Source organism: Erpetoichthys calabaricus, chromosome 10 (assembly GCF_900747795.2).
Source record: "Erpetoichthys calabaricus chromosome 10, fErpCal1.3, whole genome shotgun sequence".
Taxonomy (NCBI): Eukaryota; Metazoa; Chordata; class Cladistia; order Polypteriformes; family Polypteridae; genus Erpetoichthys; species Erpetoichthys calabaricus.
In genome coordinates, this window is record NC_041403.2 from 139,749,836 (window position 1) to 139,881,783 (window position 131,948).

The 131,948-nt window shown below is 40.1% G+C and overlaps 2 protein-coding genes across 3 annotated transcripts; one reads left to right on the forward strand and one right to left on the reverse strand.

Moving 5' to 3' along the window:
• Nucleotides 1-33,998: 33,998 nt before the first annotated feature.
• On the forward strand, nucleotides 33,999-93,536 carry raly (RALY heterogeneous nuclear ribonucleoprotein). Of its 2 annotated transcripts, none has more exons than XM_051933092.1 (9): nucleotides 33,999-34,242; nucleotides 61,770-61,970; nucleotides 64,335-64,407; nucleotides 64,526-64,567; nucleotides 69,808-69,965; nucleotides 74,651-74,764; nucleotides 83,166-83,302; nucleotides 90,830-90,874; nucleotides 93,121-93,536. In XM_051933092.1, the coding sequence occupies exons 2-8, from the start codon at nucleotides 61,781-61,783 to the stop codon at nucleotides 90,869-90,871; spliced, it is 756 nt and encodes a 251-aa protein (XP_051789052.1). In that variant the 5' UTR covers nucleotides 33,999-34,242; nucleotides 61,770-61,780; the 3' UTR covers nucleotides 90,872-90,874; nucleotides 93,121-93,536. The 2 variants fall into 2 exon arrangements, with proteins under 2 accessions (XP_051789052.1, XP_028667798.1); XM_028811965.2 differs by having other exon boundaries at nucleotides 34,002-34,242; nucleotides 61,770-62,036.
• Nucleotides 92,172-118,869, reverse strand: eif2s2 (eukaryotic translation initiation factor 2, subunit 2 beta). Its single transcript, XM_028811964.2, has 9 exons — nucleotides 118,651-118,869; nucleotides 111,681-111,861; nucleotides 111,489-111,589; nucleotides 105,663-105,795; nucleotides 105,358-105,458; nucleotides 104,996-105,144; nucleotides 98,689-98,745; nucleotides 97,242-97,327; nucleotides 92,172-94,305 (listed from the first exon to the last, which is right to left on the reverse strand). Exons 1-9 carry the CDS (start codon nucleotides 118,663-118,665, stop codon nucleotides 94,130-94,132), a joined length of 999 nt encoding a protein of 332 aa, XP_028667797.1. The 5' UTR covers nucleotides 118,666-118,869; the 3' UTR covers nucleotides 92,172-94,129.
• Nucleotides 118,870-131,948: the final 13,079 nt, after the last annotated feature.

Sequence of the window (131,948 nt, forward strand, 5' to 3'; positions counted from 1 at the left end):
GAACTTTTTAAGCCATTAAACCTTTTGACTGTGGGTATGGAAGCCTTTATTTTGAAGCACCCTAAAGTGTGTTACTTCTTTTCTTACTTTCTCGTATACAAAGTATAGGGGAAAGTATTGTAATCATCCAAAGATTTGATGTCGAGATTTTGATGAATCTCAACATTTTAGACGTCCATGAATCCGAAAATATCATTTTTTGGAATTATGTCTGTGTGTGTGTGTGTGTGTGTGTGTGTAAACACAATAACTTGAGTACGCTTTCACTTAGATCAACCAAATTTTGCACACAAATATTAGGTACAAAATGTAGATTTCTATCAACTTTTGGGCTACTTCTGTTACTTTACCTTTTAGTTAACCTTGTTGGTGTTAACCCTGAGCATGACTCTGACTTGGAATTCTATATATCCATCCATCCATCCTCTTCCGCTTATCCGAGGTCGGGTCGCGGGGGCAGCAGCTTGAGCAGAGATGCCCAGACTTCCCTCTCCCCGGCCACTTCTTCTAGCTCTTCCGGGAGAATCCCGAGGCGTTCCCAGGCCAGCCGGGAGACATAGTCCCTCCAGCGTGTCCTGGGTCTTCCCCGGGGCCTCCTCCTGGTTGGACGTGCCCGGAACACTTCACCAGGGAGGCATCCAGGAGACATCCTGATCAGATGCCCGAGCCACCTCATCTGACTCCTCTCGATGCGGAGGAGCAGCGGCTCTACTCTGAGCCCCTCCCGGATGACTGAGCTTCTCGCCCTATCTTTAAGGGTGAGCCCAGACACCCTGCGGAGAAAACTCATTTCAGCCGCTTGTATTCGCGATCTCGTTCTTTCGGTCACTACCCATAGCTCATGACCATAGGTGAGGGTAGGAATATAGATCGACTGGTAAATTGAGAGCTTTGCCTTATGGCTCAGCTCCTTTTTCACCACGACAGACCGATGCAGAGCCCGCATCACTGCGGACGCCACACCGATCCGCCTGTCGATCTCACGCTCCATTCTTCCCTCACTCGTGAACAAGACCCCAAGATACTTGAACTCCTCCACTTGGGGCAGGATCTCGCTACCAGCCCTGAGAGGGCACTCCACCCTTTTCCGGCTGAGGACCATGGTCTCGGATTTGGAGGTGCTGATTCTCATCCCAGCCGCTTCACACTCAGCTGCGAACCGATCCAGAGAGAGCTGAAGATCACGGCCTGATGAAGCAAACAGGACAACATCATCTGCAAAAAGCAGAATTCTATATAAATACAATTAAGTCAGACTTGGTGTGACGTGTAACGATCTGCTTGACAGTGCTAAGTCTGAGTAACTCTCGGGACAGTAATCTGCAGATGTCTACTGGATAAAGTAACATCATGCTGCAAAAAATTAATGAATATTGCTATGAATTCTGACACTCTGTTTTAACTCTATGTTAACTCATATTCACCAGTTGGACACAACTGTCAGCCCAAAACACAATGGCAAACAAAACGCTGTAAAGCCATTTTAAGAACAAACTGAAACCGAACCATTGCTCAAATCAAGTGATAATGTTGACGACGTGAGTTAGTCATTAGAGGTTGACACAGATTGTGAAACTGTTTCTGTTCGGTAGATTCCAACTTGCCAAGTGTCAGTGATGGCCATGTTTGGTGTCGGCTCCATACTACTGCTAACAATCCTGCACCTCCCCATTGCCCATTTAATAGGTGAACCCCTCGTCTAAAGATGTCTGTCAATTAAGAGTGGCGTTTGGGAGTGACTGCCCCAGGCCCCGCGCCTAAGGGGGCCTTGCTTTTGAGGTCCACGTGTCCTGTTTGAGTGGATTTGCTAAGTTATATTCTCCAGTATATCTTCTTATATAATACGCTACTGTGGCTCTCCGTTTGTCTGTCCAGGATTTTAAATCACCTATAGCTCGCAAACCGTTTGAACTATTGACCTGAAATTTGGTACGCATATACTACGTGACGTCTACTATTCGCTTTCGGAGGTGATGATTAGGGATGGGCATCGAAAACCGGTTCTTCCCACTGTTTCAATTCCTTGGAATTGCTTGCCATTTTTGCAAACGATTCCCCTATCGATTCCAGTCGCCTCAAATGACGTCACCGCGTTGCGTAGCGTCATTTACCCAGCAGGAAACATGGCGCCTAAGCAGCACAAATGCTGAAAAGTTTGGTTATACTTTACGAGAAAGGATGACAACAGGGCAACTTGCAATACTTGCAAAGTAGATATTTAATCAAAGGGAGGAAACACTACGAATATGCAAAAGCATTTGCACACAAAACACGCGATAACCTTAAATGAATGTTGTGTTTTTGATCCGCTCCGGACTAGTGAATCTCAACCCAGCAGCAGCAGTAACGTTTGCAGGTCCTCTCCAGTTAATACGGCAGGTAACTAATCAACTAACATTGTATATTATGTTAGTGCGATTTGCCTTATTGCAAAACCTGCTATTATTGTGCATTGCATTTAGATGACCATGACGAGAGAGACAGACAGAGTCTGGCTGTCTCAGATGCTGGCAGTTCTCGCTGCAGTCTACCGGTAGCTTCTCCTTTCACAGAGGTGGGGAAAAGTAAAATGACACAGGCCAGGATAGACGAATGTCACCGAGCAGTGACTAAGTTTGTGGTAAAAGGCTTGCACCCATTTGCCACAGTAGATGCCCCCGATTTTCGGTAAGTTAATGTGTTTAATTGTAGGCTAAGTCAGGGAATGTCAAATTTGCGTGTTCTCCTCTTACCAGATGTTTCATCCGTTTCCATTTCTGAGCTGAAACATGTATTGAAGGCAGCCGTCACTGCAGATGGATGGGCAAGTTTTAGTCAAGATCATTACCTCACAGTAATGCTGCATTATGTCAGGAATGGCCAGGCTCAAGAAAAAGTCCTCAAAACCAAACCAGTGTACCAGGCACAGACAGGGACAGCTGTAGCAGAGGAGACTGATGAGATCTTGGAGGAGTATGGTATCAAAGACAAGGTTGAGGCAGCCACTGTTGATAATGCGGCCAACATGGATGTAGCTGTCAGAATAGTTGATGGTTGCAGAATTGCACAGTGCACAGTTCCATTGGACTTGAGTTGATTGTATTTGTTGCTGGCTGATGTAGTTTTATTTTTGAGTGCTCAGCTCATATATACTTTTAAAAAGGAGAGTGTAAATGTTACTGAACATTCTTGTGTAATTGCCACAGAATAATTTATGTTATACTTTGTTATTGCTACAGAAGAATATTTATTTTATTATTATTTTACATTTACACATTTTTTTCTGGGGACCCCGTGGCACCCCATCGAGGAGCCGTAGGCTGTGAATCTCTTAAGATCTCACTGTTGGGTTTGTAAGGTCATGCTACTCCTAAATTTCTATCTTGTTCAAAGATAAGATATAAAACAAAGTTCTAAGTTAATCGACCTGTGTGTTCTCCTTTTTTAAAAATAAGAATCGATAGGAGAATCGATAAAGAATCGAATTGTTAAACAGAATCGAAAATGGAATCGGAATCGTGAAAATCTTATCAATTCCCATCCCTAGTGATGATTGACCTCCAAGGTTATTCCTCTTTTTATTTTTATTTTATTTTATTGTGGAATCAACTCTTGGCAGCAGCCAGCAGGGTGACCGTGTGGCGCATGCATACGGGCGCCATTCTCATTCTCTAACCCCTTCGCTGTCACTTCCCCTACCTCTTCATATCTTAAATCATTCTTGAGGCAGATTGAAGACTTAAGTGCCATCTTAACTGAAAAATTAAAGAAAACGTAATTGCAACACAAACACTGACTTAATCAGTTTTAATGTGAAAAGATGCTGATGAAAGAAGAGAAGAAGCGGGCCGCTAGGGTGGAGAAAAGAAGAAGCAAGCGCATCAACCTCTGAGCAAATGAATGCTAAACGTACAGAGAAAGAGGATGAAAGCTAGGAATGTCAAGTCAAGTGGATTCACTGCACGTTATTGTGCAGTGTGCTGTTACTGGTATATATATATTTGAGATGCTTCTGAGAAGAACCATTTTAAAATCCCTCTTTAAGGTCAAATTCCATCCATGTACGTCTTTGAAAACATTCCATAGTTGGAATATTAATGCACAAAAACATGTATCGCTAATGATAACCGGCTGACATGACATCAACATCAGTTATGACTATGACATCCTGCATATCGAGACTCAGAGTATACTTGCAATGTGGGTAATGACACTGCATCGCATTTCGCGCTATTGTGGTATTGTCATGAATTATGAATTGCTCTTTTTTTTAAATCGGGCTTATTTTAAAACCTAAATATATATGTTTGGTATCATTCTTTTCAGAATTTATTGAACTTTAATGTGATGTTGTTAGATTTTCCAATTCTTATTCCATTTTTAAATTCTAAACAAAAAAATATCAAGAACTCACGTCCCGCGGGACGAGACTTTGTGCCAAAAGATTTAACCACGCTCGGGGCCAGAAATAAAAGACAAAGAGTAGGACAGCTTCTGTACAGGCTTTAAATGTTCGAAGTGCCGCACGAGATGCAGATCATATGGCACGGCAGCAGCAGCAGCTGATCGAGCAAAAAGAGGAGTTAAAAAATAAACTGTATTTGTTTCCCATTGTATCACCGTTTAAGAGGGGGTTTCAGAGGAGAGACCGTGTCTCCTTGGGGTGCGTTCAGCCCCCCATCTTCACAAAGCGAGCAGCAGAGACGTGAAGTGGCTGGCTCGTAGAGGAAGCCAAGGGGGTTGGTGGGCGAAGCGAGCAGGGGGGAACCCCCTAGTATCATTATATTTTGATAAAGTCTGCGTGTTATCTTGCAAAAATTTAGCTGAATACTGTAATGAGAAAATCCGGTGTATGTTAACATTATTTTTTTTAAATTCATGCGCAAGTTTATACAGTCCACACATACTGGTAACAGTGTTTAACGTAACCGGCCCCGCGTGGGGTTGGCCAGCCCTAGGCCCAGCACACCCCTAAGGCTGCCACTGCTGTCGATCATGATTATCCAGACTATTTATGAAGTATCAATGTTAGTGTGGTGGAGAAAATAGTCATTGAGACAAACAGGTGCTCTGAACTGTGTCGGTAAAGTCAAAGTAAACAATTTGCTTGTCACAGTTGCTGGCATCCTGTCACTGCAGATGACGTGCAGGTGTTTTCAGTCTCTTGACACTGTAGGGCATAGTAGGTAAACCAATCCAGAGAAAGTCCTCATCCACAAACTGGTTGTTGAAGACACCCATTATGAATGAATTTTGCTTTTCACACATTATGAAATACCTGCATTTCACCAATAATGATTACTATGATGAAGCCAATTACCCAGAGCTGGAACTGTACAAACTGTGGGACGTACATCAGGTGATCACCAAAAATATGCAGTAGGTGTATGTTCCTGATCATGACATAAGCATTGATGAAAGTCTCATGACCTATAAGGAAAGGGTGTCATGGATACAGTACATCACATCCAAATGGGCACAATTTGGTATCAATATCTACATGCTATGCGAAGCAAGCTCTGGAATATTACAAAACAATCTTTGGACGTCTGCTCAGACAGTGCCTGTGTGCTGGTGACTCTTTCAAAATACGAAACACGTACACTGATCTGCATCAGTACTTTTCCTATTGTTTATGTTGACATTTGGGTATTTACATGTTTCTGTTAAACATAATAACAGAATATGTTGTTGTATGTCCAGCAAACATCTAGGGGAAGTTACTTTTTCTAACTGCTGCTAATTGTAGCTGAAGTATGAAGCAGAAGGAAAGGTTTTTACTGTGTAAGACCCCAAGGCAAAGGTGGCTGTCTGGCACAGACAACATCCAGAGGCTGAGGTCAGGGACTGCAGACATTTGAAATATCTGCTCAAGCTCAGCACCTCATAATTACTCGTCGTCGTTTTACTGTGGGTACCCCTGCTGCATCACAATTCCAGAATTCTGGGTTAGAGTTTCAGCTCAGGTCACTGGCTTTCTGAAGTTTGGAATACTTTGGTCTTTCTGCTATGTGCCAAAGACTCACAATTTAAAGTGACCCGGTGTGGGTGTGTGTGTGTAAACATCCAGTAATGGACTTGAGCCTCATCCTAGGTTCCCTTGCTCCACAGGTTGCCTGGGAGGTCTCTGGGTCCTGTAACTTGAAGTTATAGTGAGCAGATTGTTTAAGTGATAGACGCACTTCATGTACAGTATAACCACCTCATAGACAGGAAAGGCAATTGGCTTCATCTCTGCTTGACTACTCTTTCCAGCATGGCTGCATATGATATATTTGATGGAATGTCTGTTTTGTTTGGTGGTTGGAATTTGGAGTCTATAATGAACGCAAAAGTAGGTCTTCTGTTAAATACATTTGTTTTATTGTGAAAGTGTACACGAAAGGCACTTTAGACTCCTAAGGTCAGTTTTTTAATTGCAGGCAAGATAATCATAGAAATACCTAAGTAATATTCCTGAGCCTTGTTTTACATGCGCACACTGCAATCCTTACCTCTGGAATCCTTAACAACGGCAGGCTTCACACTGCCAAAGCCAATCTTGCTCTGCTGTAAGGACTGAACCTCTGAATTCCTTGAGAAAGGCCAGAAGCCATCTCCTGCTGGGATCACAGAACACTACCTCTAAAGGAATCTAACCTGAATGAGCGCTGCTCATTATATTACTGACTTGTAAATAATTTAAGGAGGGACTTCATCCGCTCAGAGCTGGTCAATCCATTAGATAACAAAGGCGGCCGCTTAGGGTGCCATTATCTGAGGGGCGCCATTTATCCATTTATGAAAGTTAAGGGGCATGCGCTCTGGACACAGAGGGCGACAAGGCAGGTAGTCTAATAATACCGACTACCCACTACGAACAATGAGGGGCAACATTTGTCCACTCCGCCAAGGACTCCAAATGTTTGGCACTGCTCCCCATTATATGACAGAAATACTGAACTCTTATGACCTGAGTGTGGATCCTACAAAACTTGGATAAGTATCTCGGCCCCTTATCCTATAGAATCTTTGCTCCTTCACTGATTGCAAGTGTTGCAGTTTAACAAAAGGTAGCAGCAGTAATATAGGTCTAAACTTTATTTCAAACTTATTATTTGCAGAAATATCTGGCATAAATAGAAGAAAACATATCATCTGAACGATTCAAATACAAGTCCATACAACCTGCCTCATGTGAGATGGTTCATTTGGCTTCTTAGCTGTTGCCATCTTTATCTTCTTAATCCAGCTAACGTATTACTTTAAAGGGCAACACTTTGCCCCGTTGGTTTCCTCTTAGGCCGGTTGTGATGCTTGTGAATGTCAGGATGCTTCTGCAGGTGGCTAAACTGGCAGAGATGTTGAAACACACCAGCTATTCGGATCACCTGTACACCAGTTATCTAAATATCCAATTATATGGCAGAAGCGCAGTGCTTTAAATCATAATAATAATTAATTACATTTATATAGCGCTTTTCTCAGTACTCAAAGCGCTAGCCACACATTGAGGAACTGGGAAGCGAACCCACAATCTTCCACAGTCTCCTTACTGCAAAGCAGCAGCACTACCATTGCGCTACCTGTGAGGACAATCATACAGATACAGGTCAGGAGCTGCAGTTAATGTTCACATTAGATCCCAGAATGTGGAAAAAATGTGATATTGGTGACAGTGGCATGATTGTTAGTGCTAGACGGGCTGGTTTGATCATTTCAGTAACTGCTGATCTTCTGGGACTTTTACACACAACAGCAGAGTTTACTCGGAGTGATGCAAAAAGCAAAACATAACAAGTGAGTGGCATTGTTGATGAGAGGTCAAAGGAGAATGGCCATACTGGTTCCAGCTGACAGAAAGGCTAAAGTAATTTGGATAACCACTCTCTATAACTGTGGTGGCCAGAAAAACATCTCAGAATGCACAACATGTCAAACCTTATGGTGGATGGGCTACAACAGCAGAAGATCATGTTGGGTTCCACTCCTGTCAGCCAAGAACAGAAAGTGGAGTCTGCAGTGGACACAGGCTCACCAAAACTGGGCAGTTAAAGAATGTAATCTGGCCTGAAGAATCTCGATTTCTGTTGAGGCACACAGATGCACAACTCCATTCACTCCTCCTGCCTTGTGTCAGCAGCCCATGCTGGTGGTGGTGGTAGTCAACTTCAAGCGCTGAGAACAAATGCCCGCGCCGGTGTGGTCCCTATTTACCTGACGAGGTAAGAAGGCGGTATCGCGGCAGCAGAGCCGGTGCTAAGATAAAAACCAAGTGTTTAGCAAGAAATTGGCGTTACAAACCTTCGGTGCCTTCTGTGATCCTGGGAAATGTGAACTCACTACCAAATAAAATCAACGAACTGGCTGCGCTGGTGAAAAATGTTAGGACCTACAGAGAGTGCAGTTTGTTATGTTTTAGTGAAACGTGGCTAACAACTAACATCCCAGATGCTAACGTGGAGCTACCCGGGTTTAGCACAGTTAGAGCGAACAGAGACGCAAGAACCTGCGGGAAGCACAAAGGAGGAGGACTCGCACTCTATGTCAATACAAAATGGTGCAACTTTGGACATGTTAACGTTAAAATCTCCACTTGCTGCAGGGACATCGAACTGTTGGCCGTAAGTCTGCGTCCCTATTACTTGCCCACAGAATTTGGACATGTCATTGTTGTTATTGTATACATCCCTCCTCAGGCGGACTTGGAGATAGCGGGTGACATCATCCATTCTGCTGTTGCTAAATTACAAGCACAACACCCCGAGGCACTTGTGCTAATCGCTGGAGACTTCAACCATGTAACGCTGGACAAAACATTACCTGCCTTCTCCCAGTATGTGGATTGTAACACCCGGGGAAATAGGACTATTGACTATGTATGCAAACTTTAAAGACGCATACAGTGCCACCCCGCTGCCTGCGCTTGGGAAAGCAGATCATAACCTGGTTCTGCTTCAGCCTCACTACAAACCCAGAGTGAGGGAGCTACCTACAACCACACACTCATTCAGGAAGTGATCCCCTGAGGCAGAGAAGGCTCTGAGAGACTGCTTTGGAACTATGGACTGGGATATCCTGCAGGGATCTTATAGTGAGAACATTGAGGAGGTTGTTGACTGCACTACTGACTACATCAACTTCTGTATGGACATTGTAGTTCCAGTAAGAACAGTACGCTGCTATGCTAACAACAAGCCATGGATTACAAGTGACATCAAGGGCCTTTTGAACTAGAAGAAAAGGGCTTTTAAAGGCGGTGATCAGCATGAGCTGAAGCGCGTGCAGAAGGAACTCCGAGTCCAATTCAGGGTGGCGAAGGAGCACTACAGGAGAAAGCTGGAGCAGAAGTTGCAGAATAACAGCATGAAGGAAGTGTAGGATGGGATGAAGATCATTACTGGCTGCAGCTCGAAGCGGGGTGCCACCATCGAGAGAGATGTGGAGAGAGCAAACCAGATGAACAACTTCTTTAACAGGTTTGACCACCCTAAACCACTCTCACCTCGGAGTACTGCACCCTCCACCCATCCTTCTGCTGATACCAGCATAGGCGAGAGTTTACCCCAACCCACAATTAGAGCAGAGAGCTGAGGAGACTTTGTTCCAGCAAAGCAGTGGGTCCAGATGGAGTATCGCCACGACTGCTGAAGGCCTGTGGGTTGGAGCTAGGGTGTCCTCTACAGTGCATCTTCAATCTGAGCCTGGAACAGGGGAGAGTCCCAAGGCTTTGGAAAACATCTTGCATCACCCCAGTCGCAAAGGTATCACGTCCTAGTGAGCTGAATGACTTCCGGCCTGTCGCTCTGACATCGCATGTGATGAAAACCATGGAGCAGCTGCTGCTTCACCACCTGAGGCCACAGGTCCGCCACGCCCTCGACCCTCTGCAGTTCGCATACCAGGAGAAGGTGGGAGCGGAGGATGCTATCATCTATATGCTACACCGATCCCTCTCCCACTTGGACAGAGGCAGTGGTGCTGTAAGAATTATGTTTCTGGACTTCTCTAGCGCCTTCAACACCATCCAACCTCTGCTCCTTAGGGACAAGCTGACAGAGATGGGAGTAGATTCATACCTGGTAGCATGGATCGTGGACCATCTTACAGACAGACCTCAGTATGTGTGTCTCGGGAACTGCAGGTCTGACATTGTGGTCAGCAACACAGGAGCGCCGCAGGGGACTGTACTTTCTCCGGTCCTGTTCAGCCTATATACATCGGACTTCCAATACAACTCAGAGTCCTGCCATGTGTAAAAGTTCGCTGATGACACTGCTATCGTGGGCTGCATCTGGAGTGGGCAGGAGGAGGAGTATAGGGACTTAATCAAGAACTTTATTAAATGGTGCGACTCAAACCACCTACACCTGAACACCAGCAAAACCAAGGAGCTGATGGTGAATTTTAGGATGCCCAGGCCCCTCATGGACCCCGTGATCATCAGAGGTGACTGTGTGCAGAGGGTGCAGACCTATAAATACCTGGGAGTGCAGCTGGATGATAAATTAGACTGGACTGCCAATACTGATTCTCTGTGTAAGAAAGGGCAGAGCCGACTATACTTCCTTAGGAGGCTGGCGTCCTTCAATATCTGCAATAAGATGCTGCAGATGTTCTATCAGACAGTTGTGGCGAGCGCCCTCTTCTATGCGGTGGTGTGCTGAGGAGGCAACATAAAGAAGAGGGACGCCTTACGCCTGGACAAACTGGTGAGGAAGGCAGGCTCTATTGTAGGCACGGAGCTGGACAGTTTGACATCTGTGGCAGAGCGACGGGCACTGAGCAGGCTCCTGTCAATTATGGAAAATCCACTGCATCCACTAAACAGTATCATCTCCAGACAGAGGAGCAGCTTCAGCGACAGACTGTTGTCACTGTCCTGCTCCACTGACAGACTGAGGAGATCGTTCCTCTCTCACACTATGTGACTCTTCAATTCCACCCGGGGGGTAAACGTTAACATTATACAAAGATATTGTCTGTCTGTACACCTGCATTGTTATCACTCTTTAATTGAATATTGTTCTTTATCAGTATGCTGCTGCTGGAGTATGTGAATTTCCCCTTGGGATTAATAAAGTCTATCTATCTATCTATCTATCTATCTATCTATCTATCTATCTATCTATCTATCTATCTATCTATCTATCTATCTATCTATCTATCTATCTATCTATCTATCTATCGGTGTGTGGGTTGTGCCTGTTATCAATCATGGCTTGAATATCAAGGCCTACCTGACTATTGTTACTGACCACATGCATCCCTTCAATTCCAGCGTGTCACAAAGCAAAAGTCATCTCAAACTTGAGTTCAGGGTTCTTCAGTGGCCATCTCAGTCCCCACATCTGAATCTAATAGAGCACCTTTGGGATGTGCTAGAACAGGAGATTCGTAACATGAATGTGCTGCTGACTAATCTGCGAGAATGGTGAGATGCAATCATGTCAACATGGACCAGAATTTCAAGGTAATGTTTACAATATCTTGTGAAATCCAAGAAATAAGACTGGAGGCCCAATGTGTGTATATTATTCACACAAATTAAATATCTGGAGTCTTATTTAAAAAAAAATAATTTAAAGAAATTATTTTTCACCCCAATACAGTACTATATAAAAATACATTTTCTTGTTGTGGTCACTGTTGAACTAATGAGAACATGCATCCGAGACGGAGCATGGCACAATATTTTCTCTTGGGATTTTAATGCTATTCAAATGTTATCTAGCAGGTGCATGTGGAAGGGAGGGTTTATAAACTTAATCCTGTAATTTAAAGCATGCTGTAATGCTGCCAACTATAGATGCTACCCAGGTTCCAGTCACAACCAAAATTCTCTTCCTCTTTTAATTTCTGTTAAAGGTTGTAGGAAAAAAGTATTCATTTACAGAGAAAGGTTACCAGAAACTGCCAGTACAAATACAACAAGTCACTGTTTATGCCCTGTAGACTCAATATACAGCAGTTAAGTTTCTTACCCGGTAGAATCTTTAAGTAATTAGAAAAATAATACACCTTATGCTCTCTTTCAGCTCTACCTCCTGTTTAGGGACTTCTGTCTCTAAATTTATCACCTGACTACATAAATCCTTGTCGTAGGTAGCCATTTATACCACCTATTCTACAGTATTGCTCTCTGGTAGGCCCAGGACACATTGTAATCCTGATTATTAAATACACTTTGCCTCATGCTCCGGTTAAAAGGACCATCTTAGAGTGTGCCAAACACTTTACATAACACTCCTCTCTCAGTGAGTAATAAATTAGAATCTAAAATATATTAGAATGTTTCTGAATTTAAAAATGCATTTACAAATGTATCTTTCATTCTTTATTGTCATCTTTCACTATTCAGCAGTTTACTTGATATATGCGTATTAGGATTGAGTTTTTATATTGAAGATCCACCATTCATTGGTCAAGAGTCCTGTGTTCAATTCAAAAACTCAACCTTATGTAAATGATGTTTATGCCCTGTGCAGATTTTTACAGAAGTATTTATTTCATGATATTTTAGCAATAAATGCATGGGTTGTTTTGAATGTTTTGAGCCTATGACTAGATGACTGACACATGGATTATGTGACGTGAGTAATGTGAGAGCTATATACATCTCTATATATATAAAATCCAACATCTGCTTGTCTACCTGTCTGCTTTTCATGAGAGAACTACTTAACGGATTTAGATTGGGTTGTTGTTTGTAATTTGCATGAACATTCTGCTTAATTTTTGCGACTTCTCTCATTGCGCTCGCTATGTATCATAGTTTGCTTGCGGTACCAATTTATTTGTGCGCTTCCGAGAAACATGCAGCAGGCTGAGGGAAGGGGGACGGGGCCCACCTCACTCACGTACCAGCCTCGAGGCGTACCTTACCTCCACTTAGCTAGCGAACGAGAGAACTACTTAATGGATGTAGATCAGGTTTTTTTCTATAATTTGCTTGAACATTCTGGCTGATTTTGCGATTTCTCTCATTGTGCTAAGAATCATAGTTCACTTGCAGTAGCGAAATATTCACACTAGTACAAGAGAGACGCAGCGGGTCAAGGGGAGGGTGAAGCGTGATGTCAGGAGTAGAGAGCCTGGCAGGGCCCTCCTCATTGTCCTGTTTCACTAATATATATATATATATATATATATATATATATATATATATATATATATATATATATATATATATATATATAATATACAGTGCATCCAGAAAGTATTCACAGCGCATCACTTTTTGCACATTTTGTTATGTTACAGCCTTATTCCAAAATGGATTCAATTCATTTTTTTTCCTCAGAATTCTATACACAACACCCCATAATGACAACGTGAAAAAAGTTTACTTGAGATTTTTGCAAATTTATTAAAAATAAAAAAATTGAGAAAGCACATGTACATAAGTATTCACAGGCTTTGCCATGAAGCTCAAAATTGAGCTCAGGTGCATCCTGTTTCCCCTGATCATCCTTGAGGTGTTTCTGCAGCTTAATTGGAGTCCACCTGTGGTAAATTCAGTTGACTGGACATGATTTGGAAAGGCACACACCTGTTTATATAAGGTCCCACAGTTGACAGTTCATGTCAGAGCACAAACCAAGCATAAAGTCAAAGGAATTGTCTGTAGACCTCTGAGACAGGATTGTCTCATAGCACATATCTGGGGAAGGTTACAGAAAAATTTCTGCTGCTTTGAAGGTCCCAATGAGCACAGTGGCCTCCATCATCCGTAAGTGGAAGAAGTTCGAAACCACCAGGACTCTTCCTAGAGCTGGCCGGCCATCTAAACTGAGCGATCGGGGGAAAAGGGCCTTAGTCAGGGAGGTGACCAGGAACCCGATGGTCACTCTGTCAGAGCTCCAGAGGTCCTCTGTGGAGAGAGGAGAACCTTCCAGAAGGACAGCCATCTCTGCAGCAATCCACCAATCAGGCCTGTATGGTAGAGTGGCCAGACGGAAGCCACTCCTTAGTAAAATGCACATGGCAGCCCGCTGGAGTTTGCCAAAAGGCACCTGAAGGACTCTCAGACCATGAGAAAGAAAATTCTCTGGTCTGATGAGACAAAGATTGAACTCTTTGGTGTGAATGCCAGGCGTCACGTTTGGAGGAAACCAGGCACCACTCATCACCAGGCCAATACCATCCCTACAGTGAAGCATGGTGGTGGCAGCATCATGCTATGGGGATGTTTTTCAGCAGCAGGGACTGGAAGACTAGTCAGGATACAGGGAAAGATGACTGCAGCAATGTACAGAGACATCCTGGATGAAAACCTGCTCCAGAGCGCTCTTGACCTCAGGCTGGAGTGACGGTTCATCTTTCAGCAGGACAACGACCCTAAGCGCACAGCCAAGATATCAAAGGAGTGGCTTTAGGACAACTCTGTGAATGTCCTTGAGTGGCCCAGCCAGAGCCCAGACTTGAATCTGATTGAACATCTCTGGAGAGATCTTAAAATGGCTGTGCACCGATGCTTCCCATCCAACCTGATGGAGCTTGAGAGGTGCTACAAAGAGGAATGGGTGAAACTGGCCAAGGATAGGTGTGCCAAGCTTGTGGCATCATATTCAAAAAGACTTGAGGCTGTAATTGCTGCCAAAGGGGCATCGACAAAGTATTGAGCAAAGGCTGTGAATACTTATGTACATGTGATTTCTCAGTTTTTTTATTTTTAATAAATTTGCAAAAACCTCAAGTAAACTTTTTTCACGTTGTCATTGTGGGGTGTTGTGTGTAGAATTCTGAGGAAAAAAATGAATTTAATCCATTTTGAAATAAAGCTGTAAAAAAACAAAATGTGGAAAAAGTGATGCGCTGTGAATACTTTCCGGATGTACTGTATATATATACGAGGGGGGACCCAAAAATAACCGGTATTTTGTTGTTGTTAGGTTGGTACTTGTAGTGCGTGGTTGGGCCGCTAGGGCGATCTAGTTACACTCCTCGCAAGTCAGTCTGCCAAGTGCCATCAGTCTGGAAGGTTGTGCTTGTGTTCAGTGAATTTTTTTGTAAAAGTAGTTTTGTGCAAGCGTCATTTTTTTACGATGGCCGATTATCGTGAGCAACGCGTGGCACTGAAATTTTGTTTTCTTCTTGAAAAAAGTGTTGCAGAAACTGTTGTTATTGAAACGGTATGACAACCCTGAACCACCCACCCTACTCACCGGATTTAGCTCCATGTGATTTCTTTTTGCTCCCTCGGATGAAAAAAGACTTGAAAGGAAGGTGTTTTGCTGACGTCGAAGAGGTAAAACAAGAAACGACCAGAGCATTAATGGGCATTACTTCAGACGAATTTAAAAAATGTTTTGAACAATGGAACAAATGGTTAGATAAGTGTATTTCTGCCAATGGAGAGTACTTTGAAGGAGACTAATTGTAGTTTGTACAGAAAATTAAATTAAACACGTTTTAAAAATATTTCTGGTTATTTTTGGGTCCCCCCTCGTATATATATATATATATATATATATATATATATATATATATATATATATATATATATATATATATATATATATATATATATATATATATTCACGGCATTCGTAGTCTGTGTCACAATCTGATTATATGGGTGGTTACCTACCAGGTAACGCTTCTGGTTGGCCAGCAAGTCTGCTAACATCCGCCACGGTGCCCTCAGTTGTGAGATCAGATTGTGACACAGACTATGAATGACGTGAATGTAATTACCCTGATCTACATGCTGTCAAATAAACGAACCACACGCCGTGGCGCAACATTAGGGGCATCGCCGCTGACGTCTGAGGTTCGATTCCCGAGAGGGAGTGCAGTAGAGTGTGTACGCCTGATGAACCCAGAATTAGGGCGAAACACGTGTCGCGTACTCTTTGCATTATTTGACAGTAAACTATTTCAACCATATATATATATATATATATATATATATATATATATATATATATATATATATATATATATAGGGAGGTACTGTGCCCAAGCTTACTCCCCTGGAGCATATAGAGTGAAGCATATAGAGAAGGGGCGTCCCAGCCGGGCATGGGCCCCAGCAAAGACATTCTGGGTTTTGATCCTTTTACTTATTAAACTTCCTTTTTGCCTTTTTTCTATGGCTCGTCTTTACCTGCAGAGCTGGGAAGCAAAAGAAAGTATCCAGAGTGGCTAGATTGGAAAAAGAGTAGCTCCCTTATCACAGATTACAGTTTACAGCAGCATTTCTCAATCTTTAAGTATTTGCGACTCAAGTTTTCATAACAGTTTTAATCGCACCCCCCTAACGTTTTTTTGAAACCCTAATAAAATTTATTCCTATATTTTTTGCTGCCGATACACCGCTACAAGTTTAAAATTTTCCTACGAATAGCGAAATTACGCCACATATGGCAACATTCGCGCCCCCTTGTTTGTTACTTCCCCCCACAGTTTGAGAACTGCTGGTTTACAGAACCCTTTCAATAACTTTCTGCATAAATATATTGGGCAGATGACAATTGATACACTTCTATCACTTCATTTCTCGTCAACATTGTTACTACTGCACTGTTGTGGTGTGAAATTTTACATCCATCCATCCAATATCCAACCCGCTATATCCTAACTGCAGGGTCACGGGGGTCTGCTGGAGCCAATCCCAGCCAACACAGGGCGCAAGGCAGGAAACAAACCCTGGGCAGGGCGCCAGCTCACCGCAGGGCGCGCACACTCACTCACACACACAAACACTAAGGACAATTTAGGACTGCCAATGCACCTAACCTGCATGTCTTTGGACTGTGGGAGGAAACCTACGCAGACACGGGGAGAACATGCAAACTCCACACAGGGAGGACCCGGGAAGCGAACCCAGCTCTCCTAACTGCGAGGCAGCAGAGAGTACCCACTGCGCCACCGTGCTGCCCGAAATTTTACATACAAGTTTAAAAACGTGAAAGGTGATATATAGGCGCCCGACCCGACACAGACGTACAACAGAGACACATGTAAAAAGACAAATTTATTTTTCTTCACCTGTGAGGCATGTCTTCCCCGTCCACAAACCTAAAATCAAAAAACCAATGTTAAAGGTCTTTCTCCACTCCTCGCAGGCAGTTTTGTCCTCCTCCTCCTGACTCAGGCTCCCGGAGTGGTAGCTTCTGGCCCCTTTTATAGCTCACCTAGAAGTGCTTCAGGTGCTTGACCATCTGCCTCTGATTGCACCTCCTGGTGTGCCTGAACTACGGCCCAGGAACCCCTGCAGTACCTCCTGGTGGCCACCCCGGATCCCAACAGGGCTGTGGAGAACTCCATCTCCCATGGAGCTCTGCGGGTATCTGAGGCACCACAGTCACCCGGGGGGCTGCCACCACGTGGTCCAGGGAGGTACTGTGCCCAAGCTTACTCCCCTGGAGCATATAGAGAAGGGGCGTCCCAGCCGGGCATGGGCCCCAGCCATCCATCACAAGATAGATAGATAGATAGATAGATAGATAGATAGATAGATAGATAGATAGATAGATAGATAGATAGATAGATAGATAGATAGATAGAAAGAAAAAATATCTATTTATCTTTCTCTATAGACACTTGCTGTATAAAACTTTTTTATCAAATTACATTTTTTCTCATCCATCATTACAAAACACTGTGGGTAAGCAACATACAAAAAAAGATACATTTTTGGTCGAGTATCCCTTTAAGACTGAGAAACTATCTGTGTGACAATCGTCAATTAGTTTCCTCTCTTAGACTTACTTTGATAGGGTCACTTCAACTTGTATTTTTTATATGTTAGTTAGTCATTTTCTAACCTGTTTATTCCTGAACTGGGTTGTGGGGGGATACCAGAGCCTATCCCAGCCAGCACAGGGCACGCACACACACAAACACACATACTAGGGCCAATTTAGTATTGCCGGTAGTACTGGACTGTGGGAGGAAACTCACGCAGTCAGGGGGAGAACATGCAAACTCCACACAGGGTGGTCCTGAGACTCAAACTCAGATCTCCTTACTGCGAGGAGGCAGCAGTACCAGCGCGTCACTGTGCTGCCCTATTTTTTATGTTTTTTTTTTTTTTACTTCTTCTGACAGCCATTCCCGATAATAAAATGGATCCTCACAAGTTAGTCAAACACTGGGGGATGTCTGCATGTATAACCACATATACAACTACTGACTTACCCTGGTACTTAACATAAATTTGCTGTAAAAGTAAGTCATTTATCTAGAATTGAATGTAATTGGAAAGAATTTTATTAGCATCACTCTGTAAGCATAGTGTGACCAAATACAATAAGTGCTCCAGATCTACAATATGGCACAGTAAAAACAGCCCCACAGCTGCATTATATGAACCAGTGGTTTTCAATCTGTGGGACGGGCCCCCCTAGGGGGCGCGAAGTAACAAAAAGGGGGACGCGAAGATGTGAAAAAAAGAAAACAAGAATCGAAAATATGAAAAATACATCTATTGAAACCAAAACAAATTAACTTAAACTACATTCTGATACTAGAAAAATAAATATAGAGTTAGATAAATGTTAAGTAGGTATAATAAAATATGCATCTATGATATATCATTAATTTAAAAAGAACAAATTGGTATTAGTGGGCTCCTTTCAAAAAAATGTTAGGGGGGCGCGATTGAAACTGTTATGAAAACTCGGGTCGCAAATACTTAAAGGTTGAGAAACGCTGATATGAACATTGTAATGCTTCAGTGTTTCTCAGACACAAATTTATCAGCAAAGCTTACAGACCTGCTCTCCATCCTGGCCTGAAGTGGTCAACAATTTTACCTTGAGACTTAAGCAGATTTTAACTGCTTTTTCGGTATATCTTTCAAAAATATTATGTTTAAGAAGCCTGAGCAACAGCTAATTATAGGCACAACATAACCAGCAAATAACTACAGGACATTAATCCGTGACATTTTTACATCTCTTATAGATGTAATGAGAGATTCTGCTCTCTATGAAAGTGATTAATCCTGTTTGGGCTACATTTGTATCTACGTGATGTTGTAAAGTAATGTCAAATATGTGTATTTAATGGACTCTAACACAAGTAAGTGTAGTCTGTTATTACTTTTACTTTCGCATATGACCTGTTGTTATAAAGATATTCAATTAAAAAATGTGATAACTGACTTTTTTGCAGTATCTAGAACAATGTAAAATGCTCCACCTTTCAAATCAGTTCAATAAGTTTCCAAAAGCACCTGAATGTTATGCCATACAAAAAGATTCTAATGCGTTCAAATGTCAGAATTCTGATTGTGCTATTTAAAGTGAAGCTACTGCATCTGTGAGATGAGGAATAAACCAGTGCTTCCTGTAACACTGTGGAAAACATTTTTGCATATCTAGTTTAATCCGTCTTCAAATCCACTTAATGCAGTTCAGGGTATGTGGGATGGTTGAATATACAAGACAAATTTGTTTGGATATGTGAGCTATAGCTAAAATGGAACCATTCCTTCACGGATTAAAGAACAAATGTCTATAAATACTACAGGATCCACAAACACCTCTTTTAAACTGCTAGGCCGGAACAGCTTTTAGATATCAAGAGCTAGCTGTTATTTGTCATCCGGTTTGCAGTTCTCTCGACTGGTCATCAGTTCTCAGTGTCCACAGCACAAGCTGAGGTCAATACTCCATACTCCTCTCTTTGACCAAGGTTTCTGTTAAGTTGCCCCATCCTTTATTCATTTTTCATGCAGACTTTCAACTTCTTCAAATTAGAGAAGTTAATTTACACTATAGAACATAGGAAATGGTGGGCTATCCAGCCTGAGAGTTTAGTAGATTTTGATTACACATATCAGGAGGACCTTGTCATTTCCAAGTCAAAAATGTTTGCACACATTAGTTCAATTCAGTGGTGTAAGACTGTTAAAAAAAAAACTGAGAAGAGAAATCAAAATATTGGAAAGGCAAACACAGACTGTAATGGTTCAAGGATGTTTGCTACTACAATTTTACTGCTCCTGAAAGTTGCACAAAGTACACTTTGCAGTGGGTTAGTGCTAAAGACTTCAGCTCCATTGCTGCCTGAGTTTACTGCTCACTGTGGACAAACCTTCTGTTTACTAACATGGGAGTGTTATGATTTAGCTAATATTATGGCAATTTTTGTCTGTTTTGGAATTTTTTTGGCTATTTTGTGGCTCACCAGACATTTTGTTGATAACTCTGCAGAATCGTTGTCATCACGAGAAGCCAGGAAGTATAAAAGGAGATGGCGTCTTACTCTTGGTGTTTACGATTCTGCATTTCTTAAACCAAATCTTTCAAAGTGTTAGGAGGATGATTTTTAAAATTGTGTTGTGTAAAAGTTGTGTCATTGACTGCTGGTTAAAGTTGATTTTGTTCTTGTGATTTTTTTTCCCGATTTGACCTCGGCCTGATTTAGATTAAGGTTATTTATGGTTTGACATTCTGGGTTTTCATCCTTTTACTTATTAAACTTCCTTTTTGCCTTTTTTCTATGGCTCGTCTTTACCTGCGGAACTGGGAAGCAAAAGAAAGTATCCAGAGTGGCTAGATTGGAAAAAGAGTAGCTCCCTTATCACAGATTACAGTTTACAGCAGCGTTTCTCAACCTTTAAGTATTTGCGACTCAAGTTTTCATAACAGTTTTAATCGCACCCCCCTAACGTTTTTTTGAAACCCTAATAAAATTTACACCGCTACAAGTTTAAAATTTTCCTTCGAATAGCGAAATTACGCCACATATGGCAACATTCGCGCCCCCTTTTTTGTTACTTCCCCCCACAGTTTGAGAACTGCTGGTTTACAGAACCCTTTCAATAACTTTCTGCATAAATATATTGGGCAGATGACAATTGATACACTTCTATCACTTCATTTCTCGTCAACATTGTTACTACTGCACTGTTGTGGTGTGAAATTTTACATCCATCCATCCAATATCCAACCCGCTATATCCTAACTGCAGGGTCACGGGGGTCTGCTGGAGCCAATCCCAGCCAACACAGGGCGCAAGGCAGGAAACAAACCCTGGGCAGGGTGCCAGCTCACCGCAGGGTGCGCACACTCACTCACACACACAAACACCAAGGACAATTTAGGACTGCCAATGCACCTAACCTGCATGTCTTTGGACTGTGGGAGGAAACCTATGCAGACACGGGGAGAACATGCAAACTCCACACAGGGAGGACCCGGGAAGCGAACCCAGCTCTCCTAACTGCGAGGCAGCAGAGAGTACCCACTGCGCCACCGTGCTGCCCGAAATTTTACATACAAGTTTATAAATATTTTGCATGTCTTTATTTGTAACTTAGGCAAAGCAATGTAATATTAGTATTTCATTAGTGAAAAGCATTCATGTTTACCCCCCTAGGACTAAGTCAGGATAGTGAATTTTATGACAGGGGTAGGGAGAAGTGCCTCAAACAAATTTGGCAAGTGTTTCTCTGCAGGACTCTCTCAATCAACCCCCACAGGAAAGCCAGACTATCTACCTGGCAAGCTTCACCTTAACAAATGGTTTTGGGGGCAGGTGTGAAGGTATTCTGTGCCCCATTGGTCTGAAGTATTGCTGTTTGGAATTGGCTTGTAACAGAAGCCTTTAAGTACCATGACGCCCTATTGGCTGTAGGGATTGGACAGAGTCTATAAATTTGCTTGCTTTACCCCTCTCTTTCTCTTACAAACATCTGATGAAAGAGCATCTCACACACCATGAACTGAAAAGGACAACACAATGAAGAGCACTGCTTGGCAGCCATATTGAGACAGGCATTCTGAAGAAAGCTGGCTAACAATGAAGACTTAGCTAGAGACATTTTAAGTAACTGACAAGTCTGTGTGCCACCTGAAACTACACATCACCATTTATCAGATTGTATGGTTGCCAGTTTTCAAATGTACTTTGCATATTGTTATTATTTATGAATATTATCAATAATACATTATTTAAATTGTAACGTAACTCCTACTTGTCTTTTACTACACTTAATTGCCAGAGGTTATACATGTAGAAGGGAAGGTGGTGAGAACTTATATGGCACAATACCTTATAAACAGTGGAAAGTCTGTGAGATTTGAGGAATTCTGACAAAGGCTACATCTCTCTATTACAATAAAAAAATCCTTAGATGAGACGAGACTTTTTAGCCTGGGATGAGACGTGACTTTTTCAGAGAGATACTTTCACATCCCGTGAGACAAGACTTTGTACCAAGAGATTTAACCACGTCCAGGGCCGGAAATAAAAGACAAAAGAGTAGATAACAAAGTAGAACGTCGTAAAGAATTTAGAAACGGCACAACACACATGCAGAGTAGGTTAGAGATAATGAAAGTACTAAAATTCGAAAGTCTCAAAAAATGATAGTAAATTATTACTCAGTGAAATAACGGAACAGCTTAAAGAGATTGAATATATTGTTCGGATTTAAACTTTAAGTTGGAAACTTGTAGGTCGTCTACTTTGTGTTGCCGTTAGAGAAAAGTTGTGTTTCTTCCCAATGAAGAGGCGTATCCATGAGAAATAAAAGATTTGTTGATTGGTGAAAGTGAAATCCACATACTCAAGTGACAGAGACGCGAAGTGGCTGGCATGTAGCGCAGGCCGGGGTTATGGTGGGGGTTGGCAAGCGAAGCAAGCAGGGGGCAAAGCCTCCTAGTATTAATCATATAAAAGGGGAAAGTAGAGTAATATATTCTACCAAGACAAAACATGCAATAAACAGGTACAATTTATACTAAATAAGCAGGTCCGAAGCATGACAGTATGCCTGAGATATACCCACCGTAATCTTGAGATGCCATATCAGATGATCCTCTATCCTGGTGCCATTCCTCAGCCCCTCTACAGGGACGGCATATGACATCAAAGGATACTGAGTATTTGGGCCTTCATTACTAAGAACAGCAAAAACCTCAGTTGTTGGCAACTGAGAGAAGCTCCTAACAAACCACAGCAGGCCAACCTCTTTGGCTTTCACAACTCTCAGTCGTCCTTTACACAGTGGACGGTTTTGTCCTAGCCATGATAATAATTACAGGTACATGTTTCTAGATTGGCTGGGGGTGAAATTCTGATTGCCAGAAATCTGTTTGCTTGCATTATACAAAATGTGCCAAGCAATCTCATTACATTCAGGGTGCACATTTAAATTTCATTCTTGTCTAATCAAACTTCAGATTCAGAAAGCATTCAGACCCCAATCCTTTCTGCACACTTTGTTGCGCTGTAGATTTCATTTTAAATTGAAACGTTTGCCATTTTTGCCCAACAATCTACACATAATCCATAATAAAGTGAAAACATTTTTTTCAGAAAGGGTTGCAACTTAATTAAAAATGAAGAACTGAATTCTCTTGCGTACAGTAAGTATTTGTAGAAGCCCCTTTGGCAAGAATTACAGCTTTAGGTGTTCTTCGGTAGGTCTGTACAAAATTTGCACACCTGGATCTGGGCAGCATATCCCATTCTTTCTGACAGATCCTCTCAGACTCCATTAGATTGGATTTGGAAGTATCTGTCAGCTGCCATCTTCAGGTCTCTTCACACAAGCTCTATAAATCTGGGCTTTGGCTGGGCCACTCAAGGATGGTTAAAATCCCGTCCTGAAGCCACTCCAGTGTTGTTTTGGCTGTGTGCTTAGGGTCATTGTCATGCTGAAAGGTGAAGAGTCGCCCCAGTCTGAGGATTAGGCTTTCTTCAAGGACTTTTCTGTCTTTGGCTGAATTCATCCTTCCCACAATTCTGATTAGACCCTGCCATTGAGAAGCAACCCCATATTGGGATGCTGCCACCATCATGCAGATAGTATTAGACAGGAGATGAGCAGTGCCTGGTCTTCAGCAGACATAGTGCTCAGAGTTCTGCCCAAAGAGTTTCATTACCAGTGAATTCTTTTCATCACATTCTGAGTACTTTAAATGTCTTTTGGCAAACTCTAAGCAGGCTGTCAAATGCCTTTGACTCAGGAGTGGCTTCTGTGTAGAAACTCTGCTGTAAACACCTGATTAATGGAGTGCTGTTGAGATGGTGGTCCTTTCCAACAGGTTCTCCCATCTGAAACTCTGTTAGATTGACCATTAGGTTCTTGGTCACCTCTTTGACCAAGGCCCTTCTTGCATGGTTGCTCAGTTTCATCAGATGGCCAATTCTAGGAAGAGTCCTGGTGGTTCCAAATGTCTTCTGTTTCACAATTATTGAGGCTACTGTGCTCCTGGGAACACTCAAAGCTTTAGTAATGGTTTTGTAGCCTTGCTCCGATGTATGGCTCATCACAGTTTGATTGCAGAATTCTACAGGGTTCCTTGGACTTCATGGCGTGACTTTTGTCCTGGTATGGAGTGTGAGTTGTATGACCTTATAAACACAGATGTGTGCATCCTTTAACTATCTCCAGTTATTCAGTTGGCCACAGGCGGATTCTAATCACGTTTCAGACACATCCATCCATCCATCATCCAACCCGCTGAATCCGAACACAGGGTCACGGGGGTCTGCTGGAGCCAATCCCAACCAACACAGGGCACAAGGCAGGAACCAATCCCGGGCAGGGTGCCAACCCATCGCAGCGTTTTAGACACATCTCTAGTATAATTAAAGCACACAGGATGCACCCAAGAACCATTGGGATTGCTACAGCAAAGGGTCTGAATAATTATAGGAATGAGAAATGTTAGTGTTTCATTTTTAATAAAATTGAAAAACCTTTCTAAGAACACGTTTTCATTTTCTCATTATGGGTTATTAAGTGTATATTGATGGGCATTAATCCATTGGAAACTAAATATACAACAAACTAAAGCACGCAGAAACAATGGGGTCTGAATACTTTCCAAATCGATTATACAGTTGCCAGTACACTTCATATGCCATTGTCAAGAAATGGACTGCAAAATTCTCTCAGAAATGAAGGTGCTTGAGATAGCAAACATGTTACAGTATTAGTGAGATGAGTCTGTTCTACATGAACATTTAAACATGCATAAGATGCGGCCTGTGCATATTGGCTGTCTCCTGAAATCATGCATTACTGCATTCAGTGTTCTAAGAAAAAAAACTCTGGCTAATACATTCAGACTTATGGAGATTTAAGAAAGGGTTCATACTTGGATACACCATTGTGAAGCAACATCTGAAAGAAAGCGATTCTGCAGTACTAAAGACATTTATGGTCAGAGCCAGCGCCAACTAGCTCATGTGCACAGTTTTTTTATGATGCTGTAGGGTTTTGTTCATACTGATTACATAACCTGTCAATATTAAAAAGATTTGCTTTGACATTGGCAGCAGTCAGTCAGGCCAGACAAGAACTTCAAGAAAAGAAAGCTTTTCTTTTTCAGGACAGTACTGCTGCTCACATTGTTTAAGTTTCAAAGAGTTCCCATGAAATTTAAAGAGATGCCACCCTGCTGTCCACAACTGGCCTTGTGTGATTATTGCCTGTTCAATCTCATGGGCTTCCTCCATGGGATGCGAAATATTAAGATGTCAAATCAGCTGCAGAAACGTGGTTACACAAGCAAGACAAAACATTTTATTTGAGTGATAGAGCTTCATGAAAACTTTAAGAAGGGTATTAGTACTTACGGGGGTTATAATGAAAAATACAACTTTGTGTGGTTTCATTGGCATATCTTTTAATAGGTAAGATGCAAAATGTTCTGATCACTCCTCATACATGTATAAACAATGTATATGAGGGCAGAAATAGGAAATAAACAAGCAGCAGAAAATTGTAAGGCTTAATCACTTTGCGTCCTCTCTAAAATGTATCAAGCTTACTGAAAAATGAACCTGGCACCAATACTCCCGGCCACCCCTCTCAAACTCTCTCTCTCTCTCTGTTATTTTATAATCAAAGGAACAGCCTCCATGTCTGTCTTATTTAAGACAAAATTACAAAGCCTTAGGTTTATTGACCAATAATAGAGAAAGCTTTTAACCTTTCGAAAATGCATCCTGGAGCTGGTACAGTAGATCAGGTTTGTCCCTGCAGTGAAAGCCAGTTAGCTGTCTAAGTAAGCCACAGACATAGAGGAAGCTGCTGCTACACATTTCTTAACACAGGCATTATTTTTCCTTGCTGGACAATATTTCTATGAAATTTCAGTAATACTTTAGTTTAGAGACTGCAAAAATGTATCTATTACTCATATATTGTTACTGTATGCATCAAGACCTTAACAAAGGCTTCTTTTGGTCTTAGTAACACATATACAACATGATGAAAGCGTGGCCTTATAAAATACCTTCTCTTTGGAATGGTTAGACGTGGCTTAAGTGAGACCTTTTTTTTTGATATTGCACACTTCAATACAAGTTTTGTGAATTATCCATATTCACAAGTAATTCTACCTGCAGGTCAAAGTCTCTTATAACGCCACACTGTACAGAGATAACTAACTGCTTTACTGATGCTTTCTAAGTGTTAATAATGCCAAAAGAAGTCTCTGTTATGGTCTTTTTACATAACAGTTGTGAGGGATGGCCAGCAGCCTTACCTGCCTGGGACACCCTCGAAATGGAAGGACCTGGGGAGAGAGTGTGCACAGGGCATTATCTCTCCCAGAGCACTAGATGGCAGCCTCCCTTGGGTTGCAGCAGTGCCTGAGATTCCAGCAGGGAAGGATGGGACATGAAGTTAGCCCAGCTGGGTTTTGTGGGCGCCGCCAGAGGGTGCTGCAGGGACTGGGGAGCCCTACTTCATGGGGTTTCTGTCTCACCCGGAAGTGCTTTCAGACCACGTGTGCAGAAGACCGAAAGTATTCCTGGATGGGAGGTAAAACGAGCTGCCTGCCTCATGAGGACGAGGCAGAGTCAGGAGAACGGTGGACAATGCTTGCGAGAAGAAGTGGATAAGAGAGACAGAAGACAAACAGTGTGCTATCTTGTGCTTATTGCATATACTTGTGGCCATGGTGGTGGTGGGAAACACTTGCTTTAAAGAGTTTCCCATGCATAAAGACTCTTTGTGCTTTTACTTTGTGTCTGTACCTGTTTGTGTTGAGTGTTTGGGGAGCTGGAGTGCCCCGTGGTGTTCACACAGTATATGAATAATAGATGCATTTTTTGATCTGCCTAAACTGAAGTGTTACAGAATTTTATAAGACAGTATGGTAAGCGGCTGGGGGTGGTACCCAGCCGGGATGCCCAGAAGGACCAGAGGAGGGCTTACGCCTCCTCCAGACTACGAGGGGGCAACTGCCCTGGTGGCTTTGGGGACCACAGGAACTGAGCTTGGAAGCTCAACCCTATAGGCACCCATGGTCACCGCCAGGGGGCGCCCCAATGCCTGAGGAGCCCTGGCCCTCAGCACTTCCGCCACACCCGGAAGTGCTGTGGGGAAGAAGACCAGAGACACCCGGGGTGCTTTCGGGTGCGCAGCCGGTACTTCCGCCACACTGGGGAGTGCCGGCGGAAGCTAATCGGGAGGCACCTGGAGCACATCCGGGTTTGTATAAAAGGGACTGCCTCCCTCCATTCGATGGCTGGAGTTGGGTGGAAGAGGATGGAGCTAGGAGGAGAGGAGTGGAAACGGACCTGAGAAGAGAGAAGAGGCATTGTGAGGCCTGGACTTTGGGGTGATTGGTGCTGTGGCACTGGGTTGTGTGTGTTTCATTTGTAAAAATTGTGTAAATAAACGTGTTGTGGTGCTTAAACGATGTTAACCTGTCTGTGTCCGGGCTGCATTCCACAACAGAAACTTGTATCCATGATACGGACTAACTCAGATACACACTAGCATTAGGGTTTTGCATGAAGAGACAGTGTGGAAGTGCAATGTGCTCTCCCGGGTGGGTCAGATAGAAAGTGACATTTAATTTTGGTATAAGTTCAGATTTCATTACCTGGACCTCAGAGAAGATCAACAAAAACTGAAGGGACTCCATTCAAGACCTCAGTAGTGGAGGTGGAAGGAAGTGGGTGCATTATAGTTAATAAAAATGTTTGAATTAGTGTAAGCAGCCCTAATTCAGGATGTTCATAAGGAATGCAATGACTTGCTTCATGAGGTAGAAGTACATAATAAGCCTATTTCAATTAGGCTACTTAGAATGATTTTGATACTGCCTGAATGCAGTTATGGCAAGCCTTTAGATGACTTAGTGTAGATGGGATGTTCCCCATGCTGATCCCCACAAAGATGGAAAACTTTAACTTCAATTGGAGATATTGTTAACAGATAAGACAAGTATTTGCACAATTAATATACCAGAGATTGTATACTTCAATGAAGATGCAAGTATCTGATGGAGCTGGTCTCATTTCAGTGGCTGAAATCACTCTGAATACTGAGATTTTGTAGTAGCAATGCTATAGAAGTGGCTCTAACCCAAAATATCTAAAAGGTGGGTAATACTTTAGGAGTGTCTTTTTAAAAAGCCTCTTCAGTAATGAGTGGAAGGTAGGGACAGTGTCTCAGACTGTGGATGTAGCCCCCACTTCGTTTTTAAAACCTAATGTGAAAAGGAACGTTACAATTACCTACAGAACCTTTTCCTCAGTTTGTGCTGGAAAGTCTGTGTCAGTGAACTATAACACAGATTTTGGCTGATATTTGGTATCGGGGAGGACCAATACAGACTCTACACTGCTCATTAAACAGTGAACCACTATTTGTTCTAGCAAACATCTTTCAACAGAGATAGTAAGATGTCAGCCGTACCAACATGCAGCTTCTGAACTGGGAAAAGACTTGTCTGTGTTATGTGCCATCTAGTTCAAAGTTGTGTAATTGTATGGTGTTCCAGGGACAATACAAATCGCAGTTCAATCTTGCCTGGTCCATGTTGGTATACAAGCTGTTGGATCTGTTTAAAGTGGAGGTAGGTCTCCAGCCAGTTTAACTCCAGCCAGAAAAATTGTTAAGAGGCTAAACTTGAAGCCCTGAGATTGCCAGTAATATCCTCCCTGTAATTGACTGTGCAACCCTAAGCAAGTCATCTAATTCACCTAAAATGTACACAATAACTGTACTATATCACAATCTTGTAAGTTGCTCTGGATAAAGGTATAAGCCAAATATGCAATAATATTATAGTTAAAGATGCTAAGATTTGCATTGGGTGTGACGATTAGGATTAGGAACGAGTACATTAGAGGGTCAGCTCAGGTTGGACGGGTGGGAGACAAAGTCAGAAAGGTGAGATTGTGTTGGTTTGGACAAGTGCAGAGGAGAGATGCTGAGTTTATTGGGAGAAGGATGCTAAGGATAGAGCTGGAAAGAGGAAAAGAGGAAGGCCTAAGAGAAGGTTTATGGATGTGGTGAGAGAGGACATGAAGATGGTGGATGTAACATAGCAAGATGACGAGGACAGGTAGATATGGAAGAAGATAATCCGCTGTGGCAACCCCTAATGGGAGCAGCCGAAAGAAGAAGAAGGAGATTATGTTGCAGTTTTCACTGAAAGTATCTCAACACGTACTCATTAATGGGCATGGTATCTAGTGTGGAGACTTTACAACTATGTCTCCTATTTGTAAATGGTGTTTTCTTCTCTTTTCATTGGATTGTGATCTTTGGTGCATGCTGCAGTGTTTTGCAGGTATGAAGTGGTTTGGATCAGAATTTCCAACTGGAAATTAAAGAACAAGAAAATGAAAGGCCTGTTCTCTGCAGGAAGTGGGGTGTGGCTATTCCAGATGGGGAGGTTAATATACCACTGGATATTTAGGGGTAGAGATAATTGTGAGACATACTAATTTTGAAAGAGTTCTATCAGACTGTCATGTTAAATCAACACAAAATCATCAGATTAAACTTTCGATTTGGCAGTCTTTCAATACTTCAATCTGCATCAATCGTCATGAACTGTGGTTAGTGATGGAAAGAATGAGGTTAAGTGTGAAAGCAGCCACAATGAAGTTCATGCGCTAGGCTGCTAGGCACACTTGCTATGATAAGCTTAGGGGCTTAACAAAATGAGAGAACCTCAATTTAAAATTGTTGATTTCTAGGACCAAGTGGTTTAGGCACATAGTGAAATGTCTTCTGGGAAATCTATACTGCACATGGCCCACTGAAAAAAAACACAGTATTTTGAAATTCTTCAGAAGTAAACTCTCTGGAGACTATTTATAAGAATATGGCATCCTAGTCTGTCCATCACCACCCTTGCTATGACAAACACATGGAGAGTGAAGTGATGGTGTACTGCCATATCTTGAGAAACTTCCAAACAGAGATAATGGCTGTGAGTTTCAGCAGATTTCAGGTTACAGTTACAAGGGCAGAACATTGTTGATACACTTTAAATTTTAAACTGTCTTACTCTTCCTGTTCCTCCTGAGTTCTTGAAGGCTGCAGCTTATGTTTTTTTTTTGTGTTTCAAAGAATGACTGTTACTTTGCAATCTTGATTTGTCTACAAAAGATTATTATTCATATGATTTTGTTGCTTGCTTGAACAAGACAGTTTCAAGACAAATTAGTGTATTGTATACAGTGAAAAGAGATGGCATCCTATAAAAGTAACTTGAAGGAGTGTGTTCTTAAGCAGTTGAGCATAACCAATTCAATACATGTAAATGCTCTCTAAAATTAACAGTTAGTTTAGTAATAATGTCATGTCATTTACTAACTCACTCAATCCAGACCAGGGTTGCCGAGGTCCTAGAGCCCATCCCAGCTAGCAAGGCAGGAACAAACCATGGACAGGGCGCCAGTCCATCACAGGCTAGTAATAACGTTGATGTATAAAAATAATTGCATCTGCATCTTATCAGGAGTCACTCCAAAAGGAAATACTGAGCCATAACGATAGACCAGGGGTGTCCAACTCCGGTCCTGGTAGGCCACAGTGGCTGCAGGTTTTCATTCTAACCATCTTCTTAATTAGAGAGCTGTTTTTGCTGCTGATTAACTTGTTTTGCCTTCATTTTAATTGACGTGACTCAGACCCCTTAGACTAACTAACTGGTTAAAATACCACTTACCGTAGGCTCCCATTTTATGTTTGCATATTGGTGAATTCAGTTAAAATAACGTCACTCAATGATAGGCTGCAATGGTGGAGATTTGCTTATATAAAGTTTGGTGGCTCTGAGGCTAAGGATCTGCCGCTGGTATCTGGAAGGGGATTATACTCTGTTGGGCCCTTGAGCAAAGGCCCTTAACCTGAACATTTCTCCAGGGATGTTGTACAATCTGCGGTGGGTTGGCACCCTGCCCAGGATTGTTTCCTGCCTTGTGCCCTGTGTTGGCTGGGATTGGCTCCAGCAGACCCCCGTGACCCTGTGTTCGGATTCAGCGGGTTAGAAAATGGATGGATGGATGTTGTACAATGACAGACCCTGCATTCTTACCTCCAAAGGTCATGCAAAAAGACAATTTCCCTTTGGGGATTAATAAAGTACATTTAATAAAAAAAATTTAAAAAATACCAAGGCTGAGGTCATCATCAGTAGGACCATTCTTTGGTATTAAGTTTAGTTCTCAAATTAAATTGTTCCATGACATCCAATATTGAATGAGCAAGTATCCCTCCCTTTCTGTAGGAGGGCTGTGATGAAACTAAACAATGCAATCAAACGTCATCAGCAATGGAGGCTAAAGCAAACCTAATCTGAATCTGGCAGTGAAAAAAGTCAGAATATCACCAATGATGTGACAATGACCCCACAAATGTGCAAGGGACATGTCTCAAAATAGGAACATTTGATAGCTCAATCTAAAGTGTCATTTTTATTCAATATGTCTACTTTTACGGCAATAATTGGTAATGTCAATTAGTGGCATAGTATGATGGTTCTAATAGGACAGGAACTTTAAAAAATAAGAAAAACAAAACAAAAAAAAAGACTTCCAGTAGCAAAATGCCCTCATATACTGTATGATGGGCTGTTCAACTATTGCTGAACCTTTCATTGAATATCGGTACATGGCAGTGTCCATGGCTAGAGGTTTCCTCTGCAACTCCTATAGTAGTCCTGCCTTTAATTAAACTTGCTGTTTCGAGGCTCATGTCTATTTAGAATTAAGCCACTCTGTGAAATTTAGCAAACATAAGGGTTATTTATAGGGAGTGTACTTGTCCTGTGTCCAGTTTGTGTGACTTGATTTATTTTCCATCTGTATTAATAAACAAGGTTAAGAGGGGAGGTGATGATTAGTGAGCAGCAGTGTGGTTTCATGCCAAGAAAGAGCACCACAGATGCGATGTTTGCTCCGAGGATGTTGATGGAAAGGTATAGGGAAGGCCAGAAGGAGTTGCGTTGCGTCTTTGTGGACCTGCAGAAAGCATATGACAGGGTGCCTTGAGAGGAGCTGTGGTATTGTATGAGGAAGTCGAGAGTTGTACAGGATAAGTATGAGGGAAGTGTGACTGTGGTGAGGTCTGCGGTAGGAGTGACAGATGCATTCAAGGTGGAGGTGGGATTACATCAGGGATCGGCTTGACAGATGAGATTAGACAGGAGTCCCCATGGACTATGATGTTTGCTGATGACATTGTGATCTGTAGTGAGAGTAGAGAGCAGGTTGAGGAGACCCTGGAGAGGTGGAGATATGCTCTAGAGAGGAGAGGAATGAAGGTCAGTAGGAACAAGACAGAATACACACGTTTGTAAATGAGAGGGAGGTCAGTGGAATGGTGAGAATGCAAGGAGTAGAGTTGGCGAAGGTGGATGAGTTTAAATACTTGGGATCAACAGTACAGAGTAATGGCTATTGTGGAAGAGAGGTGAAAAAGACAGCGCAGGCAGGGTGGAATGGGTAGAGAAGAGTGTCAGGAGTGATTTGTGACAGACGGGTATCAGCAAGAGTGAAAGGGAAGGTCTACAGGACAGTAGTGAAACCAGCTATGTTATATGGGCTGGAGATGGTGGCACTGACCAGAAAGCAGGAGACAGAGCTGGAAGTAGCAGAGTTGAAGATGTTAAGATTTGCATTGGGTGTGATGAGGATGGATAGTATTAGAAATGAGGACATTAGAGAGTCAGGTCAGGATGGATGGTTTGCAGACAAAGTCAGAGAGGCGAGATTATGTTGGTTTGGACATGTGCAGAGGAGAAATGCTGGGGATATTGGGAGAAGGATGTTAAGGATAGAGCTGCCAGGCAAGAGCAGAATAGGAGGCCTAAGAGAAGGTTTATGGATGTGGTGAGAGAGCACATGCAGGTGATGGGTGTAACAGCAAGATGTAGAGGATAGGAAAATTTGGAAAAAAGATGATCCACTTTGACAACCCCTAACAGGAGCAGCCAGAAGAAGAAGAAGAAGAAGAAGAAAAACAATAAGGCCTTGGAAATACAGCCATCTATTTTCCAAACCCTCTTATCCAGAAATTGATGAATATATTTTTTTTATTTCTTTGGTATAGGACTTTAGTGAATATATAACACGAATACTCAAAAGGTACAATATATATTTTTGTAGGAGGACAAAATGAGAATGGGCTCCCAACAACCCCCCTGAAACAGAAAAGTGGGTATGTGAAATGAGTTATTGAAGTTTATTTTCAAACTTTTAAGTTTTCTTACTTTAAGAAGTGCATTTTTCTTGTCTTGCAAAACACAACTTTCAATGTTCTGCAGTGATTTCGTGGCGACTTTAAAAATGGGGACAAATGATACATGAAATGACATTTGCATACAGTCCCTTCAAAATAAATTTGAACTTTAGGTGTAATGCTGCTTTTAAGGGCATGTTTTGAATATGAAACAGGTCAAACTTGAGTGTAGCTCACCTCTGCTAACCTCCCACTGCAGACGAACAGAGCTCAATGTTCCAACCTTGGCAGCACCCAGGTCAATAGACAACGGAATGCCCTTCACAATCACTGACCCTTAAGCACTTGTCGCTTCCCCTCCGTCACGTGAGCGCGTCGGCGCCGATCAGCTTGATTTTCAACAACAGAGACGAAACTTTACTCACGGAGAATCGAAAACTGATATGGGTCGCCGTGCTGCTGAACAGATGTTCTCACAAACACCCTCCCCTCCCCCCATTAATCCCATGCAGGTGGATCCTCCCACCACCCGACCTCCCGTATCTGTTGTGTAGATGGTTTGATCCGCGCTGCCGAGAGATTGCGAGCGCGTCCCCGCGGGTTGTCTCAGGGCCGCTTCGCGCAGGGCATCTCGTCTCGGCTCAGCTCTCGGTGATAGAGACTCCGGTCTCAGAGCTCCTGGAGTGTCACGTTTCAAGTTGCTTCGCGTTCTTCTCCATCACGCTTTTTCTAACCCGCTTCTTTCTACGAGTCATTGAAAGACGGAGATCGCGTTGTCTGGTTCTCTGGTGTTGCTCCGCCACGACGCCCCATTAAAGGCAGATCGTGTTGAGATCGTGTTCCCCATCAGGACCGCTGTAGCTTCAAGTCAGGTACGCTCACTGTTCCTCCTATTGTGTACGATGGTCTATTGTGTCTTAGCTCCGTTATTGTTCCCGATGTTCATTTTCATTTTTGAAGTTAAGAGGCTAGTTCGGGTGGATTACGGTGCATGCGGCCACCTCGGCTTTTCTGCCTTAACGTAAAACTAAGATATATTATTTAGTGGTGCCGTTTTAAAAATACAGAATTATGTAGAACAGACTGATGTCGCCTCGTGGTAGTAGCAGGCTGTCGGCCCAGACTCACTGAGGTGTCAATTTCTTGTGGCTATAACTACAGGTGCAGATTTTTGAGAGGTAGGCGAGAGAACGTAATGATTGTTTGGTCAGTCGTGCTGCAAGTGCCCTGGGATCCGCCTGGCCCGTATTACAGATGGACACGGTTTAGGAAGCATAGCAGATTAATAATTTATCACCCTTGCAAGCTTCACCAAGCTGTCTGATGGCAGGCATTATGACAACTGAAGAATGTGGACATGCCGGCAACTGCTGTTCGGTAGTAGACCCCATTCAAACTATTCAGGACGCTGAACAAGCAAGGGAAGGTCGTTCGCCATCTCTTATTCTGTCTCGATGGCCATTTGGCAGGATCTGGCAGTGCCTATCATTGACCTCCCTTCAGGACTGACCGATCAGCACCACCCTTTATACGGCACCTCCCTTTCACCTTGGACCATCGGACCCACACCATCGTGTTATAGCTGTTGTGGTTGAGATTTTGGTTTAAACCATTGTTAACAATGGAGGCTGTAAGGGAGGGGTGGGCATTTCAGTCTGGCAGGGTTTGTGCATGTCCAGGAGGGGGTCTGCCTAACTGGAGCACACACCGCCTCCTTTATTAGTTTAAATCAACAAGTCACAAACATCCATGTGCTATAGAGAACCTGTGTCTGCAGCCAGATGTGACCTACACATCTATCAGTAGGCATTTGTGGAGATTTTCTAGTGTGTTGGTTTTGAAAAACTTTGAAAGCCAAGGTATCCAGTCTCCTGCTGCAAGATCACTTTCCACCATTGTCTTTGTCTGTACCTGCACAGTGTTCTTGTTTTCAGAAATGTAATTGCAGAAATAAGCTTTTGCACGACGGGGGACAAGCTGTATACTTTAAGAACTGTGCAATTTACAACCTAACAGGTGTTTGCTGCTTGCCCGATACCTTGCATGTTGGCCTGTTAAATACTGAAAGCATTTTTTTTTTTCTGGGTTTAAACTTTTTTAAAACTTCTCCAGTTATGCACAAATGACAGGTCAGTTATACTCTGTATTCTCCTGCATTTAAATAGTACTGCCTGTTACAACAATCTGGCTTTTAAACCTCGCTTTAGTATTGAGGGGGCATCTGAATTATAATTTTCTTAGAGTCATTATTATCATTTGAAATGATGACAGAGACTACAGTTTAATTAATAAGTTAGGAGAAAAGACTTGCTCCTTCTTGTATCTTAAGCAATCTCAATCTGTTATACAAGTAACAACTGTAACAAGTAACAAGTCAACTGACTTTGACTTACTATGAGTGACATGCAGCCTTTGTACCAAGCTGAATTTGAATTGTATCTACTATATTTCATTTTTTGTTTTTGAGTTTTGCACATATTTCACAGATGTGCTCAGTTTGTCCACTGGGGACTTCATCTTAGCAGTGGCATAAGAAACATCTGGACTTGCAGTTCCAGTACTTGATCTCCATATTGAACCTTGATGTTTTGAACATTAGTACTATCACAGTCTCTAAAAAGTTTATTTTTAAGGAATATCATAATGTCAGTAATATAGATAGCATGATATAGACAGAAATAGGAGCAGATCTGGGGCGGAGTGGTGGCTTTAAGGCTAAGGATCTGTGCTGGTATCCAGAAGGTTGCCGGTTCAAATCCCCGTCACTGCCAAAAGAGATCCTACACTGCTGGGCCCTTGAGCAAGCCCCTTAACCTGTAATTGCTCCAGGGGCGCTATACAATGGCTGACCCTTTGCTCTGACCCCAAGGGGTATGCGAAAACTAACAAATTCCTAATACAAGAAATTGTATAAGGCGAAATAAAGAACAACAAAAAAAAAAAAGATATTGATTTATCTGATGTTAGGTTACTGCCTATTGGATTCATACAATTACAAATTTTGAGTACAGCAATACAAATCATATAAGGTCAGAAAAAGTTAAACAAAAAGATTTAAATTAAGGTAGGAGACAAGAAGCTAAGTGAATGCCAATATGCCAAGAATGAAATTGTAAATATACTATTTGGTGAATGCAATAAAACAGTAAAAAAAAAAAAAAAAAAGAATAAAAGTTCTTTTAGCTTTGAAAAAATACGGAGTTTAGAGACTACATTTCTGAAGTATAACCTTCACACCTTATGAAACTCCATTTTTTCAGTTTGAAACTGAGTCGCCTATAAAACATAAACAAGCCTTCATGTTCTTGTTTGAACATGGAGCAGTCCAACAAACATGGGGTAAAGACTGTTCTCGTGAGTGGATGCTATCAAGGTGAAAGACAGTTAATGCATCAGGAATTCCAAATAGCTAGAAATTAACCGCGTCAAGCTTAGTGGGGCCGTCTGAGCGAGTCGAGGCTCATGCTGCTTGGTACATATTGGGACATTGGCAGCAGCTTCTTACACTTGCTGTCGTCTGACAGATGCTTTTATGCAGAAATATCTTAGATAAGAGAGCTAATTGAGACATGCAGTACAAAAAAGTGTGTGCAATGGGGACAGAGATAGGGAGGGAGACAGAGAGGGAGGAACATTATAGATGTTTAGGTGACGGTAAAGTGAAATGTGTGTTTTTTTGCAATGTTTAGGAGGAATTCAGAGGTGAAGATGGGACAGAAGTCCTGTAGTTTGTACCTTCCTAATTTCATTTGTGGGTACTAAACTGTTTGTTATTTGCTGATACTCATGTTTCATCACGTACTGTTAGACTGCATTATTCCTTTGTAAAAGAGGTATGTATACTTGGATTCATTCAGACATTAAAAAAACAGGATGGTGATTTGGATGCAGAGAACTGACTTAGTCACTGGAAGGACAGAGCCGCTTCTGATCTTGTACACTGAATGCTGCAGACTGTTGAAGGTCCAGTTAGTAGTGAATAATGTTTTGGGTGTCTCAGGATGTTGTTTGTTATCAGTGGTATCTGTAGCCTTGGTGAGACGTATGAAAACTATAATTAAACCCTAGTACTGTTAGGTAATCGTCAGAGGAGACAGTCGCATCAGTAGTATAATGAGAGAGGAGGACTGCCAGAGTGTGCCAGAAAGCCGCAAACAGGTTTGGTATACCACTATTGTAGCAGTTGATGCTCGTGTCCACCTCTCGAACCCTCAGGTACCACTCTTGAGACCAGGTGAAAGTATAATAATAATTATTTTTATTATACAGTAGTGCACCAAGCACTCTCCTCACCACACTCATATAAATCACAATTCTCTCTCTATAATAACAATCCTCCTCTCCCAGACACTTAGCCCACCTTCCTCCCAGCTCAGCTCCAATGTCTGGGCTCACCCAGAGTCCTTTTATAGCCCCTGACCCGGAAGTGGCCCCAAGCCAAACCCACAAGTCCGTTTTCCTTCCGGGTCAGGGCAAAGTCCTTTTCTTCATCCCGGGAGCACGTCGTTCCTTCCGGACACGTGATGCTGACGCACTCCCGGGTTATAGGGCACACAAGAACCCACTAGCCCCCCTACAGCGACTCCTGGCGGCCCCCAAGGTATCCAGCAGGGCTGTGTAACGACACTACAAAGTCCATGAGGCCCTGCTGGAACTCGGGGCACGAATATGCTGTCCGGAGGGCTCCTCCTAGCGGCCTGGGGGTGGCGACCGGAGTCCGTAGCCGGTCGTCTGTCACACTATACAGGATTTAGATTCAGAATGGCTCTATTATTCAACCGTTACAAACGTATTTTGTTAGTGTGTACAACAATTCACAACTTAAACACTTATATACAGTAGAATAAAAAGGCAATACAACATATTTGGCAGTAAAAAGAAATGTACTGCAAGACAGTATAAAACAAAAAGCAAAGGTGTGGCTGTTCCAGCAGTTGTTCAAAGCAGCAGAGGGAGAGCAAGATACAATTGCCATTAGAAGAAAGATGATCAAATGACAAGGATAAATGCGCTTACTGTGCTCCACCTCTACCTCGTCATCTACCACTATGAATACGGTTTTATTTTGAGAATGGCCTTGTGTTCACAAAGAAACATGAGTAGGACCTGTTAGCGCTGCCTCTCAGAACTGATTCTGACTGCCATTTCACTCTGTCCTTGTAGTGGACACACTCTGGGTGTCCCATCCATCTTTTTGTTTTATTTTGTTTGGGGCAGTGAGGGCTCAGATGCTAGATTTTAAATTTCACCAGGATTTCCTACATCTGGAAGCTCCCCATGACTTTTCATTCTCCTTTTTTTTTTTTGCCTCTACTAGAGTAAAAAATAAATTGTTTGTATGTTCAACCCACACACAAGACATCTCCCTTTCTTCCACTAATTTATGCATTTGTACTTGATCATTTTTTTAAAGAAATTTGAAAAGATGACTAAAATTGTCAGCAGCATACTAACATAAGTTAAATGAAACACATTATACTTTGGTTTCTCTGCGTAGCAAATTATTAAATATTCTTTATTTAAATATTTAGTACTTATTTTGATAATTCAGAAAAGAGAGAAATTTGACACGTATAGAAAACTAATCCACTCCTTTGAAAAAGACAAACCAGTACATGCCTGTGCAGAGTTAAGATTAATATAGAAATAATGAACAGGTGACCAGTTTAAGTTGCCACGTGGTGGAGCCTATGGGGCACAGGCAGTTACCAAAAACTTGGCCCAAGTTGAACTGGCAGTGCAGTGATTTTCCTGCTTATCATTCCAATACTAAATCTGTTTTTTGATTTTTTTTTTTTTTTAAAACTAGGGGGCTTCACCCCCTGCTTGCTTCGCTCGCCAACCGCCCAGCCTGTGCTATGTGCCAACCACGTCGCGTCTCTGCCGCTTGCGTATGTGGATTTCACTTTCACCAAACAACAAAACTTTTAATTCTCGCGGATATGCCTCTTCATTGGGAAGAAGCACTACTTTTCCCTGATGGCAACACGAATTAGACGATCTACAAGTCTCCGACTTAAAGTTTAAATCCAAACAATATCTACATACTTCTGTCATATCACCTATGTCCATATATTCAATAACGTTTCACTTTTATCTTTTCGTAAATATTGCATTGAACTTTGATTCTGAGTTTGGAATTACATTGTGACAACACAACGTATAACTGCCCATGAGTGAATATCGTTTCTTTCTCTCTACACAAACTGTGTCTTAGCATTCACACAAATGAGAAATGACTGAACTGTGCGTGGTTGTAAATGTTTTAGATGTGGGCAGGACTTTTGTCTCGCGGGGCTTGAAATTTTCTCTTGTGGAATTTCACTTTCACCAAATAACAAATCTTTTAATTCTCACGGATATGCCTCTTCATTGGGAAGAAACACTACTTTTCCCTGATGGCAACACAAATTATACGATCTACAAGTCTCCAACTTAAAGTTTAAATCTGAACAATATATTTGATCTCTTTTCGCTGTTCCGTTATTTCACTGAGTAATAATTTCTGTTTGTTTTCCCTAATGCGATCTTTACTATCATTTTTTTGAGACTTTTGATTTTTTCATACTTCCATTATCTTTAACCTGCTCTGCATGTGTATCGCGCCAACGTTTTTGAATTCTTTACAAAGTTCTACTTTGTCATCTACTCTTTGTCTTTTATTTCCGGCCCCAGATGTGGTTAAATCTCTTGGCACAAAGTCTCGTCTCGTGGGACGTGAAAGTATCTCTCTGAGAAAGTCACGTCTCGTCTCTCTTCCTAAGATTTTTTTATTATAATAGAGAGATAACAACCTGAAGACTTTTCACCACTGAGAGCCGTTTGCTGGTTCCTGCTAGAATATCTCTGAATCCAAGGGCACTTCTAGGAGAGTAAGCGGCAGACCAGCAGATATCTCCCTGCAAGGACTTTGGAGTCTGCCAGTCTGTTAAAGCATCCAGTAATAACATTTGATCTCCCTGGAGTTCCCATATAGGGGTTAATTGTTATTGAGTCATTTTTGAAATTGACTACTGGCAGTAGCCCTGTAATGACACTGGCAGAGTCTCAGCAGTTGTGGTATAATAGCCACAGAATGTAGCAGTACAGGCAGAACCTCGGCACAGCCCCAGTACTAACTTAGCAAAGGACAAAAGTGGCACACTGATATGGCATTTTACCTCTCAGTTTTGAATGTCAATAAGATGAAAGTCACATGAAATGGCTCTACTTCATAGGGCAAGCAAGTCTGTTCAGTATGGACATCTGAATGTGTTTGAATACCTGACTTGGTAAATATTTCTTTATTCTCCTTTGCTCATATCCAGTAAAAGTCCATCCATCCATCCATTATCTAACTTGCTATATCCTAACTACAGGGTCACGGGGGTCTGCCAGAGCCAATCCCAGCCAACACAGGGCGCAAGGCAGGAAACAAATCCTGGGCAGGGTGCCAGCCCACCGCAGGGCACACACACACACCCACACACCAAGGACAATTTAGGATCGCTAATGCACCTAACCTGCATGTCTTTGGACTGTGGGAGGAAAGTGGAGCACCTGGAGGAAACCCATGCAGACACGGGGAGAACATGCAAACTCCACGCAGGGAGGACCCAGGAAGCGAACCTGGATCTCCTAACTGCGAGGCAGCAGCGCTACCACAGCGCCACCGTGCCGTCCTCCAGCAAAAATCTTTCACTTTAATATCTGTGATGACGCTCGGTAGGTTAAGGTTTGAATTATGAATGCAGCGTTAGCTAATTTAGGCTCTGTATAAATAATAGTTGTACTGTCTGATTTGTCACACATTGGTGATCTCCGTCTCTGTTTCTCATTTACATGCAATAATTAGCAGGGATGTCAGCTGCTTTGCTTTGAGGGTGCTGATACTTCAACCCCCCCCACCCCGAGGTTTAGACATTGCTAGCAAAGTGAGATTACAGGGAAGCACAACAGAGGCATGCCAATCACAAATACATGCCATGGAAAAGCCACATGTAGGGGTTTCTCCAGTTGCTTGAAATGTCACTGTCAGAGAAGACTGTTCAGGGTTTGACAACCTTGAAAACTGCCGGCGGGCAGCCTGTGCATTAGAGATTCTTTAACTCTTGTCAGTTTGGGAGGGCAATGAACCTCTCGAGTATAATTGCTTAATCACAGCTGCTCATATCAGTTTGCACCTTAACTTTAAGGTGGTGTACAGTTCATATTTATAAAGCATAACCTCATTCGTATCACTCAGTACTGTTTTTATTTTTTGCTCCACATATGGAAACAAAAGGATTGTACTGCTATATCTGAAAGAACAGACCCTGTGCCATGGGAATGCCACTTAACTTCCCCATGACTTGACAGATGCCACTTAGAACTATTGTCTGACACCAGGACTGCTTACTCCATCTGAGTGTTTGCCCCGGGCTGTAGCCTCTCTGTCTCTCACGGCTCTCTGTCTGAGAGATTATGCTGTACAAAGTGGCCTAACGACCTCTTGCATCTTTTAGAAGGCCAGCATCAAGCCACTGGAAACGTCCTATCTCCAAGACTGCACATTGTGTCACTAGGCATTTGTCACTCTTGAGCTTGAAATCTGCCCCTTATCTGTTGACTTGTATTCCTTTTAAGGGTGGCAGAGATTTTGAAGAGCACAGTGTTTGACTTGTATGTTGTTAAAGCTGAGATAAAGCTGCCAGCACAGTGTTCTTTTCTGTAATTGGATGAGAAATAAATGCAGATTGTTCTGTATGAGAATCTTTTGTTTTCAACTATGTGGCAGAGATGCCAAATCTGTGATTTGTTTTATGCTTGCATTTCTTATCAAAAGTACAGAAATTGAAGTGCACATTTTGGACAAAATCAAATGTTGTTCACTTTTTGGACAGAATATTTACAGGACTAAATATATGCGAAAAACCATAGAAAACTCTTGGGGGACCTTCAGAGGTTTAATTATTTGGTTCCCCCCCCATGACAATTTTATATTACATTTTATTACAATATATAGTGTAATCTGGAATAAGCTTTTTAAATAAGAATGCTTAGTGTTACCTCCTCCATACTGGAAAAAAGTACCATTTATTTGTTTACTTTTTGGGAAGCCATTACTAACTAGTACTCCTGGCAGGGCAACAAATAAGTGCATTTAGTGGACTTTAAAAGTTGGATGTATATAAAAATAGTTAATGACTTTGTTCAAAATACTCGCAAACCGGAGCAGTAAATAACACCAGGTGATTGCCCTGCCAGTTATGTGGTGCTAAAAAACTAAACCATTAAAAGCTTTCAACACACTAAAAAAGTAATCCCTTAGAAGGCAACCAGGAGTTGTCAAGAGAGCAGTCATGTAGACTTCAGTTTTGGACTTGAAAGCGGTAAGGATATTGACTGGCACTGTGCTGAATAAGAAGTATACATTTAGAATTGGTCTTCTGGTTTGAAAATGCAAAAACAATTGTGAACAAGTGCTAACTGGTTTTATTTATCATCTTTGCTGGTAACTAAACAAAGTTTTGCTGTTCATTACATGCAGAGAGCAAGTACTGTGCTGTCGTGTAAATTTGCTTGTTTACAGTACACAAACAAGTTACAAAATGTACACATGGCAAACCATTTGGGTGTGTTCGGGATCTTAGTTAACTAATTGACTTCATCAAATAGATATTCTGTTTTTGTTCACAAAGTTATTTTATAATAATGTGTCTTATTCAAAAACTAGCTGTACCCCGTGGCTGCGCCCAAATAGTAATGAAACAGGACAAACTTTAAAAATCAATAGACGTTGGCACTGTATCTGATCGTGTTCAGCTCTGACGGGAGAGCGTTCCCCGTGTGGGGAGAAAAGCACAAGGCCGTGATATCTCTGGCAATCAGCAGTTACCCTCTAAAACACACTCTGATCTCTCTCTCAAAAATGTCAAACGTTACTCCTTAACAATCTCTAGATGATGATGTCTGTTGAACAAACGTTTATCGCTAGCTAAGCGGAGGCAAGGTGCACTCCAACACGTGGCGAGACACAGACCGACTCAAACAGAGGCTGGCGAGTGAATGAGGAAGGCCCCACCCCCCTGCACTCAGCCCACAGCCACTCTCTTGGATTTGCATAAATACATCAGTACCGCAAGAGAACTATGGTATTTAGCGCGATGAGAACCGGAAAGTTCAAGCAAATTATAGTAAATAACCAGATCTAAATCCCTTAAGTAATTCTCTCGTGAAAAGCGGACAGACATACAGACAGAACGCGCTTGGACCACGAAATATTTAAAACCGTTTCTTAGTGAGCACCTATGGGCTAAGGGTAACCTACAGTCCAAATTTCAAGTCCCAAGTCCTCATTGTTCGGGAGATTTTGTGATGAGTAAGTCAGTGGTATTTGGCTTTTATATATATATAGATAACAGATTAATTACATGTATTAGTAGAGAGAGACGATTTTGTTTATTCTTATGGACATGAAGATCACTTAACTTACCTGGTACAAAGTGTAGCAGCAGGAGAAGTGAGTTGAAGTTGCAATAGTTTATGCAAGCTGCTGACATGATCGTGAGTTCCCTCTGTACAAAATGTTCTAGTTGAAATAACCTCTCTCAAGATTCAGTAATTGAGGTCTAACAGAATATTTCTGTTTTAAAGCAGGTAATTTTGAAAATGTACCTGTGCTTTTTAACATGGGTGGTTTTTCGGATTTCAAAAATATGAATAGCACCTGTAATTTAAGATGTCTGAACAATTTTTTTTTTTTTTTTTAACAAATTTACGTGAAGAATATGTCTACCAAATTTCAATCAAATTGGTCTGCTGAGCCAAGTTGCTTAATACAGAAAGAGAGACGTGACAATAGCTGCTTTTTGCATTAAAATTCACTTAAAAACAACACATTATTGCTAAATCTGTCTGTGGTGTCTTTCAAATTTTAAATTCAAAATCAAAGTCTGCTGTGCACTGTGTCTTTTCTTGCATTCATTGCCTCAGAGTTTTCTTGTGTTTGAAAACACTCCCTGCTTGTTACGCCTCTTTTGGTAGTATTGATTATGATGATAGACTCGTATATTCTACATCAATTTATCAGCTAAACAATAACAACCAGCTATCATTTTTTTTATTGCCCATGGTACAAAATGAAATCCTTCTTAAATTATGTAACATCATCAAGCAACTGAATAATACAGTCAACTTTGCAAGGCAAGAGATTTTGAAATCAGAATGCCAAACATAATCACAATTTTGTCACTACTCTGCCTCTGGTATTGCATAGCTTGCAAAGCTTGACAAGATAGCTAAACAAGGCGACAAGTGAAGAGTGAAGTACTGAAGCAAAATGAACAAACTTTACATGAATGTCTTGCTCCATATTAAAATGTGAACATATATATACTGTATGTGTGTGTGTATATTATATTGTGGCGGACGGCCAGGGTCCATGCCCGGCCGGGACGCCTCTTCGCTATATGTTCAGGGGGAGCAGCCATGGACTGTGCAATACCTCCCCCTGGATGCTTGATGGCAGCCCCCCATGGGTTGGAGTGCTGCCTTGGTTTCCCGCAGGGTTCCATGGGAACTGGAGTTAGGTGCAGCCCTGTTGGGTCCCATAGGCAGCACCAGGGGGTGCTGCAGTTGGGACTCCTGAGCCCTTATGGGCAGCAGCCGGAACTTGGCAGTCAACCACTTGGACTGGACTATAAAAGGGGCCAGCAGCCACCACTCAATGGCCAGAGTCGGGAGGAGGAGTGGTGGTGCAAAAGAAGACTTTGTGTGTTGGTGTTTTTGTCTCCTTTGGAACTGTGTTGTTCCTGTGGGACACGGGGAAGACATACCCCACAGGTGAAGAAAAATAAAAGGTTCTTTGTTTTTATACGTGCCTCTGGTGTGAATCTGTGTCGGGTCAGGCACCTATATAGCGCCTTTTTGTTACAATATGTATATATCTGTGTATATCTGCGTGTGTGTGTGTGTATATATATACACACATACATACATACACTAGCCAACGCCCACCGTAGCATATGGCGATATAAGAATAGGAATGGAAAACGGTGAGAAAGGAATTCAGAAATCAAGAGGAAATAAATACTTCTTGAAAGATGCAGTGTGCATTTAGAATTTCCGGCCAAACAGGATCACATGTGAAAGTGATAAATAAATCAGGCTTTCCGAATTTACGTACTGTGGCCATGGCATCCTGATAGTTTTGTTGCATGTATCTTGGACTTCCTGGAAATGTGGACGGTAATATGATCATTTTGCCTACATGTACATTGTTATTTTCAGCATTTGCTTGCAGTTTGTCTGATAGTCCTTTGTATTGTTCCACGGGCAGATCTTGTTGATGTAATCTGAGATAGTTGAGACGTGCTCCCTCTGTTTTAGCATACGGATCTACGACGTATTATTGGAATAGTTTGCCGCTGGAGTGCAAAATACTAAATGTATTCCTCATTGCTAACCTGTACGTGTAAAATTGGCATTGAGTAAGCCTTATTCGCTTGGTGGTTCTTTTATCGGGAACAGGTTGTAAATCTTTGTACCAGCAATGTCTCCATAAGGGAATAAAAGTGGGTAAACCATAGGATCACAATTCATATTGAGCGTGGGAATCTGTTTACAGTAGTTGCCTATGGGATAGATGCAAATGTCCCTTTCGGCAGGCGGTTCGCCATCTTCTCTGACGAAAATCGCTGCAACATCGGTGTGACACGTCGGGGCATTGTATCGTCGTAAATCCTGCCTAGGGTTTTCTTTGAAAACCATTCATACAGATGCTGTTGGATTGGACTGAGTGATTTCATGCATGTGTTTGTAGCCTTTGATTTAGCAAATGGGTTGATGGTTCTGAGCATGGAATCTTGCTGGAGAAGTAAATTTTCGCGCTGAATTGTAGAACGATGTACAGATACACCATCTGCAGCAAGATGTTCTTGCAGGTCTTTGAAGGTGATCTGTGGGTTGTGTGTAACCATTCTCACAATCCGGTGCATATGCCACTCCTGTATTTATCTTGGCCTGCCAGACCTGCTGGGTTTAACAGCAGCTGTGCCTGTGGCCTTCCTTTTCTTGATTCCATTCCGTACAGTTGAAACTGACAGTTTAAACCTCTGAGATAGCTTTTTGTAGCCTTCCCCTAAACCATGATACTGAACAATCTTTGTTTTCAGATCTTTTGAGAGTTGCTTTGAGGATCCCATGCTGTCACTCTTCATAGGAAAGTCAAAGGGAAGCACAACTTGCAATTGACCACCTTAAATACCTTTTCTCATGATTGGACACACCTGTCTATGAAGTTCAAGGCTTAACGAGCTAATCCAACCAATTTGGTGTTGCAAGTAATCAGCATTGTTACATAGTGACATGCATTCAAATCAGCAAAATTACAAGGGGACCCACATTTTAGCACAACCAGTTTTTCACATTTGATTTAATTTCATACAACTATATACTGCTTCACTAAAAATCTTTGTTCAGAAAACACCCCAGTACTCAGATGTTCCTAGGAAATGAAAGACATACCACTGTTATCTTTTTTGTTGAAAGTAGAGCAAATTATTATGGAGGCTGAGAGGGGTTCCCAACTTTTTCATATGACTATATATATATATATATATATATATATATATATATATATATATATATAATATACAGTGGTACCTCGGTATACATTCTTAATCCGTTCCAGATCCTTTGACTTATACCAAACAGGACGTATACCAAACGAATTTTTCCCATAAGAAACAAAGGGAAAATGATTAATCCGTTCCCATGAAAAAAAATTCTATTGTTATTGGCATATCATACATTGATGGGGTTGTATAAAATGATTTAAACACTGCTTAATACTAAAATACATAAATACAAAAGCAATTAGATGAAATAAATTAAAATTTAACCTCACTTTACTTTTTAATAACGTCTTTGTTTTTCACAATCATAGATACCGTCGTTCTCAGCATACGGTATGCAGCAGCCATGTCCCGGATACGCATGCCACCTTCATACTTTTCAACAATCAATTCAAATTTATGCGAAAAAACACAAAATCATGTGAAAATTCACATAGAGTTATAGCGCGTTGTTCACTGAATGCTAGCAACTGCTGTACTGACGCTCGTGGGCAGTGTAGGGTAGCGTGCGGTGTGACGATGCAGGTCCACGCTCCCATTTGTCCTTACAGGGAGTCCTGAACCCGACAGCGTCGGTAATGTTGCCAAGATGAGCTGACAAATGAGGACAATTCTCAAATGAAGCCAGGGGATAGTGCAAGAATGCCAAGGGCTTTATTTTACAACAAAAATCAGTGTCCAAACAAAAAGTGCAGTGCATCTGGTTTCAATAAATAATTATTTAATAAATATCCATAAAAACAAGTGTTCTGTGGGGATAAAAACAACAATAAGTAAATCCGATAAAATCCGAGGTTAAAAATGTAGTCTCACTCTTCCCGATCACAGCCGTGCAGGTGCAACTCGCTCCAACTACCTCATTAACTTCCCCGCGGTTTTGCAACGGAGAACGACACGGCTATACGGGTTAAAACCTGGCCCCTTTTTTTGAAGCTGCGGACCCGCTATACCACACGTGGTGTTCTAGCACGCGAGTCGTATTCCAAACAGAGGTCGTATACCAAGCAAAATTTTTCGCGTCCAAACAGGACGTATACCAAGTTGGACTTATTCCAAAGCAGACATATACTGAGGTACCAGTGTGTATGTGTGTTCTATACATGCTATGACTGTAATTACTCCGATCTCCAGGCTGTCAAATAAACGAACCACACGACGTAGCGCAACGTAAAGGGGCTTCGACTCTGACACTGATGTCCGAGGCTCGATCCCCGTGAGGGGTGCAGTGGAGTGTGTACGCCTGATGAGCCCAAACAAGGGTGAAACACGTGTCGCGTACTCTTTGCATTATTTGACAGTAATCTATGTAACACATATATGTGTGTGTATGTGTGTGTGTGTGTATATTGTAGAAAGGTGTTATATTGGCACCCGACCCGGCACAGATAGACACGGAGGCACATGTAAAAATAAAACAAATTTTTATTTTTTCTTCAGCTGGGGGACACATCTTCCCCGTGCCCCTCAGCTACAGCACAGTCCCACAAAGCACAAATCAAAACAAAAACACACTCTTCACCACCACTTCCCCCGGCAAGCTTTGTCCTCCTCCCGACTCTGGCTTCCGGAATGGTGGCTGCTGGCTCCTTTTATAGTCCACCCGGAAGTGCTCCAGGTGCTTGATCACCCGTTTCCGGTTGCACTTCCGGGTGTGGCGAATACACTGCCCATAAGGGCTCAGGAGTCCCAGCTGCAGCACCCCCTGGTGGCCACTGTGGGTCCCAACAGGGATGTGGAGGACTCCATCTCCCATGGAGCCCTGCAGGAATCTGAGGCACCACTGCCACCAAGGGGGGCTGCCATCTAGCGACCTGAGGGAGGTATTGTGCAGCCCATGACTGTTCCCCCGGATTATATGCAGGAGGGGTGTCCTGGCTGGGGTCCGTCACAATATATATATCTATATATGTATATATATATTACAGGGCGGCACGGTGGCGCAGTGGTTAGCGCTGCTGCCTCGCAGTTGGGAGATCTGGGGACCTGGGTTCGATTCCCGGGTCCTCCCTGCGTGGAGTTTGCATGTTCTCCCCGTGTCTGCGTGGGTTTCCTCCGGGGGCTCCGGTTTCCTCCCACAGTCCAAAGACATGCAGGTTAGGTGGATTGGCGATTCTAAATTGGCCCTAGTGTGTGCTTGGTGTGTGGGTGTGTTTGTGTGTGTCCTGCGGTGGGTTGGCACCCTGCCCAGGATTGTTTCCTGCCTTGTGCCCTGTGTTGGCTGGGATTGGCTCCAGCAGACCCCCGTGACCCTGTGTTCGGATTCAGCGGGTTGGGAAATGGATGGATGGATGGATATAATATTACAAAAGAAATACAGTCACTACAGATGAATTAAGATGTTATCAAATAAAGAGGAGTCAGTCACATATCTGTTTGTTTAAGCAATTGCATCATGAACAACCACCTCACATTAAGTATTGATTTGATTGTGCCACTCTAACACAAATACATATGCAAAGACAAATAAAACATTATAAGAAGGTCCAAACATTAATAATAATAATAATAATAATGTTTTCAAACTAATTGGAAGCAATTCTTTCTGAATGTACAGTGTAGACAGTTGGAATTAAATGCCTCAATTTGTAGTCTGGGAAGTGTGCAATGAAGAACTTAATGCTAGCTTTTCAATTAGGTGACGCTTGCTATAGACTGAAAACACTTTGATGCCTTTGATTTTGACAGCATGTTGAAGTAGACGGGAGGCCTGCACCTGGTTGTTTCTAAAGGCACCTTCAATGTTTCCTCTTTCTCCTGATCTTACACTTCATGATTTGACTTCTGTATATATGTATTTTTTTTATAAATACATTTACTCAATTCCATATTGTATACATCTGTATGTCTGCAGCTCTTTTCACACTGGTTTAGTTATGTACTAAACAGTGTACCTGCATGCAGAAATTACAATTATTAAATATATGTTTGCAATTAGACATTTTTTTTACTGTTTACAATCACTTAATCTATTCTTTGGTAGTGATTACATGGGATGAAGATGTTTTGAAAATTCACCAGCAGGAGTTGGCAAATCTTCATTTTTAAGCTCCAATTTCTGGTTATTTAAGAAATGAGTCAAACAGTTTCTTGCAGCATGTGTATCTTTTGTAGTCTGCAAAGTGTGATGTTCCTGTTTAGACACCTCTTCGTAGGCTAATATTTAGACATTTGTATGTGTTGGGGTGCAGCAGGAACATGCAGGTCCAGATCAGAGATTCTGGGAGATCAAGTTATGTACGTGTGTGATTGAATTGATCAGTCGCTATTTTTGCCACGAGGTCTCAATTACATAATGTTAACATTTCCTGTTGTGAGCCAAGCAGGTGTACAGGTTTGCATTCTAGTACAAGTCTTGTTGAAAGACCCTTATCTGAACAATTTGCTGTGTTGTTCCAACCTGGAGATTCTGCTGGAGGCCGAATGCTTTAGATTCAGATGGAAGCTGAAATTCAGCTGGTAATGGCCTCTCTTAGATCGACACAAACAGGTGGGAAACTGCAGTTTGCTTCCCCTACTCGGTACTCTGGCTCCTCTTTATACCACCTGCATTTCCCTCTACCTCCTCCTTTGCGCTAAGTGCAGAATCGGCAGCGTCTCCCTGTGGTGACAGGAGTGGAGAGCTGCTAGTGGCTGCTGAGAATTACAAATGAGCCTCTTAATTGGCTTTAGAAATGCAGTTAGAGCTCAGGGGTGGATATGTGCACCGCTGCCAGGGGACTGTTATGGATCGGTTGTGTTTGAGTCAGCAAAGTTTTACTTCAGTGGGAAGAAGATGAAGGGCTGGATTTATTGAGCAGGCGGCTGGGCCATATCCACGTGGATACAAGGCATTGATGAACGGCCGCCACAAACAGGCTTGATTAATTATGTGCAGAGCTAGAGACCCCAGGAGACTAAGGATGAAATCTGCCTTAGAACTGGTCATGTGCTGCAATAATACACCATCAAATATTTAAAAGCATCCATATTCTTGAATTTGGTAGTCCTGGTATGTGGGTATACTTTTCTGGACAGACAGCCATGTTTCTCTTGGTGCTGGTGGTCCTCAGGAGTAGCTGCTGATTTGGATGTGCTCCTCCGTGATCTCCTGGTCTTGAGTGCCTTTAATTTTAGAAGCTGCTAATTGCTGGAGGTAGCGCTGAGAAGGCTGTGGGAATGTGGGACCTTGAAGGCACCAAAGCCTCCTGTTGCTATGGGAACTGGCTCCTTTTTGAGCGGCAGGATAATGAATTGAGTACGGATGTCCCCCTTGTTACACAGCACAAAGTGAATTTTAAAGTGACTGAGCGCTGCTGCCGGTAGCGCTAATTGCCATTTCATCCGTTTGCCTGGGATCACAGAGGTCAAAGGGCAGAAAGCGTGAAGTTTAATTAGTGTGCTGTAGAGCAAAGCCGATAGTCAACGCGCTGACCTGCGTCTTCATTATTGTCAACTGTATTCTAATGCAGTGATTATAACATTAGCAATGATAAACTAGGCCCTGCCGCATTCAGCGTGATCACTCTATTTGGGGTAATGAGGGAGGAGGTAGCAGGAGCACATTCCAGATCAGAGGCGTGTCTGATGTACTTTTGAATTGGATATTTCTGATAGAATTTAATCCAGTATGAAATGCAGTTACAAACACTTTTGATCCTGATGGAGTGGTTGGTTGCATTTTACCCTCCTTAATCATTATTCGAAAATATACTAGTAACATTTACATCCAAACTTTACTAGTTCAAACAAATTAGCAGAATGTAATGTAATAGCTGTTTAAAGTTTTGTGTTCAATTCCTTTTTTTTTGGTTTTGACCTTGATGAAAACAGACAGTGCTGACGTTTTTACATATATATAAATACAAATTACAATCTGTCTGTCTAACAGTCAGGCAAAAGACAGTTAAACCGATTTTCATGAAAGTTTCCACGTAGGCTGCTGTTGGTCCAAGTTAAAATACAGGTTATATGGCATATAAAAAATGTAATGTAGCAGTGGAGGGGTAATGGGGAGCTACTGAACAAATGTACATTATTCCAAAACAACCGACTCATTCTTAATGAAGTTTTGCATGTATAGTAAAGCTGAAACAACTTAAAATCTAGGCTGCATGGCATTTCCAAAATTTCATTGGGAAGGGCGGTGATAATGGGGGACAAAAAAATGCATCGTTCAGAAATGGCGGACTCGAAGTTCATGAAATTTTTCATGTATATTACTGTTGATACAACTGAAAATGTAGACTATAAAGCCTTTGAAAAGTTCCATCAAGAAACTGAGGTGTTTATGGGGGAACTAAAACCTTGTTATCACACCAAAGCAGTCCAGCCAATGGCAATGAATTTGGCATTTTGGCACTGATTTGGTCCTGTTTTCAGTGAAGGTAACATTATACGTCAGTGCTTCAGCAGAAACATTGGTGTGGTGGGGGACCAACACAAAAATCATGTGTCACTCAAAAGCTGTTATAGCTGCTTTCATAAAATTTGTGTATTTACATTATTTGCAATTTTAAATACAGACTTCATGGAGTTTCAAGAATTTCTTTGGGGAATCGTAATGGGAGGACCAAAATTATACAACCCTTGCATTACTCCAGAACAGATGGGTGGCTATTCATGAAGTTGTGCATATACCTGTATATATTACAAACTTTTGATTCAATATTTAAGAAAAATCTTTTGTGTGAATTATTCAAAGTTTGCATTACTGGCCATTTATTTTCATTTTGAGTTTGTATTTTTGTTTAGTAATTGAATTGAGCTTCTTAATCACAAGAATTGATATTCCATATAAATCATGTTGCATAACATTTATAAATATGTTGTCCTGGTGATCTTTGTAGCTGTTAAGATTATTGTAGGAAGACAAATATACAGCCATATTACTTTGCGTGTAGAGATTAGTAGTAGGATAATAAAATACCAATTAATGAAATAAAAATCTCTGATTTTATAATGTCAAATTTCATTGGGAGATGTTGCTTCACTGTTCATTAGGACTGAAAATACGCTTTAAGTTTTGCTGGATAGTTTTAAATAGCTCTGTGTCCACTGAAATATCACCACCTTCCTCAGACTATCAAGCACCCACTTGCATATTCTTCCCTGGTGCCGACCCCATAAAGTACCAGTCGATAACATAAAAGATATTCAAAAAGATGTTAAGAACAAAACACAAGTTGCTGAACCACAAATCCAGTATATAGTATGCTGGTGAATGTTACAAAATAAATATGTGCACGCATCACACAGGCTGCTACAGACAAGAAAGAGCATACTGTATATGTAAATACTTAATTTGGAACCATTATAAATTATTGAAATAATAAAAACTAATATAACATATACAGTCATATGAAAAGGTTTGGGAACCCCTCTTAATTCTTTGGATTTTTGTTTATCATTGGCTGAGCTTTCAAAGTAGCAACTTCCTTTTAATTTATGACATGCCTTATGGAAACAGTAGTATTTCAGCAGTGACATTAAGTTTATTGGATTAACAGAAAATATGCAATTTGCATCATAACAAAATTAGACAGGTGCAGAAATTTGGGCACCCCAACAGAGATATTACAGTGATCCCTCGCTATATCGCGCTTCGCCTTTCGCGGCTTCACTCCATCGCGGATTTTATATGTAAGCATATTTAAATATATATTGCAGATTTTTTGCTGGTTCGCGGATTTCTGCGGACAATGGGTCTTTTAATTTCTGGTACATGCTTCCTCAGTTGGTTTGCCCAGTTGATTTCATACAAGGGACGCTATTGGCAGATGGCTGAGAAGCTAGATTGCTTACTTTTCTCTATCTCTCTCTTGCGCAGACTTTCTCTGATCCTGACGTATGGGGATTGAGCAGGGGGGCTGTTCGCACACCTAGACGATATGGACGCTCGTCTAAAAATGCTGAAAGATTATCTTCACATTGCTATCTTTTGTGCAGCTGCTTCCTGAAACGACATGCTGCACGGTGCTTCGCATACTTAAAAGCTCGAAGGGCACGTATTGATTTTTGACTGAAAAACAAACTCTGTCTCTCTCTCTCTCTCTCCCTGCTCCTGACGGAGGGGGTGTGAGCTGCCGCCTTCAACAGCTTTGTGCCGCGGTGCTTCGCATACTTAAAAGCCAAACAGCCCTATTGATTTGTTTGCTAGAGATTGTTTTCTCTATCTATGTGACATTCTGTGCTCCTGACACGCACTCCTTTGAAGAGGAAGATATGTTTGCATTCTTTTAATTGTGAGACAGAACTGTCATCTCTGTCTTGTCATGGAGCACAGTTTAAACTTTTGAAAAAGAGACAAATGTTTGTTTGCAGTGTTTGAATAACGTTCCTGTCTCTCTACAACCTCCTGTGTTTCTGCGCACATCTGTGACCCAAGCATGACAATATAAAAATAACCATATAAACATATGGTTTCTACTTCGCGGATTTTCTTATTTCGCGGGTGGCTCTGGAACGCAACCCCCGCGATGGAGGAGGGATTACTGTACATCAATACTTAGTTGAGCCTCCTTTTGCAAATATAACAGTCTCTAGATGCCTCCTATAGCCTTTGAGGAGTGTCTGGATTCTGGATGGAGGTATTTTTGACCATTCTTCCATACAAAATCTCTCCAGTTCAGTTAAATTTGATGGCTGCCGAGCATGGACAGCCTGCTTCAAATCATCCTATAGATTTAAATCTATGATATTTTCGATGATAATCAAGTCAGAGGACTGTGACGGCCATTCCAGAACATTTTACTTCTCCCTCTGCATGAATGCCATCCATCCATCCGTTTTCCAACCCGTTGAATCCGAACACAGGGTCACGGGGGTCTGCTGGAGCCAATCCCAGCCAACACAGGGCACAAGGCAGGAACCAATCCTGGGCAGGGTGCCAACCCACCGCAGTCTGCATGAATGCCTTTGTAGATTTCAAAGTGTGTTTTGGGTCATTGTCTTGTTAGAATATCTAACCCCTGCGTAACTTCAACTTTGTGACTGATGCTTAAACATTATCCTGAAGAATGTGTTGATATTGGGTTGAATTCATGTGACCCTTGACTTTAACAAGGGCCCCAGTCCCTGAACTAGCCACACAGTCCCACAGCACGATGGAACCTCCACCAAATTTGACAGTAGGTAGCAGGTGTTTTTCTTCTGCCATGGCTTGTCTAAATGAGCATTTGCATACAACAAGCGAGTCTGTTTGTGGCTTGAGTGCAGAAAGGGCTTCTTTCTCATCACCCTGCCATACAGATGTTCTTTGTGCAAATTGCGCTGAATTGTAGAATGATATACAGATACACCATCTGCAGCAAGATGTTCTTGCAGGTCTTTGGAGGTGATCTGTGGGTTGTCTGTAACCATTCTCACAATCCTGCACATATGTCGCTTCTGTATTTTTCTTGGCCTGCCAGATCTGCTGGGTTTAACAGCAACTGTGCCTGTGGCCTTCCATTTCCTGATTACATTCCTTACAGTTGAAACTGACAGTTTAAACCTCTGAGATAGCTTTTTTGTAGCCTTCCCCTAAACCATGAGACTGAACAATCTGTTTTCAGATCTTTGGAGAGTTGCATTGAGGATCCCATGCTGTCACTCTTCAGAGGAGAGTCAAAGGGAAGCACAACTTGCAATTGACCACCTTAAATACCTTTTCTCATGATGGGACTCGCCTGTCTATGAAGTTCAAGGCTTACCGAGCTAATCCAACCAATTTGGTATTGCAAGTAATCAGCATTGAGCAGTTACATGCATTCAAATCAGCAAAATTACAAGGGGGCCCAAATTTTTGCACAGCCAGTTTTTCACATTTGATTTATTTTCATACAACTAAATACTGCTTCACTGAAAATCTTTGTTCGGAAAACACCTCAGTACTCGGGTGTTCCAAGGAAATGAAAGACATACCACTGTTATCTTTTTTGTTGAAAGTAGAGCAAATTATTATGCAGGATGAGAGGGGTTCCCAAACTTTTTCATATGACTGTAAATACATGCATTTTGATCTGTGATTAGTGCTGTGATGAATCAAGAGTTTAGTCTTTCCTTATGTGAAACTGTCAGAATTAATGAGCTTAGGTGTTACAGCAGTGCCCATTGTTAACACGTGCACATCAAGCACATATAGTAAGTAAGCACTGTTATTGTGAAGTGGAAGCACCTTGGAGCAACAGTAGCTTAGTTACACTTACAAAGTAGCAGACCATGCAGACTCACAAAATTACCCATCCTCTGTTGCATCGCTCACAACAACTGTTCCACACTGCCGCTGGAAGCAACATCAGCACAAGAACTGTGCGTCAAGAGCTTAATGAAGTGGGCTTGCATGGTTGAGCAGCTGCACACAAGCCTAAGATCACTGTGCACAATGGCAAGCATCAGTTGAAGTGGTGTAATGCATGTAGAGCATGCCACCATTGGACTCTGTATTAGTGGAAACTTGTTCTCCAAAGTGGAGAACCATCCACTACTGTCTGGCAGTCTGATGGATGAATTATGGAGTGCCAGGAGAATATTACCTTCTATGCTGCCTAGTGCCTGCTGTAAAGTTTGGTGCAGGGGGGAGCAGTGTCTGGGGCTCAGTTAATGCTACAGCATACAAAGACATTATAGACAATTGTGTACTTTCAACTTTGTGGCAAGTTTGGAGACTGTCTTCATCTGCTCCTTTATAATTGTGCACAAAGCCAGGTCCATAAATACGTGATTTGACAAGTTTGGTTTGGAGGAACTTGAGTGGCCTGCACAGGTCCCTGAGTTCAACCCTACTGAAGACCTTTGGAATGAATCGGAATGCCAAATGTAAGACAGGTCTTCTTGTCCAACATCAGTACCTGACCTCACAAATATTTCTTGGGTTGAATGGTTACAAATTCCTAGGGATGCCCTCCAGAATCATGTGGAAAGCCTTCTCAGAAGAGTGGAGGCTGTTCTAGCCGCAAACAGAGTTGTCAGGGGGAGCAACTCCATATTAATGCCCCTGATTTTGGAAAGGGGTGTGAAATAAGCTCATATAGGTGTGATGGCCAGGTGTCCACAAAGTTTTGGCCATATCCTGTATATATATCTCTATGGTGCAGATCTTCAGTTTTTTAAGGTGTTTTGAGAACATACAGCAATATATCAAATTTGTATTTTGAGTCTAATTGGTTGCAATATCAATTTAAGTCCAAATCTTCTGGCACTGACTGTAGTTAACCCAATGTAATCTATAGAGTTTCAAAGGTTTCAACAGAGGGAACCACATGAAAACTGATAGTGTTGCCCAGCTGACATTATGACTTAATAAACGAAATAGCTTGCATCATTAATGTGGGATTGAAGATCTATTTGCGAGACCACAGTAAACTTACAAATACAAAGAGGAAGCATTCCTAGTTCTAACCCAACAAAGAGTTACAGCAATTTTGGAATCCAATTATCCACAAAAAGAACAAATTCTCAACTCAGGAGAGTAAGAATGTTGATGGAGAGATATTGTACATAACGGACAGGACACTTGTATTTCAGCTAACAATGTCAAAAATGGTTTAAAAACAAAAAAAAACCCACAAATATTTGCTTTCTTACCTTAACCTGTTATACAAATATACTGCTGGGTACTTCAGCTACTTTTACAATAAAATGATTTATTGTTGGTGTAGATATTCTGCATATTTCATTAGAAAGAAATATAATAATTAAGAAAGATAAAAAAAATAACATTTCTATTATATTTAACAGTCCTTACACAGAATAAAAGGATTCTAATCTGCAGTGAAATAAAGTTAAATCTTGAAGGAGAAAATGTGCTTAATATATATAGCTTTCTCAAAAAAAAGTTGAAATATTGCAAGGTATCATATTTTTAAAACTTCATCATACCTTTTAAAAGATATAATGGCTGTCTGTTTGCTACAAAAGCTGTTATATAGATTTGCTTTTCAGTAGCTGAGTAAATGATTGTTAATCCTGATTAGAATTGGTTACCAGTATTTGCTAAAGCTATGAACATTTTTACATTTTCCAAAGACAGAAACTTAATGTAAACAATGATTATAAATTAAAAAGAAAATTTACCTCAAAACAGAACCTACAGATCCATTTTGTTGTATATTTTCTTATGTGATTAATCCAGTGTAGAGTTGAGAGAACAGGAGTCTATGCCAGAATCAATGAGTGTAAGACGAGAAGCAGTCCTGGACAGAATGCCAGCCCTTTCTAGTTGTTTTTTAAATAGAAAAATCATTTTCTTCATTTTCCTGATCAATGTCTTTGGTATTTCCTTCAGGTTAAGAAGCTTTAACGGATATTCTGCAGTCCTTGCTATTACTGAGTAACTTAACCCACAGTGTATTCCCCCCTTGCTTGCTATGCTTGTCTCTTGTTTAAAACAACTCTATGAATGCAGATCAAGCAGATAGGCAAAATCAATTTTGTGCTTTAGAGATTTGTGTACTTGCAGTTTAATTTCTTTTTTTTATAGCTTAAAAATGAAATAAGTACCAAAGCCACTTTGGTAAAATTTCTCAATAAGAAAATCAATTGCAATTTAAAATAATGAAAAGCATGTAGGCTGAGGGTGAGAGATGATTTTGGTGGGAGTTAGCCTGTAAAGCTGCCCTGACCTGTTCCAAGTTTTTTTATTTTCCTTCTTGTTATCTGAAAAAAAGTTTTTTGGCATTTTAAAACATAACTGATGTGGCATTTTATCAGGATAACCTCATATACTGTATATAATTGAAGTCTTGTACAGGAGGAAAAAAGCTTACATCTGCAACTGTTGGTTCTATAAATCGGTAGCGGTCTTCTGTTTTTTGTCATTTTTGGAAGAACATTAGCAAACTGATGCTTCAAAGATATTCTTGTGTGTACCTTTTCAGACATCACCATATCACTGTCTCCAATGACAATGAAATAACAGTACATACAGATCCATGTGGACGATCTACTTTCACCTCGGATGTTTATTTAGATCCTGCTGCTCTCCTAATCGTTGTTCTTACTTCTTCACTCACGTGCATTACTGCAGAAACTAAGCATAACTTTTTTTTTTCTTTTTACTAAAGGTGGTTTCACACCTATCTGGTTCATTTAGGTAGATGTGAACATGCCAGTTGTACTCTGGCATGGACCAAAACAACCATACCGACACCCTTTGGAAAGGGTGGTCTCAGTGCTACGTGACCCCTGGAGAGGTTCACATGAGGTATGAATGTGATCCGCCATGGGACCAATTTAACTGTATAAGATACTGTGTATGATGTGCTCTGGTAGTCATGCTAAGCATCTGATGTCGGTGATTGGGGAGTCTCATTCATAGCATAATGAGTTGACGATTAACACTGGTGCTTTAAAAACAATAAAAGGGTAAAGTAAATAAATATGCACACAACAGTACTGTCATAAAACTAAAGCATCTGAAGCATAATCTTCTGTTGTACACTTGGCTATTCAAATGTGTCCTTCAGTGCATAATTTTCAAATTGTCTTCCAGTTAATAATTATGAAAAATACAGCGGTGCGAAAATACCCACCATGATATTTTTTCCCAGGGAAAGAAAATGTTGGAATGTTTCTGTCCACTGTGAGAAGACCATAACATGGCCACCAGATGTTTATTGATATGTTTAGTTCATAGAAAAGTCTGCAGTGTGAAATGCAACCAATGTAACTGGTAATTAAAACAAAGTAACAAAACCTCCTCTGATTTCGAACAAAGCAAATAAACCAGGAGTCGCCAAGTCCGGTCCTGGAGGACCAACGTGGCTGCAGGTTTTCATTCTAACCCTTTTTTAATGAGTGCCCTGTTTGTGCTGCTAATTAACTTCTTCTGAATTCATTTTAATTGAATTGCTTTTTTAAGATTTGCTCCCCTGAATTTCTTAATCGTTCCTCTGAATTACTTCATTTCTTGCCTTAAATGGCACCCAAACAGAAATGAAATGTGAAGTGAGGGAGCCAACAGAAGACCAACTACATCAGGGCCTCAAACTCCAACCAGCTGCTTAATGAGATGCTGATTCTTGTCGTTAATTAAACCAATTCTTTAATTTCATGGCTTGTTGTTGCTCTTATGATGCATTAACAGACATTTCTGAAATTGCTGATTTTCTCTTTCTAAGAGCACTGTTATACTAGGGTATTGTACCGTGTTAGCCATTATGAATGTAGAGAAAAGCCATGCAAAATGACACCTTTTACTGGCTAACTAAAAAGATTACAATATGCAAGCTTTAGAGGCAACTCAGGCCCCTTCTTCAGGCAATGTTTTGGGGACCTGAGAAGATCGACATTCCTGAGACCTTCATCGTTCTTTATTTTCAGATATTGTATGATCGACACCAGTTGTTTTGGCTCATTTTGTATCTCATTATTGTTCAGCTGCTAATTAAGGAAAAAGAAACAATTAAGGGGTCTGAGTCTTCAATTGCAATTCAATTAAAATTAGTTCAAAAGAAGTTAATTAGCAGTAAAAACAGGTCACTCATTAAGAAAAGGGTTAGAATGAAAACTTGCAGCCACAGTGGTCCTCCAGGACCCCTGAAATAAACCATGACTGTGAAAACGCCTTAAAATGGACCCTGGATGGAAAGTGGACAATGTACACATCAAATCTTACTGGTTCACTTTTTCCATGTCCATTAATCTTTAAATGCACATTTAATATACATCAGGTAATATTCAGAAATGCATCTAGCAAAAATTTTAATATCCTAGATAGAAGTTAATAAGCTCACAGCAAATGTGCCCTTCAAATATGCAAGTGTGATGTGTCATTTGTGCAGCAACATCCGCTTGGATGTGGATCAGGTGAAGAAGTGCAAATGCATCATGGTGGATCCGAGCATCACATTCTGTTTTAAAAAGTTAATTTTTACACCAGTCTTAAAGTTCCTCTTTCTTGATTAAAAATTAGCATGTCTTGAAGTGTTTTTAGTTTTTGAAAGCTTAGTGCACTCAACCTTTACCACCCTTCTCTGATAAGCTTTTAAATTGCCCCTCTACTTTTCAAAGGTGATCTGCTTCACTTTCACTGGGGTTGCAGGTCCATGTACTGTTGCTTACCCATGTGCCATGAACAACACTCCGTCACTGTCTCCCTGAGAATAACAATCAATGGGCTGCTTCCTCTCTGCATTGATTAATCTCCGCCAGAGTAGCCTGTGATGGAAAGCAAGCTCATCTTGTCACAGAGGTTGTAAAGTATTGCTAATTGCTATGATCACTAGCAATCTGTTTGCAAAAAATGACCCCCCACCATACTAGGGTGCATGCTGAGAGTTAATAAGAGCCCCCCTCACCAGTCCTCTGCAATCCATCACATAAAAACTAAGTCATACCTCTGGATATTTCAAAGGGTGTAGTTAAACATGAAGTAAGCTGAATAAAGGTTTATATAATTATTGGACATCTCTGATCAGACATTGAATGTGTCAGTGTTATTTAAAATAATGGATCTGAGCTGTGTGGTCAGATAAGCAGTTACAGTAAATGTATCTGTGCTCTGGGTGGGTGTGAGTCACGCCTAGGATTTGGGCCATGAGGGTATGGGGCACATCTGAGGCATCTACAACTTTTGTTTTACAGTAAGTGGACAGGGAGTATGTGTGAAATATGTAAACATTCAGGTACAGTAAGCGTGAACGCTTCAGTGTTGTGCAGGGGTTTTCCTGAAACCACAGATAGCTGACTAAGGAACAGGTGTGCTATCAGCTTTAATGGTGTTGATATTTCTCCTCCTATCGCAGGCTCATGGTTTTAGAAGGGTGACAAGCTTCCTTTTTTTTTTTCCCCCCCTAACGTGTCCAGTCATATATATATATATTTTTTTTTCCTCTGTTCTGACTCAGGCTGGATCATCATGTCTCTGAAAGTGCAAACAAGCAACATCACAAACAAGAATGACCCCAAGTCCATCAACTCTCGAGTCTTTATTGGCAATCTCAACACTGGTGTGGTGAAGAAGTCGGAAGTGGAGACCATCTTCTCCAAGTATGGCCGGGTCCTTGGCTGCTCTGTGCACAAGGGCTATGCCTTTGTTCAATATGCAAGTGAGCGCCATGCAAGAGCTGCTGTTCTGAGCGAGAATGGCCGTATACTGGCAGGGCAGACATTGGGTATGTTCGCTTTGAACAGAGTTATGGGTGGATATGTGAGGGTGGGGGGGGGGGGGCTGACTTTTCAAAACTCTCTGAACTGGACAGGTCTTTGAAGTTTTTAACATTCCTAACGCCTTCTGAGGAGCTAATCAAAGCAAAGCTGCACTATGTACCATTACTCACTGGTCTGGTCTGTAGAGAAAGCTACTGCCATTCATGGAGCAGGTTCTTATCAATGAGTGTGTTTAGATGTAACTTGGTAGACAGACAGATAGAACTTCATTTGTCCCCAGGGGGAAAATCTGGCTTTTTGCAGAAGCTCTTTAAATAAATACATAAATAGATAGATAAATATATACACACTATGGTCTGAACACACGCCACAATGACTAAAAAAGCAAGAAAATTTAAAAAAGAAAAGTTCTGATTAGCTGTCATAATTACAGTCAGGAATTAGGCAGATGTATTGCTGTTGGTATAAAGGAGCCCTCATAGTGTTTCTTGACTCACTTCTGTTGAATTACTTGTTGGCTGAAAGTCCCCAGTGTTGTTGTGTCAGAGAGAGGGTGTGCAGCATTGTTCATAATGGCACTGTTTTGTTTCAATTTTCTCCTTCAAATCTTCCTCCAGGGGGTCCAGAGTGTGTCCAATAACTGAGCCTGCCCTTTTGATTAGCTTGTTGATCTGGTGGGCCTCTCTTAAAATGATGATACCAGTCCGCAGCATACCACAACACAGAGAGTCATACTGGATGTCACAGAGTTGTAGAAGATATAAAGTATGTTGCCAATCACGTGAAGGGAGCACATATATGGTTATATAGTTTGTGTTCTGAGACCAGTCTAGTCTGTCATTGATGTGGACCCTTAAGTACTTGTAGGAGTGCACCACCTGTGCATCCACTTCCTAAATAGTGACCAGACATAAAGCAGCTTTGGTGTGGTGAAAGTCAGTAACCAGTTCCTTGCTTTTGCTGATGCTAAGATGCAGACAATTCCCTTTGCATCTAGAAATAAAGTTCTCCACCTGACCCCTATACTCTGTCTCATCCACCTTTTCAACACAACCCATAAGTGCAGAATCAACTGAGAAATTCTGCAAGTGACATGACCTGGTGTTATATTTGTAGTCTGAGTTGTACAGAGTGAAGAGAAAAGGGGACAGGACTGTTCCTTGTGGTGCTCCAGTGTCGCTAACATCTGTATCAGAGACACAGTCCTCAAGTCTCACAAACTGTGGTCTCCCCGACAGGTAGTCCATTATCCAGGACACCACAGGCTCATCCACATGCATATCTCGGAGTTTACCCCTTAAATGGGATGGCTGGATGGTATTGAGGGCACTGGAGAAACAAAAAACATAATCCTCACAGTGCTGCCAGCTTTGTCCAGATGAGAATATGCCTTTTGGGGCAGATGGATAATTGCATCCTTCACTCCAATCTTTGTCAATAGGCAAACTGCAGTGGATCCATGTGGTCAACTACAAGGGGACTCATATAGTCTAGGACCGGCCTCTCAGAGATCTTCATGATGTGAGATGCAAGTGCCATGGTCTGTAATCCTTCACAGAAACCTGGTTTCTAAAATGCCATTTAAACACTTATTCTGGTTAAGAGAAATCAGGTTATTGGTCTTTGAGAAACCTGATTAACAGACTTAGATTTCTCAGCAAATAACCTGGATATGTGGCCATGTAAACCCTAAAACGGTTACAATTATGGATTTTTTTAGTCTGTGCATATGTGTTGCACTCTGTTCCCTGCTTAGCTTCATACATGTTTTAGCAGCCAAAGTTACAGGCCTCTATAAAGATCAAGTTCCTGAGGCATATGCTTAGACAATCACATTATTCTTTCCCTGGTTTAATAATCTGTCTCAGTATTTCATGAATCTCTAAACTTAAGTTGATGAACTGAAGGTAAAATGCTATGTTCAGCAGCGCAATCTCAGGAGCAGTAACATGTTAAAAGTAAGGTGCTTAATGTAGTTTGAATACTTTTTTAAGTAACCTAATGCAATATTTACTGAAGTAAAATAAACTTGTGTTATTATCCCAGCTGCACTGGGCGTAAGGCAAGAGGCACATGTACCGGGTCCTTTGAAGGGCTTATTCACACAGCCAAGCAGAACAGCGTATGCTGCATGCAATCCAGTAACAAAGTCATTATTATAAAGTGTCCATTTAGTTTTTAAGAAACAAAATTTCTGCCTTAACTGGGGTAGTCACCTTGTATCTTTTATGTGTGTGCCTGATCTTGGAGCCACACAGTAAGAGATCATATATCCTAATTAATGATTGTTTCATCTTCTGCAGATATCAACATGGCTGGAGAGCCAAAACCAACCCGAATAAAAACCCTGAAACGTTCATCAGCCTCCATCTACAGGTATTGCTATGTAAAGTATAGTGTGTCCATGAGGTCAGCAAACCCACAGAGGTTTTTCCTTGATACACTTGATTCTTTCCTTAAGTGGCTAGTCTAATTTTCTTTTCTTTTCTTACAGTGGATATGATTATGACTACTACAGGGATGACTCCTATGACAGGTAAGAGCTGTGAACTTCAAAGTGTAGCACCTCACATGTGAGTAAGCCAGTAGCAGCTCTGTTGTGCCTGACCATTATGTAAGAGTCCCAAAGCCAAGTGGCTACCTATAGATTTCAACAAAGCTTCATTGGCATAGGTTTTGTGTCTTCATTGCAGTCATAATACAGTAAAAAGTGATTATCCATCCATCCATTATCCAACACACTATATCCTAACTACTGGGTCATGGGGGTCTGCTGGAGCCAATCCCAGCCAACACAGGGCACAGGGCAGGAAACAAACCCCGGGCAGGGTGTCAGCCCACCGGAGGGCACGCACACACACACCAAGCACACACTAGGGACAATTTGGGATTACCAATGCACCTAACCTGCATGTCTTTGGACTGTGGGAGGAAACCCATGCAGACATGGGGAGAACATGCATTCTCCTAAATGTGTGGCAGCAGCACTACCACTGTGCCACCGTGCCGCCCTAAAAAGTGATTATACATAAATAAAACAATGGAGTTAGGTCACCAATGCAGTTAGGTCCTTGAGAATTTGGACCATCTTTCCAATAATCTCCGAGTCTGTGACAGACACACACATGCAGACTGCTTATTTTGTAGGTAGATTGCCTTCCTCGTATGAAATGTGTGCACTTTTTTTGTGTTATTTAAATTTTACACATTTTGATTAGAAGTAGAAGTAAATGAAGGAACCTATATGTCTCCCAATTCTTTGTGGTTTGTGCAGGGTAGCAGTAGGCACCCTTCATTGTTCACTTGTAGTTGTTTATGGTGACAGCACACTGTCTATTTCCTGGGTGTCCAAATTTCATAGAAAAGGCTGTAGTCATTATCCAGTACTTTATTTATTTTTTGTTATTATTTTGGTGCAGTCCTGTGCTCATTTTTAGTTTGGTTTAAATGTTCATTAATGTGCCATTCTGCCATCCACTGGGTGTATGAGACTTTATCGGCACAAGACAAAAGCCAACACTGAAGTATGGAATTAAATTATTATTAAAATTCTGTGTATGAACATAACATACTTTGCAAGCGTGTGTCAGATATTTGAGCGTGGACATGTGCAGAGGAGAGATGCTGAGTATATAGGGAGGAGGATGCTAAGGATAGAACTGTCAAGGAAAAGGAATAGAGGAAGGCCTAAGAGAAGGTTTATGGATGTGCTGAGAGAGGACATGCAGGTGATGGGTGTGACAGAACAAGATACAGAGGACAGAAAGATATGGAAGAAGATGATCTGCTGTGGCAACACCTAACGGGAGCAGCCGAAAGGAGAAAAAGTGACATGTTTTATGGTCACCTGACTTTTGGCAGTGCCGTTGTGTGACACTACTTCCAAATGTTCATGAGCAAGCATCACCCATTTTGTAAGTGCAAGTAGCCCGTATTTTGTGCATAAGCAGCACATTTTGCAAGAACACAGAGCACAATTTGAGTATGCACAGTGCTTGAAGTGGAGCCAAATTAGTGGTGTAACTTTTCTTTTATGCTAATACAAAAACATTTGATTAAAGGGGATGGGGGAGATGTCTCTGTGAAACCTCAAGCTCCATGATACAACAGCAATCACTCTTAAGAACTGGGAGGTCCACCATGAAATTAGTGCTATTACACTTAAGATAGCGGTACTCTAGTTAGGTACCCTGTCAAGCCTTGAGTGCTGTGATACAATTACATTCGATCGATCAGCTTGAAGCTTCAAGCGCCGCGTGTATAGAGAACAATACTCTTGGTGCAAATTGGAAGATGTGACATTACTGCTTACTGCTGAGTAACGGCCCACTTCTGTGGAAGATGATTTGTGCCAAAATTAAATGCAATCCAGTGTGTTAAGTGTGTTGAAATGAAATACATATGCAAGTGGAACATTTAATAAAATTAAATGTAATCAAATGACCAATCAGCATCAAAAGGTGAGGTAAGTGGTGTCAACAGTGGAAAAGAGGCATTCCACTTCATCATATTTTTGTATTCTGGCAGTGAGCATGTTTAGTCAATATGGTCTGTGGAATGGTTAACTGAAACAGCAAAAATATGTTGTAGTTCACATTGAAAACGTTTACTTGTATGTCAAGTTGTTGAAGTTATTTCCTTTTTATACATGTTAAATTAAGCAGTACAATTCAATTTTTGATGGGTTGATTGTTAATAAATTTTTAACTAAATACTGAATATAGTGAAGCATTTGTTAGCAGCACCAAGCTTGGTTTCTTTGTAGGTTTTTATTTATACCCTCTGTCATAACCAATTATTCTATGGTTTGTAAACTTCTTTCGGCACACAAGAGAATGAAATTATCATTCAGATTGCCAGCTTCCACTCGTTTAATGAGATGATGGATCTCCTGCATTATCACCTCCTGGTTCACCTTCTTTCCAAGCAGAACACACTTGTGATTGGATTGCCTCATTCCCCCAACTCTTGATGCCCCTTACCCTACCCTATGATGGTGATTGTTCATTTGATTGCTTTTAGTCTTGGCACGATTGAAATTTGGTCTTGATTCCAAATGCAATAAACGTGGATCTGCCACTAAGCAAAATGTATTACATCTGCTTTGCTTTTAGTTATGACATCCGATCTGTGGACATGAATTAAAATGTAATTCACTATTGTTTTGCATTTCAAACTGACACAAAAATTGCTTTCTGTAGTGAAAAGCAATCAAACCTTTGGCTGATATGTCTTTAATTATGATACAATAAAGCCGTGCCAAAATTTAATGGCCCACATGCATATGTATTGCATTTCAATGTAGTTAACACAGTGGATTGCATTTAATTTTGGCACAAATAATCTTCCATACACTTCAAGCTCTGAGTATATACATTATGCATTTTGCTAAATATTCTGTTCACGTGACGTTTGGCAATGTTCTGGCATGGCCACCACTGCTTAAAAAAATCAGTGTCTGAAAGCAAAGAGGTAAGGGTGGGACACCGTTCTTCTCACCAATGGGAGTAAGCATTCCTAACCAGCCAGTTGTGAGGCACACATCCTTCTATGCCTCCAAAAAGGAACATGCCTAATTTACTCAACAGCACAAGATCTTCCCTAAAGTATAGCATTTTTTGTAAAGATATCACCAGCTTGCTGTTTTTAGCATTCACAGATAGTTTGTTGTTGTCCACCTCATGCTGCTAAATGAGGCTCTGCTTCACCAAGCCACGTTACATTGGAACTGGTAAAAGGAAGCAAGGGGAGATTTAATTTCAAAACATTTTGTAAAGATGAAGACATCTATCCATCCAGTTTTTTAATATTTTAAAGCAAATGTAGTGTCTGTATCCGCAGCAAAGTATTAAGCAGCCGTGACTATTTAGTATTTAAAAGTATATTATGATTGCTGTTTATGACAACTAATTTCTTTAAAATTTGACTCGGAAACTGCGTATACTGGGTATAGGTTTTTATTTTGGATTAGTAGTTGTACTATATGTCAGTGAGCTGTTGACTCTCAGCTCTTTAATTAGCCTGATATCTGTGAATGTGGGTGTGTGCATTAATGGGCTTTACTGTGGACTGGTGCTCCCTCCAGGGCTTGTTGCTGCTGTGACAAGTCTCATTTCTCTGTAGTCTTTCGTTTGAATAAAATATGAACTGTTTGTCAAAAACTACTATATCTAAAATGACCACATTAAAAGAAAACCACTAAACACACATCAGTCTCAAATATTCCCTTGTTACTATAAGTACTCTGAGCAAAACTCGCTTCAGCAATTCAGTGCTAATAATAATTCAGTGTCTACTTACCCAAGCACTTTAATGAGTACACAATTACACAGTTCTATATTGTATCATTGATCCTATATATAGGAACAGATAACTGCAGAAGATTACCTGTAGCATGGCTGAACCGTTTAAATGTGTCATTATGCACTCTGTTTCCAAAATAGATCATATGTTTGTGAAAAAGATGCATTATTTCCAAAAACCTCAGTGGCTTAAGAGAGAGATAACATATTGTTTTTGTCGACCCTCTTCTCCACTTACAGAGCTAGTTTACTGTTACTCAAAAACATTTAACCTACTGATGCCTCAATTAATGTACGGTAATTTTATTGGTATTTATTTTGATTATTGAAACTTACCAGTAGCTGCTGCATTTCCCACCCTAGGCTTATACTCAAGTCAATAAGTTTTCCAGTTTTTCTAGGTAAAATTAGGTACCTCGGCTTATATTCGGGTCGGCTTATATTCGAGTATATACGGTAATTGGGTACCTCTTCCTTTGGAGATCGGTAAGGACGTGAGGCTTAGACCTGGCCGGTTAGGACTGACTACTCCAGTTGGCTGAAAGAACAATGTCCCACCCTTGCTTCTCTGCTTTCAAACATAGATTCTTTAGGCAGGAATTGTTTTGCCAGTAGTGTTGCACAAGAACGGTATCAAATGTGACATGAAGAGAAAAATTAGCAAAATGCATCATTTGCATTCAAAATATGCCACAACGACTTGCAAAATGTGTTTCCTTTGCTGAAAATGTACTCTGTGTGCTTACAAAACATTGCTTGCTTACAGAATGTGTTTTACTTGATCATGGACTCTTGGCATTAGCCAAATGTCCTTCGAATATGAGAATTGACTAATCATTAACAGTGATTGGGACGTTGGGTATTTTTCAAGTCAAAATTATTTCTACACAAACGTGGTATATATGCATTTGCCATGCAATATTGTGTTCTAAAGCTAAGCATTATTTATATAAATATTATAAAAATTTAATTATTAAATTAAAAAACTAAATTATTAAATTAAAATTAAATATTATAAAAATTATATAAAAATACCGAACTTATCCTTTAAAGTAAATGTTCAATAGAAGTGAGGCAGCACCACTGTCCATTGTGCGACTGCTACGCCATCCGTAGCATACTAATATGTAAGTGTTGCAGTAAGCTTTGTGAGCCAGTTCCATATTCGGTTGGTTTTTTGATTTTGATACTGAGATTTGTTATGCTAGTTTGACTCCGTTTGATGAGGTTTAGGGCATCTTTGTATTCTTCATCTTCATTTTACACAATTTAATTTTTTTTTTGACTTGGATCTCACAGTTTACGGACATATAGTGAACCCAATACATGAATATCATATAAAAGAATTAAAAGAATGATTCGTACATACAACTACAGTATATGCTTATTTGAGCTGGCAGCTTTATTCTGATGAAGTGTTGGCATTCAACTTTAAACTAATCCAAGCATGTTTTTTATTTTCTGTTTTCGGCAGGCTTTTTGAGTACCAGAGTAGAGCATCACCTGCTCCTCGATTGATTGCTGTCAAGCGTCCACGAGCGGCTATTCCCTTGGTGAGGAGGGTCAGATCTCTTCCTGTAAAACTTGTCTCCCGCTCTGCTGGCGTGGCAAATATCTCCAACAAACAAAAATGTAAGCAAGTTCCCAAGTCAAAGGCATTTGGAAAAAAATATATATGTATATATAGTGTTTGTTGTTTAGCTTTCAAATTCATGGGGTGCTGAGCCAAAATTTCTTCATTAGCTGAGCTTTTTTCACTTACCTGATTTGCCTTTGTGCAGCTGTTGTTTTGCAACTCAAGATTTTGAAGGATTGCAAAGCAGGGAGCTGTTGAGGCAGAATCCAGCAGAGTGTCTCTTCCAGGGCAGTGCGCCAACTTGTTTGTATCGATTTCATTGAGAGCTATAAACACTAAATGGTTTGACTGGTTTGGTGGTGATTTCTAAAGTACTATGTAAATTGCCAAAAGCAGACTGAATAACAAGTAGATGTACAATGAAAACCGTGACTATAAAGTTAGTCAAAAGATGGCAGGAAATGGCAGCAATTGTGAATATTAAAAGTTATCTGTTTAATTAGACACAACGGACATCTCTTCGGTGATACAAAAATTGAAATGGACAAATCTATATGGATGCATAGTATGCCAAATTATGGAAAAATAATTACAGAGAAAATTACAGTCAGACATAGAAACCTAATTTCATCCATTTCAGAGGGTTGGGGCAGAGGACAGATGTTAGAGGGAGAGTTGGAAATCGACAGTGCATGCCAGTAGGAATAGAAGGAACTACTAAAGGGTGGCATACTCTTCTGTTGGCAGTGTGCCCAGAAAGGGGATGAAAAAGGTGGCTATCTGCGAGCCGGTGTGAAACATTTCCTGAGCTAAAAGGCAGGTAACTCGGTTCAGACTATTGCTGCGTTCCATTTACCCCAGAAGTTGGATGTTGGAGCTCAGAATGAAGTCACACCCGAGTTGACCACGTTCCAGTAAAACATTTGGAAAGCCAATATAGATACATCCAAGAACACCTTTGTTGTAGTTGCTCCACTGGAATAAATTGCAGTTGATAACAATGCATTACATGGTATTTTGTGTATCCAAACACCATAGCAATATGGCCATGGATAGAAGTTGGACAGTACTGTGTGTATGACTGATTTAATGAGACACAAGTACACAGAAGTCAACAGACAGTATGATATTACAGCTTTCACTAAAGTTGGCATGTAAGTTGCCAGTTTGATTTGATGTCATAATCTGAAGTCAGACAAGCTGTGACTTGACAGACCAGCCCCAAGTTTCCGAGTTGGAAAACTGACTTAAGGGGGCATTCCAGATGAAATTTTCCTCTTTAAAATTCCGAGCTACCACTTCAAATGAAACGCAGAATAAGTTTGTGTGACTGTCTAGCAAAGAGTGTGATGCCAGGATGAAAGCCTGTGTCATCTAGTCCAGCAGATGATGGCCCAAGTGAGAGAGCAGAAAGCTGTCTTGCACACTTGGCCTTTGATGTGTCTTTGGGCTCCCTTGGTATTATTACAGGGGAGAAAAGCCACACTGCAAGCAAAGTGTTTGTTAAGAGTAAACCACAGAAAGTCATTTTCTAAAAGTGTCACAAACACTGATGCATTATTGTTTATGTAATGTGAGCAATAACAAATCATTTTGCTAAGCAAACATCCATCATCATAGAAACGTGTCAGAAAAGACATTATAATAAATATTGTTGAATAAATACAGCCAATGCAAGCCAAGGTCTGGTTTAATGAATACATGACAACACAAATTATTGTACATGCAGCAAAAAGTAAACAGGCACATGGTGGGCACACACATTATACTGTATGTGGCGTTTCATGGGCCTTTAATATTTTATGACATTATTTATTGAAGATTAGTTAGGAATTCTGTTTGTTTGCTACTTTCTTTGATTTTTATGTTGGTTAAAGGTTTTGCGTTTATTGGTTATGTGTAGCGTATTGAGACAGTGCTTTGTGAAGAGGGGTATATTATTTTTTTTTCTTTTACTATATGGCTTGTGTGACAAAAGACTATCTGTGCCAAAATTAAATGCAATCCAATGTGTAACATATACTGAAATGTTAACAGGTATTTTACTGTTGTGCATTTCATTTTCGCATAACTTGTTTGTCACAATTAAATCTATCATACAATTATTTACTTTTCAATATAGCACCAAATGGAATGCATTGCAGTTCTTTCTACAGTCACCTTTGTAGCAAAGGTAAATTAAATCAAAAGACCAATCAGTATCAAGAAATGGAGCAAGGGGCATCAACAGTTGGGAGTAAGAGGTGCTCCTAACACAACCTCATGTTCTCAGTCAGTATCAAAAGACTAATTTATTAACAATGATTAAATATTATAATGAGCACTGAGATGTTCCATCCTACCCTCATGCAGGCTTTCCTCATCTGCTGCCCCTAGAAGAGCTGGGTGACTGCTATTTAGATTACCTGCACTATGGGGTACCCTGGTGCTCAGTAGAAGGCTGTTCAACTTAAGAGGTGCTTTTAGAGATTTTACAGTCAGTCAAATAGCGGCAGTACACTACTTTATCTTACCCTGTATTGCATTATTTTCAAAAAGACAGGCATTTGATAAGGTGGGACTGCTGCCTCCACTAGTTAGATAGGCCAGTGGTGGAGCTGCTGCTGGAGTGCTCTCATTAGCTTGTTGTTGTTCCACAGCATCTGCGGTTTGCCTAAGTAACCTGATGTCCTTAAATTGTTGCCATTTTATCCTTTGAGCATCAACCTGTCTCAAATGTTTGGCACAGTGCAGATGAAGAAGAAGAAAAAATGAAATAAAGATAAAATAAAGCTGGCAAATGTTTGTCTTTTAAGTATTTAGATAGTTAAAACAGACAATTATCCATATTTTGAACAACTACACTGCTAATTAGCTACAAACATTAGACTACATAACCTAAGAGAAAATGTTTTTAGCGAAACCCAAATTATTACCTCTCACTGTTTCATTAAGACACGTCATATATTTAAAGTTATGTTTGTAGTGGCAACTGTGTGTGCGAGTGAACATAGTCATGATTGGAGTGGCTTCTTGCCCCTACTGTTGAATGCTCTTGCACCACCTCTTGACACTGAACCATCATTGGATTTATTAATTTACTTTTGGCACAATTAAAATGTGGTTGTGAAAATTTAATGCAGTGCACTCCAGACAGACATACAGTTAAATGTAATGAATTTGCACTATTTTTAGTTATGGTATGTTCACTATGCTATCAAGTGGATGTGAATTAAAATATAATATGCCTTTATATTGCATTCCATACTGGCACAAATATTACATGTTGCAATGAATCATTTGATTGATTTGTTGTTAATTTTGGAGTACAGTCATCCCTCACCTATCGCGGGGGTTACGTTCCAGAGCCCCCCGCGAAAGGTGAAAATCCGCGAAGTAGCAACCTATATTTATTTTATTATTTATACATATTTTAAGGCTTTATAAACCCTTCCCACACTCTTATAAACCTTTCTCACTCTCTTGTTAACCTTTCCCGCACTCTTATAAACACTTCCTATGTTCTTAAACACTTTCTACATTCTTAAACACCACAGACCAACACTGCACACTGCACGCAGCAATCGGACGTTGATGTGTGTGCACTCGCTTTGTGAAGGGGGGCAGCTGAACTCACGCTGAGCAGAAATGGACTTTGTGCTGCTTCTGCCAAAAAGCCTGCTTGTCGCTCTGCGCTTTCGGAAGGAGGAGGAGGAGTGGGGGTGTGTGAGGGCTGAACGCACGTTCGCTCAAACCCCCCTCCCCGGAGGCGCAGTACGCTCCTGCCACTTCGCATTGTCAAGGGGGTGGGGAGCTGAATGAACGCTAAGGAGAAGTGGACTTTGTGCTGGCTTTGTGCTCTGCATGTCAATAATTTAAAAGCCTGTACAGCACCTATTTTCCTGTCTCACTGTCTTGTCTTGCGTGAAGTTAAAATGTTTTATAATAGAGAGATGTTACTCATATCCTTAGCCCGACATCCACATATCATATGTGTTAACAAAGAGTGTTTTATAAGTTTACATGTGTTTAAAGCATGTGGGATGGGTATTTTAAGGCTTAAACTATAAAAATGTTTATTTATATGGTCTTTCTATATCGCGGATTTTCTCCTGTTGCTGATGGGTCTAGAACATAACTTCCGCGATAGGCGGGCAATCACTTGTATTTAAAAACCCGCGAAGTCGTGAATCCGCAAAAAGTGAACCACGAAGTAGCGAGGGATTACTGTAGTTGTGTCAAAATAATGCAATTTATATATTGGATGGGATTTAATTTTTGGAATGGATAGTCTTTCTTAATTTAAAGACTAAGCAAACTCATTAGTATTGTACAGATGCTGATAGCATTTTAATCTAATGTGCATGATAATTTAAACAATTATAATTCAAATTAAATGGTAAAGCTGTACAAATCTTGAACAGTCAAATGCAGCAGCTTCAGATCGCAGATACTACTAGTCTCTATAAACTCAGTAGTGTTAACAAAAGTCGTGATTGGCTGAAAATGTTTACTTGTTTGTTGACATCAACTTCTAAAAGGGTACGATTATGTAGCTGTGATCAGGAGAAGGAAATCTGGGAGTCTACTGGACGTCTCTCAGTGTTCTGGGTGCAGTGGTCTGCATATACTCAGTGTTGTAAGTGAGAGATAAAGTAGGCATGGGAAGAATCAGGAAGGCCACATCAGACATACAGAGAAAGGGATACATTCTGAAGATCGAAACAATCAAAGGTTTATTTTTTTTTTCACCCCTCTACAGTGAAATCAAATGAGCTGCAAGCCATCAAATCAGAACTTACACAAATCAAGTCTAATATTGATGCTCTTTTGGGCCGACTTGAGCAGATCACAGAACAGAAGCCTTCAACAGAAGGTAAGCTGGATGAGGGCCATGGGGGTGCTGCTTGGGATTGATGTTGAACTGAATGTGAACTAGCATAGTGGAGCTCCGCTCACACTAGAATTGCAGCCTGGCTTGTAGCTCAGTTTTCTTTGGTTTAGGCTGTAACCTAAGTAATTGTTTTCTACAATGTATTTCAAAAGTCCGCACGCTCTCTTACTAATCCTCTAAAGAAGTAAGAAGAGAAAGCCTGTATAATGTGCTTCATTATCAGATGATATACTTTAAAATGAACATTTGTAGTGTGTGGGTATATTCGCCCTGCAATGGTCTGGCGACCTGTCTAGGGTTTGTCGCTACTTTGTGCCCTAAGCTAGCTGGGATAGGCCATAGTCCCCCTGCAGTCCTGGTCAGAATTAAGCGGGTTAGAAAATGACAGTAAATTTTAACGTCTTAACTCCATGTACTATAAGACATTTTTTTGATTCATTACAAAAGAAATTTGCATTAATAAAAAAAAAATTACAGCAAATGTCTAGTTACAAGAAAAAGTAAAACATTTGTGCCTGTGCTGCTGGTGCATAATAACTTGTTTCTAACCATGAACTTATTAATGGTTATAATGACTTATTTTTGTGTCACCCACCTGTGTTAAACCATGTAGCAAAAAAATGGTCTCAAAATTTGTACGTCTTATCCAGTTGTATCCTTACAATGCCCCAAACGAGCATTTTGCTATAATATTGTAAAATGGACCACTTCGGAAAATCGTCTCATGAATGGCAGGGGAAAAACATTGAAAGGGAAGTGAGCTTTTGAAGTCAAGACCTGCTTCCTCCCACATTCATTTGCCATTCTGCCACAATGCCACATTTCTGGGCTTTTGAAGGCAGCTTGTGAAGCTACACTGTTGAGTTGACCACATTCTTGTTGAAGTACCTCAGATATGCACAGATATGGTGCATACTTTCTGACTGGTAATGTTTTCAATCGCTTTTCTTTCCTAATTGTTCACCTCTACCAGACTATGCTCTGGAGTGTTGATATAATATAAAGCACCAAGGTAGACCATAAATAAGCTGCTACTGGGCAGGACTCCTGACCAGTGAATGAGGGAGGAAGGCGGGTCTTCAGTTCAAACCTTTGCTCTTATTTGAGCGCATTTCCCAGCTGTTTACAAGAGGATTGTCTGGAATTGGTTTATTTATTTCACAGTACAGTGGTGCCTCGCATAAAGAACGCCTCGCACAGCGAACGCTGCACACAACGAACTTCATTTCATGATTCATACAACAAACTTCGTTTCACACAACGAAGTCGCCCGAGCTTCCACGACCGCTTTGCCCGAGCTTCCACGACTGCTTCGCCCGAGCTTCCATGATCGCTGCCGATGTATTGCATCCTTCTGCGCAGGCACTGCAGGCAGTCGTTAGTCACTGCGCTTAACTTAAGCACGTATCGCGGCAATCTTTCTTCTGTACGAATTAAATCACGCACGTATCACGGCAGTCGTCCTTTTAAGTTAAACTCAATATTTTTTTTATATCATGGCTTCTAAAAAAAGCAGGAAGGTGATTTCTGTTGAAATGAAACAGGAAATAATTAGAAGGAGTGAATGTGGGGTAAAACAGTGTGACCTCGTCAAAGAGTTTGGCCTCAGCAAGACCACCATTTTCACCATTTTGACAAATAAGGATGCAATCAAATCAGCCAAAGTAGCCAAAGGAGTATCAAAACTATTTCATGAAAAACATAGGTCTTCAATCCACGAGGAAATGGAGAGGCTATTAGCGATTTGGATTAAGGACAGGCAGGTGAAAGGTGACGTAACAACCCAAGATATTATCTGTCACAAAGCCAAGAGAATTTATGACGATCTAAAGAAAAACGTCCCTGGAAGTAGCAGCAATCAAGATAATGAAGAAGAATTCAAAGCCAGCAGGGGGTGGTTTTTTAGATTTAAGAAAAGGTGTGGAATCCACAGCGTTACTATGCATGGTGAGGCTGGCAGTGCTGACAAGAAAGAAGCAGAAAAGTTCTCTATTAACTTTCAAAAATGTATTAAGGATGAAGGATACTGCCCACAACAAGTGTTCAATGCCGATGAAACGGGTCTTTTCTGGAAAAGAATGCCGAGCAGAACCTTCATTACAAAAGAGGAGAAGAAATTGCCAGGACACAAAGCCATGAAGGACAGACTTACCCTTATCTTTTCGTCTAATGCCAGCGGAGACCTCAAGATCAAACCTCTATTGGTTTATCACTCTGAAAATCCCAGAATTTTCAAGAAAAATAACGTTATTAAGTCCAAACTGCCCGTCCATTGGAAGTCCAATCAAAAAGCCTGGGTGACCCAAGTTATCTTCAACGAATGGATTCTGGAAACCTTTGCTCCTGCCGTGAAGAAATTCTTGCTGGAAAAAGAACTGCCGCTCAAAGCCCTTCTGATACTTGACAATGCCCCTTCTCACTCAAAAGACCTAGAGGAAATATTGCAGGAAAATTATCCTTTTATCAAGGTGCAGTATTTGCCACCAAACACCACATCCATTCTTCAGCCAATGGATCAGCAAGTTATTGCGAACTTTAAAAAACTCTACACTAGAGCCCTCTTTAATAAGGTGTTTGAAGAATGCGAGTTTGGTGGAGACAATATGACTGTCCGAAAGTTTTGGAAGGAGAAATTTGATGTCCTTATGGCAATATGACTTATACAGAAGGCCTGGGAAGAAGTGTCACAAAGGACCCTCATTTCTGCTTGGAAGATGCTTGTGCCTTCGTGGACCCAGGAAGAAGCAGTAGTTGATGACACAGAAGTGGTGAAGGACATCATCACAGTGGCCCAAAGGTTGGAATTAGAGGTAGAGGAAGAGGATGTAGAGGAGATTATTGAGGAACACGAAGAAGAGCTGACAACTGAAGAGCTCCAAGCACTTCTGGTCCAGCAACAGGACAATGCTCAAAGGGAAGCGTCATCTGATAACGAGGAGCAACAATCAAACAATCAACCAATCCCAACTGCTGACATCAAGAACATCCTGGTCAAATGGAAAGCAGTTCAGGAGTTTACCAATGCCCACTATCCGGATTCAGCTGAAGCAAACAGGATCAACGATCTTTACTCCGATACTCTTGTCCGTTATTTCCGGCAGATGTTGAAGAAAAGAGAAAAACAAACGACTTTGGACAGGTTTTTCATGAAACCATCGGCCAAAAAGCAGAAAATGGATGAAGATGTGCAAGATTCGGTAGACTCTACTTAGTCTGTCTTAAAATTAAAAAAATGTGTGTTTTTTTTAAAAAAAAATTATGTTTTTAGATGTATCTAAATAAAAATAATAACAAAAAATTTATCTTTTTTTATGTCATCTTAGCATATTTTATGCTACAGAACGAATTATTTTTTTTAACATGTATTGTTATGGGAAAACGCGTTTCACATAACGAACTTTTCGCATAACAAACTTGCTCCTGGAACGAATTAAGTTCGTTGTGTGAGGCACCACTGTATTTTATTTAAATTTTAGTTACTGGGAATGTTGTGAGCGTACGACTGAATGGCTTTAAATGTGGATTGTGCAATACGAGTGAACTAATATCTTTTTCATGGACGTTTTGATAGTGTTTGCTGTTTGTTTCGTGTTGGTCCCCTTAGAAGCTTATTGTGTCAGGAACTTTACCTCTGTTATCCTTTAAAACATGAGATTAAACCTTTTTCTCGGCCATTAATACAAGCAACACAAGTAACAGATAAAGTTCTCATTTTTGGGTGGCCTATTCCTTTGTTCCCTGAGCTCCTATTATTTGTCAAACGTTCTGTATTTGCAAGTGCCTTTGGACTAGAAGTTCATCCTAAATTAGGGCTGTGGAGTGAAAAGAGTTAGTTATAGAGTAAGATGACTAAATCGAAGACTAAAGGATCATCTTCAAAGAACAGTTCTTATGTACTGAGACATGCTCTTAGTTAAACAGCTTGAAATTAAGAGTCTGATTGACTTGTCATAGAAAAAGCTGTACAGAATGACTAGAGCAGTTTTTCTCAAACTGTGTGCCGCGGCACACTAGTGTGCCACGGAAGATTTGCAGATGTGCCGCGGGAGTTTCTACAAATATTTGAAATTTATACAGGTTTTCAGAACGCTACACGTGCAGCGTTACACAGGTCTGCCTACTATTAAATTTTTATCCTACGTTGCGATGACGTCCCCACTTGCAACGACCAGTAATAGTAGCCCGCACTCTCCCCTATTCTCTGCCCTGCTAAATCGGAACGCTACATTTTGACGGAAACGGGTGTTAGCTATTCAGGTTATGGAATTTTCCACTATACATATATTATTATAATGACTAAAATGTAGGCCGCCCTAGCAGACGCACAGCAGTTTTTGAATTGGTAACGATAATAATAAGCGATGTGTTTCATTTAAATTTTTTAGGTGTATGCTAATAATAACAAATTATCAATAAGCGTTATTCATTGTTATCCATGGAGAAATACGTTAGCAAGAATGAAACTGCGAAAGCGTTAAAAAAAAAGCAAGGAACCAAACGAAGGTACAAAGAAGATTACATCGGATATGGTTTCATATCTTCGGGACCTGAAGATGCTCCATTGCCATTCTGTCTGATCTGCAATTCAGCTCTGTCGAATGAGGCGCTTGTTCCAAGCAAATTGAAGAGACACTTGGAAACAAAACATCCAGCTGTAAAAGCGCAACCGAAGGAATACTTCGAAAACATCAGGGCTCAACAAAATAAACAAGCTAAGAAACTTACGAACTACCTAAAGCTGCCAGAAAAGGGATTGATTGCAAGTTATAAGGTTGCTCAGTTATTAGCAAAACGCAAGAAAGCGCATACAGAGGCTGAATCAGTCATTGCACCAGCTTTAGCAATAGTTGTTGAAACTATCCTTGGACCCGATGCCGCCGAAAAAGTTAAGAAAGTTCCTTTGTCAAATGATACTATCTCACGCAGAATTGAAGACTTATCGTCAGATTTACAAGATCAAATCTGCGAACACTTTGACGCGCCTGACGATGAAGTGTCTCTGTTGTGGTCTCTTCAAGTTGATGAATCCACTGACGTTAGCGGCAAAGCCTAGCTGCTAGCTTTTATTCGGTTCATAAAGGATGAAAAATGTGTCAACGAATTCTTATTTTGCAAAGACTTACAAACTACGACCAAAGGCGAAGATATTTTCAATGTGGTGAACGAAAACATTTTGCTCTTCAAACTACAGTGGAAAAACTGTGTCAGCGTTTGCACCGATGGCTGTCCTTCCATGCAGGGAAATAGAAAGGGATTTGTCACTCTTGTGCGTCAAGAAAATCCAAATGTATTAGTTGTTCACTGCATGATCCACAGAGAAGCTCTTGCCTTCAAATCTTTGCCGAAAGATTTGATGTCTGTTCTGGATCAAGTGATTACAGTTGTAAACTTCATCAAATCTCGACCGCTTGCATCCCGACTTTTCTCTCAGCTCTGTGAAGCAATGGATTCAGACTACAAATGCCTCCTGTATCACACCAACGTTCGTTGGCTCTCCAGGGGAAAAGTGTTAAAGCGTGTCGTCCAACTCAAGGCTGAGCTGATTTCATTCTTGGAGGCTGAAAAAAAAAGACTTTGGATTTTCTATTCATGACGAGATCTGGTGGGTTAAGGTGACATTTCTCTCTGATTTATTTGACAAATTAAATTCACTGAATTTAAGTCTTCAAGGACCATCGGAAAACATCATCACTGCATCCTCAAAACTGAAGTCATTTGGTGAAAAATTGTCGTTGTGGCAAAGTAAGATCTCGAAAGGAGTCTTCGACTGCTTTCCTACTTACAATGAATGTGCTTCAAATCAAGAAATCACCCCCAAAATTCTGTACACTTTGACACACCTGCAGTCAGCATTGCAGCATTACTTCCCAACAGTTGGAAGTAATGAATATGGATGGGTCAGCTATCCATTTGGAAACAATGAAGCTACAAATCTTACAACTGAAGAAGAAGAGCAGCTCATTGATTTAAAAAACAATGCAGTTCTTAAGTCAAGTTTTGCCGAGAAAAGCCTGGATGTGTTTTGGATTTCAATCAACAAGTTATATCCTGCAATCAGTTTAAAAGCAATCAAAATAATTCTTCCATTTGCATCTTCATGGTTTTGTGAGTTTGGATTTTCAGCACTGACTGAAATCAAGTCTAAGAAAAGAGAGAGACTTCTTACAATAGATGCTGAAATGCGAGTTTGTTTGTCGACTTTGGAGCCTCGATTAGATCGCATTTGCTCTCAAAAACAGGCACATCCTTCACATTGAATGTAATACTTAAAAACAGGTAAAATAATTTTTCATTTTATTATAAAACAACTGTTGTTCTTCCTGGTGTGCCGCGAAATTTTTTTAGTTTTTTTACTGTGCCAACAGACAAAAAAGTTTGAGAAACACTGGACTAGAGCTTGCTGAGGCAGATGCACATGCACATAGAGGCTTTATATTTATATATTTTATAAATATTTAGGCAATTGCATCATTCAGTAGCCTTTCTTTTCTGTTTTTAAACCCCTGTCCCCTCAGTTAATCTATGTTGCTCCAGCACATGCTGTAGGCAGTTATTTTTTACCAAACCAACCAGTCTCTGCATCTAACCCCTTGTCTGGAAAAACAAAATGGAGTGATCTTGACCGAAACTGAACAAAGCTATCCAAAAGGCATTCAACACCTTTCAGCAATCACATTATTTCCAGGGCACTGAACACATTATTTACATAAAGCTCCACTCAGCTCATTGCATTTTCCCCAAAATGAAAAGTTAAACAGAAGAAAAGATAAAAATACTGAAACAGACCATCCTTCAATAAACAAATACTTCAATTTCCCCAAACACGTGTCAGTCTTTTCAAATGCCATCAATGTAAGTAACTGTTAGTCTACCAAGAGCTTAAAACATGCTGAGGAATTTTCTCATTTTTTAATACCATCATTGATTCAGCATAGTTTAACCTAGGAGATGAAGTAGATGAGGAAATAGCGATCCACTTATCTATCCATTAGCATCTCTCTGCTCATTACCACTCATTATCAGAATACCAGCTGATACTCTGTGCTCCAGTCTCTCTTATCTCAGGCATACATGAAGATGAGCTAGATATGGGCACCAGCACTCTTGGGCTTTACTGACTGCAGTCAAGATCATGAAGGATTCCCTTACAACAAACACCAAACATCCTAAATAATGGTTCATCAAGCTGAATACAATTAATCCAGCATCTGTACTCAGTTGAGCGCCTTCCATTCTTAAAGGGCCTGCAGTGTCCATCCATTATATAACAAGATTAAGCTGCATTAGAAATAAGTTAAAACAATGAATTTGTGTGAGTTATTATAAGGAATTTTTAGGAAATTTGACAAGCGAGCCGAGAGCATTCTGTGTAGCTAGCTTGTTTGGCTAGCTGATGACTAAGTTGTTCCAGTATCTCTTTCAGATACTCATTAGCGTTTCTGCTCCATTATTAGGGAGTGTGCTTGAGAGTCCCACAGTTTGCCATCTTAGAAAGGCATTCTTTATTATAGAATACTAGGGGGCTTCGCCCCCTGCTCGCCAACCCCCCGTGCCTGCTTTGCTTCCGCAGTTTCAGGTGCGCGTTGTAGGCGCCTATGTTCATTGTATTTGTCCATGCTGGCACGTTTTTGTAGCTCTGTTAGTCGAGCTGTTTGGTTCTGGAGCCGAGACAGTTTTGCTTCCGCGGTTTCAGACGCGCGTAGTAGGTGCCCACGTTTATTTTCTTTATCCATGCGGGCTCGTGTTTGTAGCTCCGTTAGTCGAGCTGGTTTGTACAATCCCCAGCAGCACATTATTCCTAACTTCACTCCACAGTAGTGCCACTCACAATATGGTGGTGACGCCTGCGCCTTCACTCCGCAGTAGTGCCACTCACAATATGGCGGTGACGCCTGCGCCGTCTGTACTATGTTGGGTTTCACTATGCTGTGTAGGCGCCTTTGCCTTTCGTACTTTCCCGCGCCTTCCGTACTATCTTTGTTGACCTGTGGGGCCTCCGTAGCCTCTTCCGTTTGAATCTGGGCTGAAACGCAGAATCCTCTTTTTTGTGTGTCTGTGTCAGTAGTCATTAGCTATGGGCGCGTTGTTGCTTCATTTCTCATTTACGTCAAGAGCTCTTTCGTTTTTGAGTGATGACTCCTTCGTGCGCGGTGGATCACACTTCGCTGGCGGTTTATGAGACGCGCGCTGTCGCCGCCTGCGCAGTACGTCTCCTGCGTCCATCGCCGTGTACCTGGGTCCATGCCATCCGGTTTACCATTCTCGGTTAGTAATATGGATATTATATTATAGAATTGCATACCTTGTGATACAGAAAATGACCCTCCATTTCTCTATCAGCCTTTTGGCTTCCTGGTACTGACATCCCAATCTGTATCTGTAGCCATCAGAAAGTCAGAAGACTGTAGAAGTGAAGTATCTCATGATGATTCTGCCTCAGACATAGAAGACTCCACAGAAGAACAACTGAATGGGGATGATGGAGAGGATGGTATGCATGATGAGAATGAAGATGATGTGGTAAGTTCATTGGCTTTTAATGGAGTGTTGTAGGAGGAGTTTACCCAGTTTGGCTTTTTACATCACCGGGACCACAACTGATATTGTAGACTGTTTTATATCCATTGCTTGTACAAAGAGATGTACTTCAATAAAATTAATTAATGTTCTGCTCCTCGCTAAATGTATTTAATGCGAAAATCCATCTACCTTACCATCTGTACCTTTCCATAATTGTAGTAACCATGGTCTATTCAAGGTCAACGTGATTATTATTTTTTTTTTCATCAACTTAAGCTATATTTTGTGTTTTTTTGCATCTTTAAACCTGTTTTTTAAAAAAAAACATTTTTGGAAATGTTACACTTGACATTTTATGCACTGTTAATATTACATTTAAACCATGGAGGATTTTAGATCACTTTGAAAATGAGTAGTTGGAAGGAAAGTACAAATGATTAAACTTTTAAGCAACAGAAATGAATGGGGCATTGGCACTTGGTGTGGTAATCCCCAGTTAGTCTATATCCTGAAGAGTGACGGTCTCCTTCTGAGAAGCACCAGCATCAAACAGTTGACTCCACTTTGTCATTCTTGAAGTGAGGAGTTGCTGCCCTCTACAGGAGTTTGTGGGCCCTTCTTCTTTTCACTCTAGCACGGTCATGTTTCAAGCCTGCTGCTTATGCCAGTTAGACAGCACAGTCCGATATAATCTACACAAAGATCTTTAGGTTGAATAAGTAGCAATGCATAAATGCACTAAAAATGTGTCTTTAATATGAAAGTATTTATATTAATCTATTTTAATAAGTCATTATGTGGGCAGACAATAATATGAAGGATACATTTATTAAACCCTAAAGAACACAAAGTTAAGAACAAAATGAAACAAGAACATGATTGTGCTGTGCAATATTCAGCATCACAACCTGTGTAACGGTGTTACAGGTAATGCATTAAAAGAAACACGTGTTATGTAGTTAAGATTAATTTTTAAAGTGATGAATAACCTAATACAATACTTATTTTATTGAAGTGAAAAATCCCCGTGTTTTAATTATCACAGCAGCATTGGATGTTAAGCAAGTCGCACAAGTGCTGGTTTGCCAGTCCTTTGTTGGGCTCAGTCGCACAGCCATGCAGAAAAGTATGTTGTCTGCAGTGCACTACCAGAAACATATTAGTAAAGTGCCAGTCCAGTTTTAATCTAGCTATTTTCTATCGACATGATGAAACAGTGTGATCGGGTGATACAGCGGCCAGTGTTCATACCACAAATCACCAGGGGCTCAGGCTGAGATGTGAAAAGTGGATGGATGCTCTTTACTTCAGAGCACATGAAGGACTAAACATGTTTGAAAAAGGCAAGAAAATAATTGTGTTTGACTGTTCAGTTTCATGAAGGGTTCTTTATGGGCTTAGGATTTAATAACAAATGCTGACCATTCAAATGTGCAGTTTTTCATACAAAAAAATAAGAAATAATGCAAAAATAATGCACAAATTACAATGCATTACATTTTATAATTATATCACATACTGTATTTAGTTATTTTTTTTGTAACAAGTAATGCAACTAAATTTCTTTTAAAAGTAACTAGGGGATTTTGTCACCTACTCGCTTCGCTCGCCAACCCCACGGCCTGCGCTACACACCAGCATCTTCGCATTTGTGCCGCTCGCGTATGTGGATTTCACTTTTACCAAACAACAAAACTTTTAATTCTCGCGTATACGCCACTTCATTGGGAAGAAACACTACTTTTCCCTGATGGCAACACGAATTAAACAATCTACAAGTCTCCGATTTAGGTGATATGACAAAAGTATGTAGATATTGTCTATGTCCATATGTTCAATCTCTTTTAGCTTTTACCTTTTCGTCAATATCGTATTGAATTTTGATTCCGTGTTTGTAATTACATCGTGACAATGCAACGTATAACTGCCCGTGAGTGAATATCTTTTCTTTCTCTCTACACAAACCGTGTCTGACGTTAGCATTCAAACAAATGAGAAATGATTGGACCTTGTGTGTGGTTGTAAATGTTTTAGATGTGGGCAGGACATTTCCAAATCTCTTTGCATAAAGTCTTATTTTGCGGGGCTTGAAATTTTCTCTCGCAGGATTTCACTTTCACCAAACAACAAATCTTTTAATTCTCGCGGATACACCTCTTCATTGGGAAGAAACACTACTTTTCCCTGATGGCAACACGAATTAGATGATCTACAAGTCTCCAACTTAAAGTTTAAATCCGAACAATATATTTGATCTCTTTTTACTGTTCCGTTATTTCACTGAGTAATAATTTCCGTTTGTTTGCGCTGTTATCTTTACTATTATTTTTTTGAGACTTCCGAAATTTCATACTTCCATTATCTCTAACCTGCTCTGCATGTGTATCACACCAACATTTTTGAATTCTTTACAATATTCTACTTTGTCTTCTACTCTTTGTCTTTTATTTCCAGCCCCAGGCGTGGTTAAATCTCTTGGCACAAAATCTCGTCTCGTGGGACGTGAAAGTGTCTCTCTGAGAAAATTACATCTCGGTCTTCCCAAGGTTTTTTTATTATAATAGAGAGATATTCCCAACACTGCTTGGGAGACTTTAATTTTTAGATTAAAGGTGGCAGTTGATGTTTATTCTTATTTTTGGGTACCTCTGTGACATCAGGGTGTTTTCCCAAAGGAGGGGACTTGTGCATGTAGACAGGAGTTTTTAAGAAAGCCAATTTCTGCCTTAACTAGGTTACCCACTTCATCTCACTTGTGTGTGTGTGCGCGTAAACGTGCTTAATGTGAGTTTATTGTCTGTTTCAACATGGTAACTGCTAAATTACTCCAAACTTCTTGATAGAAGTCCCTCATCACCGTGATGCTGTCCTCATCCCATAACTGCATTGCAAGTTATATATAGTCAGTGAGGCCCTCCAAAACTGGCATTTTTCTGTTTCTCTGTTGAAATCTTCTATGACCAATAATTTGTTGTGCAGTGACTTGCTTGTCTAGGTGTGGTGGTGTGATGAGATGCTATCGTCGCTTTTCCTGCTGGTATATCCACAAGCTTAGGTGTAGTGGAGGGAGGGTTTAGGGAAGGGAAGGGGATGGGCGATTTCTGGGGTTAAAATTAGGTTATATAATGAACTCATTCCATATTAAATTTTTTTATTAATATGAGCTAAAAATAATTGAATCGCGAAAAAAAAATGTTCACCTTCAGATGCATGCCTTCTGTGTCCCCTGGGGGTTGGTGACATGGGATCTAAATGGACTCTGCTCAAGACCAGGATGCAGGTTGTGAAGGAGCTGAGCTGAATCATAACAGGTGCATGTTGTTACAAAAATGATAAATGTTTAGAGGACAAATGAAGTTAAAAAAAAAAAAATCGCATTATGATGGCCTTGGCGTACAGGCAGGCCAAGATCATATTACCCAAGATAATGATCAAGGCAAAAGTTCATCAGTGGGGAGTTTGGCAGCCTTAAAGATGCATTAGACCATTGGCTATTATCCAGACTGATCTTTACAAGGGTGTGGAGTGGTTGACTTTAACTAAGCGCTGGAGAACTGTGGAAGGAACACTTTGGCAGTGCTGGAAGTACAATTCACTGGCTAAGGTTGCCTCTGTGGCTGAACTGGATGTTGTAAGGCTGTCCTGGTTAAGGTGTCTATTCAGTGTTTGGTTTTGGGGGGGCAGGAGAATGGTACCTCAAACCTGACAGGGCATGTTGGTTCCCCCCAATCATAGAACTGTTATGTTTATTTCTGGAATGGAGTGTTTGGTAGTTTCTTCATGCCCAGCTCCATAAGTGACAATGCAGATTCCTATTGAGACCTTGAAACAGTAAGACATTTATTTGTGCTTCTGTGTTGGTGCAAACCAAGAAGCTCCAAAGACTGGATGATTTAATTTTGTCTGTGAAACAACAAGATTTGGTTTTTCTGCATAGTTGTAGCTCTTGGTAATTTTGTTTCCGGTTAATGCTTTGGGCTCCTTTTAGGCCAGTGTTTCCCCCAGCCTGACATGTTTCTACTGACTTGATTCCTATGGATATTCAGTCATGGGAGTGGACCAGTAGAGGCACACATGAATGGCCAAGGATTGGGGCACTGTTGTGCACATCTAAAATGTTTGATATGGTTTGCCAAACAGTCCATCGATTTAAGGAGAGTTTCAGAAGTGCACTTTACCTGTCTGCAGCTTTAGAAAAGAAAAATTAAACTGGCATGCAGAAGCCATCTTTGATGTTTTTACTGGTCAGATTACAGGACTCTGCTGCATTTGTGAACTGTGCAGGAACACCGGTGGAGTTCATTAAGTAGCAGTGCAGGTTTGCAGAATGGCTGTTGGTTAGGAAATGCTTGATGAGAGAATCCCGTCATTTATGTTGGTATCTTTTTTTACTTTCCCAGTTGGTTTATTTATTTTCCCTAAAGTGTAACCAATTTGTTTTAAGTGTAAGTTTTCTCTAAACAGCACCTTAAACCTTATTACCAGTCTACTTCCTTCTGGGCGCTTTGCATTATAAACTTCTCTAGTCTTACTGGCATAGACCCCCGAAGAGTTGTTTGGTTTGCCCATCACATTTTAGCAGTCTCAGTAATATTTGGGGAGTTTATCCATAATACTGGCTAGCATCAGGCTAATGTGGTCTGCTGTCTTGTCTTCGTGTGTTTGGAGTCAGTTGTGTTTATATTTTCATCGTCTGTTTAAAGTGCTCCAAAGGGGCTTTGCCTCCTCTCCAGTTTACTCGGTATCCTGTCTGCTGAATGTCCTTGTTTTCCTCCCACATCCCAAACATTTTTGTGATATATTAGTGATCTCATGTAGCTCTGCCGTGTCCTCTGATTGACCACCATATCGCTCACAGTAAGCTTGCTGTTCACCCCAGTGTTAGTGATAATGCACACTTTTTGTTTGCGCTGGGTGCTTTTTAGTTACGTTTATCTGCAGAGGTTGCTGATTGAGAACAAATGAGATGGCGAAGTTTATGACAAATTAGAAGGACCGTGCCGTTAAGATTTTCAAAGAGGTGATCACAAACGCACAGAAAAAGATGAAGATCCATAAAGTGGTGAGCTTAAATAGAGTGGGGTTGGAAATGGTGAAGGAAGTGGAAAGACCAGAGTGGTATTGTTGAAAGATATCTGCAATGTGATTGTGTGCGGAGAGCGGAATACCTTTTTGGAAAAGAAGTCTGCTTGTTGTAGTACACAAAGGAAAGAGTGATCTGCTGGATTGGGGATCACATTGAGCAAGCAAACTTGTGGGCAGAGTGACAGAGAAAAGAATCAGTTCAAGAATAAGTGAAATGCAGTTTACTTTCATGCCTAGAAAGGGAAAAACAGATGAGACCTTTTTTGCCAGACAAATGCAGTAGAAGCATCAGGTGAAGGGTAAGAAGCTGTGTTACGCCTTTTTAGGTCTGTAGAAGGTGTCTGGACAATTGTGCCATGAGAAGTGGTCATTGAAAAAGTTAGGACTGGATGAGTGACTGTTAAATTGGAATATGTTAGACTAAGTAAATGAATAGAAGAATTTCATGGAAGATTGCATCTCATGTTTAATAAAGGGTGAAGCCATGAAGACATGGTTTAGCAGGTTCTTTGCAGACTTGGCTTTTTATCTTTTATCTATATAGTCCACATCTGTTACATTTTAACACATCTTCTCAACTGAAAGATTTATTTTTAGAGTGTGCGTTAAAAAGGCCATAGTGATGGTAGCCCTGAAGTCTCACACTTAATCAGAGCAACAATTGCAGGGAACATCTTTCACCCTAAAGATGAAGAATTTTCAGCATAGGCCTGGGATGCTTAACTGGACTGGATAGATCTGGGGACTTGTACAAGCTCTTTGGGTAGACACACAGTTGTTATGGCAAGAAATCCTTTCCTGACTACTCAAAAATCACCACAGCATTACCACTACCACCACCTTTCTTAATGTTCTTACAAGTGTGGCCAAAGACCGTGACTGTAGAAAATATGATTATCTGAATGTGGGTGGACTTGAAGCTCTTTCCAAGCTTGTCTCTAATGGGGTGTTTCAGTGTAAGACATTAAATAAATTGTGCAGGTGGAAGAAGTCAAGACTGCTGGGTGTCACTGCAGAATATGCGAGATAGCACAGTTCTATATGACATGTACCTAACTGAAGATCTGGGTCACATATAAAATCTGCTAGCATTGGGTTACGCAGGAATGGGATAACCGGACAGTGATATTAAAGGGCGGCGCAGTTAGAAAGTGGAGTTTGCTATTATTTCTTAATTTGGCATTTCAGGTAAATGTACCCAAAACACAGCTGTCCAGAACAGCAAGAAACAGAATGCCAATTCCCTGCCTGTCGTCTTTATTTTACACTTTGAGACAACTGCACCTGTTTTTATATATCAATTTGGATCTTTGAACTTGTCATTTTTATACTGTTTCATTCCTTAAAGTTTTACATCTTAACTGTATATCACCAGAGTCTGGTTTATTTGTAATGTCCATTCAGCTGTTTAAAGTCTACATCAATCAATCAATCCTCTTCATCCCTTGTGGGACATAAGGCTTCAATGAGCTTCCTCCATCGCCTGCAGTCCTTTGCAGCATGTTGTGCTTTTCCCCATGACAGGTTCATGTGAATTTCCCATTGGGATTAATAAAGTATCTATCTATCTATCTATCTATCTTTTGAAGCTCTTGTACCACCATTCTACGCCAGGTGTTTTTGGGTCTTCCAGTTTTTCTTTTTCCAGGTGGTGTCCATCTTAAGGCAACTCTTGGGATGCGGTTTTGCTCCATCCTTAACACACGTCCAAGCCATCTTGAGCGTCTTAATGTAATGTCCTTGGTGATGCATTGACCGTTTGTTTTCTTGTACAACTGTTGGTTTGATATTTTGTTGGGCCAAAAGATCTGGCAGATTCGTCTGAGACATCTGTTGTGGAAGACCTCAAGTCTGTACTGACCACACGCCAACACTCTGAACCATACAGGAGGACAGACTTTACGTTGCTGTTGTACAGGAGCATCTTTGTTTTTAGGCTGTATTGTTTAGACCTCCAGATGGAACGGAGTTGGGAAAAGGTACCCTGAGCCTTTCCCAGCCTTGCTCTAATGTCTTTATGGACAGCGCTGTCCTTGCTGATAAGGCTGCCAAGGTAGGTAAAGTCCTCCACAAACTCGAGTGGTGCTCCATTTACCTGGATGGGTTCTGTGGGGATGGAGTTTGTTCACATCACTTGGGTTTTGGAAGTCTACATGCTTAACAATAAATAAACTTTGAGTGGAAAAATAGAAACTGGACTGATTGGTACACTGGTCAAAAAACAGGCTTAACAAATTGTGGATTTTATCAGACTAGGAGTAATTCAAATTATTCTACCTACATAAAGCAAAACGGATAGTTTTGCCCATTAAATGATTGCCTTTTGTTATATTTATTGGTGACTATTGGGTGAGATGCATAAAAACAATAGCAGTACCAGCACCTGACTCTTTGGTAAATGTGTGTGATACGTAATTACATTTTTTTTGTATTTCCCCCTAGGAAAACCAGCCCCTGCCAGAGATTGAGGAGCTGCTACAGTGAAAGGTGTGTCTTGTGATTCTGTGCAAAGGACTGAAGCCCACCACACTACAACACCACCTTATCAGCTTAGCTGCTATTATAAGCATGCCACATTATAGTGTTTAAATGACCAGAGTGACCACTTTGCACCTAGAGGTAGAGAGCTCCATGCAATACTGAGACATTCAATATACTTCTGCTTTACCTCAACTGTGGGCATTCAAAAAATATTTTACTGTCTGCCTAAAAATGAAACAATGGATCACTTCTTCCATTTGATGTGGCGTCCATTATTAATGGTGAAGAACATAGTACTACACCATTTTGTGTGCACAGAACGATACTGGCTGTTTAGCAGAGAGTTGGAACATTTACATCATTTAGCAGACGCTCTTATCCAGAGTGACTTACAACAGTGTTTGTTAGTTTTTTTCGCATACCCCTTGGGGTCAGAGTGCAGGGTCAGCCATTGTACAGCGCCCCCTGGAGCAATTACAGGTTAAGGGCCTTGCTCAAGGGCCCAGCAGAGTAGGATCTCTTTTGGCACTGACGGGTATTCGAACCGGCAACCTTCGGGATACCAGCACAGATCCTTAGCCTCAGAGCCACCACTCCGCCCATGGCTTGTAATTCTTACTGGCCTAAGTACACGTCCTAGCTGTGCCACCTTCAGGAGTACAGTTACAAAAGGGTTAGGTGACAAATTTGATCCCTCTGCAAGGACCTCACATATCCCCAAATATAACTGGCAACAACACAGTAAGCTCTGTCATAGGTAGGCAAACTGTCCAGTTTTGTGGAGTAGAGCTGCAACCTGCTGTTTGTAATTCCCTGCATCCTATGCATGCATTGCACTCGTACTGTCGAACACTTTGGTAATCCCCCAACAACAATGGCATGTCTCTGTCGAGGGACCATCCATTATTATGCCTTTTCCAGATCTTATAAGGTACCGAGTCAAAAATGTTTAAGCAGAAGGGTGACATTCAGTACATAATGTGTGTTTTTTTTTAATGATCTGTTTTATTAATAAATTTGGAACTTTTTCTGTAAAATAACATTATGCATAGATATTTTCAATGTCAGTTCTGAAAATCTGGTTATGAATCTGGTTTGTAACCTGACAGCCATCTGTATTAAATAAAAATCAGGGTGAGGGTGCATCGTCTTGCATAAAATAGCATCTGGCACCCCACACCTAATCACATGCAAAAAAAATGTAAAAATGTGTTGTGTGTAAATGATTTGATCAATCTTGAAATTTGCCTTAAAAATAAAAAATAAAACACTACAGTGTACCTTTAAGAGACTGCAAGATATATAAAGGAATTAGAACATTTTTATTATAAAGGAGTAAAACATTTAATTCCAAGTAGTATATTTTACTGATTTGGTTTCGAATGATAAAACATTACACTCTTATCAGTTGTAAATGCACAACAAACTAGGTTATGGACTGGCAGATTAAAATTGAAATGTTCGGACTCGATTTTAAGACTCAAAATATGGTGGTTTTAACAGCAATGAAACTCTCCTACTAGAGAAGCTGCACTTGGGCTCCAACAGCTCACTAGGTGGCATGTCCTCTAAACTGGGGGTCCACTTCTTAGACCGAGTGTCCTGATCACAAGTTACAACTCATGTCACATAATGGACTTCTGCTATGGTTTTTCAGACACTACTTTGCATTATTAAGTCTTGGTTAGTAAAAACCATGAAAATAAAAATTGTCTGTTGAAAAAAAAAATCAATCACCAACGGTATTCTAATTTAAATGGAGGAGTTCAACAGCCTTTGTCCCCCTCTACATTAAAACTCTGTCTCCTTAGAGAAAATTCAAGGTGGGTACACCTTGTGCTGTGAGTGATGACATTGTGCTGTTTAAGGTGGGTCTGTAGATAGTACTGTAGTTTAGGCTTAAACACGGCTTACTAGCAGAGCATAGGAATAAGGGAGAGGGAAAAATCACCATCAAAACCTCCAGGGCAGTGTCTGTGGAGGGGTTTGGTCCAAGCAATCAATATGACTCATAATCCAAATCTGCTTAATTAACTGGCAGCTCAAGCTGGCAATCCATAAAGGTGACTAGATAGTTTACAACAGAAATGCAATTTGCTAATCTAATATCACAAGGTTTCCTGATTATTCTGATAACACCTTCTTTAGCAAACAATGTCCTGCACTGGGTAGCAAAAGTCCTAGCTCATCTGCTTGTGTCTTCTGAACTTGGCACACACTAATAATTTCCCATATACTGTTTTCCTATACAGGTTACAATACTGCTGAAACCATCGATTATTACTACAGAAGTGAGAGAAGGGATTGGTTGGCTGCAGAACTGATGCTGTGCTTGAATATGAGGTGGAGCACCTCCAGGAAAACCATGGACCGAATGAGACCTTGATGAACCACTGGACTCCAACCATACTGCTGCTTTCCAGGACAATACTTACTGATTTGTGGAAGTCTGGTGCACCTTCTAGCCACAGGATGGCAAACTTTAGGAGTGCATTTCAGTCTCAGAAGTGTTACCCTGTTTGATGCCATGTTTTATTTATATACAATGATCTTCTACAGACACACATTTCTTACTTTTAACTACTGGTGTGCATTTCCAGTTTGCACTTTCTAGGCTACAACTTCTCTTTGAACCATCTTTAAATAAATTGATATGTTTGTGGCCTAACTGGCTCTGTAGTTGCTGTTCTTGGTAGTGTTTGTTCAAATGAACTTCATTAAACCCTGTTGGTCCAATCCTATAAACCACTGTAAAGCACATTCTTGGCCCCATGCTAATTAGTACAATCAGGTCAGATAGCATCAGTGCCATATCTCCCAAGAAGAGGATACCAGTAATTCTGTGTGATGTGCCAAGTACTGTATTTCGCATTATATCTTCTGAATGCTGCACAAGTCCATACTCTCACACCTTCACTATTACTAAAAACAAGCTCGCCAGCATAGCTGCACCCCTACTCCAATGGTGATATTCGACTCCCACCAGATAAGACAGGAGAAGCCAATTTAAACCAGAATTAAATCATGTAGACACACACAGTTAAGTTATACACAAGTCAAAGGGCAAATGAAGCAGCAATAATAAATAGCAAGGCCTGCTTGTGTATAACATTTACTGTACACTACAAGACCCTTTTGGATGATCACTCCCTTTTATTTTCTTATCCCAAAGGCTGCTATGTTAACAAAAAAAAAAAAAAAAAAAATCAAGTCCAATTCTGCCACAGTCCTCTCCTTCCAGGATGCCAGCAGCCCAGTGCACTAGTTCGCTTTGGCACGGAGCTGTGCTCTCTTGCCTGTGACAGCCTGGAAACCGGTCTTGATGCTGGCAACTGAGCAGCGTGAGTGGCATGTCTCACACTGCAGGAAATAGAGACGGGTGTCCTTCTGGAGGATGGTGTCGGGTGATCGGCAGGTATGGCAAGTCACATACTCCTCTGAAACACAAGACATGGACAACAGACTTGAGCAGTGTTGACTTTGAAGAACAACAGCGTAGCACTATCTGAGATACAAAAAGACACGCATGAAAATGCAAAACAGCAGGACCGAGCAGCTACCAAATGTGGACTTTATATGAAATTACACTAGCAACTGGACAGAGTACAGAGGAAAATTCATCTCAACGCTGCATGTGGACAGTGTATTTTACAAACAAAGTATATAAACAAATTAGGTGTTCAAAAACTACAATCCTACTCCCAAGGGAGACTAAAATAACTGAACCAAGACTGGCAAGTTCTCATTCTACAGGCAAACAATTTCAAATAAAACTCATCCCTTTGTACTAATTTAAGTAGTTTTACATTTTGAAGTGGAACCAAAGTCCTGTTCTTTAATGCACAGCTGACTGGACAAGTAGTTAATATTCAGTGACCACTCTGCCGACTTTTTTTACAAGGTAATTCAACATTTAGTTTCATCTCCATTTTGGAATACAAACACGTCTGCTTATAGAATAACCAAGAACTATAAAAGTGAGCCTTACATCCTGGCCACTGACCAGAACCCATCATTCTTGTAGGTCTGCTGTACGACTGTTTTGCTTAATATCTTACTGCAGATAACATGCACTGGTATAAGAGTACACCAACAGCCCTAAAATCGCTTATTTCAACAGGAATCATCTAAAGTGCACTGTGCCCCAGCACTTGGACACTGTAGGAAAACAAAACAGCACCTTTAAGATAATTAAAAGTTTCACTATCTGAATACGGCATCATTCACAGTTCAGATGTCCCTATAGCAGTTGACACCAAATCAGAAATAAACACAGTAAAAACAATGTCATTTACTTTTGATTTTAGGCAACCACCACCCATCTGCAGAAAGAATATCAGAGTAGCTATAGGGTTATGCATCATATTAAAATTTATAGAAAATAATATACTAGGCGTGCCAAGCTGTATCATGCGTCCTACATTACACAGAAGTGCTGTTCAACACAGCTTAATGAAACAAACAGTCAGCAGCTCAAGGAAGCAATGGAAATCATTTTGAACAAATCTTATGTCAAACTGAATATAAAGAGTAATGTGTAAATGTGGCAGGGACCTCTAAAGGAGAGGAATCAACAAAAGGTTAAAATTAAACATTGGCACTAAGCTTTTACGAAACAAGGTAACACACTGCTTGGGAATCAGGTGGTCACTTCCAGTCCCTTTTGAACAGATCCTCTACAAACCTGCAGTCACTGTAACATGTTTTACATGTCGACACTTCCCTAAAGCCCACTGATAATAAACAGGCAGCCGACAAAAGGAATGTCTGACACGGCACTTCAAAAGATATTGTTACAACGGGCTGAATCTGCTTTGTTAATATGAAGCTCAGACAGATTCTTGATCACCATGTGCACATAAAAATCTGTAACCGTGTGTGCCTGGTAATTTACAGTATAAAATATGGGTGGACAAAGTATACATTCTCCTTGTTTAAAAGCAACCACCTCAACTCAAACTTAATCATAATTTAACAGAATAGAAAACTCTTGTAAAATAAATGGGAGGCTGGCTTTAAAACGAACACATAAAAGAAGTAATAGCAGATAGGGAAGATGAATGTGCACCATACGAATAACGGCGATGCATCGAGGTCTTTAAAGTTTAATGGCAAAATGTCTACCACTGCCATATATTAAATACTATGGCTTCCACAGGATGGTGAATGAAAATGCGGAGTCAACTTCTTTCATGTTTGTCGCTTGCAAATGAATAGTTCATTAACTCATGACAGGATGGCAAAAGTCAAAGAGAAATGGCCTACTACACTGATTATCTGGTCTGGATAGTTAATTGCAGTGCTGTTTATTAAAAAAAAAAAAAAAAGTGTGTGGCATTAGCAAAAAAAAATTAAAAAATCACTTTTGACAGAAAAAATACAGATGGGTGTGGGCATAAAAACTGCAACCTTTACACCATCTGGTAGTTTAAATAAGGAAGCTCAAGGTGTGCAAAATGCTGGAGTGTTTTCATGGTACTTCCCAGGGTGTTTGGTGTTGTATCACTTAAAGCAAACAAAAGGCAACTAAAATCTTAACTTTTTCAAACAAATTTATGATGAACACAACTATGAATGCTTCTATCAATGAGTTATATGACTACTAAGTAGTCCATGATTTACCCTGACACCTACATGTATAGAATTTTTTAAAATTACAATAAATTAATGCTATTTAGTATGTAGAGCTGGGTAACCCTGGGATAGCTACAGTTCAAGCCTGCATAGCAATTGTCTTCCTGCTCCTGAACACATTGCCCAATTGCATTTCTCCTTCATCTGTGAATGTCACACTGTAAGCGTAGCTTATCTGACAAGTCAAACACACTTTTACTTTACAGCAGAATCGAGAGTCTTCAGCCTGCTTGTTTATTCAAATTATTCTTTAAATGTAGATAATTCTGATAAGAAAAGGGGGTGTGCATCGCTGGCATTTATAACAAGGACCCTGTTTTATAAATCGTCTGCTCTCAGAAAGCATATAAAAAAAAAATGTGTACTTTCAAGAATACTTTTGCATAAAACAGACCAAGAACAAAATGCAACACCTAAAGGAGGAAAGCATTCATGAAAAGTCTTTGGTTAAGGGGCTGCTTGCAAAGAAAACCAGCAGCCACTAAAGTGATACACTTATGTCTGCTGTAAAGAGCCAAAGCAACTGTCAGGGTGGATGCGAGTCCATACTGACGCAAAGACTATGACTTGTATCACAAATATCTAGAAATGTTGTGCTCACTTCTCCTATACGTCTATTTCCACATCCAGCTTCTCCAGTACCATATTTTTCAAGTATGCACGCATTAAGCACCATTCTAGCTCTAGCATGCCCAATATAAAAGTCATTCAGTACTGCTCCCCCCCGTTAAATACTCACTGATGTATCGCCTCAGGACATTTTCAATCTGTTTCTGTTGGAATCTTCCTTTGATAACAAGCTGGTTGTTGCCATCAATAGAGCCACTGTGTTAGAACAGAAGAACAGAAACTTAGGATGCAGAATATAAGCCACTCATTGTTACATAAAAGAAAGCTGAAACTGCCAAGATATTAAAATGTGTACAGTACAAAAGATAATACATTGTATTTTAGTTTAATGTGCATTTTATTGGGCAACATTATAATGTACATTTTTATTGAAATTACCTGCAAAGATTTTTTTAAATCAAAAAGACAGCCAGACATTGAACTAATAAAAAGTTACCAAATAATGTTCTGAAGGTATTTCTGTTTTTTGCAGATAATATTTGTTATTAAGGGAATCAAAACCATACTACGGTATTTTTGCTCATAAGGAGGTGTCAATACTAGACTATACGTCCTCAAACCAAAGCCTAATGTGGGCCTTATTGTAAATGAAGCATTTCCACAGAGGCCAGCACTCTAAAACATAGAATCAAGAAGCCATTGATTGTATAGAACCTAAAACACATCTGAAATATAAATGAACATTCATTAAACAGTATTGTCAGTAGTATTTCAGTAACAAACATACTGTCAATATAATGGCTTTCAAAACGCATTTACGCAAGGAACATTGGAGAAGATGCCATCACAAACATACAAAGCAACTCATGAAGTATATCTGGTTTTAGAATATATGTATACTTTAAGGAATCTGGAGAATACAATACATGCTGGAATGTTACAAAAATAAATCAGCAACAGCAGCCGCAGGGACCAATGTCTACCTGAAAGCACTAGCGCGTATTTTGACTATTCTTGTAGCCTTTTGCTCATTTTAGGACTTTTGTTTTTCTTCATAATAGCCACACCTGACAGCACTGTAAGTGATTCTGCTCATCAAAGGCTGTGGACACATTATCAACTTAATAGCACATGCAGGACAGAATCAAATTTTATTACTGTGGCAAGAAAAATGATAGGTGTTTTTAATAAATACATTAGGCTCTAGCAGTAAAAATGAGAACTGCACAGTGCCTATGCTGGAATTATACATACCCTCGTTTAAAAAAGTGCCAAATATAAAAACTAAACTGAAAACTGACAGTACGAGGTCCCAGCAGGCTCGGTGCCCATCCCCTTATAAGGTGACAATGGTACCAAGTGTTCCATAAGGTAGAGCTCAGATGTCAAAGACAGGCTATTCCATTATCCGTTTGACCAATGCCAACTGCTTTAGTGATGAGTGGCCAAGAAAAGGGGTATATAATGCAAAATATTTTAGTTATTTTGTAATGCTGGTAGGCATTGAATACATACAACACTGAAACGTTTCTTTTTTAAATAACCTGATCATCTGCTCATTTTTTTCCTAAATTTGAACTATTTCAGAAAGTTTTATATGCCACCAAGATGCCTACCTTGTACCCAACTCTGCCAATAGAAAGGCCAGCAGATGTTTTGGCTGACGATGTAACCTGTGGTTAAAGAAACAAGAGCACAGACTTACTTAAAAAAAAGCAAACAATAAGGTGAAAAAACAAAAAGCTACATTATAAATTCTGAGACAAGTAGACATCACTTAAATATTTATGAGCAAGTTGATTACTTCTCAAATGATTTATTGGTAGATACAGAATTTTTTCAAATTTGCAGTACCAAATATTTATTGCTAAAGATGGGGTACAAGGCTGTACACAGTATTTCTAACTAAAACTTTCAAATACAGTATTTTTTATAATTAATGGCTGATATTACATTTGATCTTCCTTGTTCCTACAATGTTCTTACTCACACATCTTGATCCGACGTCACATAAGTCAGAATCTAACCCCATAGTGAGGGGCTCATCACAGGAATCGATTCATGTGATATTCAAAAACTAGCAAAATGTTACTGTAGAATTCTTGGATACAAAAATGGACGACCACCTGGATCTTTAAATTGTAAGGCACCAACTACCCTCAAGAAATCACATCTATTGTTAAGAATGGGAATTACCTGGGACCACACAATAATATCCCTAGACTTACAATCACAATATGAAACAATTGTGATTTTTCTGTGGAAAGTACTGTTATTTAATTTTGCAACTTACAAATCCCTTTCCTATTTGACTGGTGTTGACAACATAATCCATATATTCAAAAATGTGCTGCCCAATAAAAGAAGCTTTTTACTCACTTATTCCACACACAATTGCATCCATTGTTATTGGCTGCGGTGTAAAGAGGAGTAAAAAACAGTTGGTGGTTTGGGGGGGGGGAATTGTTTTGGTGAACTACCTTAATCTCACATTGAAGAAAATGAGAAATCCAATCTTTCACTGAAGTGAGTTTATTTTTAAAAGAAAAATAATCCCTCATCAAGAAAAAATTATTTTTTAGCAAAAACATGTTACACGATTATTGTAACCTCTACAAATTCTTATGAATAATTTGTAAATGAAGCCTTGTTTCCATTTATATCTGACTTTAAGTTGATCACAGCACAGAAAACTTTCAAGTAGTAATCAATGACTTCATTTATCAACATGTGAAATATAACACACAAGTCAAATGAGAGAAAATTGTGTTGACCTTCAAAAGTCAGAGAATGGCTATAAACTTGCTACCCACTTGAAAAATGCCCATATCCACAGTTAGGACAACAAATAAAAAGTTCAAATCAACTGGAACTATTACCAGCTTGCCTGGAACAGGACCCAAGTTTATTTTGCCCCCACGCTTAGTGAGGTGGATAGAGAGGTTAAATAATCACCGGGGTCAATGTTGGAAAAATACAGAAAAAAAATAGTATCTTAGGTCAGCAAGTCTCCAAAACTACCAACAGATGCCACCCTCCAATTTAATATATTTGGAATGCATGCCAAAAAAAAAAAGCCCTTCCTTTCATTTAACCACAAACTTCAGAGCGTGGAGTTTACTAAATGCTACTGGAGCTTTGATTGGTAACATGTTCTGTGGTCAGAAATAACAAAAATATTGATCTTTTTGGCAAAACAAACTCAACATGGATTTAGCATAAAAAGAAGTATGGCTATACCAAAAAGAATCTGACGTCCACTGTTGGAAGTACGAGATGTTCCGTTATGTTGTGGGGCCTTTTTTATGCCGCCTGGGTACCTTGTTTGAGTGCAAGGACATTAGCCTTTTCTTTTGCTCATAAAGCTCAACTGAACCTCACACCAAGATAAAGTTTAACTAGGAACAAACAAAGCATCTGAAATAGTTTGTAAACACTTCAGGAGAATATAATTCCAGTGCCTTGTTTTTCTGCAATCTATTTGACAACCTCAGTTTGTGCGCTCCAAGAACTCTAATTTCTGAGTAAATCAGCTTTATCAAGAACTCCCATCAGCTTCATCATAGTTTTATATATGCCAGAGACCTCCTTATAATATGCCAGGGCTTGCAAATTGCATGTTTCATATTCATCTCTTTATACACTGTAGCACTGTGAAAACTAAAATGAATCCAAACAAGACTTAACACTAGAATTACCAGAGCCTACGAAAAAACTCGTAAATCCGTCCCACCTTAAATTGCGTCTTAAATCCGTTTGCACCTCTCCGCCAGAATCCTTTGTCATCTAAATGTGCTGATAAACAAAAGCTACTAGCAGCCAGCTATTCCATCCCCCCACCGACTTAGAACGAATTTCTCCTAGCTCATGCCTTGCCTTGATTTGATTATCTGGGATTGAAGTGGAGTTTTAGAGTGGAAATAATATAGTGTTATTTGGAATACACGCATTTCATGTGTGTTCCGTTTCTATAGTAGTCTGTGCAAACACATTTTTAAAACAGAAACGTTTTTCATATTCTAATAGTAAATAACAAAATGTAGGCATAAACTATATAACGTATGAAGCCTGAAGTCCATATATCAAAGAAACACTTTCACAAACGGTACAAATAAGAGAACATGTGCGCTTTTATTCAAAAATATAACTGCACAAAAAAAAAAGCCGCGTTAGCATGCCACATTGACACTCTTACTACAACCGCCGCGGTGGCGTAATGGTATCAGCTCCTGACTGGGAATCAGAGGGTGGCGAGTTTGATCCTGCACGGCTCCACTTCGAGAAGTGAACTGCTCTTATTCTTACAATTTTAGAATAACAACATAAATTTGATTTCAGTCTGTAACAGCTGGTGTAACTTATGATACTGGTAAAGGTTAGCCTTTTTTTTTTTTTTTTTTTAAATTCACTTTTCATTCTCGCAGTCGCATTCAGAATCAATCCATACAACCCCATCTGACATAAAGACGCGCTATAGGTCTGCAGTGTTTCTGGTTCTAGGAATCTGTGTAGCAGTGCTACCATTTGTGAGGCACCATCTATAACAATGCATTGTTATGCACGCAACAATAAAATGCACTATTTTTGCACTGAAATGTTAAATGTTACCTTAATAATACATGGCTTAAAATGCAAATAAGCAAACAAAATAAATTCTAAATTCTTGCCAACAAAAAATCTCTACTGTATTCATTTTTAACCCAAAACCTCTAATTGTTAATGACTAGGTCAATTAATCAGCTGAGAAGATAATCCATTCATGTTTTTATACATTTCTCTCTTTCATTCACTCAAGGTTAGTGTCATGGCGAGACAGGATCTTAGCCCTGTAGAATCAGGCACAAGACACAAATGATATTTAATTTGTTTGTTGCTTATATATGATGATATATGCAAACAGATTAACTTAATAAAATGTGATCATTTAACCAAGCTAAAAAGCTGAAGGATTGGATATAGAAACAAATTGTTCAGTAGCAAGATACTCACACATCCAGATGTATTCAATATATACACTGTCCAATCAAGCAAAACTTGATGTTTACAGTTTTTGCACAATTTAAGCGTTGTGATCCTGCACTGCAGGTATTTTGGTTATACGCTAGTGCTGTAACTACTAATTTGCTATTTGATTAGTTGGTTGATTATTTTATCAAATCAATACAGTCGATTCCGGTTAATCAGACCACATCGGGACGCGATCATTTAGGTCCTAATAACCGGCTGGTCCGATTACACGAACATGCCCTATACATGTGCAACCAATACAGGACGTGCTATAAGTAACATATTAAAATGTCATTATCACTTTTATTGTGCTGCACACATGTATGGCGAATGTACAAACAAGAACTACGTACATGTACAGTTGCTTACAACTTTGTTTACTGAAAAAGAAATCTACAAATTCTTCGAAACGATCTACACGACACTCAGCATGCGAAGCACAATAAAAAAGGTTACATTACCAAATTCCAGTCAACGTTTGAAGAACTTGTCTAGTGTGACCTGACGCATTCTGTTGACGCACTGCACTTGAACAAAATCACCACAAACATCTAACGCATCAATGGGACTGCCTTCATTTCCCTCCTGCATGAAATAGCGGCGGAAAGTTTCAATGCATTTCCTGGCATCCTGTGTTGTCACTTGCACTAACTCATTAGGGTCATCATCATCACTTTCCTGGTCTTCCGATGCTGCCATGTGTTTCACTGCAATTCGAGCAACAATCCTCGTCGTCTTTCACATTGTGCCCATTCTTCTCGCAGTTCATTCTCTTGTTTTAACAAGCGCGAAATTGTAGTCTTTGCCAAGCTGGTAATTTCAACCAACCGACGCTGACTAGTGTTTGGTGGTTGTTGCCTGATCTGATCCAGGAAATCAATTTTTTCAGCTAACGTCAAGTCCCGCCATGGCATTTTGGCAGGGGAGACAAGACACGCACAGTTCACAGACTAAAAGAGTTCTGATGAAATCTTGGTGTTTCCGGGTCAAGATGTGGAGGTCAGGAGAGCCACAAAATGCTCATCATTCAAAGCTTCGGCACTAAAAGCATCCAGTTTGACTTTCTTGAAGCAAAAGCTTTCTTGCGTAAACTTTAATACTGATTGACAGGGAATTCCTTGCACGGACACTCTTGTTTACACTCGACTTCATGTCGCCGGCTACTGGGCGGTCAGTTTTAGGAAAGAAAGGGCAGGCATGTTCACCCCCACTGGTTTGCGCTTGGTACAAATTTTCCGACTTCCTGACCTTTGATAAAAGCATAAATTCTCCTGGGGAGCCCAGGGATCTTCCCGATGTCGCTGACCCGCTTTACATCTGCTTTCCGCGGGCGACTTGTGGCTTCTTTCTTATTCTCTGTCACGTTCTTTGGTCCGATTAAACAGAATTTTGGTCCAAATAAGTGAACAATATTAGGCTTATGTAATATGATCTGTTTCGGTTCTTTAGGATTCGGTCCGAATAAGCGGCTGGTACGATTAACCAGTGGTCCAATTAACCAGTGGTCCAATTAACCGGAATCGACTGTATATCCAAAGCTTTTTATTTTAATACATTGTGTAAAAGTGCAATCACTTATTCCAACATGAGAGCTTTATCTTTTACACAATGTCCTCCTTCATAACAGTAAATGTGGTTCTAAACTTACATCTGCCAAAAGCCCATTGCAACAACTTTTTATTAATTTTTTTTTTTTAATTTAAAAAAAGGTCCAACTTTACATTTTCAAGCCCGTTGCCAACAAGGGGAAGAGGGCTGAAACAACTATTACATATCAACCAAAGTTTCCTAGAGTATATGGTTTTTACTTTGTCCGAAAGATGGCAGCAAAGAGCAATATCCAAAGCCTTCCTTTTCTTAGCATTATGGTATCAAATACAGGCCATTGCTATCATCAAAACATTTTCTACAAAAAAAGTTTTGCATATCTGTGAGGACTCTGTCCTGTCAGATTACAGATTTTGAGCTGGCAGAAAAAACACAACAGGAAATGACATGGACAGTGCTGTGCGAATGAAGGAGAGATCACCATTACTCTGACAGGGGTTCTTTTTAGGTGCTCCCACATCACAGTTGTGCTCCCTTTTCAAGTAAGCTAATATTTATGGACTCTGCAAGACATAGATTTCTTATTAGATGTAAAGTTCAAAGGTCTCCACACTTTTCAGTTCTTTGGTGTTTGACCCTCCACATTATTTACATACTTAGTTTCCACCACACTGAGATATGAGTAACATTATTCTTGGTCGATGAAGTTTCCATTAATCGACACTTCGAGGTTATTAAAAACAGTACACCAGCTCCACATGTAGTTTAAAATTAAACAAAAATTTAAATAAATAATATACAAAGAGCACAGTAAGCAGCCAGAAAAGACTAGACATTCCTTCTGTGGCCACGAATTTCTACTAGAAAAAAATTTTCCATGGATAGATTGAAAGCAATGCCATAAACACAAAAAAGGTTCCTTCTTAGTAGAAAATAGATTTATCTACTATCAGCTGCACTTTCCCCTATTCATGCAGTACTTTATCTGCTACAACACAGCATGAGATGTGCCAGTAGTGCTTAGGATGTTGACTGAAACCAAAAAGATTTTCAAGAAGTATACAACACAGATAAAATTCACACACATAACATATTGCTTCTTATCTATAACCATGCATAATTTACATAAATAAGTCTATATACACAAACTAATTTCATGCCATTTAGGCTTCTTAATATTACTTGAGCCATGTACAACAATCCTGTGAACCCAAATTAGATCTCAATTAGTACGAAGCTGGTAAATTTATTCACTGTGGTGCTGTAATGAACTCAAATGTAATTATAAATGTAATTTTTCATGATAAAATACTCATTCAGCTATGAAGCTAAAAAATACCATTTGGCACAAGCTGCTAAAATACTTACAGTTTGCAAATATCTGTGAAATTGACAAATGAAGTTTTCTTTGTTCCCACTCTGACCACCTGGGGGGGTTTCATAACAAACTTTCTTTTCTCACCGGCAACCATGTCGGGATTTTTTTCTCTCATGATATTAAACACTCTTGCAAGTAGCTGAAAAATGAGAAGCAGTTTAATCAACAAGAAGCTTAAGAAACCATCTTAACCTGTACTTCCCATTTTACTTTTAGAGAATATGCATCCCAAGAACTGTTTCATCCCTGAACTAAAGAATATACATCTTAAATGCCTCCAAATGACTTCCGTTTCTTTTCAGAATACCTAGAACCTAGAGGCACCAACCACCTGCACCCTTATTCCTCTGACCTCATCATAGGTGTAGTCCCTCTCTGTTCCAGCCCATGCTGGTCCGGTCTGTGAACTGAATGTAATCCCATCATTGTTTTTACTGTCTTCATCTTCTGGTACTGCCAAAGAATAGAATTTATATATATGAAGGAATGTGAAAATTTTCATGTTAATCAAAATAAATGAGAACAAAAAAAAAAAAAAAAAGTTCCTGCGTTTTATGCTGCACATTTTTAAGTTGATCATCTTGCGCCCAGTTGCAAAAAAAAAATTAAGGGGAAAGCGTAACCTGTCTTCTCCAAATGTGTAATCAAATGACTTACGTTCATCTTTGTCCAATGTTTCACTTTCATCTGTAAATGCCACTTTTCGGTTCTTCTTCTTTTTTGTAGGAAGCATCAAGTCCAAATCATCTTCCTCAGGAGGTTCAGACTGGTCTCCCTCTATTTTCAATTCCTTGTATGTAATAAAATTAAATTAGCAGGCTACTTTATAAAATAATTATTTTTGCTATACAAATAAAAGTTGCAGGTTAATGTCAACAACTGCAGTAGAGGTCTACACTCCCACGGGACTCAATGCAACTGCTTGCGACATGGGACTGATTTACAGTAATGTGGGCAGTTGTCACCTGTGAGAGTGGGAGCTAGAGTCTGGGGAATTAAAATGAAACTTAAAACAGAATGTACAATACAGTTATTCTATATCTAAATATATTCATTTATTTGCCTAAGTAGTTAGGACACATGTATATACTGTCTCACGTGCAGCCTTCTCAAGAGTGCAGAGCCCACAGACAGCCTTACAGGAAACAGCATTAAAAAAAAAAAAAAAAAAGTACGAGGCTACAAATCTCAATAAAGGGAAGTCTGACATTTGGTATTCATTTTCAGCTGTTATCAATGCCGATGGCAACCAACTGCCATTTGCTTGCTGCGTTAAATGTGCTAACTTAAAGTGGATACAAGTCAAGCACCACAGGTTTAAAGCACAACACATGTACAGAGGCGAACGGTCAAAATAAACTAAAATTCTTGCCAAACCTGTCAAAAGTAACAACTACCGCTAAAAGCAACGCACTGGATAAATGAGGATTTTTTTTTACAAGGATATAATGCCTTATGACATAGTGTCTAGTGTCAGTGGTTGCGAGAGATACTGCCCCATCCGATGTCTGTACTGCGACATGTGGCAGAAAAAGGTCAAAAACTGAGAAGGGATATCGCACATGATGTGCTAGAGATCATCAATAATTATAGGTGTGCTGGAACAACTAATATTTGGACCAAACACTTTTGAGAAAACGTCAATCATATCTACTACCATCCATTACATTAACGAGAACTACAATTTTGTGTCAAGGGTGCTTTTTGCGACCCCATTCGAAGCAATCACGATTAAAACAGGTGAAAACATTCACACTTTACCCTAAGTTCCAAAAAACTGATCATTTTTAAAAATGAATGAGGACCTATCCTAGGTTAAAATGCATGTGGCAGTTTTCATTTCTCTTTCAGATATAAGCTTGTAGGCGGAGTGGTGGCTCTGAGGCTAAGGATCTGCGCTGGTATCCCGAAGGTTGCCGGTTCGATTCCCCGTCACTGCCAAAAAAAAAAAAGGCCACTGCTCTGCTGGGCCCTTGAGCAAGGCCCTTAACCTGTAATTGCTCCAGGGGCGCTGTACAATGGCTGACCCTGCGCTCTGACCCCAAGGGGTATGCGAAAACTACCAAATTCCTAACACAAGAAATTGTATGAGGCGAAATAAAGAACAAAAAAAAAAAAAAAGCTTAAACAAAAAATCTTAACCTCAAGGACCCTGCAAGTCCATAAACTATGACATTTGAATTGTTTAATTCGAAAAAATAAAGATCCAAGGTAAATTAAACATGTGTCAAGTTTTCATTACATCCTTGCCTCTTTAATAAAACTAAGTACCCTGATAGATAGATACTGGTTTGGCGTGGGTACCACTAAGACAAGCATTTAAATGTGCTCAATTTACACACACACACACCCGCAAGATGCAAGCAGATCTTAGCATAGGAGACCATGTTGCTAACATCTACACACAAAGTATGACTGTACAGATATGAAATAAAAGAAAAAAAGTGCTCCAATCAGTAATTACTATTTTGCACATGCCCTACAAGCTACTATATGCCTTCAACGATTCATTACAAAAAAAAAAACAGAAGCATGGCACAACAGACACATGCATACTAACTTTTCCAGTTTTTATGATATGAGATTTTACCGTGAAACCATATCGATTACAAAATCAATGATAGTTTTTTTTTTTAATATTATAATTTAAATTTTTTGCATACATGGTTCTGGGACAGACTACACACACACTTACCTCATCTAGGGACCAGCAGAAGTATGGCCTGGCATAATTTTCAGCAAAATATATAGATATATATATAGGTGCTGGTCATAAAATTAGAATATCATGACAAAGTTGATTTATTTCAGTAATTCCATTCCAAAAGTGAAACTTGTATATTAGATTCATTCATTACACACAGACTGATGTATTTCAAATGTTTATTTCTTTTAATGTTGATGATTATAACTGACAACTAATGTAAGTCCCAAATTCAGTATCTCAGAAAATTAGAATATCAATTAAGACCAATGCAAAAAAAGGATTTTTAGAAATGTTGGCCAACTGAAAGGTATGAACATGAAAAGTATGAGCATGTACAGCACTCAATACTTAGTTGGGGCTCCTCTGGCCTGGATTACTGCAGCAATGCGGCGTGGCATGGAGTCGATCAGTCTGTGGCACTGCTCAGGTGTTATGAGAGCCCATGTTGCTCTGATAGTGGCCTTCAGCTCTTCTGAATTGTTGGGTCTGGTGTATTGCATCTTCCTCTTCACAATACCCCATAGATTTTCTAAGGGGTTAAGGTCAGGCGAGTTTGCTGGCCAATCAAGAACAGGGATACCATGGTCCTTAAACCAGGTACTGGTAGCTTTGGCACTGTGTGCAGGTGCCAGGTCCTGTTGGAAAATGAAATCTGCATCTCCATAAAGTTCGTCAGCAGCAAGAAGCATGAAGTGCTCTAAAACTTCCTGGTAGACGGCTGCGTTGACCTTGGATCTCAGAAAACACAATGGACCAACACCAGCAGATGACATGGCACCCCAAACCATCACTGACTGTGGAAACTTTACACTGGACCTCAGGCAACGTGGATTCTGTGCCTCTCCTCTCTTCCTCCAGACTCTGGGACCTTGATTTCCAAAGGAAATGCAAAATTTACTTTCATCAGAGAACATAACTCTGGACCACTCAGCAGCAGTCCAAAGGCGAGACGCTTCTGACGCTGTCTCTTGTTCAAGAGTGGCTTGACACAAGGAATGCGACAGCTGAAACCCATGTCTTGCATACGTCTGTGCGTGGTGGTTCTTGAAGCACCGACTCCAGCTGCAGTCCACTCTTTGTGAATCTCCCCCACATTTTTGAATGGGTTTTGTTTCACAATCCTCTCCAGGGTGCGGTTATCCCTATTGCTTGTACACTTTTTTCTACCACATCTTGCCCTTCCCTTCGCCTCTCTATTAATGTGCTTGGACACAGAGCTCTGTGAACAGCCAGCCTCTTTAGCAATGACCTTTTGTGTCTTGCCCTCCTTGTGCAAGGTGTCAATGGTCGTCTTTTGGACAACTTTCAAGACAGCAGTCTTCCCCATAATTGTGTAGCCTACAGAACTAGACTGAGAGACCATTTAAAGGCTTTTGCAGGTGTTTTGAGTTAATTAGCTGATTAGAGTGTGGCACCAGGAGTCTTCAATATTGAACCTTTTCACAATATTCTAATTTTCCGAGATACTGAATTTGGGACTTTCATTAGTTGTCTGTTATAATCATCAAAATTAAAAGAAATAAACATTTGATTAAACATCAGTCTGTGTGTAATGAATGAATCCAATATACAGTTTCACTTTTTCGGGCAATTTCTGTTTAACAAAATTTCTAATTTGAAGATAGTAAAAGAAATGTGTAGCTGGGAGGTTGAATTTTGAACGTAATTGTTCAAAAGATGTAAATATGTTGTCTATATAAAGATCTCTGAGCATTTTAATCCCAAAACTTTTCCAGGTATTAAAAACTGGATATACTTGCGAAGGTTGAAAGAGGTGGTTCTCTTGCAGAGGTGCCACTGATAAAAGATTTTCCATCTTAAAATGCTTCCTAATTTGGTTCCATATTCTGAGTGAGTAAAGCACAATTGGGTTATTAGTATATTTGCGATAACTTTCATTTATTGGAGAGCTGAGCAGGGAATATAAAGAAGTACTACAGGATTTTACTTCTATTGCGGACCAAGCCTGTGTATGTTCATTTATTTGTGTCCAGGTTTTTATGGCTTGTATGTTTGCTGCCCAGTAATAAAACTGAAAATTAGGTAAAGCCATGCCACCTTCTGCCTGAGGTCTTTGTAGGGTCGCTCTTCGGATACGTGGGTGTTTTGAGTTCCAAGTGAATGAGGTTATTATTGAATCTAACTGTTTAAAAAATGATTTATTGATATATATTGAAATGTTTTGAAATAAAAAGATAAGTTTAGGAAGGATATTCATCTTAACAATGTTAATTCTTCTGGCTAGAGTGAGATGAAGGGTTGACCATCTATGCAAGTCTTGCTTAATTTTTTCCATACAGACGCCAAAATTTTGTTGATAAAGAGCTTTATGTTTACTTGTGATATTTACCCCTAGGTATTTAAACTGATCTGCTATGGTAAAAGGTAGGGTGTCTAATCTAATATTATATGCTTGTGAATTCACTGGAAAGAGTATACTTTTATTCAGATTAATTCTAAGATCAGATATCTTTTGAAATTCTGTTAGTGCTGTTAAAACAGCGGGGACAGTGTTTTCTGGGTCTGATATATATAAGACCATATCATCTGCATATAGAGAAATTTTCTGTTCCAGTCCTTCTCTGACAATCCCCTTTATCTGATAAGAATTTCGGCAGTGAACCGCCAGTGGTTCAATAGCGATTACAAACAACAGTGGCGACAAGGGACATCCTTGTCTGGTACCACGTTCTAGTTTAAAGTAGTCTGAGCAAATGTTATTAATACAAACTGAAGCTTCTGGATTGGTATACAGTAGTTTGATCCAAGCACAAATATTTGGGCCAAACCCAAATTTCTCCAATGCAGTGAAAAGGTAATTCCATTCAATCATGTCAAATGCCTTTTCTGCGTCTAATGATAGTAATATCTCTGGGGTGTTTGATTTTGCTGGTGAATATATGACATTAAACAAGCGTCGGAGATTTGAAGATAGGTGTCGGCCTTTAATAAATCCAGTTCGATCTTGTGATATTACCGAGGGCAGCACTTTCTCCATCCTTCTAGCTAAGATTTTTGAGAGTATCTTAACATCTTTATTCAGGAATGAAATTGGTCTATATGATGCACATTGTAACAAGTCCTTATTTTGTTTAGGAAAGACGGTGATTAATGCTTGTTGAAATGTTTGAGGTAGAATTTGGTTGTCTCTAGCTTCTGTAAATGTTGTCAATAAGAGTGGAACTAGCTGAGTGGAGAATTTCTTATAAAATTCTACGGGGTAACCATCAGGGCCTGATGATTTCCCACTTTGTAGTGACTTTATAGCGTCTAGTAATTCTGTTAGCGTTAGAGGTTTATCCAGTTCCTCAGCACTTACAGCATCTATTTGTGGTATTTGTGAATTATCCAGAAATGCATTAGATTGTGTGTTGTCTTCTTTGCACTTTTTGAATGGAATTACTGAAATAAATCAACTTTGTCATGATATTCTAATTTTATGACCAGCACCTGTATATTCAGAAATAGAAATTGGCAAATAATTTCTACCAGCTTCAGGAAAGTGATTCTTTCAGTGAAAGATGGGTTGGTTTCAGGCTGCAATTTAGGCACAGCAAGGAATGGTATTCCATTGGTTTACCTTCAATAGCTTTACATATCCAGGCACGCTATAATTACAGAGTTCACCTGAACTTTTACTTTTAGACAAACCTCTTGTATATGGTTGAATTCACTCTCAATAACATCACCAATAAAAAAAAATCTGGCTCCTAACCTCAGTTATGGAGGAATCACATTTAACAATACATGTCAGGAATGAAAAAGTTATTACTAACCTTAAAACCTTCCTCTACATCATCTTCAAATATCTTTTTTGGTTTCTTTTTCTTTTTTTTCTGATTGAAAAAATTCAAGTCATCCAGATCATCTGGCACATCTGAAAAATAGAGTTAAAATCTTAATTTATACTGCACATGATGAGTGAATGTGGCAGGCTTCATTAGGTTAGGATCTAAATAACCAGTTACCTTTTTTCCTGCTGTCATCTTCATCCAGATCAAACTCCTTCTCTTCCACTGTTTCATGATCCACCTCTTTGGGCTCTTGTGGCTGTGTGTCTTCACTCTGCTGCTCCCCAGCCTCTTCATCCAACATGAAAGGCTTCTTCTTTTTCTTTTTTTTCTTTGTCATTGTAGGGTCAAATATCATCTGTAATGCAAAAACAGAATGTAATTATATATGAAAAAAACTGTCTACTGGTAGATCCTTGGAAGGCACTGTGCACATTTATTTTTTCTTTTGGATTAAGTTTTAATACAGTAAAACACAACTCTGAACAATGCTAATTTGCGTGCTTGTTTCAACGCTTCAACCATCTCTATGTTATTAACCTTGTCATAATGGAAGATCAGTAATTCAGATGAGCACTTTTAAATTAACATTTCAGAATCAGAATGTGGAAAAAGCTGTCAATGATTATGTTCTATCAAGATGAGGGAGTTACAGTGGGTGCAATTACTTACAAGGGATGGGCAAGGTTAACAAAAACTGAATAGCATGACAACCACAGAATAAAGGAAGAGGCAAGTCTTCAATTCAAAAGCTCAATCCCATTTGAATGCATTTCACTCTTGTACATGACAGCATTTTCTGTAAGTGATTTGACAGTATTTTGGCCAAAGTCTATATAGCTTGATAAGTAATATCTGGATTGTGAGGCCCCGTGACCCTGTAGTTAGGATATAGCGGGATGGATGGATGGATGGATCGTGACGTGTGATTTTTTTTTCATGGATATTTTGATGTTGTTTGCAAATGTTCAAGCTGGGTCTTTATTGCAGTGTACCGTATCAGGAATCCGTTCTCGATGAAAACATGTGATTATGTTATTCTCCGCCATCATTATAAACAACAAAGCACGATAAGAAACATAAAAAATAAAATCGTTTTTGGATAGAGTATTTCTTTAAAAACACAAAGCTACAAGTGCTCAAGGAGACTATTTTAACAGCAGGGTGATACATTACATTTTATCCTCAACACAGAAATGCCACCTTCTATACAATAAATGCACCTTGACTTATCTTTGTGAAAGTGAAAAATAATTCACAACAAGATTAGGAAGGAGGCTGGAGTCAATACTTAAGAGCTGGGTGTCTAATGGATACTTTTTTTTTTCTTAAGTCTGAAAGTTCTTTGTCAATCCTACTCCAAACACAACGGTTGAAATAGGACTCTTGCTGCTGCAATTATGGCTTTGTGGGCATTTTCCTTCTGCTTGCGTCATATAAAAGCAAGAAGCACAAATTACGTACTTGGTCATGAATGTGACCATGCTGGTAATGAACATATTTAGGCAAGTTCTAAGGCTTGTGTTTTGCTTCAATTAACAGCATTGTAAACCGCCAAGAGGCAGATAAGCTTCACTAAATAGCACACTTTCTGATGTAAAATTAATATATAAAATGATTGTGACAAAAATAACAGACTTTAAAAATACTGAAATGATCCTTTTTAACAGCCTGCACCTGATAGAAAGATAAATGAAAGGAAAATGCACACTTCATTAAGTAAAGCTGGCATTTTATAAAACACAAACTATGTTTACGGTCCCATCATGAAGACCAATAACCTCAACACTTGAAAAGCTGTAGGACGATAAATTAATGGACATCGCCTACTACTGGATCCTTTGTCACAGTCATTTGCAAATTCATTCTTGACTTAAAAATGAAGAACAGTTTTACAAACAAGAGCAATGTCAAAAAGGCACACCATTGAAAACGCACCTAACAGGCTGTGAACATTCACCGAGTAATGAGGACTAAATGGCAAAAGTCACAGCATTTGTACGAGACAATGCTAGCAATAAGGTCTTGTTCTGCACATTCACACCATCTAATCATAGGTTTCATGACAGATGTAGTTAAACATGCTGAAAAAGTGAAAGTGTGTGACATCTTCCTTTCAAATTTAAGCTGTGGTGCTAATGAAATAACTGACATAGTGGACCAGGAACCATAAAATGAGAGTTTGCCACTGTTTGTTGATGATACCACATGGAAAGTACACAACCACCTTCAAAAGAATTTCACTACTATTATAAGAAAAAGTGAATACAACTTCATATGAATCCCCTGCACTGGCGGAAGATATATGAGACTGTATAGCCTGCAGCTGGTGCAACTGGCATGAGCATACTTGGGTAAATGCTACAAGTCTGCCGCCTATAGATGCTGCCCCACAACAGGAACTTTGCTTTCAAGAACCGGAGTTTCTGTACGATGGCCCTGGGTCCTGGCCACTTTAATGTGTTATGTTCCCACCACACAACATGAATTGCAACCTTTATGCAAAATGTGACGTGCAAAGGTTGTAGGTTAAACTATTAGCATCATTTCAATATGAATCTGAACTGCCAAGACAATGGAGAAGGAAGTGTTGTTAGTCCTTGCACTATATGTTATTGCAAATGTATTTAATGCTGTTTTAGAGAATAGATTTCAAGAATTAGTCGAAAGGGCTAAAAAAAAACAAAGGAGAACAAAAGAAAATGTGACTTTTGCATTGGATTGCAAATATGTAAAATTCAGAGGCAGAAATAAAATTCAACAAATAAAGTTAACATTACTTATTAAAAATACATTCATGAATACAATAATGAAACTCAGATGTAAAAATAAATGGTGTCAGTGCTTATGGTCAACCAATCAGCACAATTCATTGCTTGAGCCCCACCCATGATAGTTCTGAGTATGTAGTTTTTGTTCAACCAGGGAGTAACAGCTTAAAAAAAAAAAAAAAAAAAAGTACCAGGAGCACAAAATGGCCCGAATTCCTGTGGTGAGTGTGCTAAAAAAAGTTCCAGAGTTTTGAAAAAGTCTCTGTTTACTGAACTAAGCACCTTATGTGGGAATTATCCACATCTAGTCTCCTTCTAAAATAGCTGCTCTCATCTTCATCCAGACATGACCATTTTGCTAAATAAAATGGTGCATTTATAGGTTATAGAAGAAACTGAGGTAAATTCATCAGTAGCTGCACACAATCTGCAATGCAGACTAGTTTGTTAAGAGTCTTATTAGAATGTTGTTAGCATAAAATGTAGATTTGCATAGCCTATATCTACCATACAGTACAGCCAAGAATTATTTGTATATGGTGAAAAAAGTCAAAAATGGAAATGAAACGGAGGATATTGAAGAACAAACTTTAAAAACGGTCTAAAATGTTACTTGTGTGTTATGTAAAGAAAGAAGAAAAACATTTATTCAAAAACTTATTCTGAAATAGTTTTCAAATTATGTAATTTATTGTCTTCAGACAAACAATTATTTGTACACCTGGCCATTGAAGTTTTCTCAAAGTCCTGCTCAGCATCTGGAAAGCTATACTTTGGCAGCAATAACAGCATGCAGCCTCCTGGGCATGCTTTCAACAAGGGTGTTGCAAGTGGCTGGGTTAAGGCTCTCCTATGTGCACCTAACTATGTCTTTCAAATTCTGTTTATTATTGCTTGGTGGGTCTGCTGGGCATTACCTTTTCATCATATCCCAGAAGTGCTCAACAGGATTGAGATTCGGACTTTGTAGAGGCCACTCAGACACTTTTACCTTTTTTTTTGGCGAGGAAGGCTTTCACATGCTTTTCAGTGTGCTTGGGGTTGTTATCTTGCTGGAAAATGTAGCGACGCCCAAGCAGTTTGGCAGCAGCATGTTGCCTTTAATAAAATGCAAATTGCTGTCACCGGACGTCGCCATGCAACCCCACCATCTTTGAGGGTTGGATTTAGTCACTGGGGCTATACTCCTCCTCCTACACACTCTGACAACCATCTGATTTAAACATGTTGAATTTGGATACATCAGACCATAAAATTGATTTCTAGAAGCAGATAGGCTTTGTCAAATTTAAGGCATTTCAGTTTGTTCTTTTTACTCATAAATAGCTCCTTAAGAGGAACCCTTCTGTGCAACCTACATTTGTTCAGCCTACTCCTTATTGTTTGTGTGCAAACCTGAATTCTAGTAGCCTCCTTAACCTGCTTTGCAATTTGGGGAGCAGACAACTTCGGTTTTTCAAGGCATGCTCTTTTGTACCTGTCTGCCCTTGAACTGGACTTTCTTTTCTCCCTTTTCCCTTCAGATTAACACTTTTCACCAGACTTCTTAAAATTCTGAACGATTTCATGCACGGTAGTGTACCTCATTTTAAGTCTGGTAGCAATTTTTTGAACAAAAAGACTCTGTATAATTTTGTGTTTTTCCCTCAATGCATTGGGTATTTTAGCCATGTTGTGAAAGTCAACTAACCCTACAAATGCTTGTTTGGAGAATGACCGCTAAGGCGAATTGTAGATACTAAGGGCACCTAATAACCTGCACTGGGAACTCCTCCCATTGTGACATATTCATTTAACTTTATGAATGGCCAGGTGTGCAAATAATTGTTTGAACGCAATAAAAATTGCATAATTTGAAAACACTTCCAGAATATGTTTTGAAAAAGATTTCCTATTTCTATACATAACACACAAGTAATTGTTGTATTTTAGACTGTTTTGAAAAGGTGTGCTCTTCAGTAGTCTCAATTTAATTTCCACTGTTGACCATTTTTTCACCTTGTATAATTTCTGACTGCACTGTAGCCTATTTTCAGACATGCTCAATGAAACAATTAAGTTTGTTTATTTTACATTTGTAAATGGTCTTTAAAAGAAACTGTTAATAAAGGGTCATTTGTATGTTAAATGGAAGGTTTAATACTTTTTACATAATGTTCTTAAAATTTAGAATGCCCGTCTCTCCTACAAAGAAGTGCTGGTGTGTACAGAAAAGTCACTAGTAACACTAGCAGTTAGTCTTCTGTGCTATACTTGAAGTACGCAGTTATAAAAAGAAACATCCATCAAATATCATTACTGTATTGAAATTGATTTGACTCTTATGAAACTGCTTAAAAGGCACTGCTTGATTGCAATTTATTTTCTTTTTACTTGTTTCTGCAGAAGTTTCTTTGATGGCTGAATTCATTAATGCTTTGTGGCCACAGTTATACTCTTCTCACTTATACTGGTCTCTGTAGGAAAACCAACAGTGTGCATGACATCCAATAAAAAAAAAAAAAAAAAAACTTTTACAGGAGGGAGAAGAAATGTACCGTGCACCGACTTCTATGAGACAGATGCACTTTTACCACTCCAAAACCACTGGCAAGCCAAAAGCAGCCCACATCACTTCAGCAAATTTTAAACATTAGCTACGTGTACTTGATTACATGCTACCAAGACAAAGTGAGTACTGTATTTCAAAATGGGTAGCAAAGTAGCTAGTGGTACAGCTCTATGACCTACAGCATCCTGTGTTTGAATGCATGGTTGTACATTGTAGTTTGCACATTCTATGTAGGTCTGTGTGGATTTTCCACTCATGTCCACTAATATGTGCCAAATTGGGTAACAGACGATTTTAAATTTGTGCCTGCATGGCCATGGACTACTGCCCCCATGTGTTGCTGGGATAGACTCCATCCCCACACCATCCCTGAAATGAATTAGCCTGATCGGAGTATGTTGTACTTTAAAATACCCTTTCCAATTAATTATACCACATATTTCTGCAATACAACTGTTAAACAGAAGCTTGCCGTTACCAACTAATCGGCTTAAATAATTGTAAAGGCTTTTTGTCAAACATCCAGTGCAGCGTAATACAATTTTACAGATTTAGTGGACATATGTCAGAATTTAAAATTATGCAGAGTGTATTAATAATGTATTAATAATAATAATACATTATTTATATAGCGCCTTTCCCATGCTCAAGGCACTTACAGAATATAATAAAGAACGGCAGAATATACAGTATTGCACCTGTGAGTTTCAAAACATTTGTTTTTCTGTATCATCTTGCCCAGCAAACATAAGAAACTTATAAAGTAAGATAAAAAGAAGTTATAAAACACCACCCCTGGATTGAGGATGGCGATGGATTGAGGATGGCGATTGTAATACACCCAGAAGTTATAACGCTTAGCTATGGATTCCAATGTAAGCATTGAACGGTAAAGCACAACCACTATATTACACCATAAGGGTCAAGTTAGCTAGCTACCCGTTCTGCTGGCGATTTATTCGCCTGCAGACGGTTTCTTATTCACGTAACTTGTGCCAATTACTTTTTCGGCGTTAACAGAAGGACAAAATATTCTGCAACGTACATATTAATTTGCGTCATTAAAACGGATCCATAATTTAAAGAAACGATCGTATTACACATTTTGGTACTGCACGGGTACAAATGGGTTACATCATGGCGAGCCACGTTAATATTTCACAGTATGGTGACAAGACAGATGCCTCCGTTAAACTGCAGTTACGTTTTGCCCGATCCAACACGGCTACATGGGCCAAATCGACAGGTAAAGTTGACACTCTGTCATTCGTAATGAATGGGATTCACCATTATATTTCAGGCACTGTAAACGGTTAAATGGCGTTCGATAACAAATGAAGGTCAATAGTAGATGAAAGCCTCTCTCTTTGGGTAACATATGTCCAGCCAATTAGGCATGAAATATCGAAACCTCGTCCACGAGAAGGCCCAGCCATGCAGTATCTCTGCCTGCAGAAAAATCGCATTGATAAAACGGCCGAGAAAGACTTTCTCAGTGGCAACTTGCTTCACGCCAACAGGCCATTTTAACATTCTTCTCTGGCATTACTTATATGGCATCAATCTGTAGACCTCGTCGTAGTGCTAGTCAGCTCTTTATGTCCAAGCCACGCGTCAACTAAGGCCGGACATCAGGCTCACAGTGAGCTGCACTGTACAGGCCTAGCCGGGCTAATGTATCTCACGCGTACCTCCGGCAGCGTGACTCTCAACACGCTGAGGCCCAACAGACTGATTTTCTTTAAATGGTAATACAAAACTAATGAAACCCAAGTGGCCAAAGAAAATCCACGACAATATAATCAGGGGTGTATTTTAGACATACCTCGTCTCCAGACATGATTCTGACTCCTATTAACAAGTAAATTCACCAGTCAAATTCTTCGTGTTCGCCGGCCTTCCAAAAATCTTCCATCAGCTAAATTCTACGCAGGCGCGGAGTTTCACGCACGCCCCGTCCATTTTGCAATGCACGATGGGATTTGTAGTTTCGTTTTTCCAGGTAAAAGATGATTTTCTACTCCAGACTGTGCGATATATTTTAAAATAAAACTGTTACTATGTACCTAATTTAATACAGATTTTAATATCATATTGAAAAACTTAAATAGTTGACCACAAAGGTATCAGTCAAAATGAACCTATCCTATATGAAAATTCTTGTTGGGGGACACAAACCGCAGTAACCATATGCAAACACAGAAACAGCCTGAAAAATTAGCAATGCCAGAACCGGAATTTGAGCTCAGAGTTCTAATGCTCTGAAGGCATCTTAGTATCGAACTTTAAAAAATTATTTACAATGTGAAAAACGTTATATATTCTATTAGCCACTTGTCTGACTACCACGAAATAATGCAAATGCACTGTTATAACATATACATTTATTGTTATGCAGTAAGATACCAGTTTATAATGGAAAGTGTTGCGAATGACTCTGTACATGTGAAAAATGATGGGGTCACTTTGAGCCTGTTTTTTGACAGGTCGTGCTAAATACCGTAGACGACTGAATGCGGAGATAATTTAATGGAAACTGGTCTTATGAATCCATCCCAGATGCTAACAGATGTCTTAAATTTAGCACGTGACTCCTTCTGTTATGATTCTTTTCTTCGTTTTCTGCATGTGAGCCATTCCCTGTTTCTCCCTACTCGCGCACGCCCAAACGGACGTACTTAAAAACCCGCGCACGGTATTTAAATTGCACCACGTGTTTCCTAGATACAGGGACCGGAAACAGGACAGGCGACATATAAAGTCGGAACAGACGGTACCGATTGCGCTTGCGCAGTATTTGCGTACGGTTAACATTGTTTTTTTTGATAGTCAGATTTAAGTTTTTTTTGTGGTTATTTATTCAGTTCATGCTAATTTTTTTTATTACATTTAAAATCGCATTGCTTATATTCTCAAACTGAAAAAAAATCCAGCTCTTTCTATAAATGGTGTTCCATTTTTCAACTACGAATGGAAAAACCTTCATAACTGGAATTCCATTCTTTGTATCAGAGAACTCCATTTCTTATGCCCTCTTCAGATGGAGTTCAACGATAGGGTACATAAATTGGAAAACTGTAACTAACCATTGTTATTATATGGATACATTATATTATTAATTTAGTTTGGTGCTGATGCAATAAGAACGAGCGCTATTAAAAGTATTGAATTATTATTTTTTATGATCCTGCAAAGGAAACATTCCACGCAGGATACTTATAGAGCTGGTATATTAAAGAATCCTATAATCATATTTTGCATTTAAATTGATTTATTTTGTGGCTTGTCTTTTCAGATAAAAGGTTTTTGTGGAGTAAATAACAGTGCATAACCTTTATCACCTCTTGGCTGTGTTTTGAGTTTTAATCAGTGGTGCTGTGTGACTGAAGTTTGAATCCTAGACCATTCCCTGTTTGTGTGGAGTTTGCATTTTTTGTATGGTTTTCCTGGGAACTTTGGCTTTTGTACTAAATCCCAAAGGTAGGCAGGTTAGACATTGAGCCTTACGTATGCTCAGAGTTTAAGTGTACTCTGTGCAGTGGCCTGGCATCCCAGTAAAGGTTGGCTTCTTTTTGTACCTGTTCTCTACAGTCCTGTAATTAAATGTGCTGATTTGAAAAACAAATACAGTATATTTAGAATCTTTTTCGGATTAGACTTCCCACACAGCACAAGTGTTGAGCGTTTTTGCAATTAACATTACTTCCTGTTTTAATCTTGCCTGTTTTTCTCAGTACAATTTGTTTTTTGGGATTCTAACTTTCAAGTCTGTAGGTGAAGTCCACACAAATTTGTCCATTATCTTTGGGAACTGTCTCAGTGCTTGCCAACATAGTATGGATTAACAGCAAATCAGTGTCATTAAAAATGTTCTTACTGCCCCCATTCCTTGACTATATCCTCCGTTGCTTTCTGTTAGCAGATTAAAATAAATAAATAAAACGTGCAAAGACATTTTTCTAGAGAAGGGTGCTTATCTATGTATTTGTGTGTTCTAAGTGTCATGTTCTCAGTCTCTAGTTAATTGGCAGCAGCTGGTGCTCACACCACCGCTGCAGTGTCAGAGCCAGTGAACGTTTACACTATGAACCTGTTCTCACGGTACCACAAAGACCAAGACACTCAGCAAGAATGTAAAAGAAAAGGCAGTAGACAGTTAGAAGGAAAACACAGTAAGACAAATGCAGAAAGCACTATAAAAACACATAAGTAGTTTCAGTGGCATTTCTTTTTTCTAGATTTCAATATCCCTGACCTTTGCATTGCTTTTAAACCTTGCGCATGCTTGATTCTTTCAATCTCGGTGTCCATCTTATTGTTACTGAACTTTGATGTGTAAGAAATTGCTTCTATTTTTGATCTGAGTTGTCAGGTTTTGCATCTACATAAAATAAATTAATTGGCCTTGTGCTTTGTTTGCTGCACAAATAAAGGGGTCCCCTGAAACTATGTCAAGTTAAAGTTCCACAGTATACTCACTTGGTGTTCTCTCACAATTTTAATATGTCTATGCATTTCATCTACTCAGGATTACCAAATGATTCTTCTGCAGTTACTTTTCTATTAGATAGATAGATAGATAGATAGATAGATAGATAGATAGATAGATAGATAGATAGATAGATAGATAGATAGATAGATAGATAGATAGATAGATAGATAGATACTTTATTAATCCCAGGGGGAAATTCACATACTCCAGCAGCAAAAAATATTAAATTAAAGAGTAATAAAAAATGCAGGTAAAAAAAACAGATAATAACTTGAATAATGTTCAACGTTTACCCCCTCTGGTGGAATTGAAGAGTCGCATAGTTTGGGGGAGGAATGATCTTCTCAGTCTGTCAGTGGAGCAGGACAGTGACAGCAGTCTGTCGCTGAAACTGCTCCTCTGTCTGGAGATGACACTGTTTATTGGATGTAGTGAATTCTCCATAATTGATAGGAGCCTGCTGAGTGCTCGTTGCTCTGCTACGGATGTCAAACCGTCCAGCTCTATGCCAACAATAGAGCCTGCCTTCCTCACCAGTTTGTCCAGGCGTGAGGCATCCTTCTTCTTAATGCTGCCTCCTCAGCACACCACTGCGTAGAAGAGGGCACTCGCCACAACCATCTGATAGAACATTTGCAGCATCTTACTGCAGATGTTGAAGGATGCCAGTCTTCTAAGGAAGTACAGGCGGCTCTGTCCTTTCTTGCACAGAGAATCAGTATTGGCAGTCCAGTCCAATTTATCGTCCAGCTGCACTCCCAGGTATTTATAGGTCTGCACCCTCTGCACACAGTCACCTCTAATGATCACGGGGTCCATGAGGGGCCTGGGTCTCCTAAAATCCACCACCAGTTCCTTGGTTTTGTTGGTGTTCAGTTGTAGGTGGTTTAAGTCGCACCATTTAACAAAGTCCTTGATGAGGTTTCTATACTCCTCCTCCTGCCCACTCCTGATGCAGCCCACGATAGCAGTGTTGTCAGCTAACTTTTGCACGTGGCAGGACTCCGAGTTATATTGGAAGTCCGATGTATATAGGCTGAACAGGACCGGAGAAAGTACAGTCCCCTGCGGCACTCCTGTGTTGCTGACCACAATGTCAGATCTGCGATTCCCGAGACGCACATACTGAGGTCTGTTTGTAAGATAGTCCACGATCCATGCCACCAGGTATGAATCTACTCCCATCTCTGTCAGCTTATTATCATGACGCAAATCATTTTATCGTTTTTAAGATTAGGCACCCAAAGGGGACATTAACATTAGGGACCTATAGGTAACTATGCTTGACCCCCACTAACTTTAAGGTTAGTATTTGTAGTTGGGGTTGGCCAGTCTAATAATTTAAAATCCAAAAATGAAGTGACTGGGGTGGCGGTCCCACCGATTTGCGTCACGGTAATAGAAAAGTACCCTTCTGCAAATAAAAAATTGGTTCCAGGCAGAACAATCAAGTATTTTTGTGGCTCATGAAACCATTTCAGATCAATTGAATTCACTGAATACAGGCCTCATAGATATGGTACAACTGGTTATTAATATAGAAGTTTCTTAAGAGATACAGTACATATAGAAACAAAAATTCAAGTAAGTTGGATGTGATGACAGAGGTTATTTAAAGAGCTGAAGTATGCCTAAGTCCATATCAAACATGTGCACTACAGTGCACAATACAGGTGCTAAAGGGAGAGACATTTCATCTTTAAAGAATTTCTAGTTCTGTGATCATCTTGTAGTGCTGAAAAACATTACCAGAAAAGAGAGATGCTTTCTGTTTTATTTTTCAATTTTGTCTAAATCTGGTAAAATAGCCTAACTAATGCCTTACAACTCCTGAGAAGTGCATAGATTAGCTTACTTTCTAACTTCCACATTTTTCTTTTTCTTTGTAAAAGAAGTCAATTAGATCAAGTCTTTATGGTTAGTAAACAAGAGGGGATTAAATAGCTAAATAAATTGGTAAATATACTGCATGGTTTTGAACAGTGCAAATGTATTCCCATGACAATAATAAGTTATATAACTAAATTCCACTGTGTCCAAAAATGTAGGAAAAAATAAAGGAAAGAAAGATATATTTATGTACTGTTTTTGCATTTAGAGAAAGGGACCTATGAGCTACTGTATGAATTAAATATGCATATGAGAAGTAGCTTTAAAAATTTCTAGTGAGGGAATCTTTTTTTTTTTCTAGTGCTTGATTTGAGTGCTGTGTTTGTTATTGTTGTTTTTGGTATCTGTTTTTTATATATACTGTAGCCATTCTGTTTTTTTTAGAACTTCCCATTGCTTCTGATTTCCTTAATCGTACTGTTACCTGTTTAATGACTAAGATGTCTTGCTAGGTGTATTCATTTTCCTCATGTCTGTTACTGTAAGAAAATAACTTAGAGACCGTGTAATCTTAAAGACACAATTCTTCTGTTTATTTTTGTTGTCTGTTAGATTTAAGTGGTTCCATATTTTTCATATTGCATGATGCTGATGTTTATAATATTTATAACATTCACTTTATTAATAATGTTGAAACAAGGATTGTAATGAAAAGCAGGAAATATAACCATACCACATCTGTTGTTATGCCTTTTCTCTGACTTCCAACTAAATTAAAACTGATGTAAAATCTTCATTTTGATATAAAAAGTCATTGCCTTTGTGGGGAACAAAAACAAGAAAACAGAGTCATGAGGACAATGATGTTGTCATTTTATTTCTTGATAATTCAATTCAGTTCAACTTTTGTTTAAATTATTCTCTGTTCCAGAACAGAAGTGTAGGCGGTCAGCATCAGGCTACCCACCATTCCATCTGTACATCATCATCTCTATGGCAGTAAATATAGAGTTCTGGGGCCACCTAACCAAACAAAGAAAGAAGCAGGCTTCCTGGGTTAGAAAGAGAGTGAGAGAGTGAGAGTAGGAGTGAAGAAGGTCACATTTTGCAGTGGAATGTTTATCATGTCTTAGTGGCTACCACCAGACTGCTTTTGAGCTATCATAGTTTACTTTATTTTGTTAAAGAATACAGTAAATAAATGGGAACTCTGACTGGGTCATTAACTGTTTTTGTTTTGCTTTCAACTCTCATTTAATAATAATAAATAATTCTTTGCATTTATATAGCACTTTTCTCATTATTCAAAGCAGTCCACGCTGGGAGGACCTGGGATGCGAACCCATGATCTCCTTACTGCGAGGCTGTAGCGCTACAACCTATACTTAAGATCATAAACTGCAGTTATAGGATGCAGAACTTCTTCATATTCCCAGAATAAATACAATTACTGTAGACATTTTTTTATGGAAATTTCAGGTCATTCAATCATAGTTATATCAGGGTGTTTATTAGTTTAACGTCAGTTGTAGCTGTGGTCCAGACAAAAGTTCAAGAAGTGTGGGAATCGTGTTTATTCCCCCTCCCCCCACCCCCAACTGCAATCTATTTCACCAAAAACTTCCACAAAAATTAATTTGCTAATGTCATTTTTATGCACAAAGTAAGTTAATAAAATGAAAGGGTAGATGGAATCTTGAGTTTGACCTTGGACTTTGGAATGTTTTGTCAGCCATTTTATATGTTGCACCTTTCCTGATTTGAAGATTGTCCTGTGCAAAAAAAAAATCCTAAAAATAACAATAATTATGGGCAACAGTCTTAAGTGACTGATGGATTTATTCTTCAGTAGTTTTTATTAAAAGAGTCAGCATATAGGAAAGCCCTTTATCACAGAAATGTGCAATCATTTGTGCTAATGATGTTTATTATCCCAGACATGTTATGGTAATACATTATAAATATGAATTTGTATCTGCTGTAAACATATTAATTTAAATTTATTATATTGATTGAAATAAGTTAATCATTGTTTGCAAATTTTACAAATTATTATTTCATAAATATGGGCTATACTGTAAAAGGTTAACACAACAGGAAAAGAATACTCTCATTTTATTTGTATTTGTGTATGAAGTACGTAAAGAACTGCTGACAGATGCTCAGAATCTCAGCCATGTAAAGGCTATACAAGGCTCATGAGGGACGACATACCAATTCAGTTCTTACCTGTTATCCCTATAGCCAAATACAGGGTGTCCTTACTCCTGGAGTGATCCTGGTGTGGTCCTTAAAGTCCCCTAACAACAGAGGATTGATGAAGTTCATGTTGTATGTGTGGCCTCCATGGGTGTGGATAAATACAACAAGGAAAAACAATGCTAAGTAATCTCATATTTTATTATTATTCTCAACTACACCTTTTGATGAAACCTTATTTTTAACAAGTCTAGGCAAAAGGCTTAAATCCTGTTAATACAAAAGAACACCGTTTGTTGAAAAAATAAGTTAATTATTATTGGTAATATATACCTTCTCTTTCATAATTTATTACTTTTAAGATATATGCTTTGTGATATTTTTGTGCAAGCTATCGATGGCAATGTGGGAAGTATTAGTCTGTTCCCTAACTATTAAACCTGTATGTCTGTAATGTTTCAATTGTAAATCAAAGAGAAAAAATTTCAAGACTTCTCAAACGCATTAATCAATGTAAGGACTATTTCAAGATGCTCGTGTCAGTACACGGCCTAGACATGCCAGCAAATTAAAGGCAGAGAAAAAAACAGATGAGGCAGCATCTAATTAAAGCCAGAGCATACAGGAATGGGCCACTCGGAGAAGGTGGCGTTGTCATACTCCAGGACAGTTGACTAAAGGAACTGTGTGTGGGACTGGCCTGTTATTGTGAGATAAATGATATACTGCAGCTGTGGTGAATGCAAACAAGCATATTGAAGATATGCGTGTATGTGGGTAAAGAAACGTGTTGTATTTGTGGTGAACAAGAATGAGTATTTTGGAAATATATTTTTCAAACAACTTTTCGAGTATAATCTCAATACTAAAAACAGTTTGTGTCTAAAATACTACCACAAATCTCTAATCTACAAACATTAACACTTAATTTATTTACATTGTAACCAAGAAGTCATTAACTAAGAGTTTTCCAAACTACAAAAAAAATTTGCAATTGTTAAATCATGTATTGCTTGAAGAATGATAAAAATGTAGAGAATGAAGATCCTTTAATTTCCTTTAATTACATATCTTTGCACAGAAAGCCATTTTAGAAGGTTGGAACCCTTCATTGTGTTATTTTTAGACCCAGGCAGTCAAGATGTTTTTCGTCCTTTAAAGACATCACTGATTTTACACATCTAGCTTTGCCTCAACACCAGTAGCTACTGTGTCCAGCTGCTGCAAGTGATTTTGCAGTGTTATATTTGATGGAATACAGTAGTCTCTGTAGTGGTGCAGGTGCTGAGATAGAGTACATATCTATATTACTCATTAAGGATACACTACATATGATACAATCTAGATAATAACACAAACCTTTAATGAGCAGAAATCAGACTGGATACAAGAATAAATAAACCATTTACTGCTGTGAGAATCCAGTTTGCCATAAGAAAAGAATAATTATTCGGTTAATTAAATCTAACCTGCTCCCTTCCAGATGTTTAGAGGTGTGGCTCCAAGAGGATATGATTTATGAAGTGTGATATAAAACATGTGCATACTGTAGATGTGGATGTAAAAAGGGAGGCTTTCTGCCTGCATCACACTCAGGCATGAGACCGGTAAATTCTTTTTTTCTTGTTCCCAAAGTTATAGTAGGCTCATTTTAAGCAATTTGGATCAGCAGAGAAAATGTTCTGCAAGCTTACAGAGCATTTTTTAAATTAAGATTTAATAAAAAACATCTCCCATGTTCAAACTCACTGACTTATTTTTGGCAACAGATAATATGGTACATCTTCAGATTAAACACTGGCTTGGGAAAAGTGTTCTTTAGTCTTGTTCATTACTTTCATAACTCATTTTATTATGTTTTTACTAGTTTGAAGTTTTTGCAATGAATGTTATACCTCATTCAACTTAACTAATTTTGAAATTACAGGGTCTTATTTTTTAAGATGTTTCTGGAAAACTGTATCTCAATGTATTTTTCTTGTTAAAATTGTGTCTGCATCCATTCATTCTTTTCTCAGGCACAAGGCAGGAACTAAACTCAGATGAGATCCCAGTCCATCAAAGTGTACACTTCAAACACAAGCCCACATTTACTCACTCTGATAATCCACTTGACTAATTCTCCAAGGACCAGTGGAAGAAAGAAAAGTCATTAAAAATAGCCGCAAGAATACCAAAACAAAATGAAAACTCCACATTTAGGCACACTAGACAGGAACTGAACCAGGGTAGAAGTTGCAACATTACTCATTAATGTGTACATGGTCTACTACATCAAAAGTAAAATACACCATTGCAGGTCAGGTCAGGTCTGGTCGGGGAGCATGCACTGATACAGTGTGTTGCCACACCCACTACACGACGAAACAGCTTAGGATCCCAGTTAGCAACCCCCGAGGCAGACACGTGGTCCAGTCCCACCTTCTGGAAATGACCATCTATCGGCCGCAGCCAGGTGTTAGGTGGACATCCCCTTGGCCTGGTCCAGTCACTTGGGTGCTCAACAATGAGGATCCTGCGAGCCCTCCGGGAATTGCGTCACATGGCCTTCATAACTGATGCTTCCTCTTAATGCAGGCAATGTGCCTCATTTGGTACTCTGTGAGTGTTGTGATATAAGATTTTGAATATAGCTTGATAAATATTTTGTATGTCTTTATTTGTAATTTAGGCAAAGCAATGTAATTTAGTGTTACATTAATGAGTGTTTACCCCTCCCCCCCTTTAGGAATGGGTCTCTTTGAATTTTACGACAGAGTTGGGGGAGGATGTGCTTTAAACCAGTTTGGTGAGTGTTTCTCTACTAAAGTCTTTCAACCCCCGCAAGGAAGCCAAGCTGCCATATGGTTTTGGGGGATGGCAGGTGTTAAGATTGTCTTTGTCCCATTGGTCTGAAGCATGGCTGTTTGGAATTGGCTTCTATCAGAAGCTTTTAAGTACCATGATGTCCTATTGGCTGTAGGGGTTGGACAGAGAATCTATAAATCTGCTTGTTCAACCACATTCTCTCTCTCTCTCTGATCATGAAGACCAAACTGATGAACTGAAAGGACAACACAATGGAGACTACAGCTTGGCTGCCATATTTGAACAGGCTTGCGGTCTGTTCTGAAGAAAGCTGAGCACTAATGATGCCTTAACTAGAGACATTTTAAATAATTACAAGTCTGTGTGCCACCTGAAACTACACATCACCATTTAATCAGGTGGTATGGTTGCCAATATTCAAATGTACAGTAATCCCTCCTCCATCGCGGGGGTTGCGTTCCAGAGCCACCCGCGAAATAAGAAAATCCGCGAAGTAGAAACCATATGTTTATATGGTTATTTTTATATTGTCATGCTTGGGTCACAGATGTGCGCAGAAACACAGGAGGTTGTAGAGAGACAGGAACGTTATTCAAACACTGCAAACAAACATTTGTCTCTTTTTCAAAAGTTTAAACTGTGCTCCATGACAAGACAGAGATGACAGTTCCGTCTCACAATTAAAAGAATGCAAACATATCTTCCTCTTCAAAGGAGCAAACAAATCAATAGGGCTGTTTGCTTTTAAGTATGCGAAGCACCGCGGCACAAAGCTGTTGAAGGCGGCAGCTCACACCCCCTCCGTCAGGAGCAGAGAAAGAGAGAGAGAGATAGAGAGAGACAGATAAAAAAATCAATACGTGCCCTTCGTGCTTTTAAGTATGCAAAGCACCGTGCAGCATGTCGCTTCAGGAAGCAGCTGCAGCTGCACAAAAGATAGCAACGTGAAGATAATCTTTCAGCATTTTTAGACGAGCGTCCGTATTGTCTAGGTGTGCGAACAGCCCCCCTGCTCACACCCCCCTACGTCAGCGCAAGAGAGAGAGAGAGAGAAAGTAAGTTGGGTAGCTTCTCAGCCATCTGCCAATAGCGTCCCTTGTATGAAATCAACTGGGCAAACCAACTGAGGAAGCATGTACCAGAAATTAAAAGACCCATTGTCCGCAGAAACCCGCGAAGCAGCGAAAAATCTGCGATATATATTTAAATATGCTTACATATAAAATCCGCGATGGAGTGAAGCCGCGAAAGGCGAAGCGCGATATAGCGAGGGATTACTGTACTTTGCATATTGTTATTATTTTTGAATATTATCAATAATACATTGTTTTATGTGTAATTTAACTCCTGCTTGTCTTTTTACTACACCTAATTGCCTGAGGTTATAGATAAAGAAGGGAAGGTGGGGATAAGTTATATAGTATACTATAATACCTTATACACAGTGGTAAGTCTGCGGGATTAGGCATTTCATACAAAGTCAGACCAGTGATACTCAAAGGATTCTGCAAAGAGACACAGTACCAAAGGAGTCCAATCTTTGTCTAAGGTTGTTGGATAGTGTCCAAGTCTCCCAACCATATAGCAAAACAGGAAGCACCAGGACTCTAAAGACTTGGACCTTCGTCCTCTTGTAAAGATATCAAGAGTGCCACACACCCCTTTCCAGCAACCTCATGACTCTCCATGCTCCTCCAATCAGTCTTCTGACTTCATAGGAAGAATCACCAGAGACATGAATGTCGTTGCCGAGGTAAATAAACCTCTTGAGGTGGTTGACAATCTCTTTGCAAACAAACACACTTCTGATGGCTGTGCCCAAGAGGTTATTAAAGGTCTGGACTTTTGTTTTTATCCAGGGCACTCATGAGCATTGACACTCAGATTCCTCGCTCAGTCTCTCGAGAGCCCTGATCAGAGCATCCCTTAACTCTGCGAAGATCACAGTATCATCAGTAAAGTCAAGATCAGTGAATCTCTCTTCACCAACAGATGCCCCACACCTGCTGGAATTCATAACCCTACTAAGCACTCTGTCCATGCAAGCACTGAACAGTGTAGGAACAAGATCACACCCTTGATGAACCCCAGAATCAACTGGGAAAAACACAGATGTTCTGCTTCTATTCTGTACAGCAATCACAGTACCAATGTAAAGGCTGGGCATAACATCCACTAACTTCAGGGGGATCCTGCGAAGTCTCAGGATGTCGCATAGGGTAACTCGATCAACTGAATCAAACACTTTACGAAAATCAACAAAGGTTGCAAAGAAACTGCCAATATTTGCATTTTTTTCTCGATGAGAACCCTCAATACCAGGATGTAGTTGATGGTAGACCTCTTAGGCGTTAAACCAGAATGCTCCGGGCACTGATGGGTGAGCAAGTGATCACGGATCCTACTGAGGATGACCCTAGCAAAGACCTTACCCAGCACTGAGAGCAGTGTTATTGCCCTGTATTTGCCACAATCCAGGAGATCACCCTTCCTTTTCCAGATAGGGACAACAAGACCCATTTTTGAGTCAGTTGGGATGATGCCTGTCTTCCAAATAGAAGCAAAGCCTTACCACCAGCCTGGAGAAGTTCACCCTGCATACCAAAGATACCTGCAGCCTTCCCTACCCTCCGCTGGTTCACCAGCCGTGCAATCTCAGTGAGACTGGGTGCTTCACAGATAATTGGAGGATCAGCCTCAAGAACCGTGGACCCAGAGATGTCCAGCATCCTAGATGGAGGATCAGTTTTAAACAGCTGCTCAAAGTAGCCAGTCCAGCAGGTCACAATTGGATAATCATCTGTAAGAACCGTTCCATCAGCCACCCTAACTGCGGCTCTCCGAGGAACAGATTTGGATGTGCGTAATGCTTCAATTCCTCTATAAGGCGGACTTGGTTTGTTAGACCATAGATGGTGTGTCACTTGTTCACTGATTCCTCTAACAAATGCCTCCTTATCTGCCCTCACAGCCATCCTTCTCAGTTCCCAGTACAGACTGGAGTTGCCATCAAGCCGTATGCTACATCTCCGCTCAATAATATCCAGGGAGCCCAGCAAGATGAAACAGCTACTGTACAGGCTTTTAAATGATCGTCACGCAGCGTGACATGCAGAATACGCAGCACGGTAGCAGCAGCTGCTGTACAGGCTTTTAAATGATCATCACGCAGCGCAACATGCAGATCACGCAGCTCGTTAGCAGCAGCAGCAAGCCAGCAGCTGATTCGTCCACATCTCCTTAGCATGCGTTCAGCCCCTCCCTTCACAATGCAAGTTTTCTGTGCTACACGACAGCCACTTCGCGTCTCTGCCGCTCGTGTTCTGAAGAGGGGGGGCTGAATGCACCCCAAGGAAACGCAGTTGTTCCTCCAAAACCCTCTCTTAAATGGTGATACAATGGGAAACAAATAGTTTTGTTTTTTTTTTTTGCCTCCTCTTTGCTCGATCAGCTGCTGGCTTGCTGCTGTAACCATGCCATGTGATCTGCATCTCGCGCAGCGCTTCGAACATTTAAAAGCCTGTACAGCAGCTGTCTTTGTCATCTACTCTGTCTTATTTCTGGCCCTGGGCATGGTTAAATGTCTTGGCACAAACTCTCGTCTCATGGGATGTGAGTTCTTGATATTTTTTAGTTTATCATTTAAAAATGGAATAAGAATCTGAAAATCTAACAACATCACATTAAAGTTCGATAAATTCTGAAAAGAGTGATACCAAACATTGAGGCAACCTCTTTAATAGTGTGTTAGTCCCCCTTGCACTGCCAAAACAGCTCTGGTCTTGTGGAGCTGA

What these genes read in the sequence shown, in the direction of transcription:
- raly (XM_028811965.2), top strand. Translation starts at nt 61,781, where the DNA reads ATGTCTCTGAAAGTGCAAACAAGCAACATCACAAACAAGAATGACCCC. An exon ending in ACTGGCAGGGCAGACATTGG is followed by an intron (nt 62,037 to 64,334) that starts GTATGTTCGCTT and finishes CATCTTCTGCAG; the next exon opens with ATATCAACATGGCTGGAGAG. An exon ending in ATGAGAATGAAGATGATGTG is followed by an intron (nt 83,303 to 90,829) that starts GTAAGTTCATTG and finishes ATTTCCCCCTAG; the next exon opens with GAAAACCAGCCCCTGCCAGA.
- eif2s2 (XM_028811964.2), bottom strand. An exon ending in ATGTAGAGGAAGGTTTTAAG is followed by an intron (nt 105,796 to 111,488) that starts GTTAGTAATAAC and finishes ATTACATACAAG; the next exon opens with GAATTGAAAATAGAGGGAGA. An exon ending in TGTCCTGAGGCGATACATCA is followed by an intron (nt 94,306 to 97,241) that starts GTGAGTATTTAA and finishes CTTGTGTTTCAG; the next exon opens with AGGAGTATGTGACTTGCCAT.